The 139,553-nt window shown below is 35.1% G+C and overlaps 19 protein-coding genes, 3 long non-coding RNA genes and 1 pseudogene across 39 annotated transcripts; 10 read left to right on the plus strand and 13 right to left on the minus strand.

Moving 5' to 3' along the window:
• The first annotated feature begins 11,684 nt into the window (after positions 1–11,684).
• LOC109161698 lies at positions 11,685–12,483 on the plus strand. Its single transcript, XR_002050942.1, has 2 exons — positions 11,685–11,930; positions 12,099–12,483. It is a non-coding gene; the product is annotated as an uncharacterized LOC109161698 (long non-coding RNA).
• Positions 12,484–12,568: 85 nt separating this feature from the next.
• LOC109161690 (probable histone H2A variant 1) lies at positions 12,569–15,049 on the minus strand. Its single transcript, XM_019310183.1, has 3 exons — positions 14,919–15,049; positions 14,430–14,553; positions 12,569–13,118 (listed from the first exon to the last, which is right to left on the minus strand). The coding sequence occupies exons 2-3, from the start codon at positions 14,550–14,552 to the stop codon at positions 12,819–12,821; spliced, it is 423 nt and encodes a 140-aa protein (XP_019165728.1). The 5' UTR covers position 14,553; positions 14,919–15,049; the 3' UTR covers positions 12,569–12,818.
• Positions 15,050–21,141: 6,092 nt separating this feature from the next.
• On the plus strand, positions 21,142–24,594 carry LOC109161014 (pyruvate kinase isozyme A, chloroplastic-like). Of its 3 annotated transcripts, XR_002050863.1 has the most exons (7): positions 21,142–21,894; positions 22,016–22,106; positions 22,192–22,385; positions 22,512–22,633; positions 22,844–23,322; positions 24,023–24,437; positions 24,492–24,594. XR_002050863.1 is itself a non-coding variant. In XM_019309320.1 (6 exons), the coding sequence occupies exons 1-6, from the start codon at positions 21,397–21,399 to the stop codon at positions 24,322–24,324; spliced, it is 1,686 nt and encodes a 561-aa protein (XP_019164865.1). In that variant the 5' UTR covers positions 21,142–21,396; the 3' UTR covers positions 24,325–24,589. The 3 variants fall into 3 exon arrangements, 2 of the variants coding, with proteins under 2 accessions (XP_019164865.1, XP_019164872.1); XM_019309320.1 differs by having other exon boundaries at positions 24,023–24,589; XM_019309327.1 differs by having other exon boundaries at positions 22,512–22,630; positions 24,023–24,589.
• A 212-nt stretch (positions 24,595–24,806) lies between these two features.
• Positions 24,807–26,249, plus strand: LOC109161033 (protein ELC-like). Its single transcript, XM_019309339.1, has 2 exons — positions 24,807–25,932; positions 25,963–26,249. Exon 1 carries the CDS (start codon positions 24,834–24,836, stop codon positions 25,917–25,919), a length of 1,086 nt encoding a protein of 361 aa, XP_019164884.1. The 5' UTR covers positions 24,807–24,833; the 3' UTR covers positions 25,920–25,932; positions 25,963–26,249.
• Positions 26,250–29,307: 3,058 nt separating this feature from the next.
• On the plus strand, positions 29,308–32,501 carry LOC109161041 (transcription factor UNE12). Its single transcript, XM_019309351.1, has 6 exons — positions 29,308–29,664; positions 30,186–30,305; positions 30,379–30,444; positions 31,001–31,066; positions 31,613–31,690; positions 31,781–32,501. The coding sequence occupies exons 1-6, from the start codon at positions 29,308–29,310 to the stop codon at positions 32,012–32,014; spliced, it is 921 nt and encodes a 306-aa protein (XP_019164896.1). The 3' UTR covers positions 32,015–32,501.
• LOC109161049 lies at positions 32,291–35,019 on the minus strand. 4 transcript variants are annotated; one of them, XR_002050871.1, is made up of 7 exons: positions 34,870–35,019; positions 34,443–34,661; positions 34,257–34,377; positions 33,860–33,937; positions 33,291–33,379; positions 32,797–32,847; positions 32,291–32,692 (listed from the first exon to the last, which is right to left on the minus strand). It is a non-coding gene; the product is annotated as an uncharacterized LOC109161049 (long non-coding RNA). The 4 variants fall into 4 exon arrangements; XR_002050870.1 differs by lacking the exon at positions 34,443–34,661; XR_002050872.1 differs by having other exon boundaries at positions 32,291–32,689; positions 34,443–35,019.
• A 1,628-nt stretch (positions 35,020–36,647) lies between these two features.
• On the minus strand, positions 36,648–37,781 carry LOC109158308 (auxin-induced protein 22D-like). The gene is made up of 2 exons (XM_019306237.1): positions 37,432–37,781; positions 36,648–37,266 (listed from the first exon to the last, which is right to left on the minus strand). The coding sequence occupies exons 1-2, from the start codon at positions 37,620–37,622 to the stop codon at positions 36,873–36,875; spliced, it is 585 nt and encodes a 194-aa protein (XP_019161782.1). The 5' UTR covers positions 37,623–37,781; the 3' UTR covers positions 36,648–36,872.
• Positions 37,782–41,268: 3,487 nt separating this feature from the next.
• Positions 41,269–46,002, minus strand: LOC109158401 (F-box/LRR-repeat protein 17-like). Of its 2 annotated transcripts, XM_019306313.1 has the most exons (11): positions 45,305–46,001; positions 44,944–45,045; positions 44,047–44,191; positions 43,777–43,961; positions 43,551–43,655; positions 43,186–43,283; positions 42,884–43,098; positions 42,708–42,774; positions 42,507–42,592; positions 41,677–41,781; positions 41,269–41,519 (listed from the first exon to the last, which is right to left on the minus strand). In XM_019306313.1, exons 1-11 carry the CDS (start codon positions 45,871–45,873, stop codon positions 41,451–41,453), a joined length of 1,746 nt encoding a protein of 581 aa, XP_019161858.1. In that variant the 5' UTR covers positions 45,874–46,001; the 3' UTR covers positions 41,269–41,450. The 2 variants fall into 2 exon arrangements, with proteins under 2 accessions (XP_019161858.1, XP_019161863.1); XM_019306318.1 differs by lacking the exons at positions 41,269–41,519; positions 42,708–42,774 and having other exon boundaries at positions 41,683–41,781; positions 45,305–46,002.
• Positions 46,003–47,452: 1,450 nt separating this feature from the next.
• Positions 47,453–51,627, minus strand: LOC109161065 (glutathione reductase, chloroplastic). 3 transcript variants are annotated; one of them, XR_002050875.1, is made up of 11 exons: positions 51,150–51,627; positions 50,438–50,663; positions 50,073–50,351; positions 49,814–49,990; positions 49,541–49,594; positions 49,283–49,431; positions 48,929–48,992; positions 48,684–48,854; positions 48,443–48,577; positions 47,870–47,964; positions 47,453–47,730 (listed from the first exon to the last, which is right to left on the minus strand). XR_002050875.1 is itself a non-coding variant. In XM_019309380.1 (10 exons), the coding sequence occupies exons 1-10, from the start codon at positions 51,617–51,619 to the stop codon at positions 47,923–47,925; spliced, it is 1,767 nt and encodes a 588-aa protein (XP_019164925.1). In that variant the 5' UTR covers positions 51,620–51,627; the 3' UTR covers positions 47,453–47,922. The 3 variants fall into 3 exon arrangements, 1 of the variants encoding a protein (XP_019164925.1); XR_002050874.1 differs by having other exon boundaries at positions 47,453–47,770; XM_019309380.1 differs by having other exon boundaries at positions 47,453–47,964.
• Positions 51,628–52,029: 402 nt separating this feature from the next.
• On the plus strand, positions 52,030–52,553 carry LOC109161095. Its single transcript, XR_002050877.1, has 2 exons — positions 52,030–52,235; positions 52,392–52,553. It is a non-coding gene; the product is annotated as an uncharacterized LOC109161095 (long non-coding RNA).
• On the minus strand, positions 52,461–53,379 carry LOC109161088 (photosystem II reaction center W protein, chloroplastic). The gene is made up of 2 exons (XM_019309423.1): positions 52,962–53,379; positions 52,461–52,878 (listed from the first exon to the last, which is right to left on the minus strand). The coding sequence occupies exons 1-2, from the start codon at positions 53,053–53,055 to the stop codon at positions 52,574–52,576; spliced, it is 399 nt and encodes a 132-aa protein (XP_019164968.1). The 5' UTR covers positions 53,056–53,379; the 3' UTR covers positions 52,461–52,573.
• Positions 53,363–58,016, minus strand: LOC109161076 (probable galacturonosyltransferase 6). Of its 2 annotated transcripts, none has more exons than XM_019309411.1 (9): positions 57,557–58,016; positions 57,423–57,457; positions 56,940–56,978; positions 56,720–56,852; positions 56,571–56,644; positions 55,676–55,908; positions 55,051–55,408; positions 54,086–54,607; positions 53,363–53,813 (listed from the first exon to the last, which is right to left on the minus strand). In XM_019309411.1, exons 1-9 carry the CDS (start codon positions 57,666–57,668, stop codon positions 53,535–53,537), a joined length of 1,785 nt encoding a protein of 594 aa, XP_019164956.1. In that variant the 5' UTR covers positions 57,669–58,016; the 3' UTR covers positions 53,363–53,534. The 2 variants fall into 2 exon arrangements, with proteins under 2 accessions (XP_019164956.1, XP_019164946.1); XM_019309401.1 differs by having other exon boundaries at positions 56,940–56,981; positions 57,557–58,015.
• A 9,441-nt stretch (positions 58,017–67,457) lies between these two features.
• LOC109158010 (magnesium transporter MRS2-I-like) lies at positions 67,458–71,389 on the plus strand. 3 transcript variants are annotated; one of them, XM_019305837.1, is made up of 12 exons: positions 67,459–67,672; positions 67,794–68,082; positions 68,176–68,205; positions 68,289–68,439; positions 68,577–68,698; positions 69,646–69,720; positions 69,832–70,059; positions 70,146–70,190; positions 70,347–70,391; positions 70,703–70,732; positions 70,850–70,969; positions 71,069–71,389. In XM_019305837.1, exons 2-12 carry the CDS (start codon positions 67,822–67,824, stop codon positions 71,153–71,155), a joined length of 1,194 nt encoding a protein of 397 aa, XP_019161382.1. In that variant the 5' UTR covers positions 67,459–67,672; positions 67,794–67,821; the 3' UTR covers positions 71,156–71,389. The 3 variants fall into 3 exon arrangements, with proteins under 3 accessions (XP_019161385.1, XP_019161382.1, XP_019161376.1); XM_019305831.1 differs by having other exon boundaries at positions 67,459–68,082; XM_019305840.1 differs by lacking the exon at positions 70,703–70,732 and having other exon boundaries at positions 67,458–68,082.
• A 1,204-nt stretch (positions 71,390–72,593) lies between these two features.
• LOC109161101 (E3 ubiquitin protein ligase DRIP2-like) lies at positions 72,594–78,065 on the plus strand. Of its 2 annotated transcripts, XM_019309453.1 has the most exons (8): positions 72,594–72,795; positions 72,939–73,183; positions 73,698–73,797; positions 74,700–75,027; positions 75,135–75,580; positions 75,693–75,743; positions 77,128–77,200; positions 77,558–78,065. In XM_019309453.1, the coding sequence occupies exons 2-8, from the start codon at positions 73,069–73,071 to the stop codon at positions 77,726–77,728; spliced, it is 1,284 nt and encodes a 427-aa protein (XP_019164998.1). In that variant the 5' UTR covers positions 72,594–72,795; positions 72,939–73,068; the 3' UTR covers positions 77,729–78,065. The 2 variants fall into 2 exon arrangements, with proteins under 2 accessions (XP_019164998.1, XP_019164989.1); XM_019309444.1 differs by having other exon boundaries at positions 72,594–73,183.
• Positions 78,066–78,185: 120 nt separating this feature from the next.
• On the minus strand, positions 78,186–79,157 carry LOC109164176 (PRA1 family protein F3-like). Its single transcript, XM_019312946.1, has one exon. The coding sequence runs from the start codon at positions 78,838–78,840 to the stop codon at positions 78,253–78,255; it is 588 nt and encodes a 195-aa protein (XP_019168491.1). The 5' UTR covers positions 78,841–79,157; the 3' UTR covers positions 78,186–78,252.
• Positions 78,238–80,034, minus strand: LOC109164194 (ethylene-responsive transcription factor 3-like). Of its 2 annotated transcripts, XR_002051396.1 has the most exons (2): positions 79,383–80,034; positions 78,238–78,248 (listed from the first exon to the last, which is right to left on the minus strand). XR_002051396.1 is itself a non-coding variant. In XM_019312947.1 (1 exon), exon 1 carries the CDS (start codon positions 79,963–79,965, stop codon positions 79,441–79,443), a length of 525 nt encoding a protein of 174 aa, XP_019168492.1. In that variant the 5' UTR covers positions 79,966–80,034; the 3' UTR covers positions 79,286–79,440. The 2 variants fall into 2 exon arrangements, 1 of the variants encoding a protein (XP_019168492.1); XM_019312947.1 differs by lacking the exon at positions 78,238–78,248 and having other exon boundaries at positions 79,286–80,034.
• Positions 80,035–88,157: 8,123 nt separating this feature from the next.
• LOC109164215 (40S ribosomal protein S15-like) lies at positions 88,158–92,226 on the minus strand. Its single transcript, XM_019312948.1, has 4 exons — positions 92,115–92,226; positions 91,889–92,034; positions 91,748–91,805; positions 88,158–88,597 (listed from the first exon to the last, which is right to left on the minus strand). The coding sequence occupies exons 1-4, from the start codon at positions 92,115–92,117 to the stop codon at positions 88,349–88,351; spliced, it is 456 nt and encodes a 151-aa protein (XP_019168493.1). The 5' UTR covers positions 92,118–92,226; the 3' UTR covers positions 88,158–88,348.
• Positions 92,227–102,683: 10,457 nt separating this feature from the next.
• On the plus strand, positions 102,684–103,975 carry LOC109161138 (histone H1-like). The gene is made up of 2 exons (XM_019309489.1): positions 102,684–103,004; positions 103,083–103,975. Exons 1-2 carry the CDS (start codon positions 102,819–102,821, stop codon positions 103,746–103,748), a joined length of 852 nt encoding a protein of 283 aa, XP_019165034.1. The 5' UTR covers positions 102,684–102,818; the 3' UTR covers positions 103,749–103,975.
• Positions 103,976–107,581: 3,606 nt separating this feature from the next.
• Positions 107,582–113,996, plus strand: LOC109161109 (flowering locus K homology domain-like). 2 transcript variants are annotated; one of them, XM_019309470.1, is made up of 7 exons: positions 107,582–107,755; positions 108,315–108,855; positions 111,835–112,084; positions 112,455–112,603; positions 112,728–113,015; positions 113,185–113,379; positions 113,611–113,996. In XM_019309470.1, the coding sequence occupies exons 2-7, from the start codon at positions 108,325–108,327 to the stop codon at positions 113,794–113,796; spliced, it is 1,599 nt and encodes a 532-aa protein (XP_019165015.1). In that variant the 5' UTR covers positions 107,582–107,755; positions 108,315–108,324; the 3' UTR covers positions 113,797–113,996. The 2 variants fall into 2 exon arrangements, with proteins under 2 accessions (XP_019165015.1, XP_019165008.1); XM_019309463.1 differs by having other exon boundaries at positions 107,633–107,751.
• Positions 113,997–114,027: 31 nt separating this feature from the next.
• On the minus strand, positions 114,028–115,931 carry LOC109161127 (annotated as a pseudogene).
• A 7,474-nt stretch (positions 115,932–123,405) lies between these two features.
• LOC109164090 (cytochrome P450 94A2-like) lies at positions 123,406–125,093 on the minus strand. Of its 2 annotated transcripts, none has more exons than XM_019312846.1 (2): positions 123,505–125,093; positions 123,406–123,465 (listed from the first exon to the last, which is right to left on the minus strand). In XM_019312846.1, exon 1 carries the CDS (start codon positions 125,029–125,031, stop codon positions 123,520–123,522), a length of 1,512 nt encoding a protein of 503 aa, XP_019168391.1. In that variant the 5' UTR covers positions 125,032–125,093; the 3' UTR covers positions 123,406–123,465; positions 123,505–123,519. The 2 variants fall into 2 exon arrangements, with proteins under 2 accessions (XP_019168391.1, XP_019168395.1); XM_019312850.1 differs by having other exon boundaries at positions 123,437–123,457; positions 123,496–125,093.
• Positions 125,094–127,049: 1,956 nt separating this feature from the next.
• On the plus strand, positions 127,050–129,439 carry LOC109161146 (transcription factor bHLH3-like). Its single transcript, XM_019309499.1, has one exon. It carries the CDS (start codon positions 127,637–127,639, stop codon positions 129,134–129,136), a length of 1,500 nt encoding a protein of 499 aa, XP_019165044.1. The 5' UTR covers positions 127,050–127,636; the 3' UTR covers positions 129,137–129,439.
• Positions 129,440–133,031: 3,592 nt separating this feature from the next.
• Positions 133,032–134,080, minus strand: LOC109159389. Of its 3 annotated transcripts, none has more exons than XM_019307514.1 (2): positions 133,437–134,080; positions 133,032–133,310 (listed from the first exon to the last, which is right to left on the minus strand). In XM_019307514.1, exons 1-2 carry the CDS (start codon positions 134,038–134,040, stop codon positions 133,258–133,260), a joined length of 657 nt encoding a protein of 218 aa, XP_019163059.1. In that variant the 5' UTR covers positions 134,041–134,080; the 3' UTR covers positions 133,032–133,257. The 3 variants fall into 3 exon arrangements, with proteins under 3 accessions (XP_019163059.1, XP_019163054.1, XP_019163049.1); XM_019307509.1 differs by having other exon boundaries at positions 133,032–133,302; positions 133,429–134,080; XM_019307504.1 differs by having other exon boundaries at positions 133,032–133,306; positions 133,433–134,078.
• Between the last annotated feature and the right edge of the window lie 5,473 nt (positions 134,081–139,553).

The raw sequence follows: 139,553 nt of genomic DNA on the forward strand, positions 1-139,553 counted from the left end.
CCAATCTTATGATGATTATATTATTATTATATAAAGATATTTTAATCTTTATTAACTTTTTCTCTATCAAATCTCCATTATTTTATTTCTTCTTACTAAATAATGTAATTTAAATTCACATTTTTTTTTACAAAATTATAATTCTTTTCTCTCTAATTCCTTACTTCCAACCAAATTTTCCGTTAAAGAGAAAATAAGAGACAAGATTTTAATATGATGTGAAGGACTTCAACTCGTAATTTAGGAGAAAATAAGAGAGTTTTGACAATTTTTGTGCCCTTATGGTTGAGGATTCAGCCTTTTGGGGTAATTAAGGAGAAAATAAGAGAATAATTGTGGATGGCCTTAGAGCATCCACATCAGTGGATATTAGGAAGATATTGTCAGGTGTCAGATGAATTATCTTGGGTGGGGATAATAACAAATGTGGGGTGGGGTTATTTTACAAGATATTTGTCCTGCAAATGTGGAGATAATGTCAGTAAAAAAGAAAAATAAAAAACTAATACTGGCAGTGCGCGTTTGCGCACAGCCAATGTCTACACGGGCGCGTGCAATGCACGTGTCCGTGTAGCGCGTCAGGCGCGCTGATCGCGGCAGATTTTTATTATTATTTTTTTTCAATTTTTGTTTTGTTATTTATTTTTTTCTTTTTTTTTTCTCTACCCTCCTACATTCTCTTTCCTAATCACTCTTACATTATCTCTTAAATCTCCCTAACTAATGTGGATGCTCTTAGTGGAATAAGAGGGAGAGGAGACAACACCGGTCGGTGAAGGTGAAATCATTGGTGCAAAGTCTGAAGGATTTGAAAAGTCAATGAACGAAAGACCTAAAACTATAAAGTTTGACCTAGATAGACAAAAGTACGCTGATTCACGTTGGGCTTTAAATTCGGCTTTTTTGTCTGCGTCCCCATTAATCACGGGCCTTCAGTAGCCCAGCTTTAGCTTCAGACAGACTAAACCTGCAAACCCTATCCAACATAACCCCCTCACCTCCCTACGCTTTTCACCTAAACTACAAACTAACTAGACTAGTTCCCCCAACAACCTCGTAGTTCATCACTAATACTTCTTAGTAAACGATTCATTTTTAGTTACAATGGTGTAACTACTATTTTAACTTGGGAAGATATGATATAGTTGGCAAATTATACCATGTATTAGGGTTTACTTTTACATTGTCAATTTTAGTTTAAAAATAATCTTCAGATTATGTACCTATAGACACATTCTATATTTACAGTTAATTCTTTTTGTACTTGTAAACAAATTGAAGACACATAACACGGTAATCACAGACACATAATAAGATAACTAAAGACACATAAATTGTTAACTGTATGTATAAAATATGTTAAATGTAGACACATAACATGTTAATCAACACCTTATGTGTCTACAGTTAACATATTTTGTACATGCAATTAACAATTTATGTGTCTGTAATTATTATTGATTGGGTAAATACGGTCATACCCACAAATACATATAAATAGTAAGGTTCGATCATAAGTGGACTCTTTTGTCATCTGCTTGTTAGTTTAAGTGATTGAGCTCGAGAAAAGTGACAGTGAGTCAAAGGGAGTCGAGCTGACAATGGTTATGTAGAAAATGTCAAAAATTCCCCTCCTATGGCATTTAATGCGTTATTTATAGGGAGAATGGAGCGCGTGTCAGAGATTCGACATGCGCGACACGTGTGACACATGCATAGGGAAAGTACAGAGACTTCACTTATTTCTCCATGTGTGCTAAGGGTTCCTAATGTCCTCATTTTTGCTGTGACCGGGTTGAAGCAAAGGAACTAGGTTTAGCTTCCTAAGTAGACTAGGTCGGATAGACCATCCTGACCTAACAAGGCTGGGTTGTACTAAGAAGGCAGGCTCTATGTCTAGATCGGGCCAGTTGCGCGAGGTCGAAAGTGCTCGAGAATAGTTTCTCAGTGTAGTTTGACAGGGTACCGAGCAGGTATGCGGTATGTACAGGTAAGTACACTCGGGATATATTCTTTATCAACCATGTTATATGTCTTTAATTTATTTATAGATACATAAATTGTTAATTACATGTACAGAATGTATTAACTAAAGACATATAATTTTTGAATTAGGATTACCAATTCAATATAAACTATACTATGTGGTATAACAATTGGATATTGTTGGCTTGCAAGTAATGCGCAATAACATTTGTTGATACATTATTTTTCTTTCCTAAACATAGGTGGATGAGTTTGTCAACATTTGGCTTGGTACAAATAGTTGCCTATTGAACTTTTTAGTTTGAGCTTTTTAGATGTTGCCTATTTGTCTTTTCAGTCTGAGACGATTAACTGTTGCGCATTGATTTTCTTTGTCGATTATCTATAGACAATTTAAGTTGATTTATCTTATTTTGATCATTTGCCAATTATGGTTTCAAAGCAAACTTCATATATATAGTATACATTCTTCCAAAATGCTGAACCCCAACCCTAAGGGCATATATATAGTATACATTCGGGTATTGGTAGCGGACTTTCTTACAAATTAAAGTTTAATTGAGAACTTTATAATTAATGAAATATTTAACAAAATAATTATATATGAATAACTATTTTTATATATTATCTATTATCAAAAGAGTTTCAATGTGTCTCTTATTACAAACGTAGAAAATTAAAAAAATTTGTGATGTAAATTTTATTCCATAATTATTTTTCACTTTTTAAAAGTGAACTCTAGTGTCATATCATTACATTTATAATTCAACAATATTTTATCCAATCCCAATAACCTTACAAGTATGAGGGGAGTCTTAGGAGATAATATTTGATAAGGTGTTATGACTTATGACACTTTATTTTGAGCAAATGCTTCTAATTGAAACCTAAAAGACATAACCACAAGAAAAGTAAATGGATGTGAGTATAGGTGTAGTAAGGTGGTTATAGTGGGTGGCAACTTATTAATAATAATTCATTTGTTCTGAAATTTCCTCGCTACAAGCTAAGCTTAGCATATAGCTTAGCTCATTAGCTTATCTTGAAAATCAAAACATCTTTTTATTGTTTTACTAATATATTTTCAAATTCTACTATTTCACTTTTATTTGCTGAGGTAGACAATGATAGGTTTTTATTATCATATGAGTTTCAAGAAAAAATATCTATATCAAAAATTTAAAAGTGAGAATAAAATTTAGAAAATACTACCTGTACTCACATTTCCATGGGTCATTATATCATAAACCGCGGTGCATGTGCACCGCGGTAAAAAACGGCGTCGTTTCTTTAAGTGAAGAAACGGCCCGCCGTTATAGTTAACGAAGTCCGCTTGTTTGGTGTATTAAACATCAACTGACACTACAGTATATTTAAACCGACACTGCAGTTATATCAAAATGATACTGTAGTTATAGTGAAATGAAACTGCAGTGTATATAAAATGAGAGTGAATAATATTTCACATATTTGAGTGTATATTGTACAATGAAGCTGTAATTATATCAAAATGATCATGTAGTTGTGTTTTAATGAAACTATAATGTATATAAAATTAAATTAAATAACATTTTCACATATTTGAGTCTATAAATATCGAATGAAACTATAGTTATATCGAAATGAAACTGTAGTTGTGTTGAACTGAAACTCCAGTGTATACAAAATGACACTGAATAACAGGATTACTTTTTGCAAAAAGGTGCGAAACGGCAAAAAACAAACACCGTTTCTTTTCATTTAAAAAAAGAACGCGCGGTGCATGATACGGTGCATGATATAATTTGCCCATTTCCATACTCCCTACTTGTATTCTCACACTTATATTGATGTAGACACTTTTACAGGGGCCCACATGAAAAAAATTAACTTATCAAGAGCCCGCCACATTAAGAAATAACTTTGAGAGTATATGTAGTAGAACTCAGAAAATTTAAAAGAGTAGAACTTAAAGAATACACATAATATTTTCTTAAAAAAAAAAAATGCCCCCACAGTCACAGCTAGGGAGTAGAGTCGTAGAGATGCCTTCCTATTCCTTGGGGTCTTTAAAAATCTAAGCTGCTCAAATGCCTGCAGATGCGGCTTTAATTCACTGTTACACATTGTGGGTTTGTTTCTTTACCACATCTGTCCTCCTCCATCACATCACTTCACCTCATTATGGATATACCACCAACCCCCCCGCCCAACATATACATACACTCCCCACCTTCCCTCTCTCTATCTCTCTATATATACATACACCTAATCCCCACCATCAATCCTCACACTTCCACCCTTTTTAAGGTTTCTCTCTTTTTCCTTAATTCTACCTTACTTCACTTCTCTTTCTCTCTCTCTCTATATATATATGTATGTAAAGATGTTGTTTGTATAGTAGTGTGGTTGGAACTTGGAAGAATGGATTATGGTGATCTGGGGAGGAAAAAGTGAAGCTGCCAGCATGATCTAGCTGTGGCCATTTTCTTCTGAATTCTGCTTTCTTGTTTTCTTCTTCTTCTTGTTATTGTAAAGAAAGGAATAAAGAAAGAAAGAAAGAAAAGGGTTAGTTGACCGTGGCTAGGTCATGCTCTGACAGCCTCACTCTTTCCTCTTCGAGGATTCCGACAACATCATCGCAGACCAAACCAACAGCAAATTCACTGTGTAAGTGATCTCTTTTGTCTGTTTCTGTCTCTGTGTAACTGTGTTGTCTTCGATCTGGGCTTAAACACCTCTTTCGTTTTCTGTTAAAACTTTTGATCGAACTTCAAATGCCTCGTCGCCGTAGCTTGTAATTGCCGCAGGTACGAGGTTACAATCCCCCGCCGCCGGTGACTGTTGGAGTCGCCGTGTTTTAGTCGTCTTTGGGAACTGAAGTCATATGAAGACAGATATCATGTCGGAAAGCTTATACATTGCCGGCCGGCGACCGACGTTCGAGCTTAATAACGTTAAATTGTTTTTTTTTTTTTTTTTTTTTGGCTCTTTGGATGACCGATCAAGTGACTAAGAAAACAGCAAAAAGATCAGAGAACTGTCGGGTCAGATCTGAGGCATATTAGGGTTTATATAACGGAGTTATACGATCTAGAATCCGAAGAGTTTGGAACTTCTTCTACCCGCAGGATTATATGTCAAATTTTATTTATTGTGATATATAATTTATGAGCAATGAGATTACTAATAATTTATTGAACTAGAATACAAGAATATAATGGTATCCGGGTTGGACTTCCATTTGGAAGATTATAAATTTGAGCCTTAGTGGAGGCGTTATTGATTCTTTATGTTTCAATAGGTTGAGAAAGTATATGAACAGATATTACAATGTAATAGAGCCAGTAACTTTCAAAAAAAAAAAAATTACTAATAATTTATTGAACTAGAATACGAGAATATAATTAACAAAAGATGGCCTAGATGGCTATTGATCCTGTATCGAAAGTGCAGTGAAATATATCTTGTGTTTTGTGACACTAGTTTGTAGAAGACTACAATAAAATGATACTAGTTTGTGAAAAATTATAATAAAATAAATATTTGATCGATTTAAATTGAGAATGTAAATAGATAGTTTTTACATTAATTCAAATTTGTGATTATTAAGTAAATTGCACATTTAACTTGATTATGTGTTGCTAATGACATTGATCTAGTGGTACGAAGTAATTTTTTCTAATGAAAAATTATAAATTTAATTTTTAGTGAAAATGGTATTGACTCTTTGTATAGAAAGTAGTTATGAATAAATATTATATATATTATAATAGAGTCAATAATATTTTAAAAAAAAAAAACAAACAAAAAAAAAAACTTGTTATGTGTTACCAACCTAGTGTTATTAGAACTAATAACTAACATCTTGTTTTGATTTTTAGTCTAGAGTTCAAATCTTATGTCTTGATGATCTTATTTAACTCGAGATTCATTGAGGTCAACGTCTCACTGCAAGATTGGTTAAACTACTATTAAATGTAAATAATAAATTTATATTTTAAATTGTAAGTTTCTTTTTTATATGTATGCCGTCGTTATTGGATCTAAGTTCACAAAAATACCAAAGGTATCAAAACAATGATAAAACAACAGAAAATGTCAAAATCTCAACTACTTTTGATGGGATTAATGATTTAATGTTCGATTGCTTTTTTTTTTTTTTTTTTTTTTTTTTTTTTTTTTTTAGTGACGAGTGTAACTTGTGTTAAGGTGTGAATTTAATTAATTTTATTTTTGTATAATAACACGTAAATTATATAAAAATGAAATGTAAATTGCATTAGAAAATAAAAATGTCATCTTTTCATCTTAATCATAGATTTCACTCGATTGGTCATTCTACTAGTTGATCCATCAGTCGGGTATAGCCAATACATTGAGCTCTTATGTTCTCTTTTTTGATTTTTTGTTTGGGCTATTGATCGAATATATTGGATTGTTGTCTTATAATAACTCTTATCAAATTAAGTACAATATTATACACGTAATTTTAAATTTTTGATAACAAATTTAAACTTTTTTCACTTGACTCAACGCACGTAAAGTTTTCAGCCACATGCATGTACTGACTGGACTTCTAGGTCCATTTCATAATTCAAGTATATGTTATATGTTTCTTTAGACACAGAATTTCTTTTCTATGCATAGAACGAGGAATAAACCGACAAACGGCACTGCATGTTTGAAAAGAAAAACATTTAAATTTCCTCATTGAACGCATATAATAAAGACTGGCGGCCGGCCACGGTCGGATCATAAGTAAAAAGAAGAACCAACGTTAATTACGGATGACAATTGTCGACTTGTCAAGTTCGGAGATGGGACATATAACCCCTACTTCAAACTTTCAATTTGATACACTCAGTAAAAAGACAAAACAAAATGAACATACTTTGATTTGACCTTTTTACGAAATTAAATATTTGATTTAACTATTTTAAAGTAGTTTTTATTTCACTTGTTTTAAAATTTCAACAAAATATTCATAATAATATTAAAACTAAAATTTACAACTACAATCAATGAATGGGCAGTCAAATTATTGAAACTTAAAATGGGCGGTCAAATTATTGAAACTTAACACGTATATTTAAATATTATGAGTTTAATTTTTGTCAATAATTCTCAGTTGAACTCAACATATGACACAATTTAACTAGAGGTTTCAAGCATTTCAACACTTGAGGACAGGTCTTATCGGCACAAATAGAAAATGACATTAGTTTTGGTGTAAATGAAATGACATTAATCTTAATTGATAATTGGTCCATAAATAACCCATAATCAATCCCTCTAAGTTATGACCGTAAAGGTGTCCAATAGAAGGACGCCGGTTTTTCATATCATAAAGAGATTTTTTTTTTTCATTTTCTCTTTTTTTTTTTTTTTTTGGATAGACAACATGTTTTCTCAGTTAGTACATTAAGACCTCACATAGTCACACGTTGAGATTGATTAAATTTGTATTTTCTTAACCAGAGTACACTAAAACCCTAAACATGCATAAAAACTAATCATTTTCATGTTAGATAAGACCTCAAAAAATGACTCAAACTTAATTAAAATTTTTAGTTAAACTGAAAAAGTTTCACACGCTATGAATCACATCTTCAAGAGATCGATAAAGCATAAATCCAACCATCTTATTGTTGTGTGTTAATTAGTGTTTTATCATCATATCCAATTATGTTATTGTACCTTTTAAAAGGGTAAATCAATTAAAACCCATTACGAAAGCTTCGCATCGAAGAAAAGTAATCCGATTAAGAATAATTATGCTTGTGAGATAGATTAATTAAACAATAATTTTAGAACTATGGAATTCCAACGAATGCATTAATCATAGTGTTTATTTGGCCCAATAAACACTTATAGCGAAAGAAGTTTTTCTATAATGATTCCACCATAAAACTTCTAGAAATTAAACAAAACATTTTGGTTATATTTTGATATACAAGAAAATTAATCTTGAGATCTCTTACAAAAAATTGCACACTTATATCAAAAGATTTTTCGCATTTTATCATTGAGGAATGCAAGCTAAGAGAGTGATGGGGCAAGAATATATTGGAAGTCGTCAGGGCATTGAAAGGGATAGTCAAATGAATGGAGTATGATTTTTTTTTTTACATAAAGGTTAGGAGTAAGATTTTTTAATATATAAGTCTCTCAGCTTACGTGACTAATCCGAGCCTCTAGTTCCTCGCTCCAAGAGTCGCTAGAGGATATAAATCCGAGTTGCATGAACAATCTTTTAGTCAATAATTTATCACTTTATTGTGCGCACAAGAAGTCCAACCTACACCCTACTCCGATCCAACCGTCCTGGGGAGCCCAACTCCATAAACTAGGGAACCCAACTCCAATAATATTTGAAGTGGGGTGAGAGTACTCTCACTCTGTCTCTTTCTAATGTAACTTGAGGTCATGTGGTCAACTGTTATGCTAGCCCGAGGGAGACTAGTTTGATTTTTTTTTTTTTTTTTTAGGGGGGGGGGCATTACCCGGCCCCCTTAGGAGAGATTTTTTTTGTTACAAATATCATATTTATGAACAATCCTCATGATATATTTATAAAATTACCATGTATCGTACCACTAAGTGAATCTGATTCAAGTTCAAACCACAGATAAGTATTATTGCTTCGCTCCATTTACTATGCCCCAACATCAGTCATCTTTCAAAAACATGAGGTATAGACAATAAATATCGTACTATATATATATATATATATATATATATATATATATATATATATATATATATATATATATATATATATATATATATATATATATATATATATATATAGTTGCACTCGGGTGCGAACGGCTCGCCCAGGTGCGAAATAAGAATGGATTCTGTCCGTCCACGTGTCCAGATCTAATGGATGAGAAACACTGATTTTTTTAAAAAATGCGGTGGCATTTTCGTAAATAATTAGACATCGAAGTGCAAGTAAAATGTATTACAAGTGCATGTAAAATGTATTATAGGTGCAAGTAAAAATTTACACTGAGCATCAATACTTAGTTGCACCTATAGTTCTAAGTATTTGCACCTATAGTTCTAAGTAGTTGCACACATAGTTATAAGTAGTTGCACCCAGGTGTATGAATGTTTGCGAGTGATTTTCAGGGGTATTACTACCCGCTGAACTCAGATCAATGAACGTTAACAAGGCAAAATTACATGCATTTATAGGTGAAAGTATGTGCGCCTATAGTTATAATTAGTTGCACCTATAGTTATAAATAGTTGCACATAGAGTTATAAGCACACCCAGGTCCATGAATGTTTGCGGAAAGTGAATGCTAACAAGGCAAAATTACATGCACTTATAGGTGAAAGTAGGTGCACTTGTAAGTGATTTTACTTGCACTTCAATGTTCAATTATTTACGAAAATGCCACCGCGTTTTTTTTTTAAGTTATTAGATCTGGACACGTGTCGCGCGCTGATTCGTTCGCATTTCCCTCCTGAACACTTATTCGCACCTGAGTGCATCCCTATATATATATATATATATATATATATATATATGTAGCTAATAGTATTATTACATGTGTCAATAGTGTAGACTTTCTCATTTTATAGAAATAGAGAGAGTAAATGATATGGTGGATGGTGGAAAAGTATATGAAAGTGACCCATGTGTTAGGCTATGTTTAGTGGATAAAAAAAAAGTTTGTTTACATGTTAGATACATGTGGAGTGGGTGGGGACTGACATTTGCACGAGTGTGAGGAAGTGATTAAAGGTGATCATCACATCCTTATTACTCAGGCCAATGCTAATTAATAAAAGCATTAAACCAAAACAATGGAAAAGTAGCTTCTTTCTTTTACTAGGGTTAACGTTAAAACCATATAAATATACATATAAAGATTTAGAAACTCTAAACTACCGGCCTTGTTTGTCCGCATGGGGTTGGGTAGCCATGGCGTGGGCGTGACAATATTATTCACCTTGTCTTTCTCATGCTCTTCTGCCTCTTTTTATTTGCTATTCCCTTTGGACCACTCTCCCAATACTTCTGCTTTTATTCCCCCTGCCCCCACATTATATATATACACATGTGTTTGTTTATATGTATGAATAATATAATGTCCGGATAACTTATATGTAACATATAATTATATTGAAGTAGTGATTAACGTACGTTTATATCTTAATAAGTAGTGGTGTATGTTTACTTAATTTGTGGCACCTCTGTTGTTCCCCGATACTATCTTGTAATAGAGTCAACCGTGTTCAAAAAAAAAAAAAAAGTAATGGTATTTGCAACTCTTATGGGCTGTTTGGTTGGATGTAGTTGCAATTCAATTACAACATAATGTTTTTGCTACCTGAATTATAGTGTTTGATTGTAGGAAATTGCAATTCCTTTTGTTAATTGCAATTCATACCCTCCCTCATATGAATTACAATTCAATGGGAAAAGGAAAGTAAAAAAGGGAGAAAAAAAACTTTTTTTTACCCTTAATTATTATTCCACAAGGACATTAGTCTTTATACCACTTATTCCCTTCTCATTCTCAATAATTCTATTTCTCCCTACCAACAATGTAATTTGAATTTCTACTTTAATTCAACTTATTCTTTTCTCACCGAATTACAATTCATTTCCTTTCTAATTCCTTCAAACCAACCAAATGTCTTCTTAATATTTTTGCTTTTTTTTTTTTCTCTATATGTATAAATACACACACACGTGTGTGTGTTTGTGCATTGCGTGTGTACATATGTATAACATTTTGATGGCTTATATATAACGTATAATTGTACTAAAGTGATTTACGTTTACATTTTAATAATAGTTTGTACTAGAGAAAGGAGCATTGTGTATAATAGTGTAAGATATTAAATCTATTATAGATGAAATTATGATTCTCAAATTATAAGCAACCAACAAATTGGTTTCCGGATTAGGGATTAGAAGTAATAACTCGGGGTAATCCCAACCAAGTTGGTTAAATTATTGGCTTGGTAAGTACAAAGTTTTAAGTTTGACTCTCGGTAGGAGGGACTTATTGACCTTCGTAGTTTGAGTCGGTTAGTTATGGGCAACATAAACTGATTTACCTCATTGTGATCTTTTGCCAATTAAGGTCACAAGGCGAGATTTACCTAAACACCTTCATATAGTGACTACAGATTTCTCTCATCATCTAAAAAAGTTATAACTCAATAATAACGAAATTAAAACAATGGGCTTCCCTGGGGCAAATTATTGTATGGACCGTGGTCCACATAGCTGTAGACCGCAGTTCAAAACGACGCCGTTGAATTTTATGAGTTAGAATAATGTACATTATGTGTTAGAATAATGTATTTTGTGTTAGAATAATAAAACTTTTGGATTACAATATAATTTATGAATTAGAATAATGTCCGTGCAGTGGGCTATGTGAAAAAAAAAAAAAAAAAAAAAAAAAAAAAAAAACGTAATTTTTAAACCATCATCCACATAGTTGTGCGAACCACGATGGGAACCTCTTCTCCTTGAGCCAAGCACATAGCCCCTTCTGCTACCATTGCTCAACTAGCCCATAAACCGCACCCTAAATTGGTCCATGACCCAAGTGCGGGACCCATGCCCCAACACTTATAATAACAACTACTCCCAAAATTAATCAAATTACCTCAACCTACTCACACCACTCTCTTATATAAACTGTCTGTGTCATGTGGATGCATGTATAGTCTATAGAGACGCCTTAATTGGTAGAGAGAAGACAAAATCTCTCATCTCAAATCTCCTCTTCTCATCTCCCAATTCAAATCTAGCTTTGTGGCTAATCATGCATGCACCACTTGCGGTTGAAGCTGCCAGCATGATCTAAACTTGCCTTAGCTTCCGATATTATATATAAGGGAAGATTGGATCATCTGGCAGCTTCAACTGTTGTTGGATGCATGGATTCCAACAGTTTTAAGGATGTCCAGTGCAGTTAATCTTAGTAAGTTTTCCCTCTTTCTTCTGTGTTCTTGTTTTGTTGTTCTAAAGTCTAAATTGCTTGAAAAGCTAATGAAGTAATTATTCCAGTTTTTGTTTTTGGGGGTATAACCCAAAACCCAATAAGTACCTCCTAAGTCCCTACTCCTAATTCTCGGTGTTAAAACACTAGATGCAAGAATTGCGTGGTGGCCCGCAGTGCTAGCTCGAGCGGTTGACCATCTGATTTAAAGTCAGCACTCTAATGATATGGCAGAGATATAACTCCCACCAACACCTAGGAGTTAGGGTTCCTCGGGCTAGAGTTCGGGCTACTGGAGATTGGACTCAAGTTAATAGAAGTGTGAAGATGGATCCATTGTGCGCAAAATCAACAAGAATTGACTGGAAAGCTGTTTGGGCTACGGGGACAGACTGGGAGAACAACTGGGGTTTAGAATTAATCTGAAATCTGGCATAAATTGAGACAGAAAATGAACAGTTTCTAGTGAATGGATACTCTGAGATAGAGCAAGAAAAATTGAATTTGATTTGGTCAAACTTATAAAACTTTAGAAGCAGAGTGTATTTAACCAAAAATAGGAGTAAGTTTTGAGTATATCTTCAATTATTTGAGTTATAAGCAGTGTGTTGAGATAAGGATTGAAGACAGGCAAACCAGATCCTAATGTACTGTTGAACAGGGCTTCCGTTACAATTGTTAATACATCCAAGACTACACAAATTACAGATAAATCAAACTTATCCAGCCAAAAGTATTTTACCAGCACAAGTACCATTCCAACAAAACAACATCCTAACAGAACAGCTTATTACAAGCAAAAGATAGAACAACAAGAGTCTTAATTACTCAGAAGCCTTTTCTAAAGTTAAACATATGGTTTTCATTCATTCATTCCTTGGGGTTTGTTTTGTTGATGAGGGACTTGTGAATGTGGGGGATGACTCCACCACCAGCAATGGTTCCCTTGATGAGGGTGTCAAGCTCCTCGTCTCCACGAATGGCCAGCTGCAAGTGCCTCGGTGTGATCCTCTTCACTTTCAGATCCTTGCTGGCGTTCCCAGCCAATTCGAGCACCTCTGCTGTTAGATACTCGAGGATTGCCGCTGTGTAAACCGCGGCTGTTGCTCCAACCCTGCCATGAGCTGAGGTTCGGGTCTTCAGCTGACGGTGAATTCGCCCAACTGGAAACTAAAACCCCACAGAGAAAAAAGAACTTAGTGCTTCACCATACATAATCCTGTAAACTGTAATAACAGACTGGAAGATTACTGGGAAGGAATTAGTGGTGTTGAGCACAAGCGTACTCTTTTAATGAGCTATGTGATTAGCTCCACCCATGTGAACTTGTCCAAAACATCATAGGACAATATCAACATCAAAAGTACTCAAAATAGACCAAACAATTAACCAGTTGTGTATTCGCTTCCTCGCACATGAGACTTACAGATCCAAACTGATATGATTAAGGAAATATCTTTACTATTAGACATTTAGACTTGATTTATTATCCTTACTATTAGAATTGATTTATTTCCTATAGAGACAGCAAATAATTGGTAAGGAGCTTTAATGATTCTCCTTTCCTTTTTATGCTTTAGTTAGTCAAATAACCCTCTTACATAAAGGTGATTTTCATTCTAATAAAATAACAAGCAAGAAAGAAGTTAAGTTAAAATCAAGAGGTGGGAAAACTCTCAAAACCTTCCTATTATCCATGTTCCTTAATCCCTTTAATTTACCTCTCAACATAACAACCTACAAACAACCCCCAATAACCCTAATCGCCCTGTGACGCGTGCTTTAGCCCGAGAACACAACACAAACACAGTTAAGGAACACATCACCTAATGTACTAGTAAAAGCCTCTAGTCATCATACAGTAAGTGATGCATCTCAATTATCACATCGGAGATTGCTAAGAATTTAGACCAATATATTAAACCTAGGTCAAACCTACACTCTCGTGGCATAGTTAGGACATGAGTTCATATCAATAAGACACAATATAGTGCAGTATAGTGTAATGAACTCATCCCACTCCCAATTTCTGCCCGTGAATATTAACTACATCACACAAGACGTCAACCAAAATGATATCACAACCGATATGCTTGTTTCGACAGCAACCCAATCTTATGCAGAGTAATGCTAGGTTTAACATGGGATAATAAATTCATAATATCAATCAATAAAAGCTGCGAAAGAAACATTGCACTTCAAATCCTTGGATGGTCAATAAAGACACAACACAACCATAGTATATTGTGATGGAGGAAACAACAATAAAAGGTAAAATTTGCTGCCAAACCAAGCAGCAGAGTACTACAGCCCAGCAATTTTCTTTATATTTTTTTGGCCTTCGTAAAAAGGGGAAATAACTTTCTTCAAATCATACCCAACAAAGTGATTCAATTAGGGTTGGTAATTAAGTTAACCCATTATATTACGAAAATTAAAATTATATAAAAGAAATAAACGAAACACAGACAGGTAATTTACCTGGAGACCTGCGCGAGAAGATCGAGAAACTGGCCTTTTCTTGTCCTTGTCCTTGTTCGCCGCCGCCGCCGCCGCAGCTGTGGTCTTTCCCGCCAAAAGCCCCTTTCCACCCTTTCCAGCCATTCTAACAACGGGAAGAGTAAATTAGGGCCAATAAAACGTTATAGGGTTTTTCTCTTAGTCGGAAATTCTCTCTTCCACTTGTAATTTTGCGCTTATTCAAAGGAAATTGGTAGGTGGGTGGGAGGGTTTAAACAAGGAAATTTTCTCTAATTTAGCATCTTTACCGGTTAACGAAACAATCAAGTTCAAATACCCAAAAAGGAAACAAATTTCTCCGATTCCACAAAAGAAACGGCTTAAAATGGAACAACCATGAAGCCGATTCCAGATTTCATCACAAATTTCAAGAAAAAATTGGTAAAATCCACAACGAAAAAACGTCCAAATACAATGGAAAATCAACAAAAGAAGAGATAGAAACGGCACCTTATAGTATAGGAAGCAGACAACGAATAGAAGCGGAGAGCGAGGAGCCGAGGAATGAGAAAGCGGTAACTAGGTAATTGTCTGACTATCTGAGATCTGCTTCGGTACTGCTTTTCTGCACAGCTTTAATCTTTGGCGGTTAGTTTAGGTGGGAAAGTGAAATTTAACTTTAAAATCGTCCCAGATTGCTTACGGCCCAGGCCCAACTATAGTCCCAAAGGCCCACTATAGTGACCATCTTTACAAGCCCATAACCGGAAAGATTTACATCCATTCTCGAGCTTATTATTGACGGTATTAATTCGCTTAACACGGGTATTTAACGATAAATAAAATTTAGTAATGAATTAGCCTTTTATTTTCAACAAAAAAAAAAAAAAAACAAAAACAAAAACAAAAAACAAAAAACAAAGAAAATTGAGTAAGTTTTAATTGATTACAATTTACACGGAACTATATTCTTTTCTGGGGTTTCGCCTGTATCACTTAAAAGGAACTCTAACAATTTATTTAGTGATCCTTTAAGACTATTGTGCTACTCCCTTTACTCTGACCAAAATTAGCAAGAAAATCAATATATTTGTAACATTTCCTGAGTACATACTTGAAAATCACATCGTCAAATTCCGAAGCAAAGAATTTGCATTTGGAAATGAGCCACTAACGAACACAATTGTTCATATGTGTGTATTCAAGTGAAAATATGTGCCCATATAAAAAGTATGGATTAATTTTAACTGTACATTAATTAAAAAAAATGTAATGTCATTTTAATAATTACAACAATATATTTGAAAATAATTTATAGTGCACCCATTAATAATTGATATTGCACTCATATGTGTGCATTATTAATTATTTGTGAATACACAACCAATCGTCTCTAAATGCACTATTGTAATTATGAAATTGTCATCACCTTTTCTTACACTTTTTATTAATTTCTAACTCTTTATCAACACACCCCTAATGAAATTAATATATACTTTTTTACATAAATTACTTGTTTTTTACTTCAACCTATATATAAGTTTATAATAATCTTATAAGAGTTAATACTCAAAATAGTCATCAACTATAGTGGTTTTACTCGATTTCGTCCTAAACGACTTTGATGACCTAATATAGTCCCAGACTTTTGTATTTTTACTCACTATAGTCCTCTATTTGTTAATCCGTTAAGTTGGTGTTAACTAGAAGGTCAATTTTGTAATTTCATATGTATTCCACACAATTCATACGTATTCCACACAATTCATACATTCGTATCTCAATTCCTTTATGCATATATTCATACAGTAGGCCTGCAAATGTACCCCCCCCCCCCCCCCCCCCCCCCGCCCCCCAAAAAAAAAAAAAAAAAAAAAAAAAAGGCTTGCAATGTTGGAGTCCGGTGGTGCAGCTCAACTGGGCGAGGGAGGAGTCCGGCGGCCGGCGGTCAGATTGTTCATCGTGATATCAAGCCCTCCAATCTGCTCATCAATTCTCAGCGTGCCGACGGAGGACTATATTGTCGCGGGACAATCGACGACCGCCGACTGCCGGCCGCTGGGCTCCTCCCTCGCCCAGTTGAGCTGCACCACTGGACTCCAACATTGCAAGCCTATTGTATTTTTTCTATACTTTCTCAACCTACTGAAACACAAAGAGCTAATAACGCCTCCACTGAGGCTTGAACTCACAACCTTTCAAATGGAAGTCCAACCCGGATACCATTGGACCACATAGTCCTGGTATGAATATATGTATAAAGGAATTGAGATATGAATGTATAAACATTGTGGAATACGTATGAATATATGAAAGGGTATGAATTGTGTGGAATACATATGAAATTACAAAATTGACCTTCTAGTTAACACTAACTTAACGGATTAAGAAACGGAGGACTATAGTGAGTAAAAATACAAAAGTCTGGGACTATATTAGTTCACCAAAATCGTTTAGGACAAAATCGAGTAAAACCACTATAGTCGAGGACTATTTTGAGTATTAACTCAATCTTATAATTTAGCTTAACTAATTTAATAAAAATTCATTCGGTTGCGTGTTAGTTGCAGATTCAGCTCAAAGTATTCACGTGGATTTATAGTTGGCAATCAATGCTGTCACGTGTTAGCCATAGATGGTGTTATATGTACAGATGTATGATGTATGTGTCTACAAGCACAGAGGAAATTTAAGTTAGAAATAATGTGATTTTTTATTATAATTTTATATAGAGTTATTATCAAATTTTATTATTGTATTATCATATTTTTTTTCATAATTACTTTCTCAATTTAATAAAATACAAAAAGTCAACATTGATTATGAGATTACAATTTAATGTCACTAGACCACAAGTAACAAATGATGTCACAAGTAAATTCTATGTAACTGATTTGTGTCCTTATACAACGAATAACATATGTAACCTCAACCTCAATTTATGTGATTTTTTTTTTAATTTAGTTTCAATAAATTATTTAATATATATTTTTATTACTTGGTATCATTGTAAAAATTCAGGAATTACTAGTAGTTTAGGCATGAGAATTGAGTCATAGTCGAGCGAAGTCAGAAATTTGGGTTATAAAATAAAACCAAAAAAAAAAAAAAGATAATTGGTGATACTTTTTTTTTTAGGGAAGAAAAAGGGGGGTTACCCAAATATACTAATCAATTATAAATGGTGCTCAGATCGAACGCACCCTCCATTATCATGAGATCACGAACCACCATCGGTGGATAAATGAAATCCATCCACTCGTAGTGCTCCCTCGGCGCGGCTTTCGCTAACTCGTCCGCAACTCTGTTTCTCTCTCGGGGGATATGCTCAACGGTGATTGACCAGTCCTTCCCTAGCCACTCTTTACACCATTTGACGAGCGTATCGCAATGGCCCAGAAGGTCAGGATCCCCGTTTATCCAGTTAACCGCTTGTTGTGAGTCGCTTAGGATATGCACTTTCCTCTCGCCAAGTTCCCAAGCCCACTTGATGCCCAAGTAAATTGCCCACAATTCTGCTTCAACAGCCGAAGTGGTCTTGGTCATGCAACTGAAGCCTCTGATCTAGTGTCCAATTGGTGATACCTTTAGTGGCCAATTAAATTGAATTCAATTTTTTAACTTTTACAAGTAAATAAAATGACACTTTTTCCCCCTGAGTTATATACCTATAGCATTTTTTCTCCCTACATTATTGAAGTGGCTGTTTTTCCCCCTGAAATATTAAATGGACATATTTACCCTTAAACTAAATATTTAATTTATTTTTTTTCTCCAACAAATTATGACCATAATTTGGTTCAAACTAAACAAACACTATAGCAACCAAATCGAAATATTCCAATTACAATTTAGAATCGAAATTCGATATTTAGAGTTTATTAAAATCGTGAACCGGAACGGACGGTTCATGTTCCGAACTGAAAAAATAAAATACATTTATTGTTGAATTTAGATTATTTTAAAATAAAAAATAAAATTTTAAAATAAAGACGGTTCAAAATCGCGAATCAGATCCGGAACCGCCGGTTCACGGTTCAATATTCAATTTTTTTGATACATAATTTTAATAAATTGACATTTAAATATTGGGTTCTAGATCTGAATTATAACCGTAAACTATTAATTCGATTGCTTTAGTATCCGGTTCAATTCAAACCGAAACATGGTCATCCCTACGTATACGCAATAATTTGTTGGAGTAGTAAAATAAATAAAATGTTTACTTTAAGGGTATAAATGTCAATTTAATATATCAGGGGGAAAAAACACCACTTTTAGAATAATTGAGGGGGCTAATGTGCTTACCTAAATAATTGAGGGGGAAAAAGTGCTATAAGTATATAACTCAGGAGTAAAAAGTGTCATTTTCCCTATAATTTATTTATTGTGAAATAATAACCTTTAATTGTTAATGTTTTTTTCTTTTTCCCTTTTAGTCTTACGACGGTTAAATCATTTTAAAATTTGATTATCGATTATTACTTTTTAATTAGGTAGAAGTGTCAAATATGTCCATCTATTACGACAAATTATGCCCTGGAAATGTGTTCACCGTGAATGGTGAACACAAGACTAAACGACGTCGTTTTTAGGCCAAAAAAAAAAAAAAATGTTCGCAGATGTGGAGTTAACGGCGCGCGTTGATCAAATTATGAATTTTCTGTTATGAGATTATGAATTTTCAGAAAATTCATAATCGCATAACAGAAAATTCATAATCTCATAACTGAAAATTCATAATCTTATAACAGAAAATTCATAATCTCATGGTTCCAAAGTGAATGTGTAGGCATGGTTCCAAAGTGAATGTGCAGACATGGATTCATAATTTATGAATGTCCGTGATTTCGGACGGGAATGTGTAGGCATGGTTCCAAAGTGAATGTGCAGGCATGAATTCATAATTTATGAATGTCCGAAATCATTGTTCACCTCAAATTAAAGTGAAACCGCAAAATGTGAAAATGAAGAAGAAAAGTCAAGCAATTAATTAAGAAAAAAAAAAGAAAAAAAAGAAGATAACGGTGTACTAACACCGTTGGAACCGTGTTCACCATTCGTTGGAACTGTGTTCACCATGAATGGTGAACACGGTTCCATGGCATAACGCTCCATCTATTACTGCGAAGTGCTCAATTCCCACCACGAACTAAATTAAGTGTCAAATAGGCCCATCTACCAGCTAAATTTGTTCGATTGACTTTTTTTTTGCAAGTTGCTAACAAGTTGCCTATTAAACTATTAAAAAATAAATTTTTTAAAAAAAATTCAGCCACCGGCTGTCCGTGCCGTACAGCCGGTGACTGCGTATTTCACAGATAGCCGTGACTGTCCGGCAAGGATAGCTAGAGACCTCATGTGTAATAGCCGTGGCTGTCTGGCAAGGACAGCCGGAGACCTCATGTTTGACAGCCGTGGTTGTCCAGCTATCCTCGCCGGATAGCCACGGCTGTATGTGAAATACGTAGCCACCGGCTGCCGACACGGACAGCCGGTGGCTGAAATTCCTTTTTTATTTTTATTTTTATTTTATTTATTTTATTTTTTAATAATTGAATAGACAACCTGTTAGCAACCTGTAAAAAAGTCAATCGAACAAATTTAGCTGGTAAATGGATCTATTTGACACTTAATTTAGTTCGTGGTGAGAATTGAGCACTTATCAGTAGTAGATGAGCCTATTTGACACTTCTGCATTTCTTATTTGATCATATTATTATCGATTCATTCTCACACTTGGTAAGCTGGCTATTTATTTTTCACATTTGATCACGCGACTTTTAAAACTTTGCCACATTTGATCATTTGGCCTAATTTATCGTTACTGGTAATTAAATTTGTTTTTCTATGTTAGTAAACATGAGTGCATAATAGTCGATACTTATTTTGAATAACAAAGTTGTTAATTTTCATGACATCTTTTAACTAAAAACTTTAACCACCGGTGACTACAAATTATACTGGAAGACCAAATGCGACAAAATTTTTAAAGTCGTAGGACCAAATGTGAAAAAGTCAATAATCAAAGATCAAATGTGTAAATGATTTAATTGTGAAACCAAAATTTTTAAAAATAAGGGGGTGTTTGGTTGGATGGTCATGGAAAATGTTTTTCTAAAAGTGAAGGAAAATGATGTTTTATGTTGTTTGGTTTGATGAAAAACATTTTACATTGGAGAAAGATTTCCATAAGAATGAGAAAAATAAATTCCTAGCTCATCATAATATAGTCTCAACATTCTTTATGTTGAAGCACAAAAAGTCAACACCGCATCTACTGAGGCGACCTCCCATATGAGAGAGTCACTACATGTCATATGAGCACAAGGTGATTAGCCTCACGATTTTTTTATTAATTACTCTTATTATTATATTATTATTATTATTTTTGTTGTGTATGGTTATATTTGTCATTAGAGCATCACCATCTTATACTCATTATTCATTGCCATTCCAAACTCAACTAAACAATATAATTCATATTCTCAGTAATTTATTTTTCACCAACCAAATAATGGAATATATTTTCTTACAATTTATTTTTCATGAAATTTCAATTCCATTTCTTTTTAAATATTTTATAGCGAACCAAACTAGTTGTAATAGTTAGAATTTCAGAGACTAAATGTGAAATGATTCAATAGTTGTCATTTCAAAAGTGAAAAAATAAAAAATAAAAGAAAAGAGGAAAAAAAAACCTTCTCAAGTCTCAACCATACAATCTGTAATTATGAGTCAACATTTTTAGGCTGTCCAACATCGACCGGTCCCGTTGAATCTGCGCAGCTATATCAAAGGGGCGGAGTTCTCGAATCTTGCCAATATATCGCCGTCGACATAGCTAAACCCTAAACCTCATCCTTGCATTCTCACATTCCAGTAAAGTTCCGGCAGATCACTAGCCGGAACCGTATACTGACACCCTCGGCGCCGGTCTTCTCCACGAGTGATCCCGGGAAATTCAAAATTCCCGGCGGAGAAAACAATGTCGCTTTCTTTTAGCTTTTCAGCTGGCATTTCTCCGGCACTCACCGGAAACCTATCGAAGGGGCTCGTTTGGAATCCTTATCCCATCTTTGACTCGCGGAGAAGAGTCTCCGATGTTGTCAAGGCTCAATCAAGCAAAATGTCCGTCACCAATGACGTGGCTGGGACGGTGCCTTTGGTTCTAACGCCGGTGGTTCCGGTGACCATGGATCCTCCTGCTGAGCTGACGGAGAATGCTTCGCAGAGGACGAAGCTAGTTTGCACCATTGGTCCTGCCACGTGCGGTTACGACGAGCTTAAGGCACTCGCCGCCAGTGGAATGAACGTTGCTCGTTTAAACATGTGTCACGGCACCCACGAGTGGCACCGGCGCGTGATCGAGAGAGTTAAGAGGCTTAACGAGGAGATGGGCTTAGCCATTGCCATCATGATGGATACAGAGGGCAGTGAGATTCACATGGATGATCTCGGTGGTGCAACATCAATTAAGGCCGAGGTACTTCGATGATAGTATAATTTTTATTATTATTATTTTGGGTGCTTCCTATAGTTGAACTCGATGTTAAAACTAATTTGGTTTGATTATGGAATGATGATTCTGATCATTATACATTTAGGATGGCGATATATGGACCTTCACTGTGAGATCCTGTACTTCATCTTTGCCGGAATATACTGTCACTGTGAATTATGATGGCTTCTCAGAAGGTTGGTCTGCCAAGAATCAAGTAGTAGCATGTAATAAGAGCTATTATGAATATCAAGCTAATCATCTAATTGGTTGAAAATACAGATGTTAAAATTGGTGATGAAATTGTTGTGGATGGTGGAATGGCGGGGTTTGAGGTGGTTGAAAAGATTGGTCCAGATGTAAAATGTCGTTGCATTGATCCTGGATTGTTGTTACCATGTGCCAATCTTACTATCTGGAGGGAAGGTAGACTTGTTCAAGAGCGTAATGCTATGCTCCCTACAATTTCTTCCAAAGTAAGTGACACATGCCTTGTTTTATTGCTTTTTAAGCAGGGGCAATGGATATTGAACATTAGGAACACCTGAACACCTAGAAGATGGATTTCTTTCACTAATTTCTAATCTTTCTGGCATTTGTAGGATTGGCTTGACATAGATTTTGGGATCAGAGAAGGGGTTGACTTCATTGCAGTCTCATTTGTGAGAAATGCTGATGCAGTCAATGATTTGAAGAGTTATGTTGCTGCACACTCTGACAAGAAGTAAGCATGGAGATTATATTAAGTGAAAACTTTTATGGATTTAGTTTATTAAACATTCTTCATGACTTGATAATTCATTGGTAATGACTAATGATAGTACTCCATCCTCAATTCCTCATCATGCTGGTGATTGTGTAATTTCTTTAGAATCTTTGATGGATATGGAGCCATTTATCTCTAAATTCCTTTATCCTGGTTGGATGACTGCAGTAATGTTGCTGTAATTGCAAAGATAGAGAGTGTTGACTCTTTGAAGAATCTACAAGAAATCATTCAGGCATCAGATGGAGTTATGGTAGCCCGAGGAGATCTTGGTGCTCAAATACCATTGGAGCAAGTGCCATCAGTGCAAAAAGAGATTGTTGATCTTTGCAAAGGGCTGAACAAGCCTGTCATTGTTGCTTCACAGTTGCTTGAATCGATGATTGAATACCCTATACCCACCCGAGCTGAAGTTGCAGATGTTTCTGAAGCAGTAAAGCAAAAGGCTGATGCTCTGATGCTTTCTGGTGAATCAGCCATGGGTCAATATCCTATGAAGGCATTATCTGTGCTGAAGAGTGTCAGTTTGAGAATTGAGAAATGGATGAGAGAGGAAAAGTCACAGGAGCCTGCTGAACTACTTTACCATGCCCATCTCTTGCCTGGTGGCATCCAAGAGGAGTTATGCAATGCTGCTGTAAATATGGGTAAAGATTCCTTGATAACTCTTTTCTAAGCTTGTTAAGAATTCATAATTACATTCTAAAACTAATGTGCACCAACCAGAAGAATGTGATATTACATACTCTATCTTATTATTCTTTCTATATGTTGTACATGTTTTTATTTCTGCTTGATCAGTCTTGGATGCACTGTTTTTTTTCCTCCCTACTTGTCTACTTGAGAAATGAAAGAAAAAGTGTAATTCCCATGGCTTAGAATGAAGTTTAACAGCATATATATTGATAGTTTTATGCTCTGAAGTCTGAACTGCAACACCCAAAGCTTTTTAGTGACTGCTTGCCTAATACAGCACACATTAGGGTCAAGAGCACTCAATTCTTTTTTATACTGTTGAGGGGAATAGGTTTAACTAACAAACAAGTTAAAAGGTACCCATAGCTAACTTCGGTGAGATAGTTGCATTTGCTTGCTTATATTAGTGAAAAGTAATAATATTGTAGAGATGTAACTAACTAGCTGTATTGATTAACTAAGAGAGCTGGCCATTTTGATTACTACTATTAGTCAAGTAGTATTCAATAAGACTGCCTTTTTTCCTATCCTTGCCTGCCATCACCTGACCAGCTGACCTTGAAGGTTCTTCTTTATCTTTTGTCTGCCACTCTATTCTTGAATGATTGTTTATTCTTACAATACCTTGTTCATGTTGGTCTGTATTTTCAGCCAACAGCTTGGAAGCGGATGCACTGATTGTTTTCACAAGAACGGGTAAAATGGCATCTCTCCTGTCCCGTGGGCGGCCAAACTGCCCAATCTTTGCCTTCACTCAATCAGCACCTGTCCAAAGATGTCTGAACCTGCACTGGGGTGTAACACCTCTGAAGCTTGCACTATCAGGCAATCTGGAGAAAGATTTAAGTAGGGCTCTTGTTTTTCTGAAGGATAGCGGGATGATCAAATCAGGTGATACCGTTGTTACCATGTCAGCTGCATTGCAGTCGATCCAAGTTGTGTCAGCCCCATGACAAATATCTGGATATATCATGCTTTTGTTTCGACGTGTTGATTTTTCTGTCAGAGACAAGTAGTAGTATGGTACTAAGTTTGCGGTTTCCTAGGGTTGTTCTTGCTTGGTTTTTGTCGTTGTTTGTTTGTTTTTTGTTTTTGTTTTTTTTTTTTTTTTTTGAAAAACTGTCGTAGTTTGTTATTACCACAGAAAGTATTGTATATCAGAGGCTTTTCATTACATTTTTAATAGTGATTCTTGACTAGCAAGCTATATCTTTTTTTTTAAAGCTATTAAGAACAAGCTTATCCATCTAATCTGATTATACTAAGTTCAAGTTGGTCCAACACATGACAGATCAAGAAAAGTCTCAAGCAACTAACATGCAATTAACAACTTTACAAAACATTGACTTGAATCCTTCAAAGTCATTTTATATGTTCATAAAATCTGAACCCATTTTAGTATGTATATATATATATATATATATATATATCCTTAAAGTCTTGGACTTTACTCTTTAGTTTAATGGAGTACCTCAAATCTCTTTCTGAACTGTTCTCTCAAACCATTTCAATTCAGCCATCTTCAGTAGAATTTGTAGAAGCTGCACTTACCAGTACAACTGGCCCCTGTGCACTCTCTTATTATGATCCAGATCAAATCTGCTTGATTCGAAGACACATGATTTCTCTCCTCCAAGATTACCCTTCTTTCAAACCTTCCATGGAAGCTTTTATACACAACAATGGCGCCACTGTTAACCTTCTGACAGCAAACGGTGAGCTGCAAGTCTCTTCCTCACTCCCGGCTGTTCCCCTTAAGGTTTTGGTGCATGAAAATTACCCTCAAATGGCTCCTATTGTCTACGTTGTACTCAACTCTAGTTGTCCGGTTTATCAAAACCATCCTCTTGTTGATTCTGGATCGGGTGCTACAACGTGTTCTTACCTCGAGAACTGGCTCTATCCTGGCTGCAATTTGTCGGGCCTTGTGCACAATTTGGTTAAGCTGTTTTCGCACTATCACCCTTTCTGTTACTCCCCGTCTTCTGGTTTGGCTCATCCCAATCTGTTCTCGAAGAGGGAGGCCATGGACCGACTCGTGTGTTCCCTTTACTACGACGTGATGAACTTGAGCTCCATGGCTGAGAAGGAGATAGCCGAGCTCTCAGACGTTCAAGTCAAGATGGCGAAACGGGCAGAGATGGTAACCAGCACGGCGATTGAACATGAACGAGAAAGAATAAGTTTGAGGCGACTTGTGAAGAATTTGACAGATGAAGCGGATAAGCTGTTGAACTGGTTGAAGGTTCACGATGAGAGGCGTTTTGCTGCTGTGATCGGGGATGATGCCATTGTTGATGCTTTTGAAGGTGTTGATGAGAGGTCGTCTAAGAGAGTCATTGATTGTCTGGCTGGGGAAATGGCCATGGAGGACTCCATTGAGGCCCTAGACAAGGCACTTGAGCTTGGGGTGGTTCCTTTTGGTCAGTATATTAAGCAGGTCAGGAGTTTGGCAAGGGACCAGTTTTTGTACCGGGCCAAGTTGCAAAAACTCGGAAGTTTGTCAGAATTAAACAATTACCACTACACCAAAAATTATAACCTATAGTGGAGCCGTAACTCTTTTTTTTTTTTTTTTTTTTTTTTTTCATGTAACAAATAATTCCAGTGGCATCTTGATTTTACTGGGTCTCACTGAATTCTCACAAAATCGTGTAATTCCTCTATTGGACTTAGTCATACTGTCAAAAGTCTTTTTGTCAATTGTCAGTCTAATTAATATGTTCCATAGTAGTTATGGAAAAGAACTTGATATAGATGGCAATATGGCAATATGCCCTCAGTTCTGCACCATGATTGGTGATGATGTGAAAACTAAACATCCCTAAACTTTTAGTATACTCTTCATTCCAACTATATATGTTTGTGCTAATCTTCATGGTTTTTCAGTGACATGATTTGCTGTCATAATGGCTTCTGGCAACATCTAAATGTAGGATACATAAGGAATTGCCAATGTGGACTTGATGAGGAGAAATGCAAAAGGGAAAATCTCTCCCCCAGGACCCCCACATCCTAGTCCGAAAAGATTGTACGGATAAATTATCGTGATTCAGTGATCCTTTAGGTGGGAGGAAGTGTCTGGTGTCCACAAGGAACTACCCATATAAAAGGGTGAACTTCCACACTGTAATTGACAAGATTCGACTTCATTGTAAGGATAAATTACGGTGATTCAGTGACCCTTTAAGTGGGAGGAAGTGTCTGGTGGTCCACAAGGAACTACTCATATAAAAGGGTGAACGTAACTTTCACACTGCAATTGACAAGATTTGACTTTGCATCTTTGGCGTGTCATCTCCTGAGAGTCAACTGAGCTATTCGTACGGGCCGGATTATTATAGCTTATTCTGGATTCCAGTATGGTTCCAGGCTTGCATGGATTAAGTAAGCAGGCATGATCAAATCATAGTTGTGTAGTTAATGCTAGTGTTTTGGCAGCCAATAGACTTGCTTCTCCCAGGAGTCAAGGGTCTTCATCAGTTTGTTAGTATATGCTTGTCCCACTCTGGGTTGTCAGTTAATGGATTGTGTCTTTTTTTTTTTTTTTTGAGAACAGTCTTTTTTATGCATTCCAGCTTCTGCTTCTGTTCCCAAACCATTTAAAACGCTTGATGTTATAGTTATTTATTTGACTTAATACCATATGGTTCTCCGAGTATAGTAGTTTTGTCACGTTTAGTCCTAAATTTTTAAATTAATCACTCGTGATTTTTTGACTTTCAAATTGTTATCATCCGCAGTCCAAGTTAACCACCCATGTCCTTCCAGGAGAATCACAATTGGTTAAATTTTCAAAATTGAAGGAGCATAAATGATAAATTTAAACCACGAATGATAATAATTTGAAAGTTAAAGGACCAGTGAATTTGAAAGTTTAAACATTGGTTTGCTCATAACCACTAGATTTTTTCTGTATGTATAAACACTTGTTCTTTGTACTAAAATCTGGTTATAAATTCATGGTTTCAAATAAATATAAGTCCTATAACCCTTATAATCTTCATCCTAATATTAAAATTTCCTTATAAATGCTTAATCTTTAATTTGTTCATATCTTGTCATGGAAGATATACCTAAATGGGTGAATAATAATTTTTGTACCAGAAAGTCACATGTTTAATTTTTACAAAGATCTTCTCTGTTAAATTGGTTGAACATAATCTTTCAAATGCGATTTATTTTTGGTGTATGAACTCGATTTTCCCAATAATCGTACCTTTATTATTTTTGTTATATCTTGGAATCAATTGCTTCTGGACTTTAGTCGCGGGGGCTTATGTCCCATGAATTGACTTTTTGCCCCATGAGAGCGACTTTTGTTGAATTATGTGACCCTTCATACATTTGAGTCCACGCTAATGGTCACACAACTTGAACAACAAATTCTACAAATAATCATTACTATTTGATATTGTTTATAATACTTTCTATGACTTATACGCATATCGGTTCTTCATAAGTATGCATTTCAACAACAAATATAATTATGATTATTCTAGGTTGATTCGGTAATGATGACAAAATTTATGCCACTTATACCGAGTATAAGTTATAAATTTTTGAATGAAATTTTAAATGTGTATCAGGAATTATCTTTACAATACTAGCATAAATTCAGAACCTGTTTGATAATGTTAATCATCATTTAATGAAATGCTGAGTATAGTTTAAATAAAATTGGAATCCAAATTGAATATCTTAAAGCAAATTATAAGATGATGTTATTAATGCATGATGTTCTAGTGTACAATGATCTATCAGCGTATTTTGGTATGACAGCTCTTAACAGGTCGACTAGTTACCAAGAAGGTCCATTTTCTTTAAGGGGTTATCCAGCTTTTATAGTGATAGATAAAAGACACATGCTAAGACTCCCGCTAAGTAAGGATGTATGGCGCTTATCCATAAGTTAATGTGATCAGTCATGTCACATGTTCTTATTGAGTCGATTGAAACTGATGGGACGATCAAAGTGATGTTTCACAGGTCGCTAGTCCCTCAAGTATGGTTAGGTCCAAGATTGGAAAATATATTGTTGGGGTTGGATATGATCGAGAATCTATTGGTACACTCCGTATATTCCCATTACTTAAATATACTTTAAAATAATATCGCATTCAAGAGACATTGGTGACGATTGTTGTGTTAGAATTTTTGGTTAATAACTAATAACAAAATGCTAAAGTAATTATTTGGTGATATTGTGCAATAATTAGAATTTTGATGCAAAAATATTTGTAATATGAAAATAAAGTTTAACTGGAAAGTCATGGTAAAAAAGAAAAGGCAAGAAAAAAAATTGTAACATGATGTAAGAATGGGACGTGGAATGATCTCATCAAGCTTTTGCCTCCTCCAAAAGATATATTCATAACAAAAATATATATTTTTTGAAAGCAACTAACAAAAGTATTTTGAAACAGAATAAATACTTTTATGGGATATTTATTATTTAAGAAATTAAATAATTTTATTAAAATTTTAAATATAATTTCATGTTTAATATAATTATTAAATATCAATATTATTAAATTAATTAACACGAAAATAAATAAATGAATACATTTTATTAATTGAATTGGGCACTAGAAAATAAGTCCGGGGAGAAAACAGTAAAATCACAACCTTTTTAGCTGAAAGTGGAAAAAGTTGTTTTTAAGGGAGAGAAAGGAGCCATCAAGCTTTTGGCGACACCATTTGCTCTCCTTTCTTCCCTGCTCTCACTGCTCTGTGGAAACCGAAAAACCAAGACCTCCATATCTCTCACTTTCTCTCTCTCTATATATGTATATATAGAGCGGGCGCATATATACATATAAATATACATATATACATAGACTGTGCGGTTAAACTTCACCGGTCGATGCTTTTGGGAGCACACGTCGCGTTGAACTCGTCGATCCAGGAGACATTCGCACGTTCGAGTCACCGGAATGTCTAACAATCCCACGGACGGATCTTCCGAGGACTTCTTCGACCAAATCCTAGGGTTTCCGGCATATGCCGCGGCCGATGCCAATTTGGCGGGAAACGGCGCTGGAGGCTTGGCGGGAACGGCTGCCGCGGCTCCGATGATGCTCCAGCTAAGCTCCGGAGACGGCTCGGCTCACCTCGGCGGTGTTAGAATCGGCATGGGGCTGGGCGGGGTCGGGGGACCTTTTCACGGAACTGGCGCTGCGCCGTTTCCGCTGGGGCTGAGTTTGGAGCAGGGGAGAGGAGAGTTTATGAAGATGGACGAGTCCTCAGCGAGCATGAAGATGGATATCCGAGCTTCTTCTTCTATGAAACCTGTAAGTATCCGTCTTCTTTCATGCTTCTTACCTCAGCTTGATTGCCGTGAGAATTGGACAAAACTGAATTTCCTTTTGTTGATTGTTCTATGGTGGAGTTTTCAGTTTTGGCTCATAAAGGAAACAGAGTTAAAATTGAACTTATTTCATCTTTCATGGTTACCGATAGGAATTCGACTTTTACTAAAATTTCACTTATTCTGCCGCACAGTGGAACTACTCAAATCGGTATTTATTGACTATATTAAACAAAGATCATAATATGCTGAATTATAAATAGGATTTTCTGTCTCAATACGGAATGAGAATTAGAAAGGAAAATAGGTGGAACTTTGCTATATATTGCTTTCTTAATTCAACTGTTAAAAGTTGTGTGAACGCTCTGAAACCTACAATAGGAAAGACGTAAGGTTTTAGGGAAAAAGGGGGTTTGTTTCAATAATAATGTGTCTAACTGATGATAATACTAACAGTTTCCAAGGAATTGTCCAAATTATCATGGTTTTCTATAACTTGTACAGGGTTTCCATGGCCAACTGATGCCAAGCTCGGTTCCTGCTATGCCTCATCCACCTGCAATTCGACCAAGAGTGCGGGCAAGAAGAGGACAGGCAACTGATCCACATAGTATTGCCGAGAGGGTATGCCTCCTAGAAAGACAACTTGTGTATTTCATGTATATTTATGACTTGTGTATTTATTCTTTTTCCACAGTTACGCAGGGAAAGAATAGCAGAAAGAATTAGAGCGTTGCAAGATTTGGTTCCCAGTGTTAATAAGGTCAGCTTTTCTCTTTCTTTTGATAACTTCAATCAAGCTCAACTGTGGTAAAGTCTTGTTATGAAAGGAGAGGATAGAACCCTATATTCCAAAACTCAATCATTGGAGATGTCAACTCTTAAATATTACTTTAGTTTTATAGATTTACACATTAGGGTTGGTTCCTTCCAGATTTCAAGTATGTTTCCAGGTGGTTGATATCATTTCTGAGGCAACAAGATGCAGGATCAAACTGTATTTTTATCTGTTCCTCCTTCACATTTTGATATGGATATGTTTGAGATTACTGTTCCAGTATTCTAGTTTCATACCATCACACGAGAGAGTAACTTTTTATCAAGTTTTTTTTTGCTTGGGCATTAATTTAATACATACATTGACCTGCCTACTCTTACTCATTTGCACACAAGGGCACCCGCATCCTCTGGAAACATGTGCAATGGCCATTGTATTTTGTCTAACGGAAAACACCATAATCCTGCCTTATTTTCTGTTTAGTATTAGTTTGAATGTATTTATATCCTATTCATAGATTTATTCATTTTTCCATGTGCAGACTGATAGAGCAGTCATGCTTGATGAAATCGTGGATTATGTGAAGTTCCTTAGACTTCAAGTCAAGGTAAACCAACCCACTTGCCTCTCCCCAAGATCTTTTCATGTGACTTATTTATAGTTAATGAGAAGTTAATTAGTTCTTTTGTGGTGCTCCCCTTCTCTCTTGTCTATAATGGAAGAATATGCTCTTTGCTTTGATCTAATGATATTTCATTTGTTGGGTCTGCCTTATTCTTTTCCTACTTGGTCCAAACTTGCTGGTTCTACACTAGATTCCTTTTGTAATTGAGAACTGGATTTCCATTGTTTTAAGTTTGTACCTATAATTTAATATTGATTTTCAAAATCTTGATGGTTTTTGATGGATTGTTAATGTTAATTATGTACTATCTCGGATGGTACGGATTACATTGTGATTCTTAAAATAGAAAATGGATGGTGTAGATCGGTTGTGATTCTTAAAATGGAAGAGATGGTTATGATTACAATAATATTTTGCTTTGCTTTGAAGGATCTGTACTCTCCTGAAAAAGGAATGTGCTTTGCATTGTGGAAATATAGTACACCGTACTACTTGTCTTTGTATTAAATCTATCGTACAATTACACAGGTGTTGAGCATGAGCAGATTGGGGGGAGCTGGTGCCGTTGCACCACTTGTAACTGACATACCAATATCATTGGTTGAGGTAATATTCGCTTAGAGTTAAAATAAATTTCCACACTTTATGTGTATGAATTGAAGAATGTATTAGTATCCACAACTTATATGTTTGTAGGAAGAGGGGGGCAGTGAAGCAGGAAGAACTCAACCAGCCTGGGAGAAATGGTCAAATGATGGCACAGAACGACAGGTAGCTAAACTGATGGAAGAAAACGTTGGAGCAGCAATGCAATTTCTTCAATCCAAGGCACTGTGCATCATGCCAATCTCTCTTGCGTCAGCAATCTACCATTCTCAGGCCCCCGACACTACACCACTGGTGAAGCCTGAAACAAATCCCCCCTCGTGAATCCTTACAAACAAAAGATGCCCAGGATGTCCTATCACAAATTGCTCCAACCCAACAGGTCTGCTACCCTGTGCCCTTAATGAACGTTTCAAAATGGAAATCAAAGTCAGATATGCCAGGGCCCCAACCTTTGCCTTTATCTTTCGACTTTATTCAAGACATGGTTCGATGTCGTATTTTAAAAATAACCAAATATTTTGCTATTTTGCTTGCTATAGATTTAAGTGGAGGAAATATTGTCAAAAGTACTCTTGATATGCTGCACGATTTTTTTACAAATTTTTATAGTCCGTGGTGGGACTGGGGCTGTAGTGGTGGATGATAGAAAGCGCTTTTGTAGTGGGGACTCTGGTTGTGTTAGTGGATGTTGGGGCCCGATAAAAGGGATGGATGCCTACATACATATATATTTTGCAAAAGTTGTAATGTATTTCATAGTGTAAGAACGAATAGAAAAAGTTGGATTTTTTAGTCCAACAGGCATCAACTATCCTCTGTTTTCTTCAAGCGTGCGTGGTTGGCTTATGAGTGGGGTTTTATTATTTAAATCGAATCATTGGGGAGAGGATGAAGAAAGCCATCTTATTAGTAAGGATCTGCGTTACGTCATCCCCCTAATAATGTAGTATTCCCACCTCCAGGTTCAGAATTCACAGGTTGCGGGTTTTGTGTGCCCTGCTGGAACATAGATAAGCATAGCATCTCAATTAGTAATGTGATAATACCATTATGAACAGAGGCTCTAATCTTCTGAATAATCCAATTCAGTTCACAATCCTAACCTCTAGCTTTTCACCCATCACCAATTTGTGTATAGCACGTTTTGGATGTTCCTGCGGAAGCAAATAATTGAAATTGAGAATTAAAGGGAGAAGTTGAAAAATATAATTAAGGGAAAAGAGTCAAAGACAGATAATTTTGGGACAAGATTATGGTAATAAAATAATGTAATAAAGATATTACATAAGGGAGAAAACTATGCTAGGTGTAATAAGATAATGAATGAAATATGAATCGATGATTAAATGTAATAATCAGACAAGGTATTTATTCTACATACAAAGCGTCATTTGTGGTGATTAGAGACTTATGCCATTGCTTGGAGAAGAGAGATATGAAATCTGCATGCACTCCCCACGCAGTACGTGGCAATTGGAATATCAACATGGATTAAGAGCCACATAACTATGACTTTACAAGAACAAGCTCCAAAAATGTTGCAAAGCAACTTCAAATTATAACTATTATGTAATAGCACAGCATAATATTTACTTACATAATTGTTCAAGTTATATTCGTCAGATCCATTAGAGTAGTCAGCAACCATTATGGCATATATCATTGGAGCATTTTTTAAGCACCCCCCTTCAAAATTATAATATTAAAAAAAAAACTAAAATCAAGAACTTAGATCCAACTCCTTAAATGCTAGATGGCAACCAGCTCTCTCAAGATAATGAATCAATATGTTATTCAAATACTGGGAAAAAAATAGCGCATTCTTGTTAACATGCCATAACCAGAATATATGAGAAATGAATACATGGATCTGGCACCTTTGTAATAAATGGAAAAAATAAAAATAAAACATAAAAAAAGATGATCCTGTATTCAGGCCAACAATATACTGGCGATAAGTAAACGGAAATACAGAATACAATATAGGCTCATAGCAGAGGTGAAGAAGGGGACTCCAGACTAATTCTGTGTTTGGATGAGTAGAAAATTAGGGGAAAGCAAATGAGAGCAAAAAATGGATAATAAAGGGATAGAGTAAGTTCAAGGAGCAAAAAGGAAACTAGCCTTATTTATCTTAACCAGCAAAAAGTTAATTAGTGTACCCACCTTTGATCTGTAGAAAATGGAATAGAAGGGTGCAGCCCAATATACACCAATAGGAGTAACTTCAATGATCTTAGCCACCTAAAACATTCCAAGGAATAAATAAATAAAAGAAGAAGAAATGTTTATATTTTAATGTAAATATAATCAGCCTCGTTAATCTTTCTTAAAATTGAGGCAATAGAAACAATCCATTAACATGAACAATAAAGCAAAATACTTCTAATGAACAAATATTCGTTAACTATCAGTCTTAGTCAAGCATAAGCTACATTTTTCCAGTTGGCACAGGCGCACAGCAGCACTGATTCCATTTAGAATAGACAAATTACTCAGTAGCATTTAAAATAAGAATGCATGATACTAAACATTGATTACAATATAAGACATGCCAACATACTGCATTCATTGCAGAAACAGGAAGCCATCCCCATTGTTGCTGATGTGCATGATCCAGCAAACAAATCACTGCAGATCACTTGTAATTGGATGTATAGCAAGGTAATATCACCTTCACCTGACTAAAAAAATAACATCGAGGTTCAACAAGGTGCTGATAAAATGTTAACATAGAGAGCATCATTACATTCATAGGGTTCTAAAAAGGTTAACATTCTAGTGTTTGCCCCTGAAGACTCCCAAGACACATCGGGGTAGTTATATGGAGCATCGAGATGCTACTAGCCAAAAACAAAAACAAAATGCAATTTCGAATTCAATTATTCATATCGAGAAAAAAAACACTAAACAAAAGATGCTGATTTAAGATCACATAGTTAACTGCAGCAGAAAATGATCGCCAAGCCTTAACAGAAATCGAGGGAGTATCCAGGTGCAACGATGCAAAAACAAAAACAAAAATGCAATTACGGATTCAATTATTCATATCAACAAAACAAAACACTAAACAAAGCAGATTTAAACTCACATAATTAACTGCAGCAGAACGATCGCGAAGCCTTAAAAGAAATCAAACGAAAACTACGGATTTTATGAAAGAACTAGACACGTACCGACGAATGGAAGGAAATGTGAGAGAAGATGCCCGATATATATGGCGGAAAGTTTGGCGTACATCCGCCGGCGTCGGACGGCTAGACGAGCTAGCATTTTCCTTCTCCGGCAACGGAGCGAGCTTATTCGACAGGAACAATTGGAGAGTTTGGAGCGGCAAATTATGCTCTGGACCCGTGTCCACATTGAATTATGGACACGGGCCCAAAACGACGTCGTTTTTAAAAAAAAACGCGTCATTTAGTTAAAAAAAAAAATTTCGCGCGTGTTTTGTCGTTAACGGCGTTATTTTTTTTTTTTTGATTATGAATGTACAGTTATGCCGTTATGAATGTACAGTTATGCAATTATGAAATTATGAACACAAAGCTCTAACATTATGAACTTACAATTATGAACATATATAGTGATAAAATTATGACCATGGAGCTTTAAAATTGTGAATATAGAGCTTCGAAGATTAAGAATGTACAGTTATAGAGTTATGAATCTACAGTTATGGAGTTATGAATCTACAGTTATGAGATTATGAATCTACAGTTATGGAATTATGAATGTACAGTTATTGATCGAATTATGAACAAAGAGCTCTAACATTATGAACTTACAATTATGAACATATAGTGATAAAATTATGAACATAGAGCTCTAAAATTGTGAACATAGAGCTTCGAAAATTATGAATGTACAATTATGGAGTTATGAATGTACAGTTATGATGTTATGAATGTACAGTTATAGAGTTATGAATGTACAGTTATAGAGTTATGAACGTACAGTTATGGAGTTATGAATGTATAGTTATTAACATATACTAATAAAATTGTGAACATATACTTCTATAACAAAGTGATCTGAAATTAAAAAAAAAAAAAAAAGGAGATAACAGTGCCTAACGGCACTGTTACCCGTGTCCAGCAAGCATGCTGGACACGAGTCCAAGGCATAACGATTGGTTTGGAGCTGAGAGAAGGAATTGGACATGATCTTCACTCTCTTGTCTAACTCTTCAACAATAATAAAGCCCATTGGGCCACAAAACTATCCCCCCAAGATTAATATGGGCTTTAGCCTACTCCCTTTCCCCTTGCTTGTAGCCATAAGCCCAAAAACACCTATTTTCTCTGGCCCATTTTATATATTATGGACTTCACTTGTTTTCTGTTAGTATTTTTTATTTCTATTTTTTTTTATTTAATAAACTTTTTGATATAGAGTTTTGAGTGACGAGGGAAAATTCGCTACCACATCTCGAGAATGTGTATTAAGTAAATCTGACCTTGAACCGGGTAAAGAATCAAGAGGTAATCACCTCCCACTGGAATTTGAACTTGAAACATTGTAGTTACTAAGTTAACAATTCAACCAATTTGGTTGAGTTTGACCCACTTTTTTGATATAGTTATTGAAAATATAAACTTATAGAAAATTTTGGGTGTTGGGCGTAGGCCGATAAAGATCAAGTCTAACATCCGGTGGTTAGAGGATTGTTAGGTAGAGGCCGCTAAAAGGTCAAGTCCACCACCGAACTTCTCAAAAATGTGATGATAATATAGAAGAAAATAAAATTTTATTTTCGCTACTAACTATATCTTTTGACGCAAGTGGTAAGTTTCAGATCACTATTCTGGAGGGGCTAGAGCCTTAGAATTCTGTATATGTAAGAACTTTTCATATTTTTTGTTGTTAATATTAAATTAATTAGATTAAAATGAGATGGAGAGACAATAAGTTCTATGAAGATGGACAACAATTGAAGAGAATTGTTTTTGTTTTTGTTTTTGTTTTTGTTGATATTATGGGTCACAACTCAGATCAGTTCAACCCTACAAAGAACTATAATTGTGCTTTGCACTAAATATTGTAATATACTATTCCTTTCACTATCTATTTCTCAATATCAATACAGTTTGAACATGTGTTTACAAAGAGTCTGCCGAGTTTAAGAACTGAAAATATTTATATATAATATATAATATATATGTTGTTTTACAGTCTGATCTTAAGCCTTTAGCTTCAGATCCTTCAGTTTCATGAGTCTCAGGCGTTTGCAGTTGTTAACGAACATCTCCCACGGCACATCTCCGGCGAGCATCCAGTCGCCGTCCTTGTCTTCATACGTCGGAGCATAGTCAGATCCGTTATTCATATTGCCTTCCCTCTCGGAGTAAACGCAGATATTGCTGCTGCATTTAAACATCTTCTCCAACCCCTTCACTAGATCTGGGTAGCTCTTGTATACGTTTAGATCCATCTTTCTTAGATACGGGGCTCCGTCCATGCTCACTTTCACGTAAATCCCACCGCCCATCTCCGTCGTCGTCTCCGGCGACTTGTGTGCCTGGATTACGTTTTTCCGGTAGGACCTAACCGGTGGCCATCCCACAACTTGTGTCCTGAAAGTTTTTAAGTAAAAATCTGGTTAGTACACCGACACCGCAACGTATATAGTGTGAGCATATAGCTATTAATGTGCAATCTAACTATCAACTTTTCAATTTATAGAATCAATAAACGCAAAAAGTGGTGCGAATTGAAGAAATTAAGAATTCTGAACTTACTTTGTTGCAGGGGCAGGGTCGTCTTGGGAGTCGCTGGAAGAACATCCTCCCATCTCCGATGATGATCTCTTTTTGGTTCTTGAGTTTTGAGATGTTTCTCTCTCCGGTTCATCTGTGCCCGGCAATCCTAGCCTTAGTTCGGTGGCTTTAAGGTTGAGATCGTCGTTGTCGTAGGTCGCCGCCCTCTCCATGTTCGATGAGATGATAGGAATTGAAAGACGTGGATCGGAACTAACTGCTTGAAACTTGATGAGTTTTCCGGCGAATCTCCGGTGAGTTGTTGACTGCTTCTCTCGGATGAGGAATACAATACGCAAATTGCAAGTTGTAGTTTGGTGTGGAAATGGAGGATGACAACGCAGGAGTTTTATAGGATAACTAAGGTGGGACAATATCTGGGCGACTTATGCCCTATGTGCATGCATTTCGTAGCAAACGATGTAAGGCCTCTCACGCGCATCGTGGGCGCAACACGCTACGCGGATGAAATCAACAAACCCTTTCGCCTCGTTTAATGACACACACGAACAATTTAATTAGTTCTTATTGGTAAATTGCGAGCAAGAATACAATATTAAATTTTGACAATTATAGTGAGAGTGACGATAAATATATAATCGCACAATATTATGAAAGTAAATAAGTTGTATTGTTTTAGAGTTTCAGTACAAATATTCAACATGTTCTGCTTAATGAAGAGTCTCCTACTTACTTTCATGTTATTTTAGATAATATTAAAAACTTAATGAGTTTGTTTGCTCAAAGTAGTTTAGTGTTCACTAAGCGATCTGCAAATTAGACGGCTCATCTGTTAGCTAGGCAGTCTGTTTCTTTGTCTGATTGCTCGTAGTGGTTTTCGAATCCTCCATCTATCATTTGTAATTCTCTTCTTGCGGATTTAAATTAATGCAATAGTCTTTGATTTTCAAAAAAAATAAAAATAAAAATGAAGAGTCTCCTACTTATATTAGTGCCTCCAACGTTCTTCTGCTCAAGTAATGGTTCCAAAGTAATGGGGAGTCCAGTCCACATTAAATGTGGCCTACTTATATTAGTGCCTCCAACGTTCTTCTGCTCAAGTAATGGTTCCAAAGTAATGGGGAGTCCAGTCCACATTAAATGTGGTATTTCACCATAATTACTGCTCAAGTAATGGTTCCAAAGTAATGAGTGAGTCTACATTAAATGTGGTATTCACCATAATTGTCCCTTTGAATAGCTGGTACTGGATAAATGTTTCCATTCAGTAAGCGTTGATCTTCTTCGGATGGTTTCGGATCAGGTGTCTGTCCCATTATTGAGAATTACACTGATGTGGTGTTTTTTTTGTGGACATCCAAACATGATCTAACTCATACAATCACAGTGCAAAAGTTACACTTATTGTGACGAGGTTTAATGGCGCGCGTGTTGCGAAAGCGGAGGAGGCGGGTGGGATTGGGTGCGGGGACAAGGGGATTATAGATACAGCTAGGGTGTTGATTAGAAGACCGGCAGTTGCGGGTCTATTGAAGTGGAGTGGGGGAACAATGGAGGGACAAGAAGAGCCGCCCGAATTGATACGGTGGTCCGGGAATGGACGGACCAGATTGTTGCTGACCGGGCTTACCGACGGAATCGAGGAGCGTTGGATCACGGCAGTTGGAGGAACAACCCAATGTGACGTGGGTCCAACGTTGTCGGTTGATGAGTTCAAGCATGGGCATCTAATGTCGCGATAATTAGTGTGTCATCAACAGTTAACTGACTGATTGCCTCTTTTGCTTTTTATATATTTTACTTATTTATTGGGTTGGAAAGTGTAATATATTACACACCCACAATATTATTCAATATGGTGTCGATTTGTACAATATATAATTACATATTTACATCTCATACATTTGATTATATTGGATCAATATTTTACAAACAAATTGTCAATAATACTCATGTAAGTTAATACAAGGAATAATTAACAAAGATAGTTGTATAAGGTAATAAAATGATTAGAATGGAACCTGTATTGAGTGGTATTTTTAATATAAAATGCAAATCAAAATAAGTCTTATGTGAAATCGATCGTCTCACAGGTTAAGATCAATGTGACTAGTGATATATATGCCACTTAGCTGTTCTCCTTCAATTCATATAACATCAATCAACTTCTGGTTCATAAAGTTTCAACGTATACATAATGCACATTCTCATCATATAATTAATTAAGAATGAATTGAAGGGGCCAGCTAGCCAATGTATATCCATGCATGCATCATCATATATCTTGTGGTTTAGGAAGCATATATATATGGATATTAATATTCCACGTACGAATGTATGAAGATTGAGAAAGCCCTTTAACATAAACCACACGCTTCACAATGGAGTTTGTGTTAAGATAACTCTTAATTAACACCTGTGGGTCATCCAAAACAAATACATTCTTCAAGTTGAACCCCAACCTTAAGGGTCCCCACACCCCGACCCGACAGAGTATTTGGGAGGATGTAAATCATGATAACTCAACTGAACATGAATCACAAAGGCTAGATCTTTACTCACCACGCACAAGAAACCCCTCACTTTGAGAGATTGCTCCCACACTGCCGCTGGTGAAACTCAATCTCTGATCATTCTTCCAAAACAAATACATATATACATTATTTGTCGATCTTAATTGGCACCAGCCATTAGAACGGTTCACTATATTCCTATCAAACTCTTACCCATCATTTTTCAGTTAAAAATTTTAATAGCTGATTAGAGAGGGAATATAATAATATTGGAGCATGAAGATATATGATGTGGGGACTGGGGAGAGCACTAAAGGCCAAGGTAGATAGGAAAGGGAATGGAGCATATTGTATGGGAATGAAGATAGAGATGGGGAATGGGTAGGGTGCACATGTGCGATGTGATAAATGATATGAAAATGAGATGCCGCCACACGTGGGATGGAATTGGGAATGAAGTTTCATTTCATCATTTCTGGCCCCGGCCTGCAAGCGTTCTAGCTAGTCCGGCCGGTTGGCCATTCCCATCACTATACTAAACACCAAGCATGCCCTCATGCTCCCATTTCTTCTTTGCCCCCATCATTAATTAGCTGCCAATAAGTACTACTTACGCATGCATGCATGCATGCATGTGTATGTTTGCCATGCATGCATCGTACGTCTAAACAATGACCACATTGGCATGGACTAGTATTGCTTTCAAGATGCATGCATGCATGCATGGATGGATGGATGCCATGAAACGGTGCATATACTATACAGGGAATTGAGTACATAGGGGGCCGGTAATTGACTCAAAGGTGGCATAAGGCCAACAAGTTCACATGGACACTAATTATGATGAATCTCTATTCTCTATACACGTGCTCTCCCTAGTACTATTGTCCACTAATTAACTCCATCGTCCCACCATATTCATATCACATACCATTGACTCATTCCATATTCTATTCAGTCCTGAAAACCCTAATTTCCTCCCAAGAGCATCTCCGGCCCATCAATGGAGCATGGTGTGATTTTTGAAGAAATATAGGTGATGTAGAGAAAAGAGGGTGAGGAGAGAGAATGAGAAATGTCTTTGCTGGAGGGATTTTTAGACTAACAAGTAAGACCCGCGTGGAGGAAAGAGGAGCGCCTGAACGCACATCAAGCGTACCTTAAGCACCCAACAGGCACATAATAGCCTCTGTTTTTTTTTTTTCCTCCCCCCATCTTCTCTTCCCTAAAAACCCCTCAAAAACTTAAAACGGTTGGAGATGCTATAAAACTGAGCTCAAAAGTAAAAAATTTAATCACAATTTAAATACCACTTAAGAATTGGATCAGAATATATATAATTTTAAAATAATTTCTTCTAAAAATAATTAATATTGTATTAAGAAAGTTTAGAAGGAAAATGTAATAAAATTCCAAATATCTTCCTACACTTACATAATATGTATTTATAGTTTAATAATAAATAAACATCATTTAATTTACTGGGGAAAAAGTAGGAAGTTCAGGCACTGGCCAGGATTATTTGCTTCAGAAGATAACACTAACAGCAGAACTGAGACTTGAAAGCTTTCTTTTTTTCTTCTGATCATCATATGGCTGCACAATGGCAATAAACATATTATTTTCCAGTAGAGAATAAGAAATATTGTGGAGACCATTGAAAGCAAATATCACTTTCATGGGGTTTATAGAGGCAAATAATTGGAGCAAGAATCACTTTCAAGGGGTTTACACAATAATGTATATTAATTACCTGTGGGTTGAACAAACCAGGAACCATCTGTATCCTTTTGGAGCCATCAGGGAGGCGCTTGCAAGGAAACTGAGTCTCTACACCTGCAGATTCACTGCTATTTACCTGCAAAAGCATCATGATTGCTTCAGTAAAACTCTTTCTATATAACCTTGTTCACTTCCCTAAAAGAAAAAGTAGTGGAGAGAAGGTTTTTCAAGGACAAAATTCCATTTTCTCTAAAACTTCCTTCACTGCTATTTTAGGCTTCAAGTCACAGCATTAAACAACGCATCACAGTCGGTCAATGAATCACTGGTGATGGGGATGAGGATGTTTTATAGGTATAGAAGTGCTTACAGACTTGTTCAGTAACTTCAGTTAAGTTGACATCGTAAACTATAAAATATTTTACATCTCTACTTTATTAAGCATCTGTGTGCTAATCTATTGGAAGGCACAAAAGATACCAAAAGGAGAATCAACATCTATTTTGTTTGTACAAGTAATAGAATCTAAGTAACCAGCTATTAAGACTCAAACAATGAAAAAACATAATGTCCAGCAGTGGAGGATGAAGCAGATGTGTTCTTAAAGTATTTCTTACAACCCAAAAGGGTAGCTGGGTGGATTTTTTTTTTTTTTTTTTTTTTTTTTTTTTTTTTTTTGATTAAGCATCTTGTACATTACTGGCAGAAATGGATCCAAATGAGAAAAGAAAGTCAATGCTATTGTGATTATGTTAATGACACGTGTTTGTATCAATAATGGAAGTACCCAGCTCTTAGGAGAGCACGACGTAAAAAGCATTATTTCCAGAAGAGAGGATAGCTAGCACAACTGAGAAATACCTGGGTCTGAATGCCCTCAACCAAAACACCATGGCAACCTAATGCATGAACATTTTCCAAATTGGGGCACTGAAGTAACAATCTCTCTGCAGTGTCAAGGACACATTGTTAAACTTTAAATGCAACAAATATTTCATTTTCGAACAATTCATTAGGTAAAATGTAGACACACAGACTCAAGATTCAAAACTCAAATGCTACCTGGTTGCAAATTTCTACAAGAATTTAGGTTAAGATCAACAAGTTCCGGGCAATTTAAGTATAATGCCTGCATTGAATTTAACATAATCAAGACAAAAAATGAGTCAAATTTTATATCAGTGGAATACCTCAATACCTATAATTCAAGTATTCAACTACTGAATATAAAAGCTCACATCTAAGCCAGAGCAACCCCATAAGCTTAATTTCTTCAACCGGCTGTGTTTAATGATCAGCTTTTGATATGCACGGTGTAACTCGCTGTTGGGTATTTTTTGAATGTCAGAATCACCATTCTCCTCTGGGCTGTCTAAATTTGGATCACATATGGTCATTCCACAGTCCATAATCTCTAGTTGAGGCAATTGAGCTGTAGCAAATTGAATACCACCTAAAGAACAAGCATGTCATAGTTATCATATGAAGTGCAGATAAATAGGTCCCAGGAAGACTTAGTGAAGGGCATTTTAAGCATTACTTGAAGTAATATTAGGACAAAGGGCAAGGAGAAGTTTGGACAATGTCTCAGGAAAAACATTGCACATCATTCCAATGCCACTGTCACTTATACTAGACCTGAAATAAAAAGGAAAAAACATCAATCAAAACAGACAGTCATGCAAACTAAATACAATAATATGTTCATAGAACTTGGAATTCTCCCAGAAACATGATTGAATTCAGACTAAACTGCTTCTGTTACCAATCAACCAGCTGCAGCATATTTAAATTTATTATTTTGCTTCTCTGTTCAGATTTTTCCTTACAAGTCAAGGAATGATCAGGATACTGTCCCTTCATAGGAAAAGAAATTGAAGAAAAAAAATGCATGTCAGGACTTACCCACTCAGATCAAGTAACTCAAGCCTTGGGTAGCTTGAAGCAATAGCTGCAACAGATGCATCAGTTATTTCAGACCCAAGAACAAGGGAAAGCATTCTCAACTCCCTGCAGATCAAAGCAGTCACATTGATTTCATTCACCTTCTTGTCAAGGAGGGAAAGGGAAGCATTATTCCAAGAGTTTCTGCAATTCCAGGAACTTAACAACGAAAGCCACACATTCAAACCTCAAATTTGCTGCTGCAAGAGCAAGCACAACAGCATGTGAAAGCCGAACAGAAGCAATGTGAATGTTTTGTAGTCTTGGGCAGCTTCTTCCAAAACCATCGACCATGGTGGCAATATCAGTGTTGTCATTATCTTGACGAGAAAACTCCAATGAAATTTCCTTCAAACTGGGACAGTTGAATACCTATGTAAATATGGCATATCTCAACAGAGGTTAGTGATGTGAGAAGCATGCTGCAATGGAACAATGGCCATGAACTAGTGCATACCATCTTAGAGAGACAACGAAGATCTGAAAGCCAAATAGTAGACAGCTTGCTTGAACAAAGAATGAAACCTCCAAGGTTAGAGCATCCTTCCATCTTGAGATTGGTAAGGCATTTTCTATCAGCAAGAAAATGGCTCAATTCATCCCTGCATAAGTAAATAAATAAACAAACAAATAAATAAAATATGTATATGAGCAAGCACGTGAGCAAGGTTAATTGCCAGAAGTTCAAAATATCACCCACCAAAAAGTTTTATATTTAAAAATATCATTTGAAGTAACGAGAATAGGGATTTCTGTAATGGTAACATGGAAATTAACATTAAATGAGCAAAAGTCTAATGACATGATAAAATGCGTTCATAAAGAAATGATTTAAAATACAGAGCAAAATGCGGCATTCTTATTGTAAATTGCACAAAAAGTGCTCAAATGTATATTCACTATGCTGGTTAGCGAATGGGGCAAAGATCACACAACAAGATCAATCAACCAAAAAGATCTAAGCAAAGAAAACTTCATTTAGCAGAATGGCACATCATAGTTGCACTTTAAGCAAGGAGAAAAAATGCCAAACAACCAAATCACTAACTTTTCATGAAGATAAGTTCAAAGATATAAGCCCTCTCTCATTTTAGACAATAACAAACATGACAAGTCCACAAAAAATAGAGTATGGCTTATGGCAACATGTTAGTAGCATTTCCTTTTTTTTTTGGATGACGAGGAAAACCAGAGGCCAGTACTTGAGTGAATGCACTGGGTAATAGCATTTTTTGACACATAAACAAGCTTTGGCATGTTGCATTTAAAGAGACACAGATAACAAAACACTCACCAATTGACCTACATATGCTCAAATCAACTAAGGACATTACAATCGGGACGGAAAGCATACCCAGTGATACTATTTACTGAGGTGTGGGATGTAAATATCTCCAGGGACTCCAGGTTAGGGCATGAAAATGCAATGCAGGCCAGCATTGTAGCATCAATATCACTGTGACACCAAAACCAGAAAAATATAACAGATCAGCTTCCAAGGATAAAGTTTCGTTACATCATTATACGATCAGCATACAGAATCAATCCTTCAGATCATGTTTGTACTGAGGATTTTGATTCTTAAGATTGCAATGCGTAAACGTGTTTCGCTCGGTATATATCATTGCATATTTGCATTTTATTATTTTGATTGAGCTTATGTCTTCCATCAAAATCAAGCAATTGACTAGATAAACAGCCGGGATCCACCTAACCTTTCCATTCTAAGGGAAAGTGTAACGAGCCCAGGGCATTTCTGCAACAACGATCTGACGTGTCCAACCTGGGCCTTGGCGGGAACCTTAAGCCTGAGCTCCTCCGCCGCTCTCCACAGCAGCCTAGCAGTATCCCTCCATCCCTTACACACGCCCGCCGCCGACAACAACGCCGGCGGCGGCAGCCTCCTGAGCACCTCCCAGAGACAAGCACACGGCAGTTTCCCTGACCCGCCCAGATCGGGAAACCCATCGTCCCCTTCGTCTTCCGATCCGGCTAAGTCACCTAGGTCAAAGTCGTCGAACGACAGAGCTCGAGGGAGGCGGGAGCAAGGCTGGCGCATCTGAGGATACACGACGGCGGGGAGAGGGGAAGGTGAAGCTGACGACGAGCAGTCACCGATGGCCGGAGAGTTGGAGACGGAATCCTTGTCATTGGAAAAATGACAAACGTGGCCCCTCTTGGGAGCACCGCAGCGGCCACAGTTATAGCTCCCCCGCTTCTTGCCGCGCTTGGGCGCCAAGACGTCGGAGACCGGCGTAGCTGGATGAGGAAGATGGCCTTGCATTTGGGTTTTCTTCTCAGAAATCTCTCCGCCAAAATGCCTAAACGATACAGAAAGAGCATCAAATTATTGAGGGCGCGGCGGGATATTTGGTGGTTTTGGCGCCGATGTTTTTGAAATTATTTTTATTAATCCAAGAGGAGCGTTATATAGCTATAGCCTATAGGGGACAGCACAGCACTACAGAGGTAGGCGCGACGCGAGGCGGTTCCGTTGACTGTCAACTGTACCGTTGGCTTGGTTTTTAGTTTTTGCTGCCATTCTGCCAAGAAATTGGAGGAAAATTAATTTATGTTTTTTATTTTGGTTTTTTTTTTTTTTTTTTTTTTTTGGAATGAGTTTTTCATTTTGGTTAAGGAATTAACTTTAGGTAAATCATTCATGGTGGAATATGAGGGTATCCATAAATTTGGTAAAATATTTTCAACTTCTTATGTACTTACCTCTTATACCAATCAAAATGACTCAGAGCATCCTCAATAATTGACAAAAAAATAATAATAATAAAAAAACAAAACAAAATTTGAAAGAAAAAAATTTGCAATAGTTGACAAAAAATAATAATAATAATAACAAAAACAAAACCAAAAAAAAAAAAAAAACAAAACAAAACAAAATTTGAAAGAAAAAAAAAATTGTCAGGGCACTTGTAACTTTCACGCGACCAATTTTTTCTTTTCTTCTTTCTTGGTGGTCCTACTATGGAGAAAAAAATTAAGTCTTGTTGTGACTTTCGCGCGACTAGTTTTTTCTTTTTTTATTTCTTAGTACTTAGTAGGTCCCACTATGGAGACAAAAATCAAGTTCTTAAGGTAAGAGCATCCCCATTAGGAGATTTAGGACCAGTTTTTGAGGAATGAGGAATAGTGGGTGAGGTGGAGGATTGAGGGTGAGGAGGTTCTTGCAGTAAGTGGAGATTTTGGTCGGAAATGTGGGTCCCACTTAATTTTGGATCTGCGCGTTGTGCAGAGCATGCGCGTCCCGTCGAGTATTTTTTTTTTTGTTTTTTTAATTTCAGAATTTTTTTCCTCCCCTCCCATGTTCTCTTTTATAATCACACCGACAAAAACTCTTAAAAAATCACTATTGAGGATACCCTAAAGGCTAAGACTTCCATCCTTTTATCTCTTCTTTCTCTCTCTTCCACTATGTCCATAAAATTCATCAAAAATTGAGCAAAAAATCATTGATGAGATGTTCTAAGGAGTCATGATATAATAAACATTAAACTTCACAAAGGAATGCTTCTTGATTAGTAATGAGAAAATTCAATCACTGTTGAAAAACTTAAACCTTTTTTTTTTTTTTTTACGTGACGAGGAAAACTTACAATCTCTATAGATTATACAATAAACTCAATTGAAAAAGTGTAATTACAAAAATCAAACTTATGACCTTCAAGTATGATAATCTTACACTTACTCCGACCACCCTTTTGGGAACTTTATGCTTTCTTAAAGTAATTATTCGATGCAGCTGTCATATTTAAACTTTTATTGAACTTTATACTTAAAGCATTGCAAAAAGGTGTGACTTGTGAGTGAAGCAGGAGCTCGACAAACTAGAGATCGAAGGGCCAAAATGAAAATAGCAAACCCCATGTTAAATTAGTATGGGAATCGAAGCCGACCACGCAAATAGCAGTCTGTAAAAATGCACATTTTATTGAAGTCTACACAAACTTAACATTCCACATGGATCATGGATGGGCTCTCTTATTTCCTCTAATAGGCCATCTTGTGTGCGTGAATTCCCCCTTCTAATTTTTAGGTTCCATGCCTGCCGACTTTGTGGTAGACGAATGTGATATTGTCCATATCCTTCCTCTGATTAATATGTTCATGCAGGCTTCAATCTCCACTATGCACATGCTACAAATCAAATCAAGCTAGCACAAAAACTGAAAAAATACCGAGGAGAAAACCAAGCAAAACAACCATTTTCCCTTCTTTTTTCCGTATTGAAGCACATTGTAGAGAGGGTAACCAACAGCCCTCACCAAATTTCATCTGTGTGTTGCTTATGCATCAGATTGATCTTCATTGCACAATGTCAAACTCCAGCAGCAGATTTAGTATCGGACTCTGCTGTTCCCTGGAGTAATATATATGGTTAAACAAACTAAATTAAAAAAAAAAATAAAAAAATCACACCCTGTGCAGATTACAGAGTATAAGAGAGTGAGTGATTCTATAGCTCGGAACTTGAGACCTAAAGTACATTCACAGATACTAAAGCATAATCTTGCATAGAGATGCCCATCCTTATAAATCTAGGTTTATAATCTTTTGACGGTAAGAATTCAACTGTTTATGTTAATTGGTACAAATTACAGAATTATTGGATATGTAGTAATATGCAATATGCATGTTAATGGTTCTGGCCTCGTTAAACAGCTTAAATATACAATAGGAGGAAAAATAGCAAGGGAACCAGGTGAATAAAAGCATTTATCAAGAAAGGAGACGGAGACACAGTAAGACTTCTTGAATTCATGTTCTTCTACACTAGAAAGGTCAATCCACCATGAAATAACAATCCTGTTTAATTAAGATTTGAATTGAGGACAAACCTCAGATGGATTGCTCCGAATCTTTCTTGTAGGTGTCCTCATGGTGACAAACTCCTCTGCTGCTGTTGGGTGGATACCAACTGTGGCATCAAAATCTGCTTTTGTTAAGCCAGCTTTCACAGCAACTGCAAACCCCTGGATAAATGACATAAAATTGTAGGCATGCAAGCTTTGCCAGTAAGGCGGTAATCAAGTTGCCCGTTGCAAATGGGCATATTGAAAAATGAAAGAGAGCAACTACCTGTGTCATTTCCGGTGCATCTTCTCCACAGATGTGCAAGCCTAGAACTTTGTTTGTCTTTGCACAGACAATAAGTTTCATGAAAACTCTATCTGTAAGGCCAGAGAGTGTAGCCTTTAAGGGCCTAAAGTTTGATGTGAAAATGTCTACATCACCATATGCATTTATGGCCTGCAAACAGATTACAAGATCAAATTATGAAGATCAATTCTAGCACTTTCTGATGTATGTTGTTATCAGTTCACCTGTTCTTCAGTCAGACCAACTTGCCCGATAGGGGGTTGAGAAAATACTGCAGAAGGTATAGCCCTGTCCAAGAGAAGAATATCAAACAAAGTTGTTGGATGAAATTTATTGAATCTTCTTTTTCAGAAGCCAAATAAAGATTTTCTTCCAAGTCTTCTGTTCTAGAAGGGGAAGATGTAAATGTATAATATATATTTATTTATATGATTTATCATATATTCTCTATATTTATTTTCATGAAGCTTTTTCTACCCATATTTACACCTGCTTATACTGAATGCCCATAAGCAGATCTTAAGGTTAATCAAAGCCTTCAAGGCATCAAAAAGTATCATGCAAGAAAGAGCAAGCACCTGTAGTCTGGTTTAGTAGGCTCATTAGCAAAAAGCGTCTTTGCCAATGCTCCTCCTTCCATCAAAGCAACTGGAGTTAAATTCACCCTATCAGTAACATCACCAACTGCCCAAATCGATGGGACTGATGTACGGGAATACTCATCAACCTATCGAAACAATTTCAATTACAACTTTCATTATGTAAATAGCTGCAAGTAGTTCGGAAGGGAGGGGCTAATTAGTAAAAGGTAAGAAGATAATTGGAAGATAAAGGACCTCTATGGCTCCATTCTTTGTCATTTTCACTCCCACTGTCTCCAATCCTAAAGTCTGCCAACAAAGTCAAAATATCAACAAACTAAAATTAGCCATCTCTCTGAATCTGACATGAAGAAGCATCTCAACAACCATCTAGTCTATCTTAGAAAAGAAGAGCAAGCATACATCAACACCAATACACCAACCGCAACCACCTATATAACTAGGAAATGTTATAGGAGGTGCTTTTCTGTTATAACTAGGAAAAGTTTTAAAGGATAAGCATCACACCTTTGTATTTGGTTTGCGCCCCGTTGCAAACATGATGTGAGTAAAACCTTCTATTGTACCTTTATTAGTTTTCAAAGAAAGTGAGCCATCTGGTGACTTGGTAATAGCTAGTGGTGATTCCTCTGTGTGGAACTCAATTCCTCTTAGTACCATTTGCTCCCCAACAAAATCCCTAATCTGCATAATTTGTAAGAACTTGCATGAAGAAAGTTTTTTGGCCAAATGCACGTTAACTGAACGAGAGAAGTACTTAACTCACATCTTCATCAAAGCCTCTGAGGACCTTTTTCTGTCTTATAAAAACATGGACCTCACTTTTCAACCCATTGAAGATCCCAGCAAACTCAAGTGCAATGTAGCCACCACCAACAATTGCAATTTTCTTTGGTTTTGTGGGTAAATCTAGTGCTGCATCAGAATCTATAGCATATTCACTTCCAGGAATGTCTGGAATAAATGGGCGCCCTCCAACTGAAATTAGTATATTTCTAGCCGAGTAGAGTTTCCCATCCACATCCACTGTATGTGGGCCAAGAACCTGTAGATACAGCAAAAGGGTATGCTATGTATAACAGACGCTTAAAGACTCATCTTTAAATGTTTTTTGCTGAAAACTTATCAGACCTTTCCACGCCCTTCAATAAGAGTGACACCAGCATTGTTAAGAATGTTCTTGTAGATTCCAGTGAGACGTTGCAATTCAGCATTTTTATTTGCAATAAGAGTGCTCCAATCATGTTTTGGTTCTGTCTCATAATTCCATCCAAACCCACAGCTCTCCTCGAATTCATGCGAATACTTTGAAGCATACACAAGTAGTTTCTTGGGTACACAGCCGCGAAGCACACACCTTAAATAAAGGATCCATAAAAATCAGAACAATTAAAACACACACACACACAAGATCAACCTGCACTATAGATTTATCCTTTATCTTCACAAAGCTTTTTCATGTTATTGGGTGAGCAAAACACTATCCAAATCAAAGAAAATTAACCCCAGTGTAAATTTATTCACTGAATCCCAATACTCTTACAAGAAAAAATTGAATAACATGGTAGTAGAGCTTAATGCACAAACCAAACATCTTTTTTCATCTAAGCAATTTGTATCCCACCGCGGAAAGAAGCTCTACCTTCACCCCATTTCACTATGAACTCAGTACCGGCTATGATTGTAAAGATGATGAATTTAAGCTAGCATGCTAAGTTCACAGCCTAAAAGAGCAAAATCTGCTCTCTTTTCTCCCTTTCGATCGTATATACAGAGTACAAATAACAGACAAGGATTATCAAAATATAAAGCCGGCAACAAAATAGTCGAATTGGAAACTCACGTGCCGCCAACACCGCCGGTGGAATCGGACGAAATGGTGGAGAAAGGAAGCTCACAAACAGCTACAGAAGCCCCGAAATTCGCGGCAAAGCGAGAAGCCCTAACGCCGCCGCTCCCGGCGCCTATAGTGAAGAGGTCGAAATCATAGTGGCTCGGCGGCTCGGAGGCGGCAGCAGCAGCCGCACCATTTGAGGACTCGGCTCGAGTGGTGGAGAATCGGCGGCAGTAGGAGAAGGATTGACGGCGGAGATGGAGAGAAGGAAAGTTTACAGCGTTACTGCGGAGCGATAGAGGCGAGAATCTCGGGAGTTGGTTGCAGAGAGCATAAAGAGTCGGAGAAGAAAGCGTGGAGCTGAGCTTAGGCGACGTGGCCGCCATTCTACGTTGGAGGAGCAGCCGAGTTGCGCGACCGGGACCGGGTATGTAGCAAAAGCGATATGAACTACTACAAATCGCCCTTATACGCATCATTCTATCTGTCATTCCACGCAAACTATGCACTATATCTCAGTAATTTATTTATATTTTTTAGTATTTATGTTTCTAACTATTTTTTTGCAAACCTACTAAAGTACAAAGAGCCAAATATCATTTCCATAAAACTCGAACTTACAACTAACTTTTTATATGAGAAAGCAATTTGGTGTCATTAGACCACAAAATTCTTAACATATTTCAGTAACAATAATCTCATTAATCACTAATTGAGAGTGTATACTTGAAAATATATTGGTAAGAAATAATCTTAGATATTAAAATCATACTTTATTTACATAATCATCTCTTTAAAAACAAATTTTTATTATTTGTGTCACTAGATTATAATATCATTGATAATTATTCCTTATTCTATTTGATAGTTACATTAGTAATATGTTCCAAGCTGCTGGTTAAAATAATGTTATAAATATTTGATTATTAAAATATTTTCATAGTATTATTATACCCCGTATTTAGTTAAATAATTAAAGGAGGAGGCATCGGCTATTGTTTGTATTTACAGAAATCTGAAACAAAAATTGAAAAGGCAGAAGAAGAAGATGATCTTCTTCCTCAATTTCCCTTTGCCATTTTCATCGTTTCTTTGGTATCTATTCATATATTTCGTACTTGTTTTTTATTTTATCATTCATAAATTCTCTCTATACCAAACAACTATCTTCTCTTTTATTCATCTCTACGTCTGAAACGGTGAAACCCCCTGAGATTTAAGACCGGTGCGTAACAACAAAGGTATTTGCAGTTAAATTAGTTATTGTTGGTTGAGTTGAGTTAGAACTTGGTGGATCAAGAAATAAAAGGAGATGCTGGGGAATAGGGATTAAAGGGAAAGTTATAGAGCACAAGTTTACAGAAACGGCATGATCTGATGACAGTAAAGTATTACATCATGATTAACACAAATGACACAGTACAAATTGAAGCTCAAAGGGAGAGTCCAGACTCCTCGTCCTCATCCAGGCCGGAAGTGTAGACGATGTAGAGAGACCAGATTAAACCGAAGACACCAAACAGTATCCAACCAAGAAGGTTGTTGCTCAGCCCGAATGGGAGTCCGGTCCCTTCCGTGCTCATTCTCTCATCCACCAGAGCCATGGCTGCTGGGCTGGACATGGCGGCTGCCGCCGCTGCCGCCATCATAGATGCACCCATCCCCAACTTTGACTCGCCAGCTGCCTTTCCCTCCATCGAACATCTCATCTTGCCCATGCTACTCATTGCCGGCAACCCTGAAAAGCAATTCTCATCAGAAGCAGAAAAAAAAAAGCTAATCACAAGCCAAAACACATACTCTCCTAAACACAACTAGTACCGAGAACGGCGGAGGGGCGTGGTGCCGGAGCCTTGGGCACGAGTGCAGCACGTGCGACGGTGGAGGTCGGAGAGCATGCAGAGATGGTGGCCATTTCTGTTGTATTCTAGTTTGATTGAAGTGAGGTGGTGATCGAGCTCTCTCTGCTACTGGGTTCCAGTTTATTTGATTTTGATATGGGAGCAATCTACAAATTAATGTATTCTCTAGCCGAGACAATAACCAATGAACAACCACAAACCAAGATTATATGGATAGCACCTCATCCATTCCAACCCAACCACATTTGGCCACGTGGCATGTCATCTCATGTGAACCACAATTTGATTTTGGATTCCAGGCCACTATAGTCCAGACAACAGTAAATAAGAAAAGAAAACTCTAAACTATGCTCTCAGGGACACTGAAGTATTTGGTAATTGGTACCCCATATTATTGCAAGAATGCGGTCAGTTCCGGTAAGAATTTGGCCGGAAAAAGATTTGTTCAAATTTACACAAACTATGATCTATTAAGTGTTGACAAAAAATAGTGTGTGAGGACTGAATCAAGCTTCTTTTGTTGGATATGTGATTAAGTGTGTATGTTGCACTGTTGTAGATGGGGGTGTTCATAGTTCACATGTTTCCTCCAATAAGGTTTATACTTCTCGAGCCCAATATCTAACCATGGTTTCATTTTTCCATCATAATGAATGACTGCAGCCTGCTCAATGTCGCCCCGCACCACACCGGAATCATAACCTAAACCAAGGACGTGCCAACTTCTGTTTAGAGCCACTGTGTGCTTGTAAAAGGTTATCCAACCAATTGGCAAAGTACCAGCAGCTTTCAACAATGGCTTCTTACTTCCCTGTATATCATTCAGAGAGGAAAATTGGCAGTAGTGAGAAAAACAATAAAGAATGCAACAAAAATGCACTAGGTGTTTACACACACACACATATTTATATACATCCGCCATAAACGATAAAAAGGACTTGTGTAAGATAAAAGCTAAAGAAATATACTCAGAACGTTATATAAAGATATGCTTGAAGAACAACCTAAAAACAAATTGACAACACGACCAATTCCACAGGCAATAAATTAAATGAGAAAGACGAAGTTGTCATTAATCATTACCAGCTGCAAGTACTTGTGATAGACTGCGGTTAAATTTCGCTGCCTCCATGCCTTCAGATCAAATAAATTCATCCCAAATGCCCATGTGCAGGTTTCCACACCAAACCTCTTTGCCATCATGGGGTCAGTAAAGTTAATAAATGCATCCATCCGACGGAATGAAGGCTCTCCTTGCTTACAAGTCTGCACAGCACCATTCACTTTACCCTTCATGTTAATTCTCCAAAGTGCTGAGAGATCCCTTTGCACAACTACATCATGGTCAAGAAACACAAGCTTGTCGAGCAAAGGAAAAATATCTGGCAAATAAAACCGCAAGTGGTTCAATGCAGATGTATATCTTGGATCAAGTGACCCTTGCTTCTGCAAATTTGCATCATATTTGGTGGATAACCATTTGATATTGTCTATGCTTTGGATATGAATTGTTGCTTTGCCCGGAGGGTTCAACAAAAACCACATTGATATTGCAGGGAGGCTAACTGAATCTGTGACTATATGAAAGACAATTTTCTCAGGATCCTGTCAAATGCATCAAACATCATCTTCAGTACATGAATAACTGATTAAAAAAGAAAAGTCTTCAAAACAAATCAAGAGTAAATATCCTTGACCATCAACCTTGCCATGCGTGTTAACACAAAGTTGAAAATATTCTTGATCACCTAAAGCTCATTTGGTAAACACACTAAAATCATGCATATAAGTAAACACAGTGCTGCATACATTAACAACTAATCTCCAACATCATTTTCATACACTTGCTTCTCAGAACCTCAGCCTTTTACTAAAAAAAAAAAAAAGTCATGTCCAAGAAAAATTGATATAATATGAGCATATGACCAATTTTAAGCCTCCCCAAAAGTGGAAAGGATGAATAAAAATAAAAGAGAAATGAAGAGATGTAGAACAAATAATGGAACCTGAAAGGCTGAAAAGAAAGAGCAGATACAAGAACAGCATACCTTAGCAGATGAAATGGTTGAGTTGACAACAACAGAACATGCCAAAATGTTATCAGAGAAAACAGCAAAGTGATATAGATCTGGATTATGCAACTTATGTTGGTTAGGGAATTCCCGCTCTTCAGGCATCAGGACAAAATATTCAGCTGTCAACCGCATGGAGAAGCAATGTAGGCCCTTAGGTGTAGTTCTTCCAGCTAGCTCTTCAAGAAATGCAACTTGATTCTTTTGTGTTCTGAGCTGCTCTTCAGCATTATATGTCATAGCGCGAAGTTTTTTCATGATAGGTGCACATTCAGGGTACATGCGGCTAGCTTTTGATAAGGTTGCCTCCATGGCTTTCATCTTCTGCACAGCCCTGAAAAGGCTACTATTTTGTAGGCAAAAAATGAAATGTATTGAAGCCCATAAAACAAATTGATTACCCAGAAAACAATTTGATCTGAGATAAACCAAAATCATCTCTGCTGGATGATGTAAGCACCTAGTCAACATTTTACTAAGTTCACCAAGGACAGAATCTTGTAGAAATGTGATAATACTCAGACAAAATATGGAGTTTATTTGTAAATGTTGGGGCATTTGAAAGGGAAAAGGAAAGGACCTAAGTTCATCTTCATCTTACCTCCGAGACAAATCAGAATCCTTAGTAGCTCCACCCATAGCTCTTTCCAGGTCTTTGATTCGCATCTTGATCTCTTTCACAAAATGAGATTTGCTACCTTGTGGGGCAAAACTCAGGTATACTTTTGCTCTAATAACCTGGTCTTTCATCTCCTTCAACTTCACATCTGATGTCTTCTGGGAATGTGAGATTCTACTCTGATCATGTTGAACCCTTTTAGGCTCAGACTGTGCCTGCAATAAAACCACAAAAAAAAAAAAAAATAGGCATAAACAGCAAAGTTGATAATAAATTTGAAATTTCTGAGAGCCAAAGGAAAGAGTAATTTCGCAGTACTTTCAAAGTGAACAGCAGTGAGATAGTGAGACAAGAAAAATAAATTCAGAATAAGTGTTTCCCATAAAAACAACAGAAATCTTAGATCTTCAACTGAAAAGCAAGTTTCTATCCTGACTAATATCACTATCACAGGTTACATGAAAATCTAAGATGAAAATGTAATCCTAATAAATCTACCCAATCAAGACTGTATTCAATTATAGTTCTGCAGTGTATTGAGTAAACAGACTTTAGACAACTCCATCTTTTTATGTTTTGGAAAGGAAAAGCACATAAAAATCATAATCATTGGTGATAAATCAAAACAAAAGTGTGGAATTCAACAATTGCATCTGTGAGTAAATTTCAAGAATGCAATCAACATTTCTTATAGCTTATATCACAGAGGAAAAATATATATATTTAAGCTTCCAAAATTTCTGAATCACAAAGCTCCTCAAAGAAAACTTTAGTATATTGCTACCCAGTACAATGATTAGAGGGTATTGGTGTAAGAATATCCTCTTTATTTAGGTACATTGCATCACTTCATGTGGGAGTGGAGGAGAAGTCATACATTTTCTTTTGAATTTCGTACAACTTCCTCATGCTGACTATGTTGATTCTCTTCTTCTACATTTTGCATGATTCCTGAAACAAGTTAACAACTGAGCGGCCAATGAAGATAAGAAGAAAAATATATAATAATATCGGAATAGAACAAACCACTTTCTCCCAAGGTAGCATTCTTTGTGTTTTCTGATTCACCGGTCCTATTACTCTCAATTAAAGAATCAGAACTAAACTTGTCATCTTTGTAAACAACCATGAGTGGCTCTTTCACACCTTTGCTTTCTTCCTATACCATATCACATAAAATTCAGCACAAATAAGTAATTAGCCCAAGTAACCCCTTACACATGTTGACCATAGAAATTTCAGTTACCTCCTCTAATGCACTGGCAATATGAGCCTCTGTCCTATGCTTCTGAATCACCAAAAAAATATATAAATAAATAATCAAGGTTTTAATTAATCTCAGTAAGAGCAGTGTACTACTATTTTATAGCAAGAGATTGAAGAGGTGCACATTAAAAAGGCTGTAATTATGGATGTTGACAAAAACAAATCACAGAACATAAAGGGAGCTTTTCACTTTTCCTTCCTCTGGATTCCAAGAGGTGGGACCAAGGAGCAAATGTAGATGTAATAGCTTCGTGGTCCAAACATTGCAAATAAAATGTAAATTCCTATTAAATAAGCAAATCATCATATTTGCTTATTACACCAAAAATAAAAATACAACACGTAGACAAAATTCGGCCAAATCCTCTTCCCTATTCTGTCTACATGCTGTCGATCTATATCATACAACGATCAGAAATCAAAAAATAAATGTAAATCCTACTTAAGGTATAGAAAATCTTACAATAAGCGATAAATCTTCAATAAATTCTCCCGGCTCTGCATCCAATCAATCAAACGGAATTAATAAGATTAAACTGGATATAAGCTCAATCACAGATTCCAGAAGTGAAATGAACCACTGGAAATGATACCTACCATCACCATGAACGCTTTTAATCCTGTTAGACAGGAAGCAGATAGGAACACAAACGGAGATGACGAGCAAAGAGAGGATGAAAATCCTCGTGCACCGATGGAATTTCCTCATTTACATCTACCTACTCTAAGCGCATGCTGGCTGATCCCAACTCCCAATCACGAAGTGCGAACTAAGGGTTTTTCCGCGTCCGCTTCGCAACTGCGATCCTGTAGAAATAAGATCAGTCTCCTTGCCCGTCTGACTAGGGTTTTTTCTGGATTTTCTCTACCCGGTCAGCCAAAAAGATCTCCGATTATTATATTTCCAACGAACTAGTGTAGATTTTGTTCGAATGTGAAACGCGATGAATACGGAGATATAGAGGGTGCCATGTTCGTATTGGCAACTGGCAAGCAAGGAACGAGATTCGGCTCGGGATGGAAGTAGTTAATTCCTTTTTCTTTTTTTGGGGGGGGGGATTTTTTTATATGTTTTAGTTGGGAGTTATTTTTGGAGGGGGATTTGAAAATGCTAACATTGCTAAGACTACATATGTAATGAAGAGCTCATGGGCCAATGGGGTATACCTACATAGTCTGTAACTTATGTAATGACATTACATTTTTCTTACGAAATTCATATTATAATTTAGTTAATAAATGTTTAAAATTTATTAATTTAAATTGAAAATGTCAATAGACAATTTCAACATGTCTTATATTTATATATAAATGATAAATGCATCGAGCATAAATTGTTATCAACGTGTTTTGTTTAGTTTTTTCATATTATATTAGTGTAGTGGTATTCACACTCTCATTGCGTTTAGACAATACGGAGTATGTTTAATTTTATTAAAGATGGTAACTTACTTATTTCTATATTAATTGAAACATGACACGTTAATGTGAAGTAAAAAGTATATGTAAATAAAGTATACTCTATACAGATTTGGCATAGGGATTTGATCATTATAAGAAAAATAATTTTTTTTATTGGTTCTTCTATACTCATTATTAAAATATTTGATACAATTATTGGTTATGTTTAATAACTCCATAATTTTCATGGTTGAACCAATTGATCTCACTATATGTCAAACTTATTCACTCAAAATTACGGTAAGATGCCTAAATACTATTTTTAAGTTGAAGTCATTCAGTCTAAATTTGTAGCCTTAAGATAATTCTCTGTAATACTAAAATCTTATGAGTCAAGTTATTAAAGATGATAACCAAACCGTTCTGTGGTCACCAACCCGTACAAATCTTCAAAATCACTTCACTAATAAATCGAAATATTTGGGGCCAAGTCAATCATATAAAGTTGTTCGCTTTCATACAATTTTCTCTCACTTTCAAAATGTCATATTACTAAATTTGCAATTAATCATTATTCACTCTCCATACATGCAATTCTCGTATCTTTTAAAAGTGATCACACTTTTACATCAATCACCTTATACAAAATGTATTTGTATCAAAAAAAAAATGATAATCCAAATAATATAAAAAATATAATAAAAACATAAAAGACTTGATGTTGCAAGTCCGACACGAGAGTTACAAAAAGGAAAATACTTGGCGGACTCATTATATTCGTAACTTTTATTCTCTCTCACAAGTTCTTAATATAGATACTTTTATGTTGACTTACATGATGAAAATAATTTATCCTTGTTTGTCACATAATGAAGTAAAATTTAAGAGTATGTATAGTAAAACTCTGGTAAAAATTGCAATTCTCATTTGTTAGACTTGTAATACATAAGATTAAAAAAAAAAAAAAAAAAAAAAAAAAAAAAAAAAGTTATGTAGGATTTGCAAGTGGTGTAATTACATGGACGAAGATGACCTGACTCCAACACAAAGAACTATAGTAAAATTAAAACTCAAATTTTGAAGAGTGAAATACAGTCATAGAGAGGTTACTTTGTGGAGCAGTATTAAATGGGATAGGAGTTGACCCTTACATTATGCCGTGTATGGTAGCGGGCCGATGGCTTCATTGGCTTGAATTGGGAGCTAACGTTGCGCTATCGTTTTCGTAATTGTCAATTAAGCTTTGGAGTTTGCGACTACAACATTGGCACGCGCACCCATATTCAACGTCTGGCTTATTACACTTGGACTACGACCTTGTCACTATTCTAGCTCAGTCTTAGTAATCACTGTTAACAATCATTTTTGTATTCACTATAAAATTTTTAAATCATTATTTATATCACAATGATCCAATGACATAGTAAATAGGATCAAATGTTATTTTTGAGAATAATCTGCATACTGTTATTGTTGAAATTTGAATATTATTTCTTTTTTCAAATACTGTTTAAGGAACCAATGAGTTATGCTCATAGTGTGGATGTATTTTTACACTTTATATTACGGAGTATTATTTTACCTACCTTATTATTTATTATTTAAAAACAATCTAATATTTGTTTATATTACTCATATTTTTAGTACTTGCCAATGGATTGGCAGGCCGACCATGAACTCCAATTGAATAAAATATTATTTTTCTATTTGAATAAAATAACGCAATACTCATGTTTGTTATGAATATGATCTCAAGGGTTAGGTATACTAGAAGAAATGCATGTTATCTCATTCACATATTATATTTTCTCTAGTTATAACTTGTTAATACTAATTTGATTAGGGTGGGGTATATATATGAAATTAGTTTTACGCTCGTATTGCACGACACAATTAATGTTCAATGTATGTATTTAAATAAATAATTTAAAGTATATCAATGCAAGATTAAATAAGAGAAGTTTTTATTCAAAAAAAAAAAAGAAATTTATTATAGTTGGCATTAAAATTAATGTTTAATTTGTACTTTTCTAAATTATCTAAATACTTATTGTAGTTGACATGGTATTAGATATTACCTTTTAGTTAAAATTACTCTAAATTTAATTGATTCGCTGTTGGATAAGTTTGTAATTATCTTCATCTTCATTTGTTGTTCGTTTTTGTTGTTGTTGTTGGCAGTGTCTCATGTGCAATTGTTATACAATGGACCATGGTCCATAGTGCTATGTCGACCATGGTTGTCAAATGAAACTGTAGTAAATTTAAAATGATACTTTAGTGTTGTTAAAATAAAACTAAAAAACATAGCTCATACAACAATATATATTGTCAAATGAAACTGTAATATAATTAAAATGACATTTTAATATTGTTAACATGAAACTAGTGTGTCTGAAAAACGAAACTAAAATCCAGAGTCATACAATAACATATATTGTCAAATGAACGTGGAGTGTAATTAAAATAATACTTTAGCATTTGACGGTAAATATGTTACCGGATAATATTTTATGAATAACAATAGTTGCATAAGTGAGCTGAGATAATTGTATTGCTAAGTGTTGTTGCCTGCTTGAGTGTTGGACTCATGCTCTCAATGAAAGCACCAATGACGGTAAATATGTTATCGGATAAAAATATTATAATATATAGCAAAATAACGAATTGTTGTATTGCAAGTATTTTGAGTACAGAATATTGAACGTGTGCCCAGAATCTTGAACCTCCCCCCTAGCTGATGAGAGGTCCTATTTATATCGAGTCCTAACGGTAACATGGTGGGACATAAATGAGGAGCTAGGGCCTTTAATTCTCTCTCATCAATGGTGGCAATATGTTGAGAAAGTAGTTATAATATATACTACATTGTAATAGAGTTAGTAGTACTAAAAAAGAGTACTAGCCTATTGAGGATTAATCATTTATATTATTTTTTGATTTAGTGTTTATTAATTTAGAATAAATTTGTATTTTTGGACGGTTATTTTTCTTAGTCTATTTCATCTCGTCGTATAGCTATTAATTGTTTGATTCCTTCTTATCAATAAATTGAGTTTTCACACAACTTCTATATAAGCAACACATTTTTCATTTTCTTATGTTCTTTCCTTTTCATTCAACTGGTGAAAAACATGTAATGGAAATGTTACTCTTATAAAATTATAAGCATTTTCTTTTTAAATTTCATTCACAATATTAATCATTTACACAATAACATTCTAAGTTGACAATGTCACTCATTGTACCATGAATCAATCGCACTTAATATTCAACAACTAGCTACCACATAAATGAGTTACCGAATGAATGAAATATAATTTTGGAATAAGGTTCAAATTGGCAACTGAACGTAACCTGAAAATGCAATTAGGCCACTGAACGAACAAAAAGTGCAATTAGGCCACTGAACACTCCAAAAACGTGCAATTAGGCCACTGAACTCTCCAAACGTATGCAATTTCACCGGATAGCAGGTTACCATCAATTTTAGCAGGTTACCTGCTTACGTGGCAGCTGAGTTGGCATTTTTAATAATTTTTAAATAATTTTTAATAATTAATTTTAATAATAAATTTTATAAAAAATTGAAAAAAATTAAATAAAAAATAAAATAAAGTCGTTTTTATTTTTTTAAAATTTTGTTAAATAAACATTTATTATTAAAATTTATTAAAAATGATTTAAAATTTATTAAAAATGCCAACTCAGCTGCCACGTAAGCAGATAACCTGCTAAAATTGAGGGTAACCTGCTATCAGGTGAAATTGCACATTTTTGGAGTGTTCAGTAGCCTAATTGCACTTTATTTTCGTTCAGTGGCCTAATTGCATTTTCAAGTTACGTTCAGTGGCCAATTTGAACCTTATTCTTATAATTTTTAATTACATATAGGTTAGATTCATATATATGCACAATTATGAGATAACAATTAATCCTTTCCTAACCTCAGTCATAACAATAGTATTTCATTCAACAACTAGCTACTATGAAAAAGTCATTGTTCTCAACTTGGAGGTATGTAATGAACTCCATTAATTCCCATCCTTTTTTCTTGTTTCTTTTCAAATTTGCTTCTGAATTTGTGATTCAGTTTTTGTTCTTTCTCAGCACATTAATTAAAGCAATTATTACAACAGAAGAGGTAATATATAATTTGCAGTTGCGAGAATACATTGATGACACAAGGACTATATTAATATACAGGTATCCACTTGAACAAGTCTGCATTATATTACTGAAGCAAAATATGAAAGATAACTTCATCCGGAATGCAGAATTTCCATACATCTCATTATCGACAGAATTAGGAATTGAAATTGGATTTTGGGACCAAAAGAATAACTCATTTGGATACACTAAGGGTCGTTTGGTTCACGGAATGTAAGATTACCTTAGGGAATGTTAGATTGCTGGGAATGTTAGATTACTGGGAATGTTAGATTTCTGTGTTTGGTTAAAATTGGGGTATGTAATATAATGATGTTTGGTTTAGGGTTATCTTTTATACACACTATAATATCCTTAACATATTTTCATATATTTTAATAAATTTAAAAATTAAAATAAATAAATAAGATAACGGTATCATATATAATCACATGATTTTAAAATATTAATTAAAATCTTGAACTTGAGAAACAAAATTATTTTATAAACTAACATAACATAATAAAAATAAAAATATATATATATATATAATTACAAATATAATTAAAATATATATATATATATATATATATATATATATATATATATATATATATATAACTAACATAACCAAGGTTATCTTAGATTACCTAAGATTTTGAAGGGAATCACATTCCCTTCAAAATCCTATGTGGAGGGAATGTGACATTCCTTGGAAATGTTAGATTCCCTGAGATAATATGAACCAAACACCGGAATGTGAGCTTTGGAATGTCACATTCCCTTGATTATCTTATATAACCTGAACCAAACGCCCCCTAAAGGTATATAATATGTTCTTGATGATTGATGCAAAATAAGGCAAATAACATTTTATTTCATTTTCAAATAAATCCATTGATAAGGGCTGTTAATATGGCCAAGGCATGACCTGTCTGGATTACATGATATCAAATTGGTTGTTATAGCATCATAGCATAGCCTAATTTCTTTTATATACAACTTACTACTAATAGAATTTTTCTGGCATATAACCCTGGAGTAATACTCTCGAAACTAGTTCCCAATGCTTGCAAAACACTTCTTTGGGTTGTGGGTGCATTATCATTTGGAAAAATTTTCTTTCTCTGCAAGAATAGTTGTTATATTCTTTGCAAGATACAATTGTAGGTTCTCTCGAAATAATCTACTTCCCAGTAGACTATTTGAAATCATTGGAATACCCCTGATAGTTTAGTCAATAGCGATTTACTGTTCCGCAAGTTTTGATTAATCTGTAAATGCTACGTAGTATTTTTTAAAAAACTTGGGGAACAGATTAAATCGCTATTGGCTAAACTATGATGATTTCAAATAGTCTACTGCCGAAGTAGACTATTTCGAACGCTACAATTATATCTTGCAATGAATATAACAACTATTCTTGCAGAGAAGAAAATTTTCCCAGATGATAATGCACCCACCACCCAAAGAAGTGTACTGTTTTGCAAACATTGAGAACTAGTCTCGGGAATATACTACCGGGATTATATGTCAGAGAAATTTCATTAGTAGTAAAATGTATGTAAAAAAAATTAGGCTCTGTTATGATACTACAGCAACTAATTTGATATCATGTAATCCAGACAGGTTATGCTTGGCCATACTAACAGCCCTTATCAATTGATTTATTTGAAAAGGAAATAAAATATAATTTGCGCATCAATCATCACGAACATATTATATATATATACCTTTAGTGTAGTGGCTTGTTGTCATGCTTTTCCTAGTCGCTCTGGATAATTTCTCCTTGACTTGGAAAGAAATGCATTCTTCAATCTCATCCTAAAATATAGTCAATATTTTAGCAAACTTAGCAAACACATTTATATGAGTGAAGAACATCTGATCTGATATATATATATATATATATATATATATATATATATATATATATATATATATACGCATAAACACACACAGATACACACGCACGCAGAAAGTACATACACAGGAAACAAGTAGATAGATCATACGGTATCAAAAAAAAAAAAAAAAGTAGATAGATCATGCATAACCGTAGTTATAATTATTATTTAAATTTAATAAATGTAGTTTGAATAAGGGGGTGCAAATAGCATTTTGACCACCCATTAGGCTATTTGCACCACCTATGTATTTATTATAATTTTTCACCTTTTTAGATTTTCAATGTACTTTATATCCTATTTTAGTTTGAATAAGGGGGTGACGGATCTCTTTTTTTTTTTTTTTTTTTTTTAAAAAAAAAAAAAAAAAAACCCACTGGGTTGCCTTCTCCGGTGAGAAGGCAGCCTTCTCACCGGAGAAGGTGACGGGATGGAGTTTTTTTTTTTTTTTTTGTTAATTTAAAAAATAAAAAACAAATAATAATTTTGACCATATTTAATGCTGGCATTTACACCACCTATAAAGCTATTTGACCTACTAAATAGGTGGTGCAAATAGTAAAATAGGTGGTGTAAATAGAATTACCCAATTATAAACATATAGATTTCTAGAGTTCAAAAATTATAAACATAGTTCTATAATTATGAACATAGAGTTTGTGAATATAGAGTTCAATAATTGTGAATATAAAGTTCAAAATTTATAAACATAGAGTTCAGTAATTATAAACATATAGACTTCTTGAAGACAAACGCCATTAACGGTAAAATAAAGCAAATTTGTTTTTTAATTGACATGGCATCGTTTTCTACCAAAACGACGTCGTTTTAAAACCGCATCCACCTTACAAGGTAGACACGGTTCCACAGCATAATTTGTCGTTAGGTATGGGCTGGGTAATGTTATGGGCTTCTTTTGGCCCATAAAATTAAAATTATATATATATGTTTAGGCTCAAAAACAGTTTAATTATTAAGCAATTCAATTAATGGTGTGGCAAATTATTGTGTGGACCATGATTCGCACCTATGTGAGCCATAACAAAAAATATATTTTTAACATAATAAAAATTATTATTCGTATATTTAATGTATATTATACAAAATAATATATTTTCAGTACTCAAGTAATATACATTTCCTGAATACAATATACATTTTAATATATTAAAAATACATTATTTATATATTAAATGTACATTATTTAATAGCATGGTCCATAGAGCTGTGTGGACTATGGTCAACCCAATAATAATTACTTTTCATAGGTGCAAATCGAGGCCTTGGTAAAGATTGGGCTTTGCATTGAAAATTACTTAGAGCAATGAAATCCAATTTAGCGCAATCCTTTTTTTTTTTTTTTTTTTTTTCTAATGTAAGAACAAAATTGATTTCAACAATGTTACTTTTGTGAATTTGTCACCTAACTTGCAGTAATTAAATATGCATTTTTTGTTATAATCAATGTTCAACTAACATATAAATTTTAAAAATAAACTAAAAATATACTCCGTATACAATATCTAACTCGTTTAAATGTCAAACACTTGAAATGTTACGTACTGTTTTATGAATTCTGTCCACATGTATATCATTAATGTTATTTATTCATTCGTATGAGAGGACCACAGGTGGTCCAATAAAATGCCAAAGGACTTGATCACTTACACAATATATCTGCTCATTTTTCAACACAATATACACACTAGCTAGTACTCTTTGTATTCACTATGTGTTGAAGTATATATTAAACCTCATGAATCATTCTATCCTAAACTTATAAAAGGAGATAAATTAAATTAATTTAATTTTAAGACTTAATATTAATTTGTACATTTTTATGTATAAAGAATCCAACTCAAACCCCCTATATTCGCAGGGGTAATCCAACCCCACTTGCCATTGAAAAATAGTCATATATAAGTGAAATTTCATATCTATTAAACCAATACCCTAAGACACATAAATGACTATATATATATATATATATATATATATATATATATATATATATATATATAAAATTTAGGATCATATGAGAACACTTGTTTAGGTGAGAACGTGAGAACCCATCGAGTGCATTTATCTAATATTTTTTTAATGGTCTACATTAGATTAAGTGTGTGTGAACGCGAATTAAATGTGTGCAAACGCGATTAAGTGTGTTTGCACACATTTAATTCGCGTTTGCACACACTTAATCTAATATAGACCATTTAAAAATATTAAATGGATGCACACGATTTGTTCTCACGTTCTCACCTAAACAAGTATTCTCATTGGAACCCTACTAATATATATATATGTGTGTAATATAATGGTACTAGACTACTAGGCAACACATTTTTCTTTTTCGTATTTTCTTTAATTTCCTTTTCATTGTAATAGAAATATTACATTTATAAAATTCTAAGCATTCTCTTTTAAAATTTCATTCCCAATATTAATCATCTACACAACAATATTCTGAGTTGACAATATCACTCATAATATCATAAATCAATTACAATCCATCCCAATAGAATAGCTCAATTGCTTAATGGGCAAATAGGCAATCTTTGTGATAAATTAGCTCTCATTGTATCATGAATCAATCTCATAGTAACTAATTACCTAATATTGACTAAATAGGAAGTCTTAGTCAATCTAGTATAAAATTGATCACATGTAAATATGTTAATAAAAAATACTCCGTAATACTCAACAACTACAATCTAACAAAAGTAATTGCACAATTCTAGAAGTTAACAAGAAACGATAAAACCACCTCTAGAAGAAATCACGCCAAAGATAAGATGGGTGGGAAGAAGAAGAAAGATAAGATATATGGGATCGTGCAGTATACGCCCCGTCCCTGGAGCGTGGAGAGACAGAAGAATTGGCCTGTGTTTTAGTTGCATGTCGTTTAACGCCATCGGACAGCGCCACAATCAGAGCGCATTAGCCATGCAAACAAACTCAATCCTGCAAGTTATATATACGCTCACCTCCATCGTATCAACCCAATCCCAATCCCAATCCCAATCCCAATCCCACTTGTTTCTATCAATGGCCCCTTTTCTGTACTCCACATCCTGTCCCATTCAAAAAACCACTCATCCCAGATATCATATAATTGCTCCCAGCTCAGTATATATGAGAATTCTTCTTATGAAATAATGAAAATTCTTTACTTTCTGCTTCTTTCAAGGTTATTACAACCTATAGGAGTGGAGGGTTAATTAGTTGTGCTTAAAAATTGAAGCTTTGTTGTTTGGTATGTGAATCTTGACTCTAAAACTTCTTCACTTTCTAGCTACTTCTTTGGAGTGAAAAGACGGAAGGGTTTGCTTAAAAATTGAAGCTTTTTTTGTTTGGTTTATGAATCTTGAGTGTAGATTGAGCAGCTGGGATTAGGCAAAGGAGATGCGGGGTTCTACTAATTCCGCCGCTATCCCAGACCCAGTGGATAATTATTGTGTGCCACTGAAGATGATGAAAAGTTCTGTGTCTAGAAGCTGGATTTTGTTTGACAAGAGAGGACAAAGCGCTATCCTGGATTTGGATAAGCAGGGGATAATGAAACGGGTTCCGATACACACCAGAGATCTTAGAATCCTCGACCCTCTCCTCTCTTATCCCTCTACAATTCTTGGAAGAGAAAAAGTCATTGTTCTCAACTTGGAGGTAGGTAGTGAACTCCATTAATTCCCATCCTTTTTTCTTGTTTGTTTTCAAATTTGCTTCTGAATTTGTGATCCAGTTTTTGTTCGTTCTCAGCACATTAAAGCAATTATTACAACAGAAGAGGTAATATATATATATATAATTCTCCATTTCTCCCTTATCCTTGTTTTTGTCTGGTTAATGATTTAGTTTAATGATTGAGGTAGGTATTACTTCGTGACCCACTGGAGGATAATGTTATCCCGATTGTTGAAGAACTGCAAAGAAGGTTGCCTCTGGCTACTGGCCTAGGTGAAGGAGAAGATGATGAACAACCCCAACCCCAACCTGGGATAAGACCTGATAATGAGCAAACCGGTACACAACAGTTATTCTAGTTATGCTATATATCTCTATTGGCAAGATTAATGATAATCATATTGTTTTAATGGTTTCTCTTTATAGCTCATATATGAACTTGAAATTGAAGTGATGTTATGTGATGTTCAATGTAGAGTTTCCCTTCGAATTTCGAGCTCTAGAAGTAGCGTTAGAAGGTATATGTAGCTCTCTCGACACACAAACAAGAGATTTGGAGACTACTGCCTACCCGGCTTTGGATGAACTGACTGCAAAGGTAACAGATACCCAATTTTTTACGATTTTGCTGAGTGCTAATTGACCTGCTAGCTGCAGAAATGTTATCTTTATTTACCTTGCTTCAATTACTAAAAACCTAAGCAGATAGTTGGATTGCACATTAATTATGTGTATATATATTATATGCCCAACACCTTCAACTCGGTCTTTTCAGTAATCGTGCATTCTTGAATTAGTAATCACCCAAGTTTCCGCTGTTTGGTAGGTTAAGTTGTCCCTGCAAGGTAGTTCATATTAAAATTATTAAGTACTATGTACTGTGTTTAGTGTATGAAACACTTCATCTGTAGCATGCTTTTTTATCAAGATTGTGTAAATAAATTAAAATAAAGTTCAGTGGATGGAGATTGATAAAGAAACCACTAAATCGGGGGGGTCCTGCTTTTGTATATAATATATGTAGTCATGTAAAAAGTAGGTAAGACATTAAAGTTGATTTCCTTGAGCAATTTGTCCTGAAGTTGTGAAGTTACAGCCTGCAATAAACAGCTACTAGAAAAGGCCAAATGCCGTGGACCCTCGTTGTCATTGAAATGTTATTGTTACCAATCATGTACACATGTGCGAGCCGTTTATTCATTAAAGCTCATAACTTTTGCTAATGACCCTTTTTACCATCTTATTGGATAACAAAAAAATGATTGCTATAGATCTTTGGTTTCAAACAAGTTAAGTGGCAAGACTGCTAATATTGCGGTGATTGTCTGTGCTGAAAGATGAACTTTGCAGTTCTGTTGTGAACACGAGAAATGGCTGTAATAGGCTTAGTGTATTACTGTCTATATCACTTGCTTTGGTTCTATATGTGAATATAGGAACTGAATATCTGAAGTGCCAACTTTCACTATTTTGCTGGCATATTGGCTCTTAAATCGCCTTTTTTTAAGGATTATTTCTCAAGGTGTATGTGGCAATAATGTGCAGATTAATAGTCGTAATCTTGATCGAGTGCGTAAACTCAAGTGTGCGATGACAAGATTGACTAGTCGGGTCCAGAAAGTACGTCTTTCTTTTTCTTCTAAGTATGCTCAGCAATCCAGCATTTGAAAGCAAAATAGGCACCATTTGCTTTATAATCTCACAGAAAGGATATATATTCACATCTTCCAGGTGAGGGATGAACTCGAGCAGCTTCTTGATGATGATGACGACATGACAGATCTTTACTTATCGAGGAAACTGGCTGCAGCTGTTTCTTCGCCCGTGAGCTGCAACCTGGTTCCAGACTGGTTCCTCGACTCCCCAACTATAAGCTCGAAATTATCCAGAGCGAGTAGGAAAAGCATGACAACAAGCCTTGGGGAAACTGATGTTGAGGAACTCGAAATGCTGCTCGAGGTTTAATTTCTACATAACACAACTACACTTTCCATTTTATATATCTTCACTCGAAACCTATACGATTCTTGATGTGTATCATGCAGGCTTACTTTGTACAAATCGAAAGCACTATGAACAAGTTAACCACGGTATAAACCTCAATATATAATGCTTGAATTATGGTTTTGAGCCAAAACATGAATATGCATATTATAACAAATTTTTCGTTCAGTTGAATCAGTATGGCTAGATTGATGAACGGTGCACGTATTATGTCTGATCTTAGCTTCTTGCTTAATTTGCAGTTGCGAGAATACATTGATGACACAGAGGACTATATTAATATACAGGTATCCACTTGAACAAGTCTGCATTATATTACTGAAGCAAAATATGAAAGATGATAACTTCATCCATGTTGAGCATATAACCATTAATGTGCAATCCAACTATCAGCTTTTAGTTGAGATGGAGCACATGCTTCAATTATCCAGAATGCAGAATTTCCATACATCTCATTATAAACAGAATTAGGAATTGAAATTGGATTTCGGGATGAAGAAAATAACTCATTTGGATACACTAAATGTATATATATATATATATATATATATATATATATATAATATGTTCGTGACGGTTGATGCTTCCTTCATTGCAGCTAGACAATCACCGGAATCAACTGATCCAGGTGCCATTCTTAACACAATAGTAATTATAAATTTCCAAGGTGTCCATCAACACCGTGTCTATTTGTTTTTGATAAATTTTTCTTGGATTCCCCTAATATGTGGCGGCCTTCCTGAAGCTGGAGCTGTTCTTGAGCTCAGGCACTGTCTGTTTGACAGTGTACTCAATGGTGGCTGCCATTTTCGGCATGAACATCCCACATCAATGGAATGAAAATCACGGTTATCTTTTCAAATGGGTACGTATATATGCATCCTTAAACAGCTAGCCGCCATTGACGACAGTGGTTTTGCATTTGTTCTGGGATTCCGATGTAACATGATGAAGTTCTGTGCAGGTGGTTATCTTCACTTCCATGATCTGTGCTTCCCTCTTCATATCCATAATCGTATACGCTCGACACAGGGGCCTGGTGGGATCTTGATATATACATGCATGAATCGATCTCTTTCTGCCGTCAATTATATTCATCTGTGCATAATTCCAGATTATTGTTTTTCTGCATCCGTTTCTTGATTGTACCGCTATTTCAGTGTATAATAATTGAAGAAGTAATCATTGAAAATTTAGCCAATCTGATCAGGCACGTGAAATCCACGTGTTGTAGGACGAGGGAAACTCATGACTAGTATGCAAGGGTGTGTAAATATTCTTATTATATTCGGAATAATAGTCTGTAATCATACAAGAAAGATAGACCGTAGGATGAATTTCTCATTATTCCCATATAACTGAGAGAGTTTGGATACTAATCAAATTTGTAACTTTCTGTTACAAAAATCATGCTTTACTCATCTGAGGTTTCTTTCGAGCCATGTGAAATGCATGTGCAGTGTTATGTGCCCCAATATATCAAATTAAATTATTAATCCAAAAAACATGAATGGATAATATTTTTTCTCTTTTGAAATAAAAATAAATTAAAGTTTGAAGTAAAAAATTTGAGTTGTTACTCAACATTTTTTAGAAGCCTACCTATATATATAGAATTATATAAAGCCATTTATATTGACAATTTTGTTGGTTCAAAATTCAAACCCAATAAATAATGTCACAATGGACTTTGAAATTTTGAATAATAATCAACACCATACATTTTCATATATTACTTTAACCAAACACATTATTATATGTGTGATTTTATAAAAATTTTAATGCTATTAGTAGTAATACATATAACTAAGTATATTATTTTTAATTGTATAAGACACATTTAACACCGATAATGATCGAGTGTGTGATAGTACAATACCATTGTGACAAAGTATCTTGTTAACTAGATAAGTGTAGGTTAGCCCATTCGATTCGATGCAAAATGTTTGTAGTTATAGATCAGTCCTCTTGAATCTCAATCACTATTGACTGATCGAGTATTGTATATTTGTATAAGTTTTTTTACATAGTTTATTTAAATAATTGAATTTCATTGACATGACAGATAATCATTAGTTATAAAAAAGAAGGTTCATTATTTTGTTACGCGTTGTTCATCATTTCCCACATCATTGTACCTAACGTCGAACCCAGCTAACACGCTTTATCACTCCGACTGTACTTTTTCCCTCTTCCTTAACTTTGCGTTTGGTTCATTCCCTTCCAACATTTTTATCCCGAAAACGACGAGTGTGTTTCACGCCCCCGTCGTTGGGTGACGCGGCGGATTTATCACTTCCTCAAAAAGAAAAAATAAATAAATATCCGAGTCAGCATAACCCCATCATTGAGCTAACATGCGCCGTCCACGCGCAGGTTCACACCTCCCCTGCCCGTCTCGCAAGTCATTGACCCGGCGCATTATATCTCCGTCCGGAAAATATATATAAAAAAAGGAGAAATTAAATTAGGTACTGAAAAATGGAGAGAAAAAAAAAAATTTATAAATTTCGTACGAGATAAAATGGGAAGAATTTACTGCATTTGAGCTCATGCCATTATGAGCAGACGCCTCTCTCGATTTCGTCTCCAAAGATCCGCAAACGGACAGAGATCATCTCCGGCGCAACCTCCTTCCGCCGCCGACTCACCGGCCGCAATCGATCCAATCCTCAATCCGGATATTCCGAGGTTTTTTCACCTGTGTAGACTCGAATCTATTGCATTTCGTTGTACTGTATTATAATTTCGTATGTTGTGTTTGAGCGTATAATGTATGCAACGGATGGGGGGAATTTCGGACGTAAATCGCATGTTTCATGTGCTGTTGCTAGCATGCACCGTTTGACTACGTCGAGATTTGACGGCCTCTGAGGAGAGAGGGGTTTCGAAGGTACAGTTCGAGAGTGAAGAGTCGAGAGGGCTGATAGAGTGAAGAAGGGAGAGAGAAAGAGAGAAGGTGAGATGTCGAATCAAGTGGTGAAGGTGAGGAGAGAGACGATTGCGGCATGCATGACATGCCCTCTTTGCAATAAGCTCTTCAGAGACGCGACTACCATTTCCGAATGCCTTCATACGTGTGAGCCTCTATTTGTCTCCCTCTATGATTCTCTCCCTTTCACTTCAATTCAATTTTCGTTGAGTTCGTGATTCGATATTATTTGAATTCGATTTGTCGTTGATTTTCTGGTGAATTGATGTGTGTGTTGTATACGATCTGGGGTTGCTATATTTGCATTGGGTTATCTGGGTTAAACTTTGATTGCCTTTTAGTGATCTGGATGTTTGGTATCTGTTCACCCGTATTAATTTTTGATGAACTGAGTGTATTTCAATATGCTTACTTTTGAAGAACTAAAATCTCAGTTTGAAAATATAGGTCAACGAGCTAAATTTTGTAGTTGTTTTATTTTGAGTATTTGTGGATTAATTTGAATGTCTAATAATTTTTTTTAATGCTTTATTGTTCTTCATTTTGATATGGTTGAAAAATCAAGCTGCAATGAATGCTACATGACATATATTTGAAATTGGTAAGGTTTGTCTTGTGGATAGAAATCCTTTGACAGTCCACCTGGTGAAACTTTACCCAGTTTGCAGGAAATGTATATATAAGAAGCTCTCAGATGAGGAGTCGGAATGTTGCCCAATATGCAACATTGACTTGGGTTGTGCCCCAGTGGAGAAACTGAGGTCAGACTCTTTCCAATTTTCCATAACTCCTCACCATCTCTTCACTTTCTCTCCTAATTCTTAAACATCAAAATGTATTCTTAAACATCAGACTCTTTCCAATTTTCCATAACTCCTCACCATCTCTTCACTTTCTCTCCTAATTCTTAAACATCAAAATGTATTCTTAATGTAGTCTTGGGATTTTGTCAAGACACGTTTATCTACTGCCAACCATATTTAAATCTAACAGCAATTTGAAATGAATAAGTGGAACTTATGACTCTTAACATGGTAATATACAAAAAAAATTCAGGGGAGATGCGGATAGGTATTTCTGTGCCTCTGTGGTTTTCAAGTTCTTTCCACCAAGTCACTCTTTTTTAAACTTTGATGTTGATTTGTTTGGATTCCAATAATAACCGAATTTTTGGTGCCCTTGTAGTTTCTTTAGTACAGGAGTTAATGACAATGCAGTGTAGGAGGTAAAAGGAATGACAGGATGCCCTTTATGATGATGTGATGAGATGAAATCTATTGATTGGATAAATATAAGAAGCTGAGCTAAGACCATAGTGATCAACTATGATTTTAACACTCCCTTCCACAAAATTTTGTACTGAGATCTTGAATGTGTCAGAGTGAGAGACTCACTTAGGTGATTATGTTGATTTCTCAATTAAAATGGAAAGTTGTGTATAGGGTATAGAAATAGCCACTAAGGAGGAACTTGATAATAGATAGGGTGTATAGTCCTTTTCTCACTCCATTTGCATCAGTCTTTACTTGACTTTTAATGTCTATTTACCAACATTAGCTCTTCCTCCTTTTGCATGCATGTATGCACGTGCTTTTGTTGGTATGAAATTCACATATATGGAATATGATGGTTGGAATTAATCAATTGCTCTTTTTGGTTCCAGGCCAGATCATAATTTGCAAGATGTAAGGGCCAAGGTCTTCCCTTATAAGAGGCAAAAGGTGAAGGCACCTGAACTTGTGCCTTCAGTTACATTACCAGTGAGGCGAAAGGAGAGATCACTGTCATCATTAGTGGTTAGCACACCCAGGGTATCCGCACAGTCTGGGATGACTGGAAGAAGATCAAAGTCTATTGCTAGAAAACCATTACGAGGATCCACTTTTTCTATTGAGAAGCTTATAAACAAAGAGGAGGGCTCTGCTGAAGATCAGCCTGAGAACTCTACGTCACCTGAGACTCTGGACAAATTCACCCAGAATGTGAGACAGGTAGAATAATGTTGTCTTGATACTTGGCATGTACCGTATTGTGCTTCTTATGGTGTTTCCCTTTTCTCAGCATTATGTTTATACTTTTTTTTATGTTCCTTTTCTAGAATGTTACCAATGCTGAGCCAGATAACCATCCTACACCCGATAAAGAAACAGAAAATGACGCTGAACAGTGGAAAGGGAAAGTCGATATGTGGAGACCATTAAATTGTTTGGTCGAAGCTGCAAATCGAAGTAAATCTTCAAGGTTTATGCCACAGGGTTCTGCTGTAAAATCAGAACCTTCACATGTTGCCGACATTGATGGTCATGCCCGTAAAACTAAAGTTAAAGAGCATGGACACAAGTTGAAAGTTCAAGATGAAAAGATTAACAGTGGTTCTACTCCTCCAGAATCAGAAAAACCTAAAAAATTGCGAAGAATTCGAAAGAAGGCACCAACTTTTCGGGACTTTAATATATTCCCTAATGCTGTAATTGATAATGCAAGTGCTAAATTTGAAAGAAGGATTAATCCAATTTGGTTCTCGTTAGTGGCATCTCAAGACCAGTGAGGATCTGCTTTATCTCTATTAATTTATTAATTTTGAATTTTGATACAGCATTTACATTTACTCATGTTATCTCCTGCTTGTTCTCATATTCTCCAATCATTTGTTCAGGGAAGGAGATGCACCCTTGCCTCAGATCTCTGCAAATTACTTGAGAATTAAGTGAGTACCTTTTTATTCTGTCCTTTTCATAGCTAGGTTGGTGATGCTAACTTGACAAATTTATACTCCATTGCAATGCCTGACTTTTGAGGTTTAAACATACATTTTACAGTGATTTTTTTTTTTTCAGATTAATTTCTTTGACTTTTAGATATTCATTAGAAAGGAAATACCCTTGATCCAATGATCATCAAGTAGATAATTGATTAGGTGCAATCTATATGGTGTTCTAAGATCCCATAAGAGGGTAAATAAAAAGAACTCCAAATGTGTATTATACCCCAGTGCAGCTCTGTGAAGTTGTTTTAGTATTATGTAGGCTGCTCTATAGAGTCTGTACACTCTTGACTCAAATTGTTCTCTTGTAGACAAAATTAGTTTGGTGAGTATCCCACAAAATAGATCTTTTTAAATTTCATTTAACATACTATTTTGATATTACTCTTGTCAGTGTTTGTTTTGTTACCGAAATCTGCATTGTTTCTTTTCACAGTAGGCAGTGTCTATTGTGGACTATGCTGAAATTTTAACATAGGATCAGTTTCTATTTACTTTTAAATATTCAGCAAAAACAATTCTTGTAATCTATTGTCCCTGTATGCGGAGTATTAGTTTCTTGCTGAAAATCAGCTTTACAGTGTTCCAAAGCTGTAAAATCGGGGTCTGTTTCTGTCAGCTGGGTTCTTAGGCCCCAAAATTAGTACAGACCATCACACATCTGATAAGGAAGCTGAACACACTAGAAGGGCAAGTAACACCACAGAGAAGATTGTTTTTGGAAAACAAAAACCAAGTATCTCTTGGGTTATCAGCATACTTCTTTAGTGTAGTCTCACATTATCATGCTATGTGTTTGAGAGAATTCTCATGCAAAGGGACCATCATCTTACACATTTGTAAAACTATTTACCAATTCCCATAATCTCTTGGGTTATATACTAGGCTTGTTTTAATCTCCAGACAAATTCTAAATGCCTTAAGTAAACTCAGTTTGCTTTTGCTTTATATATATTTGAAGTACCATATTTATTACTGTTATCAGTGAGCTGTCATGAATGATATCAGTTCTTGTGCCTTCACTTTCTTGAAAGGGAGGAAAATAATGACAATTAAGTGATTTCTTGTATAAATATGTTCAAGATTTAGATTTCAGTTTCAGTGCTTCCAATTAAGTTGAAGCTGCACAGGATTTTAATGAAACACATATAACATCCAGTGAATAAATAATATAGAATAAAAATTGAGGAAGTATTGAAATTGAAATCCATTACCCTAAAATGGGGATGAGGAACCTGGTGACATGCCCGACTCTTTTTTTCATTGATATGGTACGACTTGAGTGATTCAAGATGGCTTGTGTGTTTATTTGGTTGTTTTCTGGCAGGGATGGGAGCATTCCAGTTTCTTTCATCCAAAAGTACCTTGTGCGGAAGTTGGACCTCATGAGTGATGATGAGGTATGTCCCTCATCATTTGGTTATTTATTTTTTGGATTTTTGTTAGCAATCATGTGTGATCTTAGCTAATTCAATCTGGGAATGTGAAACTCATTTGTGATTAGAGGTATCTTTGTTACTCAGTTGAATTTAACAAGGTCTTAGATTCACCAAACTAAAGTAGTCAAATGGGTTGTTTGTTTTCACAATGAATGTATGGGCTTCAGCATCGTCTATACCTCCAATCGCCTATTAGTAGCACGTCTTGAAAAGATCATGTCTTTACTAGGAGACACGAGTACAATAAGTGCAGATACTATAGTCATCAAATTTTCAGTCTTACACTGTGCTGACAACAACAATTTGATTTATACACAGGTTGAGATTAGATGCATGGGGCAGTCGGTAGTCCCAACATTGCAGCTGAATAATTTAGTTGATTTGTGGCTCCAAACAGCAAGTTCAGACAGGCTACCAGCAAGGATTGGTACATCAGCAAAAGAGTTCGTGATGGTGTTGGTTTATGGTCGCAGAGTTCCAGCTTCTTGAAGCCATTCATTTTTTTCTTTTTCCCGCTTTCTCCTGCCGTTTCAACAACGGCGAAGAATTGGTGTTAGCATATGGTCCGAGAGTTCCTTCTTCTTGAAGACACTCGATTTTCATTTTCCTGCTCTCTCTGTTCTTTCAATAATCTTGATTGCGTTTGCACCCAACAAAGTATGGAAATATGGATTGCCCATTGAACTAGCACAGAGGCGTTTAGGATAGGTTCTCAATGTGTGTTTGTTGTGTTTACTGTGGTATTGTATGATAAATTGTACCCTATTGTACTCTCTAGCTATCATTCTATCAATCTAAGACTCTTAGTAGTGCTACTATTTTGAGTGGTTTCCCTACTTTTGATTACTTCATATTGTTGAAGGATATATAGAGCATAACTGTTAATAATTTGCGCTTTTGATTACTTCATATTGTTGAAGGATATATAGAGTATAACTGTTAATAATTTGCGCAAAACCCAAATTGGGTATTTCCATATGAAATATGATGAAAGCAAGTGTTACAAAAGCTTTTCAAACCAACACTACCCTAGTGGGGACCACTCGAGAGGTGGTACCAAAGAAGGGGGGGAGCATTGCGCCGCCGGCAGCTTCATCTTCTTCGAGATACAAATCTTCAGTGGCTCTAAACGCCGCGTGCAGGGTAACAACCGCCGCCCCTATCAAAACGGACAGGAAAACGTTGAGCGAAACGCCGGTCATCCCCAAGCTCACCACCGTGACTACGCTGAGAACGCTCAACACCGCCCTATCCTCGAACGTCTGATTGAAGATAACCAGCGGCTCTTCGCGGAAGAAGTAGAGGGAGAGCCAGGCGACGAAGACGACTAAGAAGACTATCATCGAGACAGGGTGCCAGATGAGGCTGAGGAAGAGTACGAGAAGCATTACGACGGCGTAGTTGACGCGGAAATAGTAGAGGTTCCGTCGGAGCCTCGCCGCGAGATCGGGGAGCGAGAGCGGACGAGAGTACGAAGATAGGTTACCGATGAGCTGCCGCCACGGCCGCAGCGGCGCGAAGCACGACTGCGTCCTGGACTTGGTAGGGCTAAGGATTGGGGAGGCGCCGCTCGCCGGAAATGAGTGGTAACCGCTTTGCATTGCAGATTTGCAGATGAAAACTCGCTTCCGCTCGATGTAACTGAGCAACAAAAGTATCACTGGTTACGGTTGTTAAAGTCTCTGAAGAAACTGGTGGTAGGTGGACGCGAGAGAGGGAAATCAAAGAAACCAAACTAAAACAACACTATTACTAATTTTCACATTTTTTTTAATGTTCTTGAAAAAGGTAAACTTAATCTACAGTAGTATATAAACATGATTATGCAAATTCTTACCATATCCTGTGGGCACCAAAAAGATTACAATGTTATGATATCATTTTTTTTTAAATAATAAATACTATTTTTTCTAATAATTCAGATAAAATTATCTTTGGTCATTTTCTATTTTTCTTCATACTTTAGTCTCCTAATCATGTGTTTGAGAACTTTGAACTTTAAATTGCTTTTTTAGGCAATTTCCCATGGCTATTTGAGCAAAACACAAAAGCCAATGCAAATTTTCTATTGGGCTAGTGAGCAGAAATGGGCTGAACTCCATTGACAAACCTATAAGAAGGGCTAGGCCCATTAACATAGAACATTATATCAACAAAATAAGTCGGCCCACGGCCTAGACTTTGGGCTATTGCACGGCCCATCATAGGAGCGGCGGCGGTGAGTTCAGATCGAACGAGAGCGGTTTCTTGACTTTCTTCTCAGTTCTGAGCTGCTTTTCACGCTCACTCGTAACCACACCGACTACCGTCTCCAGCTTATATCCTGTGTACTCCGAACGCGGCGGCGTATCCTCGGCGGCGCTTGGAAACCACGGCGGCGGGAGCCACTGCGGGACGGTTGTTGCTGAGCTGAAGTCTGGAACGATAGGAGCAGGCTCCGCATGCACCGGAGAGAAGCAGGATAGACCGTCGAGGTCGAAGTTAGTTTTGGCCTTGGTACCGCGGAGACTCCTCGCCGCCTCGTCGTAGGCGCGGGCGGCCTCTTCCGCCGTGTCGAAGGTGCCGAGCCACCGCCGTGTCTTCGTCCAAGGATCGCGAATCTCTGCGGCGTATCTTCCCCACGGCCGCTTCCGCACGCCTCGAAAGTGATGAGACTCCTTCGCGGATCTCCCCGCCGGCGATACTCCCTGAACGGTTCCTCGTTCGGTTGTATTACCGGCCACCATTAGTCTGACAAACCGCAAAACAAGGTGTAAACAGAAGAGAAAAAGAGTAAGAGAGAGAGAGAGTTAGGAGCGAGTGCGATTATGGTGTGCATTTATAGACGGGAAAAACTTAGTTAAGTTATTTTTAATTTAATTTTTTTATATTATGTTAAATTTAGTATTAATATATACGGAGTAAAATTTATATATATAAAAGTATTATTAACCACACAAATTAAATTTAAAAATAATCAATAATATTCCATACATATAAAAAAAAATTGTTAAATGAATAGTAAGTATGAGAGGTAAAATGTGACAAAGTGAGTACAAAAAATTTTGAGTTAGTCCTGAAAATATGATTGAATGTGTGAAATTATTCAATTCTCGTCTACATTCTTTCAACTGAATTGTAATTTGATTACACCACTTTGATCAAGTTCCTAGGCTAATTACTCCACTATTGTGTATAGGGCTGTTAACGAATCGAACATAAATGAACGGAGATTGTTCATTTTTGTTTGTTAAAGTTTTTGAATATGTTCGCGAATGTTAACAAATACTAATGAACGCTTAACGTGAATGCTTAATGACTAAATATATGAACATGTTCATAATTACAATCCATTCATGAACAAGAAATAATATATGTTCACATAAAATAACCAAACAAGTAACACAACTACAAACAAATACTAAACGAACACAAATTAGCTTGTTCACGAACATTATTAAACGAACACTAAACGAGCTTGTTCACGAACATTATTAAACGACCACAAACGAGTTTGTTCACGATCTCTTAGCAAACGAACTTACAACTGTTCAGATTCTGTTCATTTATAAATCGAGCTCTAAATTTTGTTTGTTAATGTTCATTTACCTTAATAAACGAACACTTTCCGAACACAAATACAAGTAGTTTATCAAAAGTTCTTTTCGCTAACACTCCTAGTTATGTAGTATAATTTTCGTAAATCTTATTAAAAAAAAAAAAAAAAAAAACTCCGTACAATTTTAGTCAAACTTAGAGCTAGGAAGTCAATTTACTGCGGGCAGTGACTCTTGTCAGTACGCAGTAGCCGTTCAGTGTAGCATTCATGGTGAGTCGTCGTAGAATAATCCATATATATATATATATATATATATATATATATATATATATATATATATATATATATATATATGTATGTATGTATGTATATCCCAATTGCGAAATTTTGACCAAATGTGTGCCTCGATTTTTTCATCTCTTTTTGGTGCGACGAATTTGATCCATTTCTTCTACTTCCGTGTTAATTCAAAACTGGTCTGGGGAATCAATTTTGGACTATTATTTGAACTAATCCATTAATGACACGTTTAATAAATGTAACATTTTTCATTAGAATCACTACGTATTATGCAAGTTTGTTTAGTGTGCATATAAAGTAGCGATCTAGTCAAATTAGATAATTGATATATTTTTAGTAGTATATTTTATTCATTCGATGTAATTTGTAAACTATTAAATAGAACATAATTTATCCCGTGAATATTTTAGAGTAATGACTACTTTATTATTCTTAACAAAAATTGTTGAAGTAGTTTGATTTATAATTAAATAGCAATTTATAACGATAACACCTAGCCACATTTGGCCTAGGTTATTTAAACAAAAACTGATTTTGCACTAAGAGTATCATCAATAGTTATAGTTTTTAAAGAGTTTTTGCATGTATGATTAGGAAAGATTTACGTGCTCGAGTTGCGCGTCATGCGAGGCACAACTGCCTGTCTCCTTTCTTGGTGGGGCCCATTGTATTGACAAAAATCAAGCTCCTTCATATGAGATTTCGTTTACTCTCTCCTTCACTTCAGCATGGGCTTCTCAAAAACCATACTATTAAGCACTGTTGGGATGCCATAATCTTACTACAGAAAATTGAATACCATCTAATTGCGCAAAAGTCAAGTATTAGACAAATTCTACCTACATTCTACTAGTTTCACATGCAACATAAAAGTAATATAATAGTTATATCAACCATAGCGGGAGAGAATTATATTTATGTCAAACCATAATACGATTCAATCTAATAAGCATTTTTTATATGGTTATATATCTTTCTTACTTTCTTCTTCTTCTTCTTCTTTTTTTTTTTTTTTTTTTTTTTTTTTTTGCATTGTTTCAACAACAATCTAATAACTAAAAGTAATGTTATATGTATTAAATTTTGTATGGTTAAAATATTATTTTGGTTCCTATGTTATCATTGAGCAATCAATGTTATCACTTTTTTTTTTTTAATTTAACCTATATTTTTTTTAATGTTAATCTATCCATTTATTTATTAAAAAAAATTAACATTTTGACCCAATCCTTTGGTCTCATCATCAATATATATAACTTGTTACTTTAATTTACATATAAAAATTAAAAATAACTTTATAGGTTCTAGAAAATGCAGTACTGATAAAGTGAGCAGAAGTTTAGAGTGATAATATAAAATGATCGGATAAAAAAACAAATAAGCATTAATACAATTTATATACAATCGGTAAAAATTCAATGCGACAATTTTTAAGTTAAAATATGCCACAATTACCTCCCACAATTAGCAATAAAATGTTAACGGTAATCTAATATTATCGATATTGGTAAACATCAAGAAGTGATTTTAATTTGTGAAAATAACATTTTTCAACACACATCACTTAATTATTTAGTCAACATTATATTACATTAGCTTTTTCTCATAAAAATTTTTAAAATGTGGGAAAAAAAGAAGTTACGGAGTATGTTCTTATGTACAGGTACAAAGTACACACAAATGAATCTGAAGGTACCGGTCAAAGAGTGTGATGGCCAACCATAAAACTAATAAGTGGACATAAAATTCTTTAAAAAAAAAAAAAAAAAGTATTGAAATGCTTGTGTTCCTAAATCCTAAAAAGTGAATTTATTAAAAAAAAAATTCTAAAAAGTGAAATTAACGTAAAAATAAATTTGTAAAAGAGTATCGAAAGAGTTGTCGAGTATGTGTGATATGACTCTTATATCTTTTAAGTTTGTCGCATATGATTTTCTTAGTGCAGTTTACATTTTTCGTATAATTTCAAGGCTATTACGCAGTAGCAGATTTTTCACATATTCAAATAATGATGGCATGTTTGACTCGTCATCCAACAAATAATTTTTTTTAATTATAATAAAAAACAAATGTGGATATGAATAGAATTGCGTCATCATTTACGTAAAACTTGGAATTTAGATCATCCAAAGTGCCTTAATAAATGGCATAGAACTATAGAAGTAGATGCTTTAATCTCATTCTGTCACGCGATTTTAACAAAACCAAATACTTTTATTTTATAACAAAAATAATAATTAAACATGGCATGTTAAAAATAATTCAAACTTGGATAAAATTAAAGTTATTAAAATTTTATTGTGAAAACGAAGTTAAATTATTTATATAATTCTTTGTAGGTATATGTCTTAACTCTTTGTTTTATTTTTATTTTATTTTTTTTTAATTTTTGAAGGGGTAGAAGGAAAAGATTATACTCAAACTAAACTAGTCACTTAAAGAGCAAATCTTCGAACGGTCAAGAGGCGCACAACTTATCATCTAACAAACTATGCTAAAGATTCAAAGACTGAGCAAACACTCAAAAACGATGAGTATAGCATATAGATAATGATGTTTACATGATTTATTTCACAAATTATTTTTTCAAAGAAAAATGACAATTTTAGTTCTATAGTTACAAACTTACAATCAAAATGTAAATTTAGTCCTCACTGAGTGTAAACGGCTCAAATCAAGAAGCTCCCAAAGGGGTCCAACTTAAAATTTTGTAATTATCAAGTCAATTGTTCGATTAACTTCGTTGTAATTGTTCCTCATCTTTTATCTTTGTTATTTGTGTAATAATTAATTTAATAATATATTCTAAAATTTGATCACGTGTTTTATTTTCTCTTTGTAATTGTCTCGCTCTAAAGTCATTCAATCAACTAGTATAGGTTGGGCATCTATTTCTTCTGCCACACAAGTCTTTCCAAGCACTACTTATGTATTAATTGAAAAAGTGGATTATATTGGGATTAGAGCACGAGGGAAAAAAGAAATATTCCCACCCCACAGTACACTCCGGGGAGAGTCAATGGCGGCTTCAAACAAGCCTAAGTCCAAAAAAAAAAAATACGGAGTATTTGTTTAAAGCAATGTGTGGCTTTGACATTAGAGGGCGGTTGGTTAGAAACAACGAATTATGAGAGAAAGAAATTATAATTTAGTATGAACATCCGAAAAGAATAAGATGTGAATAAAGTAGGAATTCAAATTACGTTGTTTGGTAAGGAGATACCATTGAAATTGAGAAGAAAATGAGTGGTATAATGACTAAAATACTGTTGTGTAATAATAATAATAATAATAATAAGGGAAAAAGGTCAAATAGGCCATCGAACTTTAGCTTAAAAGTCAATTAGGCCCCTAAATTTTTTAAAGGTGCAATTGCACCCATCAACAATTCATTAAGGTGCAATGAAGCCCAAAATCAATTTAACGACCTGCTATCACAGGTCATTAGGGTTCAGGTCACCTTCTAACGAATTTTCCAACAGGAAAAAAGTGACTGATGACCGACCGACGAAATTTCCGGGCAAAAAAAGTAACCAGCGACCGACAAACGGTCGCCGGTCACGGAGAATGTCATTTTTTTTTTGTCGAAAAATTCGTCAGAAGGTGGCCTGAACCCTAATGACCTGTGATAGCAGGTCATTAACCTAATTTTGGGCTTCATTGCACCTAAATGAATAGTTGATGGGTGTAATTGCACCTTTAAAAAGTTTAAGAGCCTAATTGACTTTTAAGCTAAAGTTTAAGGGTCTATTTGACCCTTTTCTCTAATAATAATAATAATAATAATAATAATAATAATAATAATAACCAAAGATAGTAATGTTATTTCATCTTTTTTTCTTCCTCGCATCCACTGAATTGCAATTTATGTAGAGTTTAGGGTTTAGAGGGTACCTCATGAATTGCAATTCAACAAAAAGTGAGAATTATAATTCGGCGAAATTGTCCCTTCAACCAAAAATGTAATTCACTTTGTTCATGAAATTTTAATTCATTTACAATCAAATTACATTGTACCAAACATGCCATTAAAATATTTTTTAAATAAATATTTAGGATTTTGGAATGCAATGTGTCCTATGATTTGACGCGGTGAGTTAAACAAACACGGAAATGGCGGCGAGGGCAGCACGTGACGCTGAATTCCAGTTTATGCAGACCAGCCGGCAACCTGGGACTCTACTTTTATCTATCTTTGTGACCCTACATGACGACACTCCCCATGCCGATGCTACTATGCCTATGCCTCCTTAGATTTTAAAAAAAAAATATAAATCAAGTTTTGATCTCATTAACCCATCTTAAATAGATTGGAGAAAGTAAATCAAATTAATCTAATTTCAAAACTCAACTCCAAATTTGCCCGTAAATGGGTTAATCTCGTGCTCTTATGTGTGAACTCGGTCACATACAATATTGTGGTTAATTGAGATGTGGTGGGGTCGGTGGTGTCAACTCGGGGTATCCGCCAAGGTGATCCAATTTCCCCGTATTTATTTATAATATGCGCGGAAGGGTTGTCTCTACTTCTACAACAGGAAGAGACTCGAGGTAATATACATGGCATTCGGGTGTCTAGGACAGCCCCGCCTGTATCAAACCTCTTTTTTGCCGACGATAGTATGCTTTTTTTCAAGGCAACTATAGGGGAAGCGCAAAAAGTGCAAGAATGCCTAAAATTGTACAGTTGCGTTTCAGGTCAAGTGATTAATTATGCTAAATCCAACATAATGTTCAGTGCTAACACAGAGCCGGGCATACGAGAACAGGTGTCCGGAATTTTTGGGGTACAACAAGTCGAAGATTTTGGAAGGTATTTAGGCTTACCATCCTTTCTGGGTCGCAACAAATCTCTGGTTTTTAAATTTATTGAACAGCCACTGCGTGACAGGATATGTACATGGCAGAAGAAATTGTTGTCCAGGGCCGGGAAAGAAGTACTTCTGAAGAGTATTGCACAGTCTATGCCGATATTTGCCATGTCAGTGTTTCTACTCCCGAGAAGCGTCTGCGACTCGATTGAGAAAATGATGAACCAGTTTTGGTGGAAGAACGGGTCTACCAACGGCCGAGGCATACACTGGATGTCCTGGTCTCGTTTAGCAGTTCCTAAACACTTCGGTGGAATGGGTTTCAAGCGTCTCAATGAATTCAATAGAGCGCTCCTGGCTAAGCAAGGGTGGCGACTTATTACTCGGCCAAACTCATTAGTAAGCCGGCTCCTAAAAGCGAGGTATTTCCCTAACACCGATTTTCTTGAGGCAAATAGTGGCAATAATCCGAGCTACCTTTGGAGGAGCATTCTAGCAGGCCGGGAACTGTTACACCAGGGACTCATTCGACGGATTGGGGACGGCAACGGCACACTAGTGTGGGGCCATAATTGGGTAGCTGATGCTTGCAACGTTCCTCTATCTACGCCTTGCGCTGAACCTTTGCGGCATACCAAGGTAAGCCAACTGATGACCGAAGAAGGTGATTGGGATCTAGAGGTCCTCAGAGATATATTTTCGTTGCAGGACGTGGAGAGAATTATTAAAACTCCAATATCCATACACTACCCTGATTCTTGGTGTTGGGCGAACGATATGAGAGGCCTATACTCGGTTAAACAAGGTTACCAGACTTTGACAGCTGCGACACTGACTCAAAATTCATCCCACGAATTCACTGAATGGAGGAAACTCTGGAATATTCCAGTCCCACCAAAAGTAATCAACCTGTTATGGCGCGGCGTCTGGGGAATTCTGCCAGTTCGTGAGAGTCTGAAGATGAAAGGAATTTGGATAGGAGGCGGCTGTCCTCTATGCACATCCGATGTCGAAACGATCGAGCATTTATTTCTTGAGTGTTTAGTCGTGAGGCATCTATGGGGGACGGACAACATCCTCCAAGGATCGACGTTTGCAGGTTATATTAATACTGCGTTAACAACACTGTCCCAGTCATCTTTGGTGTATTTAGCGGCGCGGACTTTGGTGATCTGGAATACAAGAAATAATGTTATTTGGCATGATAAGGCTTGGACCGTGGAAGGGCTTAAGCGTCAGGTAGCTGAGCTTGCTGCAACCTGGATGGAAATTTTGTCACCGGCGAACAATGGCCGCCTCCGGATAGTCTCTTTACCGCCGACATGGACGCCACCACCGACCGGATCCCTGAAATGCAACATAGATGCGGTCGTGTCTGCTAGCGGCATTTTTTATGGAGCAATAATCCGGGATCACTTGGGACATTTTGTGGCTGCCCGAAGCGGAAGACTTCAAGGTGTTCATGGACCATACTGTGCGGAAGCTTTAGCAATCAAAGAAGCTTTAACATGGATCAAGTCCAGATCTCCAGCGAATTACATTTTGGAGACCGACTTGCTTAAATTTTTGTAACAATTTTAATTCGGTTAGTCAAGATTTGTCCTATGTAGGTTTGGTTATCAAACAATGCCGTGACATTGTAAGAAACGTTGGGAACATTCTGGTTCACCACGTAAAAAGGCCAGCGAATCATGTGGCCCATGCGCTCGCGCAGGCTGCCGGTTCCTCTTCTGTCCTTGGGGTGTGGATTACTCACCCTCCTGATTGTATTTCGAGGTTAATTTAATGAATTTTCTTTCCGTTTCAAAAAAAAAAAAAAAAAAAAAAAAAAAAACTCAACCCCAAATTTTATACTTTTATACAAAATAAAAAGCACCAAAAAAAAAAAAAACTTAATCCAATTTTCATCCACTAGACCAATGGCAAGAGACATGCTTCTTTAAATCTGAGAGAATTTAGAGCACCAAAACAGAAAAATTATGTCATTTCTTATTCCAATCAAATCAAATGAAATTAATTAATGGTTATGTCAGATTAAAACACAAGTCATTTTAATATTACTGATTTGTACTTGAAAATTTATTAAAATTCAAATGGCATGTACAAATATGTTAAAGTATAATTATAAAATTAATCAGTCCATTTTTTACCTACCCTTAATACAGATTAATATTCAATTAATCATGAAACTAGCTTCCGTAGTAGATTAAATAGCAAACTTCTACTAACCATTATAGTTTAGCTTTCATAAATTTGTTTTTTTTTTTTGTTGTGAATCCTACACTAATCAAAAGATCAACATCAAAGTACAATAACCATCCCAACAGAGCATGAAAGGGATAAAGTCTTTCCTAAATTCAGATTAGGTAAAAACAATGCAAAATCACAAATTGCAAAAATGGAAGGTTCGAATGGCGGCCATGTTATTATAGCATAAGTATATATTGGAGTAAATGCATCTCACTTGAGAGGGATGAACCGGGAAGAGTGGGTGGCACCAATACCAGGCCTGCCGTGCTTCACAGGCTTATAACTGATGGAGAATTCGGCTAGGTAGTGACCAATCATTTCAGGTTTCACCTCTATCTGATTGAAGGTCTTGCCATTGTAAACACCGATGACACTTCCAATCATTTCGGGAACAATGATCATGTTCCGGAGGTGAGTCTTAACAGGCTCTGGTTTCTCACCAGGTGGTGCCTCGAGTTTCTGCATGGAGCCACAATATTAGAGATGATTGCTAAAGTACTAGAAGAATGAATATTCAGATAAACAACAAAAGTAACCAAAACATAGGGGTGTCTAATTGTCTTCATTAGTTACCACTCTGTGCATCCAAGTGGCCATCTTGCCAAAATTTGGAAGGAAGCATTTAGGCACCTACTAGACACTCTAAATACAATGTAACTAGAGTTTTGCATCAGCATCTCATCTGGAAAAATGATGTTTTTACTTTCTACAGCATATTGTGCTTTTGTGAAACGACAGCAGTGGAAAACTGTCAAATCTTCCAGTATCTCAGTTTCAAGTTAGTATTAATCATGTAGCTATATTGCAAAGCTAAACACGGCAAGTAATAGAAAAGTATTCGACAAACACCAGTGGAGTCAAAGTCTTTTAGATCTAGGTTTGGCTCAGTTATTCTGGCCATAGGATGGAGATTAATAAACTGAGCTAACGATTTGCCTGCTTAATCATGTCTCAAGTATCGCAACACACAAGCCTGTGTTAAATTGTTCCAAGCAAGATCATGGTTTGATGTTGCAATGATACTACTTTGTATTTATATATTTAACAAATAAGCTCCCAACAATGTTATTTTTGAAGCCAGCCAAACTAGGTATCAAAAAAGACTAATGAGATCAAATATCTGATCGCCATCTCATTTCACTTTCTGCTCTAGATAGCTATTGGTTAGTTATTTATGAGTTTGCATCATAGATCCTAATATTATTATTCTCAAATGAAATTAAATCATATAAAGCTTCCATATAAATCATTGAAAATACTTGGGTAGACAGGTTGAAAATGAAACATGTGGAGTATGTGATTAAAATTTGGAAACAAACGTGTCAATATATATATATATATATATATATATATATATATATATATATATATATATATATATATATAATAATCCGGTTCATATGAGAACCAATCCCCATGTGAGAACATGTGGACAAATTCAAACCGTCGAAAGATCTGATGGATAGGAAATCAAGTAAAAAAGGAGCGGGGTCATTTTCATAAATATTAGAAACTTTTTAAATTTGTAATATTTATGAAAACGACCCAATCCTTTTTTTTCTTTATTTTCAACCGTTAGATCTACTAGATCAATGGTTTGGATTTGTCCACAGGTTCTCAACTAGGGCATAGTTCTCATGGGAGCCAGAATAAAGAATATAAAATATTTTAGGAATAAGGGTCAAATAGGTCATCGAACTGCACACGATAATGCAATTAGGCCACTGAACCTAAAAAACCTACCATTGGGTCCCTAAACTAACCAATTTCATGCAATTCCTCCAATTTGCAGGTTTCCAAAAGGTCATCCCAAATTAAATTATTTATAAAAAAATGTTTTAAAAAATAATTATTTAAAAAAAAAAAAAAACAGGATCTCCGGTCGCAGACGAAGAAACCTTCTTTGTCTCCGGCCGGTTTCTTCGTCTTCATGGCCGGAGACGAAGAAACCGGCCGAAGACGAAGAGTTTCTTAGTCTCCGGCCGGAGGTCCTGTTTATTTTTTAAAATTTTAATTTTAAATAATTATTTTTTAAAATTTATTTTTTTTAAATAATTTAATTTGGAATGACATGTTGGAAACTTGTAAATTGGAAGAATTGCATGAAATTAGTTAGTTTATGGACTGAATTGTAGGCTTTTAAGGTTCAGTGGCCTAATTGCATTATGGTGTGCAGTTCGATGGCCTATTTGACCCTTATTCCAATATTTTATAGTAAAAGACTCTAATGTGGTTGAATCTCATTCACATGGTCTACACACATGGACATGGAGCCAGTCCACCAATGTAATTTTCAATGTCATCATGTTTGATTGTTTGAAAGATTTCCCATAGATAAATTCGGGGTTTCTATTACAACACCAAAAGATGGAACTTGACCACACATAGAATCATCCAAGATTAAGATTAATAGCAATTACTACGTACTATAGATTATTATCTAAAGCATTGGATGAATAGAGAGTGGAGATAATGGTTAAGGAAATGGAAATAATGGAATATAGAGAATCAAATTTGCATTAAGAGAGAGGCTTCCAAATACTATGTGCTTTAAGCCTTTAAAGAGTAGACTGCTAATTCCCTCTTCATGTTATTCCCATTTGAGGAAGAGAAAAATATTTGGTAGGAAATATTATTGCTTTCAAATCATCATAATATTTGCTTTCATTTCTTTCTTGTCCAAGTAGAGACAGGATTAACAACTCAATAAAGCCTCGTCTAGTTTTCTATAGCCAGGTCAAAGTCAACACACTAAGAACATAAAACAGGCTCGACTTCATCAAGTTCCATTAATGCCGTTTCGTTCACTAAGTTCAAAACAATAAATTAGGAAAGCAATCAACTGAATGGCAGTTTAAGTGAACAATGTTCAGTTCTAGTATACCTCATAGTTGAATTCATCCCAATGAAACAAGTTGTTGAAATTACTGTAACTACAAATCATAGGTTGGTCATTTTATCATGGTATACATGAATACATCCAAAGTAGTTTAATATCCCTATCTGACTCAATAATGTCACCTCAAGAACTATTACAAAAATCATAGCTTGCCATGAATTCGTGCTTTTGTTTTTCAAATGATATATGTGAGAAAGAAGAAATGGGTATAGAGAGATTATTATAAATTATACACTTCTCTACTCATTCTATAAGTGAAACCCAATGGATTGATTGAATGCAACATAAGAATTTTGTGAAATATTTCGACACCAAATTTATAGTATTATTAATGGAAATGCAAATACTAGCATTTTATATACTCTGTAGTAAAAAAAAAAAAAAAGTAAGAAATACAAAATTTCCAATTGACTTAGTTAAACTATCCATTGAAGAAATTAAAAAGCTATGACAAAGCATCCCATAGTTACTGGTCCAAATTAAAAATCTATGACAAAGCATCCACCTAGAAGTGCAACACACTTACTGGTCCATATAGGAACCTCTGGCAATACAAAGTACCACATTCAAGAGATTGTACATCATGATAACTTGAAAATGCATGTTTTGGCGTACAGATATACATACACACATGACACATACACATACATTTATAAACATATACTGCTGAAGATCTGTGAATAAATGAAAAGGTTATAGAGAATACATACGGCTTTGCGCAACTTCTTGATGAGAGCCATTGGTTTTCTCTTCAGACCTCGTCGAAACCTATCATTAAATAAATCCACTATTAAATAAACAGAAATGTAGAACTATACACTGAGAGAAAATCGGTATGCTCAGAAGAGCACCTCCGGCGAGCACGAGCCACGAAGAGGTTAACAAGCTGATCGGTCGGCATATCGAGGAGAGCATCCAAATCCACGCCTCTGTAACTGAACTTTTTAAACGTTCTCTTCTTCGGCTGTCCGGTAGCAACATCAGCCTCAACGTCCGCCTGACAATCGCGAGGTTAATCGTAAGCTAAATAATTACAGTAAAACCAATTTTTGGCAACAACGCTTGCTATGATCTCACCATTGTAATTTTGCAGATGTGAAGATGACCGATCGACGATCTTTCTCCCCGCTCAACACTGCACTGTACTAGGGTTTTACAAATCTCGGTGCGCGCGGGCGATTTTGTAGCTTAACATTACCCGGACCGAACCGGGATTCACGACCGGCGGTCTGCTACAAGACTACAATTTTTTATTTTTTAAAAAAGTTTATTGAGCAAATACTAATTTTGGTCCCAGAAGTATTAGTAAAATTACGGTTTTTGTTCATATGTTTAACTCCTATCAATTTTTATCCACGACTATTATTTTAGTACCAATTTTCATCCACGACTATTATTTTAGTACTAAAATTTATCACGTAAGTCACCCCTTCATTTAAGACATGTCGAAATCTAAAAATTTTAAGGATATTTTCGTCATTTTCAACTTAAAATTTCAATTTGAGCATAAATAAAGGGATTTGAGCACGAATCGACTCTCAATGAAAGCACTATTTTTGAAAAAAATTGATCCGGGGTATTTAATTATACGGAACAATAAGCTCGCATAAAATATAACAATGAATGAAAATAGTAAGGATAATATAATTGCAATGATATTTCATTGATTGATATGATATAAGTGTATCACAAGGAGATTGTGATAAAATAGAACATGTTCTGTATTGTAGGGGACTTGAGTCTCTGTAACTGTAAGAGCATTTCCAAGAGGGTGGCATATCGGCAAAAACCAACGTCATCTCGCCATCTCTCCAAATTTCTAATCTCCAACGTGAAGCAGCAAAATGACATAACGCCAAAATATTTAGCGTTGATGAATAGTGTCACGCCATATATGGCGCGACATTGTTCATCCACGACAAATATGAGAGGTGCTGCCAAATTACATTCCTACCCTTTTTTCATTTTATAATTTCAAATGTATCCTTATTTATTTTATATGTAAATTTTTTATTTTGTTAAATACTTATATTTAAAGTTTGTAATAATAAATATAAATTATATCATTTTAAAGATCTCATTGAGACGATAAAAAAAATACTAATATTGAACATATATTAATTAAATTTTCAAATACATCAAACATAACTAGAACATAATAAAAAATAAAATACATAAACATACACTCTCACTTTGAAATAATAATAATAATAATAATAATAATAATAATAATAATAATAATAATAATAATAATAATAATAATAATAATAATAATAATAATTTTCTAGTCCACTCCCACTTTAAAAATTAATGTTAATAAAAATTACTCCGTATTATTTACATCACAAGTTATATTTTATATTAAACTAATTAAGTTTAAACTAAATTATATTAAACTAATTAAATTTGAATTAATAATTGAGAAAGTAAATTATTTTAGTGTAGAAATTTGGTGTTTTTGTATTTTGGTGTAAATGAGTTGGAGATGAATAAAATTTAGTGTGAGAATATGTTGAGAATATTCCTTCTGATGTGATATTTGGTGGAGAAATTTGGTGTTTTGGTGTTAAGTGGGTTGGAGATGGTTTAATACTTGGGCAATTCAACGTTAATTTATACAAGAAAGAAGTCCAACAACCAACCTAGAAATGTGGCAACAAGACATGAGACTAAATCAAGGTCCACATGGTGGCCGGCGAGACTAAGTCAAGACCCATCATTCCGGGGCCGAAGGCGGGCTCCGAATTTTGGACCCTTATTGGGTCGCTCAGATTATATTCTTGGGCACTAGACTATGCGCTCCGGGACCCTAGGTCCATATTATTAGGTCGTTTCCAATATCTCCATCAAAATAGATGTGACCAAAGTCAATGAAGGCATCATATACATCTTAATGGACATATACATTATATCTTTATCCCAGGTTCTATCTAAACATTCATACACATATTTCTTTAAAGGGTAAATCAACAATTTGGTTCCTCAATTGTTGGCGAACTGTCAATGTACTCCCTCAATTCTATATTCATCAATTTGATCACTAAAATCAATTATTTTTGGTCGAATAAGTCCTTCCAACTATATTCCGTCGTTCAGTCGGTGAAAGACCCAATTTAGCATGGGCATTTTGGTCATTTCATTATCAGCTCCAGGAGCTTTAGCTCCTAAAGGATCGTCGACAACTTCACTATACGATAATGCTCCGGGAATTTCTCTTGCGAAAGGATCGCCGGCTACCTCATCGGGAAACAGGAGACCATCCGTCGTATTAGATTCTCTCAAGGCAACAATGGAGTTTGAGATCCAGCAGCCTAGCCCCCGGGTGCTTCCCGACAACCTAAAACATATGAGATCTCTCATCCAACATATTTCTACCTTGCAAGCCTTCATGAAGAAATTTCACATTAAAGCCTTCGAGGATGTTGAAATCAAATGCGTGGAGAACCAAATCAAACACGTTTCTCTTAAAGCAGAATACGAGATTGAGATTCAACTCAGAAACATTCTCCTGGCACAAAACGCAAAGCAGAAAGAAGACGCTCGCAGAGAGATCCATGGGAGCCTAGAGAAAATCAGAAAAGACATAGAAAAATTGTTGGAGACCGTGAAGCAGCATGATAGCTCGTTAGCTGATTCCTCGCAATTTTCTCCCAATGAGGACACTATCCCTCTCATACCGCTTAGTCCGAAAAACGGCCTAAAAATGCAATTTAGTCCATGTTTCCCAGTGAATATGGTAGAGCAGTGGTGGTTCAGTAGCAGCTGCGACGAGCGACCTCTAGCAGCTCCGGCGACCTTGGTTTCTCATCTCGGCGGCTGAGCATTGTTGTACGGTGAAGTGGAGGGAGATCCTTTAGGCGAAGAAGCTCCAGGAGCATAACCAGACGGGGAAGTTGTTGGCAATCTTTGAAAGGAGAAGTTGACAGTGAAATTAACAAAATGCCTATGTTAAATTGGATCTCTCACCAGCTGAACGACGGAATACGGCCGGAAGGACTTATTCGACCAAAAATAATTGATTTTGGGGTTCAAATTGATGAATATGAAATTGAGGGACTACATTGATAGTTCGCCAACAATTGAGGGACCAAATCGTTAATTTACCCTTCTTTAAAATAAAATTGATTTCTCCCAACGTGTTTAGTGCATTGAAGCACCTATTATACAAAGTATAATGATTTATAGTGTATAATTTGATGGCGGATTTGTAGAATAATATTTTGAAGGAGAGAACTAGGAGAAAAGTTTTTATACTATGAGAGGGATAAAAATAAAATGTTATTTTCCGTGTGTAAAAATACTCTGCATATCAACATAGTCTATATCGAAAGCAATAAATAATTGGCATCAACTTGACATTAATGCTTGGCAGTGCATTTATAAATTATTGTGATGACAAGGGGATGAGCATTTAGAAATGCTTTACGGTGCACATGAGAATGCTTGCTTGATGGTGTATTTAGAAATGTTTTGAGCGCATGTATTGAATACTTTGGCTTTGATATTCATATTCAATCTTTAGGTTGAGAAGTGTAAAATAATATTTAATCATAGTTCAAAAATTTAAAAGAAAAAAATGTCAGATATAACAAAATTCACAAAAAGAGAGTGAATTATCAAATTGGTACATGACTATTGAAATAATGCAGGAGATAATAATTATTGAAATTTCAAATTGCCCCTTGAATTTTTTTTATTTTTATTTTTTGATCCGAAAGAGGGTGATACCCAAACAACACTTAAGAACCACCATTGTCATGTCGTCTTGCCTTCCTACGAGTGAAGCAGACTCCTGACTGATCCTTGTACATAGCCTCCTTAATCCCCTGAGGCGGGGTATCCAGAATACAAAGGCCAACTTGATGAGCGAGGGCCAAAGAAGCTAGGCCATCAGCCACTTGATTCTGTTCTCTCAATGCATGCTCATAAGTCACGTAATCTATCTTCTCAATTGCCCCTTGAATTTAATACATATTTAACCCTTTTTTGTAACGGATGCCTAAATTAGGTATAAAATCAATACTCAAATAATCAAAATAAATAAGTTTCAAAATCAATGACAAAATTAGGTAAATGTTATTATTATGTCAAATCTTCATTAAAGATTTTAAACATTGTACTATTTTTTTAATATATTATGATTTTATTTATACTATTTATAAGTTGTATGTATAAGTTAATAATAATAATATTTATATATATATATATATAAAAAAGAGTAAACATAGACGGTCTAAAGTCCATATCAAAAAAATTGAAGAAAAACTAAAACTTAAAATGTAAAAGAGAAACTTTCAACATTGGTTGCATTTTTTTTTTATTAAGTACTTATAATAAATTTAACTTATTTATTATTACTTAACCAAGATTGATAATTATTTTTTCAGTGTAAAACTTTGTAGGCTTGTATTAAGGTTTCATAATACAAAATGTAAAGTAAATAAATTTTGAGTTATAAATTTTAAGAAAATTATGGAACTATATAAATAATCTCTCTCTCTCAGAGAGAGAGAGATTAAATACTAAATATAATTAAATATATGAATAAATAAATAAATAATGATTATAAACATCATTATATTGTTTTTATTTTATTATTATTAAGTATGTTAATATTTACAATTTATTATATATATTAATATTTAAGTAACATTGGTGAGTGTTTTTTTAGTTGAATTTATTGATTTGATTTTTTGTATTGTGATGATTTAATTTCAATATGTTAGAAATATAAATCCCCAAGCCTTCTAATGTAAATAAAATAACTTTTCAATTAGTTTGTAATAATTAAACAAATACATTTTACAATAAAAGTGTGTACATTTATCCTGATGTAAATTCATTGAAAACATCAGTATCTTCTACAATTATAATAAGAGCTAATAATGTTAGGCCCTTAACTGGAACAAAAAAATGTCGGTCCTATTGTTTCTTAAAATGAATGGTTCATATTATACTATTATTTCTTAAAATTAATGGTTCATATTATTTTTATTTTAGTATTTTTTATTGATTTTCCTTATTTACCCTCTATTATATTATTTTCTTCCCTTAAATAACCTAAATTCCGTTAGCATAAACTTTAGTAACGGAATATTCTGTTAAGTATTTATTATTTTAACTTACACATTAATTTCTATAAGAAAAGTCGTAGTTTCGAACCACATCCCAATTATAGTTGGCATAATTGTTAAACATATACTACGAATATGTTAAAATATATTTAAAATATATATAATATAAAATTTAACATAAACTTTGTTCAAATAATTAGTCTGACTAAATACATAACATTCAAAGTTAAGCATCAAAGATTATAAATCAAGAACTTTAAAAATCATTTGATCAGAAAAAAACTTAATATTCTTTTAATTATTTAGATCAGAAAAAAACTTAATATTTCAATTATACTTTTGCATTAATATTTTTTGTATGCATTTAAAAAAAATCAATGATTGCATTATTGTTGATGAAAAGTATATACGCCACTTTATTACTCTTATTAAACTAAATAAAGTAGTAGCTACAACAAAAAACAATACATATGCATTTAATTAATTTAGAATTAGATGTCTATAATGCCTTTATTTAAAAAAAAAATATTCATTATAAAAAATTTAAAAATAGATATAATTTCATTAGTTATATTATCTTTATTTTCTACAATTCAAAGATTCATTACCTTCAAATTTATCAATTTATTATATTCACTGCATTGTCCATTGTCTTCTTTTTACATTATCTTGTAATTAAATATCAAAATTATAATACAAAATACATTATATATATTTATTTACCAAGTATTTTATACAAATATAATAAATATTAATATTTTGTTCAATACTTTCACATGGTAACCTACGACACACATCTCACAATGCATGAAACATGTAGGGGAAAACTACCACTACCAAATATTGATTAGAAAATTCAATAAATATTATCTTGCATTTATATATATTTTTTGAATTATCAATTTAAATAAACAAATTCAATATTTATTTACATATGCATGAACATCTCCGATATAATATTGCGTTGATATACTTTGAAATACTTATTTAAAAATAATCATTGGGCATTATCTCATTCGCGCAAAGCGCGTAAAAAAACTAGTATTGTATACATCTATCTATTAAGAATGTTGTTGTTTACAATTTATTATATATGTTAATATTTAAGTAACATTACTTAACATAAGTCATATCCGTGCATCGCACGTGTACAATACTAGTAGTTTATATGTTAAAATATGAGTTAGTAAAAAACCATTTTCAGATTTCGTTAGTGCTCAAAAAAATCATACAAAATGCACTAGTATGAATGTTATTATGATTAAAATAAGAAGTTATAGAAACGTAAAAGTTGGAAAGTATGTAGTTCTGGATTAGTATGCCAACAAATTAAACTCATTAACAGTTGTATTCACAACTCATTGATATTTTAATTATTAATATAAAATAATTAAGTATCGTACATCTTTTTGTCTTAGTAATAAGGTTCACATTGACCATTAAACATAACATGAAAGTGTAATTAGGTCACTGAACGAAAAAAAAAAAGTACAATTAGATTATTGAGTACCCCAAATATATGTTGATGTAGTAAATACGGCCATCCACTATGTAATATGGTGTTAGGGTCGGTTTCGGCTACGATATCTTTGCATAGTTTGCTTGTTGTTTTAAGTATTTGAGCTCAGATGACTTGACAGTAGGTTAGAGGTTCCTGAGTTAAAGTTTTTTTTTTTTTTTTTTTTTTTTTTTTTTTAGAAATCCCGAGCTAAAAGTTAGTATGTAAAAATTATCAAAAGCCCCCATCCTTGCAATAAATGTAGTATTTATAGGAGTGGAGATGGAACAGGAACTAGTCTCAGCATGGATGACACGTGGATCTCATGCACTGGTTCAGGTCGGGACCCAAAGTGGTTCGCACACTTGTCCTTAGATTCCTGAGCTCATAGGGTTTGCCGCTACCCTGTTTAGCAAAGAGAATTAGGTCAATGGCTCGGCCCCGAGCTAATTAGCCCGGGGTACAACGACTAATATAGCCCCCAAAGCTTGGTCGTTTAACATTGGGCTCGGTCTGGATTTAGGTCGGGAAATTGAGCATATTAGGTCAGTAATGGTCGGATTGAGATCTACTAAAGTAATGGGTCGGAAACCGATCAACTCTACGTTGTGGTTGAGTATGGATAATCCTTATCATATGCAATTTCACTTGATAGCATGTTAACACTCATTTCTTTCGGATGTCTGCTTACGTGGATGATTAGTTGACATTTTAAAATAATTTTTAATTTAAAAAAAAAAATGATCCCCCCCCCCCCTCCTTTGTTTTCGCGCCCATTAATCCCCCTATCAGGATTGGAGTTGGTCCGACCTACACTACACCCTATTTAGGACTAGACTCGACTTTCGCCTCGCCATCGATTCGAACCTATGAATGACTAGACTTGACTTTCGCCTCGCCATCGATTCGAACCTATGAACGACTACACTTGGCTTTCGACTCGCCATCGATTAGAACTCGTGACCTCGACTCTAATATCAATTGATAGATCTCAACGATGCACTATGCTTACTTCAAAATGGGTTATTCATTTTGTGACTGATGTAAGTCAAGCACGCTTAACCACAGAACTTTTTTGACTATTTTATTCTCATTATCCTACTTAAAACCAATTGGTGATAAGTGGGTGTACATTACTTAAAAACAATTGTGTATGGAACTACATGATTTACAATAAATTGTAATCATGTGTTTGGTTTAATTGATTTTTCTGAAAACAAAAAATGTAAAAAGAATAATTTTGAGAACAATTAGTTATTGTCCTTGTGGTTCTTTAGTATGGTTATTGCTCTAATTACAATATTAGATAACCCAAATGGATTGCGCACACGAACTATAATAATCATTGCACTCAATGTTAATTTGGAACTAAATTTTACTAATACATCAATATTAAAACAATTTTTTTAATAGTTATTTGTTCACTTTTATTCGACAACTATCTATGTGACATTTTTTTGTTATTGATATTTTTCAAGCTGATTAAATTCAATTTAACATATTTAAAATGACCTCACATTAAAAAAGAAAAAGTGAAATTTTGGTGGGTGTAAATGAATTTTTAATTGAATTTAGTCAATTTGAATAAACTGAAAATTAAAAAATTATCAAATTAATAATTGATAGTAAAAAGTACCAATTCCGTCCCATTTTACCTTTCTTATTTTCTTTTTTAGTTTGTCCCAAAATAGTATTCTCTTTCCAAAATTGAACATAACAATCACTCTACATTTTCCAATTTACCATTTTGACTTTTCAAATTTCTAGAGGTAAGAATATTTGTACTTTGTACAAATAACATATATTTTTATGGGCAAAATTAAAAAGTTAATAACATTTGTTATATTGTATTAAAAACCGTGCAAAAAGCAAATGTGACATTCAATTAAGGACGGAGGGAATATAATATTATTATAACCAAATATTACAAAATGGTGAAATGAAGTTTCATGTTTGAACTATATTGATATGCATATGTATAATGTTCAATCTTAAAAAAAAAAAAAAAGAATTCATGTAATAATTAAACTGTAGTTATAAAATTTTTTATTAGATTTATGTGTGATATTACTTATTAGAGTTGTGATTGAATATTACCTGCACTCGTAAAATTTTCACGGGTGTAAGGACGGGGTAAAAATTTCATTACCCGCCGGTGTGGGATTGGGATGGAAATGCGGGTTCCCCACCCCATTGTCATTTCTAAAAGGGGTTGATAAGTGAAGTGAGCCACCGGTAAAAATAAACATAATGAGTATTGAAGAAAAAAATTATCGAAATGATCGTATATTGGATAGGTATGTGACATTATGACAGGGATCACGATTAAAGGTATGTAAGTAAATGTGGATTGTGTGAATAAGCGGGAACGTTATAAAAAAAAAAAAGTAAGTGGTGTGGATATGAGTTGGCGGATGTGGATTACACCAGGATAGGTAAATCGAGTGGGGTAAGTGTGTAGTGGGTCACATTGATATGTAAACGTAGTGGTAGGTAGATAAATAAAAGTATGTATGAATAGATACATGAAATGAGACATTTTCAAATAATATTGTAAATAAATATATATAAGCACTGTAGTAGTTGGTTCAACAAGAGTATTTTGTTTAATATGTAGTTTATAATAATGAACAATAAGAACAACAGACGAACATGATTAATACTTTAGTTTAAAACACATATTTAAAAAAATAATGCTAATAGAATAACGTTTATGTTCTTGAGATTGAATATGCAAGTTATATGATGAAACTATTTAAAATTGATAAGTATAAAGTCTGAACTTTAATAAAAAATTATAAAGCATTTTACAGGGCGTTTGGCTGGGATGAGGGAATTAAGAATGAAAAGAATTGCAATTGGCGATAAAAGAATAAAGTGGAAATTTAAATTACAACTACAAGAATAATAATGCATTTTCTTGATCCAACCATATTAAGATACATATAATTGCATCACATGTTTTATGAAGAAGAATAAGTATTGTCCGATATCGTTTTATGTGAAACGTGCAATACTTTTTATGAGTCCATAAAAAATGTATCATTTTAGTTATAAAAAAAATGTTACACTTGTCATGTAACATGACCTTACACAATAACCATTCTATGAAGAATCAATATATACTATGTATGCATATAGAGCTATTAAGAAATCCTTATTGCAGTAGTAAGTGTAGATTATACGGAGGGCATCAGTTGCTGTTTGGAACATTTGAAAAATTGTAGAATGAACATCTAATTTAACATCTAAAGTTATAGATTATCTCACAATCTCAAAATCTTTGGTGACCTTACATATTAGTGAAGATAAAGTCACTTAGATACATATATTTTTATATGCATGAATAATTAATATATAAAATTTATGAAAAATACCTATAATATATACACTTGAAACAACAACATCATTGTATATTTACTTCAATTGGTGCTCACAATTTCATATTTGTTTTACTAAGAACAAAATTGCTAAAGAGTGTTGTATGCACACATAAGTCTAGTAATTTGTCAAATATGTTCATCTTCGGTTGTATTCAAATAAAGAAATCTATAATCAAAAGATGTCGGATTTTTGTGATTCTTGATGCTATGGAATCATTGGTTAAGGTAGCATCATATCCAGCAAAAAAATTTGGATTTGGTTTGAAACATTCTCTTATAATATGGGAAAAGTACATAACGCTCCAAGTAAAGCGTTATATCGCCTAGTTACGCTTGTAAATACAATATCTCCCTAACGAAAAATCCAATTTTCTCAAAAAAATATTCACTAGAAAGCTTATGAAATTTCCTACAAATTGAAAAAAGTTTCATCAAAATCCATCAAGATTTGGTCAAGTTATGGCCGGATCAATTGAGCATAAAAGCACACATCTAGTTACTAAAACAGCAATATCTGTATTGAGCCCCAATCAATGCCTTAGTCACCACGTGTTTTCAGCCGTGGATAGGATATAATCCTACGGGTGGAATTTAAAATTTCGAACGACAGCGATCCGGGACGAATTCATCTGGACCAATCAGAGCTCGTCTTTTGGATATACACCCGTGGGAGCTTGCTATTTAAACCCTCTCCGCCCACCCTCCTCGACACAACACCGGAGAACGGAAATAAAATAGTATAGTTTCATAGCTCTCTCTCTCTAGATCTCTTTTCTCTCTTTTTGGTCCTTTGATCTCTGCTCCTTCCCAAACCCTAGGCCTAGAAATGGCTGCTGAGGAACCGGTTGTTATGGTGGAGGTGACGGCTGACCCGGTCGAATCTGAGCCCTCCAAGGAGGAGGAGGCCCCTGCTCCGGCGAAGGCCACCAAGGCCAAGAAGGCTAAGGAGACCAAGGCTAAGAAGCCTGCTGCTCCCAGGAAGAAGAACCCTAGCCATCCTCCTTACTTTGAGGTACGGATTCTTTTCATGTTTTGTTTGTTTAGATTTTGAGCTGGAATTGGAATTCATTTTTGGTTGAATTTGTTGCAGATGATTCAGGAGGCGATTGTGACTCTGAAGGAGAGGACTGGATCGAGCCAGTACGCGATCCAGAAATTCATTGAGGATAAGCAGAAGAATCTGCCTCCGAATTTCAGGAAGCTCTTGCTGGTTCAGTTGAGGAAGTTTGTGGCTTCTGACAAGCTCGTGAAGGTGAAGAACTCGTATAAGATTCCATCGGCTCGGTCGTCTGCCGCCAAGCCTGCTGCACCGGCCGCTCCGGCGAAGAAGAAGCCTGCGACGGCGGCGAAGCCAAAGGCTACCAAGGAGAAGAAGGCTGCTGCCCCTGCCAAGCCCAAGCCTAAGCCTAAGGCCAAGGCTGCTGCCAAGCCCAAAGCCGCGGCCAAGCCGAAGGCGAAGCCCGCTGCTAAGGCTAATCCAGCTCCAAAGGCGAAGGCTGTTGCCGCTAAGCCAAAGGCGGCTGCCGCTAAGCCTAAGGCAGCTGCGAAGACTAAGGCTGCAGCCAAGCCAAAGAAGGAGCCGGCGGCTAAGGTTGCCAGGACGGCCACCCGATCAACCCCGAGAGGCAAGGCTCCTCCTGCCAAGGCTGCGGCGAAGAAGGCTACTCCTGTGAAGAAGGCTCCGGCTAAGGGCGTGAAGCCCAAGTCCGTCAAGTCGCCGGTGAAGAAAGCGACGGCGAGGAAGGGGAGGAAGTGATGTGGAAGCTGGTAGATAGATAGGGTGGGGGGATCAGGTTTTGATTTAGGGGTACTCTTGTAAATTTCCCTAATCGTTATGGGTTAATCTGGTTCGAGAACCAGAATTCTTTTTCCGCCAATCGTTATTTTTCTCACCAGCTCTTCTCCACCATTGTAAGGATTCAAAGCAATTCTAGCTTCAATGTAGTTCTTCATATACCAGTGATATCAAAATTTCCTTTTCCATATTTACCGAGTTTATTCGTTTTCACTTTCACGCCGCGATTCATAATCCGAAATCCGATGAATTAGGGTTCTAAACTTCTAAAAACGTTAACGCGTTCTTCCTTATCGATTCGTCACACCGAATCCTCGTTGTAACTTACACGTGAACACAGCTGTTTCATTACCTGGAATTCGACGATGGTGATCATAAGCAATGTGCTGGTCTTTAGGTAATTTATTATTTTGTCCTGTACGTATGAATTTACCATTTCCTCGCGTAATTTTCTGGCTTTCTTCACGCTTCAAAAATACCTTTATAACCATTCAAAGGAAGAATATGCAGCGTAATAGATTGTCTCTGACTGCTCTTCAGTTTAAGCAATTCAAATTATTGGTTATTCCAGATTTCCAGTGACTTAACAACTGTTTGCTATTATGTCAAGCAAGTTAATTGATGTGATTCTGCATTTCACTGAAAGATTGAATAGTTTTCCTGTTCTAGTGTTCTTAATTTGTTTTAAGGGGTTGCCCTAATTAGAACTTGGACATAAATGATCTCATAACCTGTAAAGTGGTGATCTTTGAGCAACAATTTCATAGAAAAAAGAAAATGAGTTAAATGGAATGAAAATTATTATGATTAGATCCAGGTTAAGCTTTTCTTCTAAATTTCCTTAGGTACTCTATAACCATCACTTTCTATTTGTTATCATCTCTACTTAAAATGGAGTTTAGTTCTTTAAATATGCTATGGCTTTCTTAACTTGCCGGATTACTAATTTTGTTGTGTCTATATTTGACTCCTTCCTTTTTAGTATTGGACACTTCCATTACTCTTAGTGATCATGTTAATTGTGATAGTTTTTCTAGGACTGCTGATGCTAGAGAGGAGAAAGGTGAAAGTCAATTGTGTTATTTTGAAGTGAATATATGGACATTGATTTAGAATGATAGTAATCAAAGATAACTTTCTAGAGGTTTAGAACCTGTTTCTTGTTCATTATTGGTCCTGAATCTGTCTAAGATGCTTTGGAGAAGTATTTCTTTTCCTTTTTCAATTCCCCCAATTTACTGCCATACCTTCTGTGCTTACAATGGTTAGAAACAGAAATAGGATGATGATATTCCAGTTGGTAGCTAGAAATGAGAATTTTATAGCATGTCAATAAATGATGAAATATATGGAAAATCTTGTTGAAAAGCCATGCACATTTTTCTTATTTGGAAGTAGTCTTCATGCATGTCAAATTTAGCAAATTGGAGAACAATAAAATTTCTTCTGGAGATTAGAATCTGCAGGCAAGAAGGATAATGAAACTTCTTTCTTATCAGATCATGTCCATTGTCCAAGGATAATAGTTGAAATTCATATTTGTAAGTTTAGTTTTCATCGAAATTTTACGTATGATGATATTACATAAGATCAATTATTGTTTCATTGTGATGGTTAGGATGAGCAATATATAGGCTACTAAGCCAATATATGAGTTGTTTTACATTGCTCCTTTTTGATTCATAACATTAATCTTATCTTGTTGGGGGTTGGTCAAGTAGTTTTGAATTATGATAGATGCCAAGTCCATTGAGATTATCTTGATTCCATTAATGCCTCATTGAAATTATCTCAATTATCAAATAAAAATATCTTTGCATTGTATTTATTTTATATTTGACTTATTAATGAAGATTGTTAAATGAAAATGATTCTCGTTCCTACAATTACGGCTTCTTATTAGCTATAACGTAAGTCAACAATAAAAAGAATAAACAATGATGATTTATGTCAGAAATTAAAAGTATGAATAATGACGACTTCGGTCAAAAGTTAAGTGAGATAATAATAATGAAATAAGAGTAAATCATGATGATTTTGGCCAATAATTAAGTAATGTGATAAAATGAAATAAGAGTAAATCATGATGATTTCAGTCAAAAGTTAAGTGATAGATCATAATTAAATAATGATAATTGAAGTAAATAACTATAGAAATTTATATAACGAAAGTATGATAATGCGATGTAAATAGGGTGTAACAATGATACAAAGGTTAAGTGATTATTAACTCACGCATTATGCACGCCAAATCTCACCCCCATAAAAAGCACGCATTTTGCACGCAAAATCTTGTACATTTTGCATATTGTTATTCTTAATTCACTCAATCACCCATGTAATGTCACATCATTAATGTTGTATCAACTTTTCTACATAACATTATATCATTATATATTCTATAAAATAAAATTTTAAAATAGAAAAAAATATCAAATAGGCCCTCGAACTTTAACTAAAGAGTCAATTAAGTTTTTAAACTTTTTAAATGTGCAATTACACTCATCAACAATTTATTTAAGTGCAGTGAAATTCAAAAATAAGTTAATGACTTGCTATCACAAGTCACTAGGGTTCAGGCCACCTTTCGGCGAAATTTTCAACAAAAAAAAAAAGAACCGGCGACCGACGAACACTCTTCGGTCACGGAGAAGGCACCATGGTCGCCTTCTTTGTGGAGAAGACGACCACTGGGTCGCTTCTCGCTGGAGAAGGCAACCCAAATGTGGTGCCTTCTCCGATTGAGAAGGCAATCCAGTGGTCGATGGTCTATTTGACCCTTATTTCAAAATATTATCAATATCAATTAAATTCAGTAAAGATGTCAATTGTGTTAACCCCTAGTGTTTAGTCAACTCGCATGATCATTGAGGTTATTGGATTGGGTTAAAAATTGTTACCTTAATCCTAAAACTTTGATTCATTGGGTAAGTTCAACTAAATGTTTTAACATTTTAAAATTAACCTCTTACATTTTTATTTTTGACAAATTATTAGTATATTTGTATTAATAGATATAAACTGAAAATATCATTTAACCAATCAAAATCTTTAATTTTAGATTTCATATAAAAAACATAATGCGCAATGTAATTTAAAGTCCAAGTCTCTATATTCAAGTTTAGAAATGTAAACATAAAAATAAAAATAAAACTCAAATAATGTCATAATTCATTAATCTAAACATGCTACATAATCATTCTTCTCTCTCAACATTTGAATATTCAACTCTATTCACTACCATCAACTTCAGTTAGAGATGTCAGTTGACTTCACATATACAATGGAATGCTCGTAATGGTGGCCATATCCCCCTCTTCAAAGATATCGACGAGGAGGTCTTTATCCCAACCTATTTTATGAAGATGTGATATAATCCACAGTAATATCACAAAGATGATCTTACAATGGTGTTTGGACATAGGAAGCCATTTTCATATCTGACTTTGTAGAGCCATTCAATACTCCATACTTAATTAGTGATATTTTGAACTTGAGTCTTACTGATTAATGATATTTCATTTTATTTTATTTTTTAAAAAGAATTATTAGTATGAAGTGTGAAATGATCTCTTATCCTTTACAAATTTTATATTTGTCCACATTCTTGTTAGAGTAGGAATTTGAATTATTCCATCCTCTTCACAATTCTCAAATTATTAGAGGTTGTTTACTAAAGTTGAAAATAAGAGATTAAAAAAAAAAACAAAAAATTAGAGATGTGGAAAAATGAAAAAAATAGAAAACTTGGTTAACGATGAATAAACTTTAAGAAACACAGAGACCTTTCAGGGAAACAATGAAACCTGAAGGGCTAGACCGCAATTATCTAAACTTCGATTCAATGCTTAAATCGGCCAATGGGAATTACGGGAGAGAACTCTGTTGGCGCTCGCCGTTATCATTCTCCCGCTCGCCTTCGCTCTTCGACTAGATTTTTCTGTCTTCAAATTTCAACTTCTGTGTAGGTATTTATCTCCGCTTCACTCTCAGTCACTTGTATGTCTTCAATCTTTGTTTCGCGTCTATGTGGTTTCGACTAGTTGCGGTGTAGTGATGTGAAGGATTCGAGAAATCTAGGGTTTATGCTTTTGAGCTTAACGACTATATGTTTTTATTGGGGTGACTATTGTTATTATTATTGTTATTTGTTGCATTTGAAGTTTTAGGTTTTCTGCGATTTGGAACGTTTAGGTTTCATGTGAGCAAATTAATTACAGGAAAGATGTTACTGAAGAGACTAGGGAGCTTCTTTGAGCTCTTATTTGATTTGCATACTGAAGTTTGTATCTGTTTCTGCAGCATATATATGTTTGCATTTGGGAATCAATGTTTATAATTGATTTTTTTTTTTTTTTTCTTGAGAAACAAGATGTACCTTAGCACATTTAAGATAAGAAAAAGATGCTAACATGCTGAAGTTACCTACTGAAATACTTCAATATCCCATGAAAAACTTAAATACTACTCAATATGTATGTTGTGATGATTATTGGCTATATACTGAATGTTTTGTTTTTGGTTCAGTGCTCCAGAAATGGCTGAGGAAAATTTTGAGGAGCATGGAATGGATAACATGCAGAGCATTAATCATGTGGATGACACACAGAATATTGATAACAATATGGATAACCTGCAGGGAATTGATGAAATAAACAACATAGATAAATTGAACAGCATGGAAAATGTGCAAGGCATGCCTGGTATCCATGATTTTGATAGTATGCAGGGCATAGATAATGCTGATGATGCAGATAATGTGCAGAACATTGATAACAATCCTGAGCTAGATAATGTGCACGATGAGACTAACTCGCAGGATGCAGACAATGTACCTGAGTACTCACATCCTTCACAGGAGTTACAAGGCACACAGAATGATGTTGGAAGTGGTGAAGAAAAGAAATGGCCTGGCTGGCCAGGAGAAAATGTATTCAGGATGTTGGTTCCAGCTCAAAAGGTCGGTGGTATCATTGGTCGGAAGGGGGAGTTCATTAAGAAACTTTGTGAGGAAACCAAGTCTCGCATTAAGATACTCGATGGGCCTCCTGGTACCACTGAAAGAACTGTGAGTTTTTGTTAGATAACTATCAATTACTCTGTATTTTGTTGCTTTGCTATTAGCCTATTAAGATATTCTTGTGTGCTCATGGAGTAAGAGAAACTCTTGTACTAGCAGCCTTCAATTTCATGCCACCACATGATTCACTTCCCATAGTGCCCATAAGACTTAAGAGCTACCTAGCATGAATTCTGTGGTGGGTCAATCCCCCCACACCCTCACCCCCAAAACATAAAGTATCCATAGGGGTAATTTGTAGTAGAAGTTATAACCCTTAACCCTGATCTTTCTCTGTGTTTCCAATCTTCACTCCTTCAGCTTTGTTATGTCTATAAACCTAAATATATTACCCATAATGATTTCTTAGGGCATCCACAACGCTTCTCCCCTTTTCTCCCCATTTTGTGGGCCCTACACTACACATCACCTATTATTTTATTAACTTTTCTAAAATTAATAATTTCAACTTTATAATTATAATTATAATTTTTGATTTAAAATAAAAATAATTTAAATAACAAAATAAAATAATTTTTTAATTATAAACTATAATTTCATGAAATGAGGTTGAAATAGAATTTTTAACAAAAGATATAATTAAAGTTGAAATATATATATATATATATATATATATATATATATATATATATATATATATATATATATATATATAGACCTCAACGGTCAAATATATATAATTGTTATTATTATTATTATTATTATTATTATTATTATTATATACAACAGATGTTGGTTGTCCCCCACCATCTGGCCGTCATCTTTTCATAATATGGCGTGTGGCCAACACCCGCCTCGGGAGACAATCTCCGGAGATTGTCTTCCTCCCCTCCAGGCTCCAGCCCTATTCTCCCCCTTTCTCCCCATTTTTTTTTTTACAATTGGAAATGCCTTATATCCTTTTTTTTTTTTTTACAATTGGAAATGCCTTATATCCTTTTTATTTATTTTTTATTTTTTATTATTATTTTTTTTTGAAACCAGAGATGCCTTATATTCAGGTTACACTTTTTCCTTTTTACAAATTAACTTGTTTTAAATTCTTATAAGCAAAAATCTCTACTTGAGATTGATGTAGTAATAGTTTCATTGTAGTTTTTAATGAAATGAGGTTGAAATAGAATTTTTAATATTTGGCACACTATAATAAGTGGGATTGGTGCTAACATGCTAGATATGTTTTTTTATTCATTGCTCATGGATTCATACTTACAATATCTGATCTTTAGATTTACTCTCTATGTATTGATAATCATGGTTCCGCAAATGTTATAGTTATTGCAGGCTTGCAGCCTATGCAATATTTTGTCATGAAATTTTCAGGAAGGAGGACATTGTAATTCATTACTGGGAGAAAATTTGAATACTCAATTCTGAACACTGTTAAATTACAAACTATAAAACATAAAATCCCCTGTAAGTTTTAGCTAATTGGTCTGAAATTTTCAAGTAAAGTTTTTTCAGATAAAACATCAATTTGAACACTATAAAATTTTTCATAAGATTTATGATGTTAACAAATACTAATTGTTAATGAATACTTGCTCTTCAAAATGGCAGTTAATGATTAACATATATAATATAATTGGCTAGCAATTTTTATGTTTAGGAGTAGCTACCAAGAAAACTGTTTGAGAGATACACCATAACAGTGTTATTCTGACCAGAAACGCTGATGGAGCTGTTCTTCTGACCAGAAACTTCAAAAAATTTAACCATCTTGTAAACACAGAGTGATATAACAGTTTCTTTGTCATTATATTGAACATGAGTGTATGCAGGTTCTTGCCAATTTAAGGCAGCATTTCTGCCTTCATGTGGCTTCAAACTAGACGAACCAAACATCCAGATTGCAGCATTGAGCATTGCAACTGCTGAAATTTTCTTCTGACAATGTGTAAGAAGTATATTGTTGATACATCAGTCCAAGAAGCTTTGTTGGGCTCCATCTGGTAACTTCAGGACTTAGTCGATTGGTCTCTGATCCAACAATTTTAAACTAAATACAAGAGCAATTACCAAAATAATTCAAATTATAAAAAGTATAGCTGGTTTATAAATCCAAGAAATTTTTAATATTGACACCCAAGATTTTCTGGAAACTACTTAAGCATTCATTGTCATCCAATTGTAGTGAACTTTTCTTTATGCACATGGATGATAGATCATTAGGCATTTAATAATTTTAATAAGTAACGCATGCTTCTGACATATGATCATTTCATGCATAATTTTGGAAGGCAAAATGAGTGAATTTCAGTTTCATGAAAAACCTTAAAATAGATGAAATCATATTAAAATATACTCCCTCCGTCCCATTTTATGTGTCTGGTTCGGTTAACGAGGCTTGATTGAAGTTATTTTTAATCCAATTTTTCATAATATAATTTAGTATTAGTTTATAAAATTTATATATTTAGAAACTACACTAAAAATACTATTAAACACAAAAAATTAAATTTAAAAATAATTAAAGAATACTAAAGAAAATGAACTAAGAAGAGTTGGTTTGACCAATGAATAGTAAGTAGGACAGATAAAATGGGACATAGGGAGTATTTATTGATGGGCTGAAAGAAACTTACACACTACAAAAACTGGTTGTTCAAAAGAAAAGTTGGAAATATAGACAAGCTTATAATTTAACTGATCATAGTATGAATGTTCCTCTATAAAAGCTGAGGGATATTTATGTCCTCATATTAGACCTGCTGGTAGTGAAAGTGCAAAATGGTGTAGAGTTCATGTCTTAATCTTGTTTCTGAAGGTCTGAGTGAAACTTTAATGTCAGATATTGGTGTATGTTTTATCTCATGGTCTGAATAATATATAAATTAATATTGGTGTTTGGTGCTGTATATGTTAGGAAATGAGCTTCTGGTAATACAGGATGCATATAGTGATTTTAGACTTTTCTTTTTTGGGATTTGTATGCATGTTTGACACATCATTTACTACACTGTTCAGGTGATGGTTTCTGCCAAAGAAGAGCCCGATCTCTCTATTTCTCCCGCAATGGATGGTTTACTGAGGGTCCATGAGCGTGTAAATGATATTGACTCAGATTCAGCTGCAGCTCCATCAGGCAATGCAAGAACTGTTTGCACAAGGCTACTTGTTGCAGCTACTCAGGCAGGAAGTTTGATAGGGAAGCAGGGGGCCACTATTAAGTCTATCCAGGATGCTTCTCAGTGTACTATCCGAGTGCTTGGAGAAGGTAAATTATTTTTTTAATATAATTTTGGAAATTTTTCTGTGAAAGAATTTTACCTGCTAACCTTTTAGCCAAGTATTCATTGAGTTGGGTTATTTATTTATTTATTTTTTACTAAGCAAGATCAAGTCATTGCATTTGATCGTGCTCTTTGTAATGTTTTGAGTTGTCTTCTTGGCTTTGTTCTGGATTTTCATCACCTCTTGTTGATACTAATTGCTGATTTATGGAGTAAAAGATACATAAAAGCTACTCTACTAATTTCAATGATGGTTCCATTGGAACTCTGCTGTTTTCTATTTGATCCTCAGTCTTCAGAAGTGTCTTTTTTCTACCGTATTTCTTATAGATTGTATTTGAAAATTTTCTTCAGAGCACCTACCCATTTTTGCTCTACCAGAGGATAGTGTTGTTGAGGTACAGGGGGAGCCTGCAGGTGTTCATAAAGCAGTGGAAATGATTGCTTCACATCTAAGAAAATTTTTGGTTGATCGTAGTGTTATAGGGGTGTTTGAAACGCAGGTAACTCTGCAACTAGTCTTTTGAATTTGACAGTATAAACTATAAATTCAAGGGGAGGTAAAATATCTAGAGTTTTCTTTCCCATATAGCTTGATCATTTGATTTTAATTTTGTTTTTGCTCAGATGAAAATGCCTAATCCACGTGGAAACCAAAACATGCCCCCACCTGGTCCAAATCCATCTTGGGCACCCCCTCATTCTGGTTTTCCTGTGAATGCTGGTGCTGGACCTGGTTTTGGACCCAGCCCTCAATATATGCCACCACCTCGTCAATATGATAATTACTATCCACCAGGGGACATGCCTCCTTTGGACAAACATTCACGCCAGCCCCTGCCTATTTATGATAGAGATGCATCAATGGGAGCTCATGCAACAAGTATGCAGCCACAACAATCAATGGTTACAAAGGTGAGTATAGTTCACCATTTTTACTTTTCTAAAACATACCATAGAAATCCTGATTTGTCAAGAAAAAAACTGAAATAAAATAAAATATTGGAATCCTTCTAAGTGTTGTTTTGTAATTCACACTTCCTCTCACCAATCTGTGTTTTTGCTACTTTTGGTGGTTTATTAGGTCACGCAAAACATGCAGATTCCCTTGTCGTATGCTGATGCTGTAATTGGTACCTCTGGTTCAAATATTAGCTATATTCGCCGCACCAGTGGTGCAACTATTGCCATACAAGAAACAAGAGGTGTTCCCGGCGAGATGACTATTGAAATAAATGGGACCGCCTCACAAGTCCAGACTGCCCAGCAGTTAATACAGGTACTTTTGCATAATTATCATGTCTATTGTGTTATATGGTGCATGCTTATATATGTCATGTTACTATGCGCACTTGCATCATCTCTTTACAGTGCTGCTTCTATTCTAGTAAAATTCGTAGTAGTGTCCACTTACTAAAAAAGTGGGGCTTACCCATTTTACACAATTACATAATGAAGTCACTTAGTCTTCATGATTTAGTCTCACGGGCCTTTGAATTCTCCTTTGCAGAATTTTATTGCTGATGCTACAAGCAATATGCAAAGTTCTGCTGGTGGACAGCCTACACAAGGTTATAACCCGTATGCTTCTCATGGTCACGTATACAGTTCCCCGCCGACAAGTGCCGCCGGAAACACAGGACATGCTCATGGATCAGATTACAGTTCTGTGTATGGAGGCAACTATGGTTATTAAGTTCTACTAACTACCTTTTGTATGGACTGAGACCACACTTTGAATGATGAGAATTGCAGTGAGTTAAATTACATTATAGGATTTCTTTTTTAGCTCTTTTATTTTTGTTTCTTATATGCCTTGGACCGTTAAACTGAAGCTTGTATTTTACTCATACATGGAGTCATGCTTCTTTGTGAAATGCCAGGAGTTTTTGAACATTTTGATTTTGCATTGCTTTGTAAACATATACTCCGTATAACTTTATTATAACAAACATTTCAAAAGTACATAAATAACACGTACAGGCCTTAACGTAGACCTCTGGGTAAAGACGAGGTACAAACACTGTTACACTTACACGGAGTAAAACTAGTTGCCCAGTAATTCAGTATTCATCACTCATCAGCTGCAGTCGACCTTTCCTCAATCGTCACTGGGAAACCACCCTTCATTTTTGAGGTTAGATACATTATGAAGTCTGGTTCGACAGTTGCCACCGGCACCACCCTGAACCGCCTTAAAACACCGGCCACAACCCTCTTCATCTGCAAGAAAGCCATTTCTTTTCCCAGACAAATCCTCGGCCCAGCTTGAAACACCGGATACACATACGCGTCCCTCCCCACAAAGTTCCATTTCTCAGAATCACCGGCAGCGTCCCTTTCTAGCCATCGCTCTGGGCGGAACTCCGCCCAGTCCTTTCCCCAAATCTCCTCCACCCTCCCCATCGCGTAGGGGTGGTAACCTACCCTCCACCCCTTCTTCACGGCGGTGCCGTCCGGCAAAACGTCATCCTCTGCGGCTTCTTTTGAATCATCTGGGACCGGTGGGTAGAGCCTCATGGTTTCAGAAAGCGCGGCGTGAGTGTAAACCATGTCCTTCAATTCATCATACACTCCGGATTCCGATTTTGGCCTCATTACCTCTTTCAAGATTTCGTTTTCGATTCGAGGGTGCCTGAAAACCAACCAGAAAAACCATGTCAGCGCCGACGATGTCGTGTCCCGACCCGCCAATATAAAGCTTATCACGATTTCCATCACGAAGTTTTCCTCGGAGTGGCCGGAACTCAAGAATCTGGACAGCAGGTCAACGGAATCCAGCGCCGACTTCTCCTTCAGCTCCTGCTTCTTCTCTCTCACGATCTTTTTGGCAAATTCTTGAACCACTTCAACAGCAGCCCGGAGCTTCCTCTCCGATCCAATGTTGAACCGACGTTTCAATTTCCAGACTAAAGGGCTAACCGCATTGAATCTTTGGCTACTTATCCTAACAGCTTCTTCAAAAGCCACTGCGAATTTGGCCTCCTGGAACGACGGCAACAGATACCCGCGATCGTACCCGAAAGCAATCTTGCAGATATTATCAAAAGTGAATCTTTGAAGAATATCCTGGAAATCAAGAACCGTTTTGTTCTTAGCAGCAGAGGCCAGAATCGGAATCAACCTGTCAGAGAGCTCTGTATCAATCACCGTCTCCACGAACTTCTTCAGAGACCTGTGTTGAACATACAAACATTCACTCCAACTATTAATTTAAAATTTTAATTGAGATTTAGCATATGTTTTAATTTGATATCAAAGTTGCATATAATATATAAACATACATACAGTTCAACGATCAACTTAAACTTTTAATTATGATCGATCATATATACATGCATGCATGCTTCAATTACCTGGTGTTAAACTCGTGGCTGGCGACTTGTCTCTGAAACTTCCAGCTCTCACCGTTGGCATTGAAGATCCCGTCGCCGAGAAAATCACCCAAAATCCTCCTGGAATAATCCCCTTTGGGGTAAACAGGAAATTTGTCCTTGAGGATATGCTGCACATTCAAAGGATTCGCAGTGAACACTTGGCGGTCACCAAGAGGGAGGTGAAGGGTGAAGGGTGAAGGTGAGACTCGGAGTGCTCTTAAGCACGTCGGTAATCCATTCAAGCCGGCGGTCCTTGTTCTTCAACTGGGAGAAATAAGAACCCAGTAGAGGGTACGCTCTTGGAACTTTACCGGATTTGGATGAGAATGTGAGGCCGGTAAAGTTGCAGAAGAGGAGGAGGAAGACGAAAGTAACAATACAAAGAGTAGCGAAGCTGAGAGCTCAAGATTCAACATTTTTTTGAATAGTTAAGTTTCTTAACTGTAAATTTGATGTAGGATGAAACAAAAGAAATTCAAAAATAATTGAAAACAACCAAGATAACTTTTGTTCTCTATTCTTCAATGATCAACCAAATATTTACAATCATTCTTTATATAGCAGACTTACAGCAAAAGAGAGAAAGCAGATACATGCATGTAGCAGCCAAACATAAAAGAGATATTAGTGAGTTTTGATACTGGTCGTGTGATGTGAGCTTTTTTTTTTTTTTTTGAATGCGTGTGATGTGAGCTTAATTGTGCATATTTCTAGTATTGATTTAATTATATTTGATAGGCTAATTTAATTGCATAATCCTTTACTTTATCATTCAATAAAAGATACACGTAATCTATTTTAAAATTTCAGAAATTCAACTCCAACTGTCGTTTTTCAAATCTCAAATCCATACAAATCAATTATGGACATATTATGGTAATATTAGGGAATTATTAACATGTAATTCATATAATTGTAAGCAATCTATATATAATCAAAAAATATTTAACATTACACCGAATAATACATATAGACAAATTAATGAATTAGGTTATAATGTTTATCTTTTTTTGTATTATAGTGTATTCCAGATATGGTATTATTATTTATCTATATATATAAAAAAAATTTAATTAACATTACACAGAATATATACATAACGACAAATTAATAAATTAAGTTATAATGTTTATCTTTTTTAAATTACCGTGTATTCAGTATATGGTATTATTATTTATCTATATATAATAAAAAAATAATTATCATTACACAAAATATATGCATAATGACAAATTAATAAATTAAGTTATAATGTTTACCTTTTTTAAATTACCGTGTATTCAGTATATGGTATTATTTATTAGCATAACTAGTTCTTTTATGAAATAATGCCCAGTGATTATTTTTAAATAAGTATTTCAAAGTATATCAATGCACTATTATATCGGAGATGTTCATGCATAGGTAAATAAATATTGAATTTGTTTATTTAAAAATCGGTAATTTAAAGTATATAAATGCAAGATAATATATGAGATATTGATTTTATTGTCATTAAAATAAATGTTTACAACTTTGTAATAACGCTAGTCTAAATACTTCGTCTAAAAACGATAGTCTAAATAAATGTCACTTTTGGTTTAAATTTCTCTAATTCTTCATAATTTTTTTTTTTGGGTATAGTAGCATTATCATTGTCTTTATCTTCAGTACATGTCATCTTTTTTTCTTATTGGTCGTGTGTCATGTGCAGTTGGGTTACTGGTGGTAGCATATATAGATAGATTCATCGTGCAATGAGATTATTGTATAGGAAGCTTTATATTTGCCTTGTTGTGTATATGATGGGATCTTAGTTGTACTATTAACATCTTACACGCACCTATTGATATTTGGTAATTGTAGTTTTTCCCATAACGACCTAAATCATACCAATAATGCAAAAGTATAATTGAAATATTAAGTTTTGTTCTGATCTAAATAATCAAAAGAAGATTAATTAAACGGAAAAAAAAACCTAAATTTGTTTTTTTTTTTTTTTTTTTTTTTTATTTTTTTTTGTTTTTGTTGTTTTTTTTTAAATGCATAAAAATCAAATTATTTTTAAAGTTCTTGATTTATAATCTTTGATGCTTAACTTTGAATGTTATGTATTTAGCCGGACTAATTATTTGAACACAGTTTATGTTAAATTATATATATATATATATATATATATATATATATATATATATATATATATATATATATATATATTTTAACATATTCGTAGTATATGTTTAACAATTATGTCAACTCTAATTGGGATGAGGTTCGAACCTAAGACCTTTCTTATAGAAATTAATGAGTAAGTTAAAAATAATAAATAGTTAACAGAATATTCCGTTACTAAAGTTTATACTAACGGAATTTAGATTATTTAATGGAAGAAAATAATATAATAGATGGTAAATAAGAAAAATCATTAAAAAAAATACTAAAATCAAAATAATATGAACCATTCATTTTAAGAAACAATACTATCTGACATTTTTTTTTTTGTTCCAGGCCTAACATTATTGGCTCTTATTAAAATTGTAGATATATATACAACCAAAAATAATCCTAACATTTTCGTGTGACACTAATTAGTTATGGAAAGAAAGAGTATTATGGTAATCAATTAATTAGTTTATCAAATTTATTTCGTGTAAAATAAATTATAGAAAGTATATATTCTTACTCTCTCTCTCTCTCTCTCTCTATATATATATATATATATATATATATATATATATATATATATATATATATATATATATATATATATATATATATATATATAGTTATGAAAAAAAAAAGAGTATTATGGTAATTAATTAATTACTTTATCAAATTTATTCCGTGTGAAGTTTAGTTGACAAAAATTTCAAAAATTATAGAAAGTATATATTCATATCCGTGTGAATATAATTACTCTATACATATTTCATAAATATTTTGTGTGTAACTAATTTGTTATGGAAAGAAAGAATATTATGGTAATTAATTGATTACTTTATAAATTTTTTTCGTGTAAAGTTTTCATAACTAAAATTTCATTAATTATACAAATTATATATTCATATCCCTGTCTATATAATTACTCTATATATATTTCATAAATATTTCATTGGTGATCGATTAGTTATGGAAAGTGACAGTAAAAATGTTACTGGAGTATATTATTGTAAAAGTATTGTAAGTATACTGCCTCAGTATTCTAGTACAAGAATTCCCCCTTGCTCAGCTATGGACCATCTACTTATACTAAGTCCCCAACGGTAAGTAGCAATAGTATGATGAAGAGCCGAGCAATTATTTCTCTATGTTGAATGAGCGTAGTAAATGATCTGTAATAATCATCTTTGTTCGTTGGACTTCTACCCGTTGAATTTATGCCCGTTGGATTCCTCTTGAGTGTTTCCAGGTCAAGTGTTTGTTGGTGGTCTGGGTCGGGTGCATGACCCATTACTCTGTCACCAGCCCCCCAACTCCCGAGTCTGCGGATATGCATGAGCTAGCTTGGGAGCAAAATTGCATCAAGATCCTTTTTTTTTTTTTTTTTTTTTTTTATTTTATTTTTTCTTAAAACCAAAGCCACGGAGACGCAATCTCGGCTCGGGATTCGGTCAATTTTGACCGAGGCGGACCTCGGTCGATTTTGGCCGAGGTGGACTCGGCAAGTTTGGCCGAGGCGGACCTCGGCCAGTTTTGGCCGAGGTGGACTCGACCAGTTTGGACGAGACGGACCTCGGCCGATTTTGTCCGAGGCGGACTCGGCAAGTTTGGCCAAGGCGGACTTTGCCAGTTTGGACGAGGCGGACCTTGGCCGATTTTGGCCGAGGCGGACCTTGGCCAATTTTGGTCGAAGCGGGCTCGACAAGTTTGGCCGAGGCAGACCTCGACCAATTTTGGCCGAGGCGGACCTCGACCGATTTTGGTCGAGGCGGACATTGACCGATTTTGGTCGAGGCTGACCTGACAGAGTAATGTGTCAAGCACCCGATCCGGACCACCAACAAACACTTGACTTGGAAACACTCAAGATGAATCCAATGAGCAGAAATCCAACGGGCAGAAGTCCAACAGACAAAGATGATTATTACAAACCATTTACTACGCTCATTCAACATAGAGAAATAATTGCTCGGCTCTTCATCATACTACTGTTACTTACCGTTGGGGACTTAGTATAAGTAGAAGATCCATAATTGAGGAGGGGGAATTCTTGTACTAGAATACTGAGGCAGTATACTCACAATACTTGTACAATAATATACTCCGGTAACATTTTTACTGTCATTGGTGCTTTCATTAAGAGCCTGCGATCAACTCTCAAGCAGGTTTCCTTGGAAATTCGAAAATAATTGAAAACAACCAAGATAACTTTTGTTCTGTATTCTTCAATGATCAACCAAAGGCTTACAACCATGCTTTATATAGAAACTTACAGCAAAAGAGAGAATTAACTCAAAGATGGTGGGAATAGTAAACATCACATAGGAAAATAGCAATTCTTGGGAAATAAAATAACAATAAATAAGAAAGCATATGCATGTATGTAGCAGCCAAACATAAAGGAGATATTAATGAGTTTTGATGCTGGTTGTGTAGGCCATCAAAATTAGCTTAGGAAGATGGATGGATGAATGAATGCTTTGGCCATTCCTTTTATAAGGATTATTGGAAGTTTCTTTAGTAAGGCTTTCACTCAAACACTTTTCAATTGCTTTCCGTCATTGTACGTAGTTGACTCTTGTTTTACTCATTGAACTATTTGCGTCATTGTGTGGACGTGTGGTATGACGTTAATGGAAAACATTATTGCACGCACGCAAATATGACAAAATGCCACAGTGTCTCGCGCGAAAATGTAATTCACTTTTCCTGAATCATGTTACACATAGCAAATAATTTTGTTCGATTAAACATATTTATAAGAAAGTTAATTTATATATCGATTGAATGACAACTTATTTTGATGAATCAGGTCCATAACTTTATTTTTAAACATCTTCGTCGCTATTCTCTTACAAAATTCATCGTTCAAATTGTCGCGGGAGGGAAAATAACGAAGGGAATTTTTTAGTTTAGCGACGGAATTCTTTTATTGCAAGTGAATAGTAAGGCCACTTTTAACAACGGACCGAATCCATCGCTATTCACTTTAGCGACGAATTTTTTCATTTTCAGCGACAGAATTTCAATGAGTTTGTGGAAACCAATTAATCAAACCATACATGCTTTCTTCTTTCCATGCTCATTTGCTAAATATTTATCTAGTTTGACTACAGTTATATGAAAACATAATATTAGGAATTGGAAACAATTTTTAAATTGTCTTTAACAGATAGCTATATATATATATATATATATATATATATATATATATATATATATATATATATATATATATATATATATATATAATATTAATATTAATATAATGATTAATTTTCATATCTAGATCTTGATTTAATTTGGACTTTCATGTCGAAGGAAACTATTACCACTTCACACGCACACCTTTGAGATAAAAGTTGTCGGTTGCTCGTAAGTGGTGACAAAATCATTAAACACTACACCTACTAATTGTGAAAGAAAGAATTAAAAGTATTTTAAAATTTTAATTCGAGTTAATAGCTAATTTAATGACTTTTCTTAATTTAGTTCTAAATAATTTTTTATACTTAATTAAGTCTTCGACTTTGATGATTTTTTCAATTGAGTATATAGTCCAATTGAGATCTTACAAAGTTATAAGGGTGTGGCAAAGATCTTACAACGGCCATAAGTTACGCGGTTCGCTGACCAAACAAAAACTAACACGAAAATCGCATATTTAAATCTAAAAACATAATAAGTGTGAATGAAGGTTATACCCTTCATTTATATCGGTCTTTGCCGTTAAGTTTTTTTATTATTTTTATTATTTTTTTATTTTTTTTACATTATGCTAGAAAAGTTGAATTATACAATATTTTGGACAAACATACTCTTACCGTTATAACTCCTGTTATCTTTTCCACTATTGTTACTATGCACATGCATGTATCTGACCATCATATATTTTCTTATATTTTTCAATAATAATAATAATATATACACATTATATATTGAAGTTATATGTTAGTTAAGTTATCTCTTCAAACATATAAATATCAAATTTTTAAAATGTTTTATATATCTCTTCTAACATATAAATATCAAAGCTCTGACCATGCTCTCAACAAACCAGAAACTTCTGGCTTATTTAATATAGAGTTAATTCTACTAGAGGTCCATTGTCTTTGGTGACAATTTCAAATTTAGTTTTAGATTATCGTTTTTATCATTTAACATCCCAGACTATTAGTTTTTAGACATTTTTAGTACTTCTCTTAACTTTTTCTATTTTTAGTAAGACATTTGTCTTTTCATATTTTTTCTTTTGTTATCTTTCCGGTTTCAACCGGTTTAATTGGTTCATAATTAACTATACGTAAACTTTAATTTTTAGTAATCCTATATATTTTTCAACTGATTTTTAGTAAAGTCCTAAACCAATTAAACCAGTTGAAATTGAAAAAAATAACAAAAGAAAAATCTGAAGAGACAAAAAATATCATTACTAAAGTAGGAAAAGTCATGAGAATGACTAAATGTGTCAAAAAATAATAGTATGGAAGATTAAAAGGTAAAAACGATATTCTGAAACTAAATTTGAAATTATCACTAAAGATAAACTAAGTGACCTTTGATGAAATTAACTCTTTTTTTAACAAATAGGAGGAGAAAATCCAGGATCCTTAAGCGGTCCTCACAGTAAAGGACTTAACTCAATTTGATTATTAGGTAAGCATAGTTGAAAGATTAATGGTCTATGTATCATATCTTTATTAGTTAATAATATACATCATTACTTATATGATATATTATTATATGTCAACCATCTTATAGTGTGATGACATCCCAATTATACGGTAAAGAATCATGGGTATTTCAAAAAAAATAAAATTAAATACATTATTTACATTGTAGGTAAAAATATTTTTATTCACTAAAGATAAATAATTCAAAAAAAAAAAAAAACATAAATAACACAAACATGTGAAATAAAGAAGGGGTACAAACACTTAAGGGGGTGTATTCAATCATGACTTTCATAGAGTTTCAAAGATTTTTATGAACTTTAAAAGTTTGGAGGTATTCAATTCAAACTTTTAGAGAGTTTTTAAAAGTCATGTGGTATTCAATGAAGATTTTTAAAGAGTCTTTAAAAGTCGTGTGGTATTCAATGAAGATTTTTAAAGAGTCTTTAAAAGTCATGTGGTATTTAAAAAGTTATGAACTTTTTTAGACTTTTTAATTTTAGGACTTTTGTAGACTTTTCCTTCTCAAAGATAAATAGTTGAAATCCAACCATCAATCCCAAGATTTCAAAATTTTCTTTCTAACAACTTTGAATGTTTTCTCTCTCTATTTAAACTCTATTTTTCCACTATTTAAACTTTATAAACCTATCTAAATTTAATAAAATTATTTTTTTCTTCATTATCTTATATTTTCCTCATACCCAAACTCTACCAATTTTTATCTCTCTTCTAAACTTTACAATATTCCTCTAAAAATTCAAAATAATATTATTTTTACTTCATTATTGCTTGTTTATATTATTTTTTATTTTTTCTATGAATTTTTATCCCTAACTTTCTCTATTTTTCCCTAAATACATGAACAAAACACATTTTTCATCGTCAAATTTTAGTATATGTTTCAAAATATTCATATAAATACTTATATATTTTGATTTTTATTCTTTTTATGTTTATATTCGTAATATATATTTTTCCTTTTTTTTTTTTAACAACAGGTTACTACGAATAACGAACTACTATACTATACTATGAAAGTCAATCAAAATTTATTAAAATCTATCATTTTAAAAGTCTTTAAAATTCTACAAAAGTCATGATTGAATACACCCCCTTAATTTATAAGTTTATATCTTACCATCTATATCATGAAAGAATCGATTAAGTCCATATCTTTCTCATAATCTGCGACGAACAAATTAAACGAGCTATCGTTACAAGGTAAGTCTATATAGAACTTGACCTTTCCTCAATCGTCACCGGAAAACCACCCTTCATTTTTGAAGTTAGATACATTATGAAGTCTGGTTCGACACCGTTCTCAGCAGCCACAGGCACCACCTTGAACTGCCTTAAAACACCAGCCACCACCCTCTTCATTTGTAGGAAAGCCATTTCTTTCCCCAGACAAATCCTCGGCCCTGCTTGAAACACCGGATAAACATACGAGTCCCTTCCCACAAAGTTCCAATTCCCAGAATCACTGGCACCGTCCCTTTCTAGCCACCGCTCGGGGCGGAACTCCGCCCAGTCCTTCCCCCAGATGTCCTCCACCCTCCCCATCGCGTAAGGGTGATAAGCTACCCTCCATCCCTTCTTCACGACGGTCCCGTCCGGCAAAACATCATCCTCAATGGCCGCTTTTGAATCTATGGGGACCGGTGGGTAAAGCCTCATGGTTTCAGAAAGCGCGGCGTGAGTGTAAACCATGTTTTTCACTTCATCATATACTGTTGATTCTGATTTTGACCTTACCTCTTTTAAAATTTCATTTTCGATTTCGGGGTGTCGGAAAACCAACCAGAAAAACCACGTCAGCGCGGCCGACGTCGTGTCCCGACCGGCCAGTATAAAGCTTATCACGATTTCCATCACGAAGTTTTCCTCGGAGTGGCCGGAGCTCAAGAATCTTGACAGTAAGTCAACGGATTCCAGCGTTGACTTCTCCTCCAGCTCCTGCTTCTTCTCTCTCACAATCTTTCTGGCAAATTCTCTAACCTCGTCAACAGCAGCCCGGAGCTTCCTCTCCGATCCAACGTTAAACAAACGTTTCAATTTCCAGATCAGAGGGTTAACAGCACTGAATCTTTGGCTACTGATCATAACCGCTTCTTCAAAAGCAACCGCGAATTTAGCTTCCGGGAGATTGGGTAACAGATACCCGGGATCATACCCGAAAGCAATCCTGCAGATATTATCAAAAGCGAATCTCTGAAGAATATCCTGGAAATCAAGAACCGTTTTGTTCTTAGCAGCAGAATCAAGAATCGGAATCAACCGGTCGGAGAGCTCTGTATCAACCACGGTCTCCACGAACTTCCTGAGAGATCTAGTGTTAAACTCGTGGCTGGCGACTTGTCTCTGGAACTTCCAGCTCTCGCCGTCGGTGTTAAAGATCCCGTCGCCGAGAAAATCACCCAAAATGCTCCTCGAGAGATCCCCTTTCCGGTAGATAGGAAAGCGCGTCTTGAGGATGTGCTGCACATTTAAAGGATTCGCGGTGAACACTACGCGGAAACCCAGAGGGCGGTGGAGGGTGAAGGTGAGATTGGGAGTGCTCTTAATCACGTCGGTGATCCATTGAAGCCGGCGGTCCTTGTTCTTCAACAGGGAGAAATAAGAACCGATTAGAGGGTAAGCTCTTGGGATTTTACTGGATTTGGTGAAGTTGAAGACGAGGAAGAAGACGAAAGGAACAATACAAAGGAGCAGAGAAGTTGAGAGCTCAAGATTCAACATTTTTTTTAATAATTTCTTAACTGGAAATTGGAAAGATTGATGGATATTCGAATGCTTGGACACCATAGCCCCATTCCTTTTATAATGATTATTGGAAGTTTATTTTTAAAGTTTTCACATTCGCAGAAACTCTTTCAATTGCTTTTGTCTTTCTGTAGTCGTGTGGTATGACGTTAATGAGAATTGACATATGGAAAACATTACGTATTTAGCGTAGTTGAATACGAGATTACGCCGCATTCATACGTCAGAAAAATTGATTGTGGGCAAAAAATTGAAGCCAATTTCATCATCAATGACGATGACCATAACGACATTATCCCCACAATAAGGTGTGAACATTAATTGTTTGGTTTACTCTTCACACAAGTCACTTCTAAAATGGGTAATTTTTATTATTTAGATTATCTTAATTAAGTAAGATATGATTACACAAGGAAGCCAGGATGGTATTTGAGCTGACTTATCCGGTATTATTGAGTTTAAATTGCTATGATGTTAACCTAACTTTGTCCACAAAAAAAAAAGTGAAATTCTTTCGTTTATATAGGTTTGTACATCTCAATCATATAGATTAATGAATGAGTAAATTATGGTGACTCAACAATTTATTTGGTTTACGAAATGTTAACCCAATCTAATATACAGTTTGAGTTATATTTGTATCGATTTAATTATTGTTAGGAAAAATATGCATAGTCTTGAGGTGCATGAAAACGGATCAAGAAAGTTGTATTATTAATTGTTATTCTCCTAGTACATGTGTTTTAACATTCCTAACCAAAATCCAACAAAAACAACATCCTGCATCTAGCAAATTATGCCATGAACCCGGGTCCACCTTGCAAGGTGGATTCAAAGTTCAAAACGGTTTTGTTTTGCTTCAAAACAACGCTGTTTGAATTTTATTTATTTTTTTTTTTAAAAAAGCTTCCTTTCTTGTCGTTAACTTGTTGTTTGTCTTCAGAATTCGTTTCTCTATATTCACAATTTTTGAACTCTATATTCACAATTTTAAATCTCAATATACAAAATTACAGAACTCTATATTCACAATTGCAAAACTCTATATTCACAATTTTTGAACTCTATATTCACAATTTTAGAACTAAATATTCACAATTTTAGATCTTAATATACAAAATTACAGAACTCAATATTCCTAAATTTTGAACAATATATTCACAATTACATCAGCAGTATAACACCATTTTTGAATCTATATTCACAAATTTTGAACTTTATATTCACAAAAAAAAAAAAAAATCATTGACTAAAGAAATGGTGCCACTATCAACACCATTATTTTATATGCGCGTTTTAAATCATAATCTATCTTGCAAGGTGAATCCAGGTCCATGACATAACAATTGCATGCATCTCTCATAGGCCTAGTGGATGGTGGAGGGCCTGAGGCTTAACTACTTGGGCCCTATGATAACCAGACAAATGTGTAAGCCCACAACACGTCCCAATAGTATTAGGATTACTGGATTAGAGTAATCAAATCCAACCACACTGTTCTTTTGCATAATAGAATAAGACAAATTATGTTGTGAATGGTGCACATGGATGCAAAAACGACGTCATTTTATTGAAATAAAAAAAAATCATTTTTAATTAACGTTAGTTACGTAAACATATGTTCATAATTTTATAATTTCACATTCTGAATTTATAGTTATGAAATTATGGAGGTGTAGTTATGCAATTCTGGATTTATAGTTATGAATGTGTAATTATGCATGTGATTCTGAATGTATAGTTATGAAATTATAATTTCACATTCTGAATGTATAGTTATGAAGTTATGAATGTGTAGTTATGCAATTCTAAATGTATAGTTATGAAGTTATGAATGTTTAGTAATTTTTTTTAACATTTGAAACATCTTTACAATTAGTTAAAATCTAAGTGGAGTCCATTGTAATTCCTTAATTCATTAAAAAACATTTTTTGAAACATTCTATTGCCTTAATTGCTCCAAATGCTTTCCCGACCTGTACTGATGTACGGGGACTATAAAAAGGGAAAACTAACGTTTACTGCATAAAATTCCAGTAAAGAAATATTTTTTTCTTCACATTCAAGACAGATCACAGCGCCTGTGCAGAGATTAGCAGGTGATGTGATTCAGATCTGAAGCTCACGGAAACTGTGTGACGAAGTCACATGAAAATCAGCGCCTTTTTCACGATACGACCCCGGTTTCCATCCTTCATCTCATTCAGGTAACTGCTTCTTTGCGGTTCATGTGCGCTCGCCTTTGATTGCGCTCAATCCTTCTGCGCAATCGGATTTTGGGTGTCCGTGAGCCCCAAAGTTAGCAGAGTTACTTTTTCTGGGTTGAATTTGCGGTGTATATCAGCTTAAAGTTCTCTGTTTTATCTTCTGCTCAACTCGTTTTTCTTCAAGAACGCGTTTTTAGGGTTGCCCAGTTGTGAATTTTCAATTTTTGCATGCTTTTTTGTTAAGATTGGTTTGTATTATAGGTTTTGGAGGTGGTAGTTGTTGAAATTAAGGTATTGTGGTTGTTGTGTTGTGAATTAATTGGTGTAGAATTGGTTTGAATTAGGAAGTTTTGTTGAATAGTTTGGAATTGAAAATGGGGGATAAGTTCTGTGTGGATGACAGTGATAGGGCTTTGGTTGAAGGGGTGTTAGGGAGGCATGCTGTTGATTTCTTCACTTGGTCAGCTTCAAACAATGTTTTGTCAGATTTTGTGGCATCTAGTGGGAGTTTGGGGGTGCAGAGGGAGCTATGCAAGATTGTAGAGGATTCTGATTGGGCTTATGCCATCTATTGGCAAGTTGCCAAGTCGAAATCTGGGAAATCTGCCTTGATTTGGGGTGATGGGCATTGTTCAGAGCTCAATAGGAGGCTCGGTGAGGAGATGAATGTGAATCAGACATTAGTGAATGGGGATAAGAAGAAACAGGTTCTTCGGAAGATTTGTGGGTGTTTTGGTGGATCGGAAGAGGATAATGTTGGCAACAAGTTGGATTTCGTTTCGGATATGGAGATGTTTTATCTCACGTCCATGTATTATGTGTTCCCGTTTGGTGTTCCTTCTAGTCCTTCTCAGTCGTTTAATTCCAGTAGAACGATATGGGCTGCTGATGCTAGGAGTTGTTCAGAAAATTACCAATCGAGATCACATCTAGCGAAGTTGGCCAAGTTCGAGACACTCGTGTTTGTCCCGCTTAAGTTTGGGGTTGTGGAGCTTGGTTCTACAAAAGCAATTCCCGAAGACCAGAACGTGATTAAGATGGTTCAGAAAATGGTGGTGGTATCTGCTCATGCTCCGGCAAAACCAATTCCGAAGATATTCGGGCAAGAACTTAGTCTTGGAGGGGCAAAGTCGTCGTCGGGGCCAATCAGCATCAGCTTTGCCCCGAAACTGGAAGAAGAATTGGGCGGGCATCCTTCAGATTCGTATGACATAAATGCATTAGGTAGTAGTCAAGTTTATGGGAACTCGTCGAATGGATATCGAAGCGATGACGGGGACGGGAAACTGCTTCCCGGGGTAAATCAAGTAATGGTCGGAGCCCTAAATTCTGGTTTTGAACAAGCGAGCGAGGATGCTTTGCTTCAACCCGATGTTCAGAAACCGAGAAAGAGAGGCCGGAAGCCCGCCAACGGGAGAGAAGAACCGCTAAACCATGTAGAAGCCGAGAGGCAGAGGCGGGAGAAGCTCAATCAACGGTTCTACGCATTAAGAGCAGTCGTCCCGAATATCTCAAAGATGGATAAAGCATCTTTGCTCGGTGATGCCATTGCATACATCACCGATCTCCAGGCAAGGGTTAGGACGATGGAAGCCGAGAGGGAGATCCCAACTAATCAGCCAAAGCCACTTAGTGTTCAAGATATCGAATTTCATCAAAGGGCAGATGATGCTGTCATAAGCGTAGGCTGCCCTTTGGATACTCATCCGATTTCTCGAGTTATAAAGGCGTTTCAAGAACATCAAGTAACAGCGCAAGAATCTAGCGTGGCCATATCTGAAAATGGCGAAGTGATTCATACATTCTCTATCCAAACTCAGGGCGCCCCCGCTGAAGAGATGAAGGAAAAACTGGCTGCTGCTCTGGCCAAGTGATTCCGTCGTAAACTATGTATTGTACTACATAGATCAGGTTAATCATGTATACTATACATTTGTTGTTTATATAGCAGAAACATCATGTTTCCTAGGTTACAGTTGATGATTTGCATAAAACCGAAGAAATCTTGCTTGCTTGTTCATCCAGATTCGCTGCATGCTTTCTAGAGCATTTGATCAAGAACTGTAATGGAGGCAATTTTATATTCTCCCTTGATATAGATTGCTAGAGGAATATTGTTGTGTAGATTATGCTCTGCAGTTTCTCAAAGAATCAGATTTTGTTACATTGTGCTTTTACTGATTTACACTATGATGATATGAAAACAACCTGCTTTATGCTAATTGCTAAGGGTGACTTTCGTACTTCTTCTTCTCTCAAAAGGTTGAATCTTCAACAGCCCTCCACACCCTACCCGACAGAACATTTGGGAGGATGTAAATCACGATGACTCAATGATTCGACACAGTGTCAAATGCTAGTGCCGATGGGCACAAGAGATCTGCGTTCACTTTGACATAATTCTCACATTGCCTGTCATGAAATTTGAATCTTACTCTCTTCTCTCAAATATTGTCTACTGAACCATTGAGCTAAACCCGTGCGGGCTGTGAGGATTGGAATTTGTAAGTACTAACCGCAGATGCGCAGACGTACAACCTCGAACATTTTACATGTGCTTTATATCATTAAAAAAAAATGAAAAGATAAAGGAGATTTGTACCTAAATCACGATATCAAGTGTATGGTTTTTTCCATATTATGTGGCCGGGTCACGATGATTCGGATCTTGTTAAGATCATTTAGTCAAAAGATTAATGTTACAGCTTGCTATAAAAATCACTATGTAATATTAATTTTGTAGTTTAGTTAGTTATTATTATTATTTTGTTTGGTACATAGACGACTAGGAGGAATCTACCTGCATCATCCGCCTAGATTAAGATAGTAAGTGCATTTAGAAATACTTGATAGGACATCCCCAAATAACTAATAGTGTATACGTACACTTGAATGCACTATTATAGATCCTAAGTATACAGTGAATTATCCTCGAATCATCTATCAAGTGTTTCAAAACACACTATCGTAATAACAAAAATTCAACATTTTTTTTAAAATTTTTTTAGTCATGGACATTATATATTATATATATAAACAAAATAAGTATTTTATCCGGCGCGGCATTACAGGTGTGCTCATGGAACTTGCTGAGTTGCTGGCAGTGTCGTCTATAGTCAATTTTTGCATGGGAAATTTTCTAAAGTTTGAATATAAAATTTTGGATAAATTTTGATGGTATCTTACGACACTGCAAAACTTGAGAAAGAGGTTGAAATGGAGAAGGAAAACCTATTTCAGTCCGATAAAGTATGTACTCTTGACTTGTAACCCAAACAAAAATGTTTCTCAAAAGGCTGTACGTATTTGAATATGGACATTTTCAAAAATATCATGCACTATTTTAATTAGGTATTTAGATAGAAAAACGTGATTTTTGAATGCAGCAATTTCAAAGTTTGTCACTAGCTAACATATTGTCCTTATGATCCTACTAGGAAACTTCTCTTAATTAATCTGTTTTACAAAAGATGACAAGTGAGTAAAACATGATTCTTATATCTAATATCTAATATCACGTGTTTAATATAATATTTTTTTAACACACAATATCCTCTCTAGATCGAATCAGTCACAAAAGATCATCAAATACTTCAATTTTATTCAATTCGTTTGTGAATGTTGGTCATATACAGTTGCTAATGCTTTAATTTCATGCATACTACGTGCATGTTTTGAGTATACTAAAGAATTAATTAATTTGAACAAAAATTTTTGGAGAATGAATAGAAGATTATATCTTTATATGTAACGTATAGACTATAGTAGTGCTCTATAATCGGCAGCTTATGGTGATTTGATGAGGTTGTGGCCGGGGTTGCTCGACGGAGGCTTCACCGGCCGCCATTGCAGGGAAGGAAGTAAAAGATGACTCGCCGACGGGGACAACGTAGCCGCAAAGTTCTTTTCTCCGGCTAGAGCCGAGTTTGTGCCGGGATTGGGCGTCGGAGGGGTGACCGGATTCCACTGCAGAGACGGTAACAAAAGATATTTCTTTAAACTTCCCGAATTCTTCTTCTTTATCGCTCCAAAGTTCTTCCCGGCGACAGCCTTACCGGTGCCGGGATTCATGGCCGGAGACTTGACTGCCTTCCATTGCAGAGATGGTAACAAAAGATGTTGTCCATCCTCGCGAGGAACTGATCTACAAGCTTCGTGAGGGTTGATGCTTAGTAGAAGAAGAATAGAAACAAAAGACAAGACAATACTAGGTTGATGTCTCATTGTCGCTTCTTGGTTCCTAGTTGGAAAACCGCCTATTTTCGATCAGAACTATGAATTGAATAGATATACCGAGATAGATAACATGAATGAATTTTATGATATGAGGATAAAATGTGAAGAGGTGAGGATTATTTATAAGGTTCAATATATGCACAGCTTGAAAGGTAGTGGCATGACTTTATCGCACTTTTGGTCCCGCGACTATGGTGACATTATCAGTATTGATTCACGATTTTCAAACCTTGCAATCTCGGTCCATGACTTTTTTTTTTTTTTTTTTTTTTTTTTTTTTGTTGCAAAAATAGTCCTTCCGGCCTATTTTTTGTCAATTTTCCGGCCCCTTTTTGTTAAAAATGGTTCTTACTATGGTGAGTAATTGACAAAAACTGGGCCGGAAGTACCATTTTTGCCCAAAAAAACAAAACAGTCGTAGACTGAGATTATAAGGTTTGAAAGTCATGAATCAATCCTGATAATATCATTATAGTCATGGGACCAAAAGTGCGATAAACTCGTAGTGGCAATAATTAATCATTCATGACACATATATGATAATGACTTTGAACTTTTCTTCAGTTTAATTTAATTTTTGGATGGAATTGAAGAATAGAATTGATGGGCAGTTGACTGTTGCACATAGCTAGACTGGCATGCTTTAATAATAAGAAAATTATAAACTGATAACTTAATGAAAAGACCAGTCATCACATCTTTAAGGAATAAGCATTAAAATAATATTATGTGTGCACAAGTTAATATTCAAACAAAATAACCCCCGACAATTGCGTTCCATTATTCCTAAAAACAACATAAATAATAATGAAATATTGTTTATTTAAACTATTAGAAAACCTCATTCAAAAAAAAAAAAAAAAAAAAAAACTATTAGAAAACCTTAGCTTAATTAGTCCGCTATCTAAGGTGTGCACAAATTATATCACACTTATGTGTAATAGCTTACAATAAAAAGCAGTATTAAGAAAAAAATAAATTAATTTTTATTCAATAAAATATATAAATTTAAGCACTTATGAATAAGCTGTGCTACATGGTCAATATATAGGAAAAATGTACTTTTGACCCAAAAGCAAAAGGGAAGAAGAGAAACGGTACGTGTTAGTAAACCATTCATAAGTGCTTCTAATGTTTATTAAAATGATATCTAATTAGAGGATCAAATTTGAATAAAATTAATAGTTAAGAGACTATTAGTGGTTAACTTGAAAGTAAAGGACGAAAATTGGTAATAATCAATAGTCAATATATGGACTATTATTTATGATTCAAATGAAAATCGAATGATAAAAATTGGTAAATGACAATAGTCAAGTGAGAACTCGTGGAATTAACTCGTCTACCCTGTATTCCTGTAAGACAGACTTGATTAAGAGGATGCCGGTCAGAATCAAATTTTTTGTGACTTTTTTTGATACATTTTATTTTCCTTTTTGTTTCAAGGTATCATGCAACACAAACAAAACACCATGCATTAAATACTTCAAAGTATAATAGAATTAAAGTAAACTATTACATGAAACATTACACTGCAAAAATATAAACTCCGTTAATTTTATTCAGTCATGGCTACTATACGTTGGTCGTATACAGTAGCCCATGCAGTCACATACATACTACGTCCATGGTTTTAGGACGCTGATTAATTAATTGATTTTCATCAAAAAAAAAAAAAATCGTTAATACAAAAGAGAATGAACGAATTAATGAATGACGTTAGATTTGGAACGTCAAATATGTGAGATTATTAATCCGCTTAACTAGAAGCCTTGTGAGATTCCGCCGGAAGCTGCTGGCCGGAAAAGTTCTGTTCGCTCACCGTGATAGCCCTGTTGTGGCCGGGGTTGGTTGACGGAGGAGGGGGTACTGGCCGCCATTGCAGAGAAGGAAGCAAAAGGTGAGTTGGCTTCTTCCTCGGCGGCAACCCAAAGTTCTTTGCTCCGGCGACGGCGGAGTTGGTGCCGGGGTTGGACTTTGGCGGGCTGACATTTTTCCATAGAGACGGTAACAAAAGATGCTTTTTTGAACTTCCTCGCTTCTCCGTCGCCCCTACAAAGTTCTTCTCGCCGAGAGTGGCCGAGTTAACGACGTTGTTGGTGCCGCCGTTAGGCGTCGGAGGGGGGACCTGTTTCCCTTGCAGAGACGGCAAGAAAAGATGCTTCTTTAATGGCTTCTCCGTCGCCGCCCCTACAAAATTCTTCTCGCCGAGATTGGCGGAGTTAACGGCGCTGTTAGTGCCGCCGTTGGGCGACGGAGGGGTAACCGTTTTCCACTGCAGAGATGGCAACAAAAGAAGCTGCTTCTTTAAACCACCTCCCGCCGTTATAACTCCGGCGAAGTTCTTCCCACCGAGAGTAGCCGAGTCAACGGCGCCGTTGGTGCCGGGATTCTGCCCCGGCGGGGGGACTGATTTCCCTTGCAGAGATGACAGCAAAAGTCCATTGCCACCGGGAACCGATCTACACCCTTCATAAGGTTCAATACACACTAGAAAAACCACAAAAACATAACCTAAAACAATACCAGATTGATGTCTCATTGTCTCTTGAATTCTTGTCGGGCGGTTATTAATTAAGGAATGAAAATGATTAAATTTGTGGGTGACAGATGAATGGAATAGAAGTATGAAGTGATTAAAAAATAAAGTTGATGGGAATATATGAAATGCAAAGAGGGGGCGGGGCTTATTTATAAGCTTGATATTTCATGGCGTGGTGTGTACGTGGCATGTGGGGGACGACTTTGATAGGTTCGTTGGTTTAATTTTTGATGGAAGAATGGAAAATGAGTGGCGGGTTGACCGTGAATTGAACGTGGACTGGGAGGGTTTAATAAGAAAATTAAATAAGGAATTTAGGATGGACTTGAATGGGTCAGCTACTCGTTATCTTTAAGTTAAGGACGAATTGAAACTTTACCGTAACAATGAAGCCAATATGAATACTTGCCAATAAGTGTTGAATTATATATTTTACAGAAATCATATATATATATATATATATATATATATATATATATATATATATATATATATATATATATATATATATATATATATATATATATATATATATATATATATATATATATATATATATATATATATATATATAGTGAAAGGTTCCCGTGCGATTGTGCGGTTATTAATGTGCGTGAGATCTGTACTCAATGTGCGTTAGTGTTGTGTCTAATGTACCTGAGATTTGTACTTAATGTGCCTGAATGTGGTGTAAAATGCAGCAGAAAATATGGTTATCAGCTTCTTCCCCATCCCCAGCACTCTGTGAGTTGCTTCAGAATAACTTCGATTATTGAGTTGCTTATAATGTGGTATGGAATATGCTGGCCTGTGCTTATTCGACATCTGAGATGGTTGCTGATGCTCTTTTTGTTCTATCCAAGATGAAAGATTTGAATCTTTAAGTTTCAATAAGGACATATAATAGTGTGTTGCTCTGCTTTACTGATGTTTACAATGAAATAAAAGCTTCCCAAAGTGAATACACAAATTCTATCCTTATCAATGGTCTATGCAGACCGATTTTGGTGCGAGAATCTGGAACTTCTGTTGTTTGCTTCAATTCCATCATGTCAGATTTGTTTATTTATTTATTTATTAATTGATTTATTCTGCTATGGTGAATGTGAGTATGGAGGACATAGAAAAACTAGTGGAAAGAAACAGAGAATTTTGATCTACTGGTGATTGGTCTGCAAGAGGTTCCTCGGATTAATGTTTCCAGATTGTTGAAAATTCTCTTATTACTCACGCACATTAAGCACAAATCTCACGCATATTAAGCACAATACTCTGGCACATTAAGTACAAAACTCACGCATATTAACATGACGCACATTAAGTACAAATCTCAAGCATATTGAGCATAACACTCACGCACATTAAGTATAAACCTCACGCACATTAATCCACCGCACAACCGCACGGGAAGCAACAAATGCACCTGATCCCTTCCCTATATATATATATATATATATATATATATATATATATAATAATAATAATAATAATAATAATAATAATAATAAAAGAGATCGAAGTGTGGACTAATATGATACGTCTATTTAAAATAAATTCAAGGTTAAATAATTTTTTTTAAAAAGTGTAGAGCCAATATAAATATTACAAACTTTTATTATTTTTTCTTTATTTTTAAAAAATTAGATCTACTAAATCAATAATGGTTAATCTTTTGTCTAATCTACACATCTCACAAGAAAGCTTAACTTGTTCTTATGATGAGAGCCATATTATGTGGGGTGGGGTGGGAGTGGGGGTGGGGGTGGGGGTGGGGAAGGGAGAGATCTCTCTCATCTGTCTCTCTCTATCTCTCTCACACACACACACATAATCCCATGAAAATACACCATTAGAAGAAAATTAAAAATCAATCAGAGTCTTACATATGGAAATATCGAATGAACCAGATCAAATTTTAAAAATACATGATGTTATTTTTGTAATTATCACAAATTTTACTTTGCAACTAGTAACACTATAAGTATTACAGAAATAATGCACATTTAATTGTTACAAAATGTATTTTTAGATCATTTTAAGGGAAAATATAATATTTTGATAAAAAAAAAGAAGTAATACTTTTACATCAAAATGTAATAGTATTACATTTTCCTTCAAAAGTATATTGCATTTTTCATATAAGTAATAAATTAAAAATTTTATTCATGATTGAGTATTACATTTGCTAGTATATATGAGTCTTACATTTCATCTTGACCCGATCCGTTTCACGGACAAGGATCCGTGAGACGGTCTCAACAAGTTTTTGCCATACATAAGAGATCAAATGTGAAGGAACTCTCAAGTAAAAAATGTGGTAAAATCTTAACTATTGGTCTAACCCAAATCAACCACCTAGAATATAATGAAGAAAAAAAAAAAGAGAAAATAAATAGTCAAATAGGCCAATCCACCCCATTAAATACAATTAAATACATAAACTCATAATTTTAGCTCAATCCACCCCATTAGCAAATTAACCATCAAGTTACTTTTGATAAATATAATGCATCCGTGACAACTTGGTAAAAATGTTAAAATTTGAATTGCCAAGCATAGGTAAAAATAAATAAAACAAACAAAAATCACTGTTTCCTTCGTCTTCCTAATTTCCCAAATTATCTACCAATAAAACAAACAAAAATCGTTCAATCTTCACCCCATCACCGTCGTCACTTTACCCCATTTACTTCACCGGTGTCGTCGCACCACCGTCTTCACTACATCCTGACCGTCACTCCATACTTACTGGCTTCGTCACACCATAAAAAACAGTCGCTCCACTAGGAAAATACATTCCAGGAGAAAACTAAGAACCAATTTCAGTTTTACATATATAAAAATTGAACGGATTATATTTAAAGAAAAAACAGTGACATTTTCATAATTATTGTCAACTTCAATTTGCAAACTTGAACATTTATATATATATATGTGTGTGTGTGTGTGTGTAAAACTATGTTAATGCCACAATTTGAACCCTTGACCTCATTATTGCTAAATATGTGCTCTACCACCTAATCTAACTCACTTCTTGTTAATATTTTATAGTTATTTTATACTAATACTAAAATCTGTACTATATACACATATATACATACAAAGACTATATATGGGGTGGGGGTGGGATGAGGGGGGCAACTGCCCCCCCTTTGGCTCCGTCCCTGCTTGTTAGATAATGGAAGCTGATGCTTAATTAGTTCTGTTCACTCACTGTCGCAATGGGGTTGCTCGACGGAGTAGTAACCGGCCGCCATTGCAGAGATGGAAGCAACCCAGCGGCAAAGTTCTTTGCTCCGACGAGAGCTAGCGGAGTTGGTGCTGGCGTTTAGCGTCAGAGGGGAGATTGGTTTTCACGGCAATTTATATCGTGCACCAGGGCGCATATTGCATTGTGCGCCCTGGTGCAAAACGACGTCGTTCTATACTTTTTTTTTTTTTTTTAATTTCGCTTTTCCGTGTTTGCTATTAACTTGCTAAAAAAAGTCATATCTTTTGAAAATGTACATAATTGTATATTAAAATGTACATAATTGTATATGAGAACGTACATAGTTGTATAACAGAATACACATAAATTTTTAACTGTTAAAAAAAATCGTGTGTTCGAATGTACATAATTGTATACCATAATGTACATAATTGTATAACGTAATGATCATAATCATATAACATAATACACATACACTATGTCGCGTCGACTCCACACACAACTTAACAAAACGACGCCGTTTTGGGAGGCGCGTGGCGCACAGTGCTACGTGAACCGTGGTGCAGAGTATAATGATTGGGTTTTCATGGAGACAGTGTCGAAATAAGTTTCCTTGAACGCCCATTCTTGGATGTAACGACAGAGTTGTCGTCGCCAAGAGGAGTCGAGTTACCGGCGTTGTTGTAGAATTGTGAGCACCAAGAACTGGTCCTCTAATTTAAAAGATACCTAAGTCATTGATTTATCCTTTTACTATCATGTTGGGTCAGAGTGTGGGGTCTCTAAAGTAAGAAATTTGGCTTTTTATGGGCATGACTAGAAAATAAAAATATTAGATGCTATTTTCCGTTTTCTAAATTTACAAAGTTTAATTTTATGTTAACAACCTAACAAACTCTTTATATTTAGTAATTATTTATAAATTAATTAACAATCAAATACAAAAAAAAAAAAAAAAAAAAATTGTCACAAGAAGTAAGTTATAGGTTATAATAATAATAATTATTATTATTGTTATTATTAAGGGCCTAATGTGGTGGTTTCTTCAATTCCATGCAACAACGTAACGGTGGCTTAATTTCATGCACATGTACCCAAAACAACAAAGATGATTTCGTGCAAGAGAGAATTATACATAGAATTATACATGCGTATGTATTATATATATATACCAATTCTAGTAACGAGAGCGGAGTTGCCGGCGGGGAGACTGATTTCCACAGTGACGACGGTGACGAAAGACGTTTCCGGCCTTGAGCGTCCATTCTTGGATATAGTAATTGCAAAGCTCTTGTCGCCGACAGTCGCCGAGTTAACGGCGATGTTGGTGCCGGGATTTGGGCCCGGAGGGGAAACCGGTTTCCACTTCATAGATGCAGATAACGATTGACGTTCGCCGCCGTCACGAGGAACCAATTTACTGGCTTCAAGAGGTTTGACGACGGCGACCAGAAGTACAGAAACAAAAGCTAAAACAATAAAACTAGGTTGACGTGTCATTGTCTCTTAGATCGATCTTGTCTGATCTGCTGGATGGTTTTAAAGAACAAATTAACAACAATAATAAAGAAGCTAGTTTGAGGATTGAAGAACAAAACTGCGAGAAGGAGGCGCTAGCTTATATATGCGGTCCAAACCAGATAATAACAGAGTGGTTAGTTGACCGTTTGAGCTTGAAGAGGCCAGGTCATCATCATCTTCGATACTCGTTAAGGTACGTACAAAACAAAAAACTGAACAAGTGTTGAATGTTTCTGGTTTGAAACGGGTCGGGTCCACACTATTTGCTCAGAATACTTTTGTCCAATGAGAACAAAAAGAATCAGCAAAACGTCTCTGATCTACTTCTCCACATATCCAAGTAGACCAAGTACCCACGCCCCTAAAAACAATTGTTATACACTTATACCACTAAATTCAAAAATTATGTGTTTGCAGTTGATATGTTTTGTAATGTTTTGTAACTGTAATTAATCATTTATGTGTTTATAAATTAATTGAAGACATATAGAATTAATGGTTTATGTGTATGTAGTTAATATGTTATGTGTCTTCAATTTATTTATATAGGCTCTGTTTGGTAGAGCTTATAGTTTATTTTAAGCTACTAATAAGTTATAAACTCTGTTTGGTAATGTTCCCAAAATAAGCTCCTAGCTTAAAATAAGAGCTTATTTTGGAACGCTACCTTAGGTAGCGTTTCAAAATAAGCTCCTAGCTTCCTAACTTTTTTTCCATCTTTATCCTTATTATTTTAAAGAAATGACATAATTTACCCTTCCCAATTAAAACCATTTTCTCT

Source organism: Ipomoea nil, unplaced genomic scaffold (assembly GCF_001879475.1).
Source record: "Ipomoea nil cultivar Tokyo-kokei standard unplaced genomic scaffold, Asagao_1.1 scaffold0302, whole genome shotgun sequence".
In the NCBI taxonomy this organism is placed as follows: Eukaryota; Viridiplantae; Streptophyta; class Magnoliopsida; order Solanales; family Convolvulaceae; genus Ipomoea; species Ipomoea nil.

Coding starts and splice junctions, on each gene's coding strand:
- LOC109161690 (XM_019310183.1), bottom strand. CDS start 14,552: ATGGCTGGAAAGGGTGGAAAGGGGCTTTTGGCGGGAAAGACCACAGCT. Junction 13,119..14,429: donor CTTCTCGCGCAGGTCTCCAG/GTAAATTACCTG, acceptor GTGGGGTTTTAG/TTTCCAGTTGGGCGAATTCA.
- LOC109161146 (XM_019309499.1), top strand. CDS start 127,637: ATGGGGGATAAGTTCTGTGTGGATGACAGTGATAGGGCTTTGGTTGAA.
- LOC109161109 (XM_019309463.1), top strand. CDS start 107,648: ATGGGAATTACGGGAGAGAACTCTGTTGGCGCTCGCCGTTATCATTCT. Junction 108,856..111,834: donor CTGGTACCACTGAAAGAACT/GTGAGTTTTTGT, acceptor TACACTGTTCAG/GTGATGGTTTCTGCCAAAGA. Junction 112,604..112,727: donor TAGGGGTGTTTGAAACGCAG/GTAACTCTGCAA, acceptor GTTTTTGCTCAG/ATGAAAATGCCTAATCCACG.
- LOC109164215 (XM_019312948.1), bottom strand. Junction 91,806..91,888: donor GTGGCTCGTGCTCGCCGGAG/GTGCTCTTCTGA, acceptor ATTTAATGATAG/GTTTCGACGAGGTCTGAAGA. Junction 88,598..91,747: donor TCAAGAAGTTGCGCAAAGCC/GTATGTATTCTC, acceptor GGCTCCATGCAG/AAACTCGAGGCACCACCTGG.
- LOC109159389 (XM_019307514.1), bottom strand. CDS start 134,040: ATGAGACATCAATCTGGTATTGTTTTAGGTTATGTTTTTGTGGTTTTT. Junction 133,311..133,436: donor CTCCGCCGTCGCCGGAGCAA/AGAACTTTGGGT, acceptor CGGTGAGCGAAC/AGAACTTTTCCGGCCAGCAG.
- LOC109164194 (XM_019312947.1), bottom strand. CDS start 79,965: ATGGTGGCCGGTAATACAACCGAACGAGGAACCGTTCAGGGAGTATCG.
- LOC109161076 (XM_019309401.1), bottom strand. CDS start 57,668: ATGAGGAAATTCCATCGGTGCACGAGGATTTTCATCCTCTCTTTGCTC. Junction 56,645..56,719: donor TGCTACCTTGGGAGAAAGTG/GTTTGTTCTATT, acceptor AACTTGTTTCAG/GAATCATGCAAAATGTAGAA. Junction 55,409..55,675: donor GATTCTGATTTGTCTCGGAG/GTAAGATGAAGA, acceptor TAGCCTTTTCAG/GGCTGTGCAGAAGATGAAAG.
- LOC109161101 (XM_019309444.1), top strand. CDS start 73,069: ATGTCGAATCAAGTGGTGAAGGTGAGGAGAGAGACGATTGCGGCATGC. Junction 73,184..73,697: donor TTCCGAATGCCTTCATACGT/GTGAGCCTCTAT, acceptor AACTTTACCCAG/TTTGCAGGAAATGTATATAT. Junction 75,581..75,692: donor TTAGTGGCATCTCAAGACCA/GTGAGGATCTGC, acceptor TCATTTGTTCAG/GGAAGGAGATGCACCCTTGC.
- LOC109161138 (XM_019309489.1), top strand. CDS start 102,819: ATGGCTGCTGAGGAACCGGTTGTTATGGTGGAGGTGACGGCTGACCCG. Junction 103,005..103,082: donor GCCATCCTCCTTACTTTGAG/GTACGGATTCTT, acceptor AATTTGTTGCAG/ATGATTCAGGAGGCGATTGT.
- LOC109158010 (XM_019305831.1), top strand. CDS start 67,822: ATGCGGGGTTCTACTAATTCCGCCGCTATCCCAGACCCAGTGGATAAT. Junction 68,083..68,175: donor TCATTGTTCTCAACTTGGAG/GTAGGTAGTGAA, acceptor GTTCGTTCTCAG/CACATTAAAGCAATTATTAC. Junction 68,206..68,288: donor CAATTATTACAACAGAAGAG/GTAATATATATA, acceptor TGATTGAGGTAG/GTATTACTTCGTGACCCACT.
- LOC109158308 (XM_019306237.1), bottom strand. CDS start 37,622: ATGGAGAGGGCGGCGACCTACGACAACGACGATCTCAACCTTAAAGCC. Junction 37,267..37,431: donor GACCCTGCCCCTGCAACAAA/GTAAGTTCAGAA, acceptor AAAAACTTTCAG/GACACAAGTTGTGGGATGGC.
- LOC109161033 (XM_019309339.1), top strand. CDS start 24,834: ATGGAGTACCTCAAATCTCTTTCTGAACTGTTCTCTCAAACCATTTCA.
- LOC109158401 (XM_019306313.1), bottom strand. CDS start 45,873: ATGCAAGGCCATCTTCCTCATCCAGCTACGCCGGTCTCCGACGTCTTG. Junction 44,192..44,943: donor TCAGTAAATAGTATCACTGG/GTATGCTTTCCG, acceptor TTACTTATGCAG/GGATGAATTGAGCCATTTTC. Junction 43,656..43,776: donor CTTGCAGCAGCAAATTTGAG/GTTTGAATGTGT, acceptor TTTGATCTGCAG/GGAGTTGAGAATGCTTTCCC.
- LOC109161041 (XM_019309351.1), top strand. CDS start 29,308: ATGTCTAACAATCCCACGGACGGATCTTCCGAGGACTTCTTCGACCAA. Junction 30,306..30,378: donor CACATAGTATTGCCGAGAGG/GTATGCCTCCTA, acceptor CTTTTTCCACAG/TTACGCAGGGAAAGAATAGC. Junction 31,067..31,612: donor TCCTTAGACTTCAAGTCAAG/GTAAACCAACCC, acceptor ACAATTACACAG/GTGTTGAGCATGAGCAGATT.
- LOC109164090 (XM_019312846.1), bottom strand. CDS start 125,031: ATGTTGAATCTTGAGCTCTCAACTTCTCTGCTCCTTTGTATTGTTCCT.
- LOC109161065 (XM_019309380.1), bottom strand. CDS start 51,619: ATGATGCGTATAAGGGCGATTTGTAGTAGTTCATATCGCTTTTGCTAC. Junction 48,993..49,282: donor CCTACTAAACCAGACTACAG/GTGCTTGCTCTT, acceptor TCTCTTGGACAG/GGCTATACCTTCTGCAGTAT. Junction 48,855..48,928: donor TTGGTCTGACTGAAGAACAG/GTGAACTGATAA, acceptor ATCTGTTTGCAG/GCCATAAATGCATATGGTGA.
- LOC109161088 (XM_019309423.1), bottom strand. CDS start 53,055: ATGGCCACCATCTCTGCATGCTCTCCGACCTCCACCGTCGCACGTGCT. Junction 52,879..52,961: donor ACGCCCCTCCGCCGTTCTCG/GTACTAGTTGTG, acceptor ATTGCTTTTCAG/GGTTGCCGGCAATGAGTAGC.
- LOC109161014 (XM_019309320.1), top strand. CDS start 21,397: ATGTCGCTTTCTTTTAGCTTTTCAGCTGGCATTTCTCCGGCACTCACC. Junction 22,386..22,511: donor TCCCTACAATTTCTTCCAAA/GTAAGTGACACA, acceptor TGGCATTTGTAG/GATTGGCTTGACATAGATTT. Junction 22,634..22,843: donor GCTGCACACTCTGACAAGAA/GTAAGCATGGAG, acceptor GGATGACTGCAG/TAATGTTGCTGTAATTGCAA.
- LOC109164176 (XM_019312946.1), bottom strand. CDS start 78,840: ATGCAAAGCGGTTACCACTCATTTCCGGCGAGCGGCGCCTCCCCAATC.